This window comes from Papio anubis, chromosome 13, assembly GCF_008728515.1.
Source record: "Papio anubis isolate 15944 chromosome 13, Panubis1.0, whole genome shotgun sequence".
Lineage (NCBI taxonomy): Eukaryota > Metazoa > Chordata > Mammalia > Primates > Cercopithecidae > Papio > Papio anubis.
The window spans coordinates 31,487,140-31,631,318 of NC_044988.1; the positions used below are offsets into that span (position 1 = coordinate 31,487,140).

At 40.6% G+C, this 144,179-nt stretch overlaps 1 protein-coding gene and 1 long non-coding RNA gene across 6 annotated transcripts; one reads left to right on the top strand and one right to left on the bottom strand.

Moving 5' to 3' along the window:
- Positions 1–16,075: 16,075 nt before the first annotated feature.
- LOC110741432 lies at positions 16,076–60,749 on the bottom strand. Its single transcript, XR_004177854.1, has 3 exons — positions 57,947–60,749; positions 34,113–34,148; positions 16,076–21,931 (listed from the first exon to the last, which is right to left on the bottom strand). It is a non-coding gene; the product is annotated as an uncharacterized LOC110741432 (long non-coding RNA).
- A 3,943-nt stretch (positions 60,750–64,692) lies between these two features.
- VLDLR (very low density lipoprotein receptor) lies at positions 64,693–99,158 on the top strand. Of its 5 annotated transcripts, none has more exons than XM_021927520.2 (19): positions 64,694–65,198; positions 78,279–78,398; positions 82,980–83,102; positions 84,492–84,614; positions 86,259–86,630; positions 86,727–86,849; positions 86,936–87,058; positions 87,829–87,948; positions 88,052–88,177; positions 88,668–88,839; positions 89,428–89,646; positions 90,559–90,677; positions 91,292–91,431; positions 91,752–91,893; positions 93,448–93,594; positions 94,501–94,584; positions 94,960–95,040; positions 95,859–96,028; positions 96,895–99,158. In XM_021927520.2, the coding sequence occupies exons 1-19, from the start codon at positions 64,898–64,900 to the stop codon at positions 96,928–96,930; spliced, it is 2,841 nt and encodes a 946-aa protein (XP_021783212.2). In that variant the 5' UTR covers positions 64,694–64,897; the 3' UTR covers positions 96,931–99,158. The 5 variants fall into 5 exon arrangements, with proteins under 5 accessions (XP_031510048.1, XP_021783212.2, XP_031510049.1 ...); XM_009188842.4 differs by lacking the exon at positions 64,694–65,198 and adding an exon at positions 65,954–67,348; XM_031654188.1 differs by lacking the exon at positions 84,492–84,614 and having other exon boundaries at positions 64,693–65,198.
- Positions 99,159–144,179: the final 45,021 nt, after the last annotated feature.

Consider the following 144,179-nt stretch of genomic DNA (forward strand, 5'->3'; position numbering starts at 1 on the left):
TCGCCAAGGTAATTCTAAGGGGGAAAAAAAAAAAGCTGGAGGCATCACACTACTCAACTTCAAACTACACTACAGGGTTACAGTAACCAAAACAGCATAGTACTGGTACAAGAATAGACACACAGACCAATGGAACAAAATAGAGAACCCAGAAATAAGACTGCACACCCACAACTATCTGATCTTTGACAAACCTGTCAAAAACAAGTAATGGGGAAAGAATTCCCTATTCAATAAACGATGTTGGAAGAACTGGCTTAGCCATTAGCAGAAAATTGAAACTGGATCCTTTCCTTACACCATATAAAAAAATTAACTCAAGGTGGATTAAAGATTTAAATGTAAAACCTAAAACTATAAAAACCCTGGAAGACAACCTAGGCAATACCATCCAGGACATGGGCATGAGCAAAGATTTCATTATAACACCAACAGCAATTGCAACAAAAACAAAAATTGACAAATGGAATCTAATTAAACTAAAGAGCTTCTGCACAGCAAATGAAACTATCAATAGAGGAAACAGACAACCTACAGAATGGGAAAAAATTTTTGCAAACTATGTGTTGGAGTGATCAGACCCAATACCAGGTTATGGGGGTAGCAAAGTCTGGCAGAGTCAAAGGATTGAGAAAAAGTTTGAGAAGTAAAGTGGGACCAGGGTGCCATCGTGATTGTGGAGGCTGTGAAGGCCCTGAACTCTGGGAGCCCACGCTATTTATTAGTAATCCAGCAAAGCAACAGGTGGTGAGAATGAGGGGGTCAAAAGGGCGTGTTGCATTAAGCACATGATTTACAGATGTGATGGTTTAGCATTTTGCTCTGCTACTTGAGATAATGGAGAGCAGGTTCTTTTAACTCAAGATACAATTGATCCCAGGAGAGCAAGGGGCAAGGAGCCAGCAAGTCTAGACACATTCCAGAGCCACAAGCCCTGGATTCTATCCAAGCCACAAGGGATTTTATGCCCTGGGCTTAGATTATGGTGAGTCACGGTAGCCTTCCATCCTTTAGCACAGAACTTGGTGTTCCAAAGACCACAAGGCATTTTAGACCCTGGACCCTGGACATGTTCCCAGACTCTTTTACATTATGTCCGACATGCAAGCCCTGCCTCAGCTTCTCCCAACACTCACCTTTTCCCAACAACTATGCATCTGACAAAGGTCTAATATCCTGCATCTATAAGGAACTTAAACAAATTTACAAGAAAAAACAACCCCATTTAAAAGTAGGCAGAGAACATAAACAGACACTTTTCAAAAAGAAGACATACATACAGCAGCAAGCATATGAAAAGAAGCTCAACATCACTGATCATTAGAGAAATGCAAATCGAAACCACCATGAGATACTATCACACACAAATCAGAATGGCTATTATTAAAAAGTCCAAAAATAACAGATGCTGGTGAGGTTGTAGAGAAACAGGAATGCTTTTTCACAGTTGGTGGTAATGTAAATTAGTTCAACCATCGTGAAAGACAGAGTAGTGATTCCTCAAAGACCTAAAGACAGAAATATCATTTGACCCAGCAAACCCATCACTGGGTATATACCCAAAGGAATATAAATCATTCTATTATAAAGACATATGCATTTGTATGTTCACTGCATCACTATTCACAATAACAAAGAAATAGAATCAACCCAAATGCCCATTAATGACAGACTGGGTAAAGAAAATGTGGTACATATACATCATGGAATGCTATGCAGCCATAAAAAAAGAATGAAATCACGTCCTTTGCAGAGGACATGGATGGAGCTGGAGGTCATTATTCCTTAGCAAACTAACAGACGAACAGAAGACCAAGTATCACATGTTCTCACATATAAGTGGGAGCCGCACAATGAGAACACAGGGACATACAGAGGGAAACAACACATACTTGAGCCTATCAGAGGTGGGAATGGAGGAAAGAGGGGATCAGGAAAAATAACTAATGGATACTAGGTTCAATACCTGGGTGATGAAATAATCTGTTCAACAACCAACCATGACACATAGTTACCTATGGAATAAACCTGCACATCCTGCACATGTACCCAGAACTTAAAATAAAAGTTTAAAAACAAAATTATTTCCTTTGTGTTGATTTTAATAGCCTGAAGACTATAGACCTTGGTGATATCTTTTTGCAATGAATCTCTGAGAAGTTCTTTCAGCTTCTTGTATTTGGATATCTAAATCTCTAGTACAACAAGGAAAGTTTTCTTCAATTATTCCCTCAGATAAGTTTTCCAATTTTTTGCTTTTTCTTTCCCTTCATGAACACTAATTATTCTTAGGTTTGGCCATTTTGCATAATTCCATATTTTTTGGAAACTTTCTTCATTTCTTTTAATTTGTTTTGTTTATTTTTGTCTGATTGGTTTAATTCAAAACCCTTGTCCTCAAGCTCTGAAATTCTTTCTTCTACTTGGTATAGTCTGTTGTTAAAACTTTCCACTGCATTTTGTAATTCTCCAAAGGTTCTCTAAATTTCCAGAAATTTTGATTAGCTTTTCTTTAAAATATCTATCTCTTTAGATAATTTTTTCATTCATATCCTGAATTGTTTTCTAAATTTCTTTATGTTGTTTTTCACCTTTCTCTTGCATTTTCTTGAGTAACTTAACAATCAACCTTCTGATTGCTTTATCTGGTATTTCCAATATTACATATTGGAAAAAACTCACTTTAAATATAAAGATTCATGTAAATTAAAAGTAAATGGATGAAGAAATATATAACATGCTAACACTAATCAAAAGAAAGTGAGATTGACTATATCAATTTCAGACAGAGCAGTCTTTAGAGCAAAGAAAGTTATTAGGGATAAAAAATGTATTACATAATGATAAAGGAGTAAATTCTCCAAAAAAGAGTGGCAGCATTCACCACAAGTCAACTGAAGAGCTCTTGAGCCTTGAGTAAATATTGACAGTAGCCAGACAGTGCTTCCCATGTGTCTGGAGCAGTGGTGGCCATGGGGAGAGACTCCTCTGTTTGTGGAAAGGGGAGGTAAAACTGGGAAGGACTTTTTCTTGTTGCTTGGGTGACAGCTCAGCTGTAGTACAACAGAGCACCAGGTAGATTTCTAAGGTTTTTGACTCCAGGCCCTGCTCCCAGATGGCACCTCTGGACCTACCCAGGGCCAAGGGGAACTCATCACCCTGAAGCGAAGAACAAAAGTCTGGCTGACTTTGCCACCTGCTGATCGTAGAACACTAAGCTCTTGAGTGAACATAGGCAATAGCCATGTAGTGGTTACAGTGAGCCTTGGGTGAGACTAGTGCTGTGCTGGCTTCAGGTCTGCCTCAGTACAGTCCCAGTGGTGGTGGTCACAAGGATGATTGTGGCACCACCACCCCCACCCCCAGTTCCAGGCAGTTCAGCACAGAAAGAGAGAAAGACTCTGTTTGGGAGAAAGTAAGGGAAGAGAACAAGAGTCTCTGACCAGAGAATTCTTCTGGATCCTATCAAAGACCACCACGGCGGTACCTCTACAAGGCTGCAAGAGCCACAGTATTACTGGACTTGTGGTGCACCCCCAATGCAGACATGGCTGCAGTGACCAAAAACATAGATCACAATACCCAAGTCCCTTTGAATATCTGAAAAGCCTTCTCCAGAAGGATGGGTATAAAAAAGCCAAGACTGCAAGGACTACAATAAATACCTAACTCTCTAATGCCCAGACACCAACAAACATCCACAAACATCAAGACCATCCAGGAAAACATGATCTCACCAAACGAACTAAATAAGACACCAGGGAACAATCCTGGAGAGCCAAATATGTGACCTTTCAGACAGATAATTCAAAATAGCTGTGTTGAGGATCACAGAGAAGGATTTCAGAATCCTATCAGATAAATTCTATGGGGACTGAAATAATTAAAAAGAAGCCAGCAGACATACTGAAGCTGAAAAATGCAATTGATAATACTGAAGAATGCAAGAGAATCTGTTGAGAGCAGAATTTACCAAGCAGAAGAATTAGTGAGCTTGAAGACAGACTATTTGAAAATACAGTCAGAGGAGACAAAAGAAAAAAGAATAAAAAACAATGAAGCAAGCCTACGAGATCTAGAAAGTAGCATGAAAGGGGCAAATCTAAGAGTTACTGGCCTTAAAGGGGAGGTAGAGAGTGAGATATGGGTAAAAAGTTCATTCGGAGATAATAACAAAAAACTTCTAAAACTAGAGAAATATATCGATATTCAAGTACAAGAAGGTTATAGAACACTAAGCAGATTTAACCCAAAAAAACTACCTTAAGTCATTTAATTGATTATTAAATTTCCTAAAATTCCCCTAAAAGGATCCTTAAAGTCCCCATAAAATTTATAAACTTCCAAAGGTCAAGGACAAAGAAATGTTCCTAAAAGCAGCAAGAGAAGACAAACAAATAATATTCAGTGGACCTCCAATATGTCTGGCAGCAGCCTTTTCAGTGGTAACCTTATAGGCCAAGAGACAGTAGCATGACATATTTTAAGTGCTGAAGGATAAAAAAAGTTCTGTTTTACCCTAGAATAGTTTATCCAGCAAAAATATCTTTACAACTTGGAGGAGAAATAAAGACTTTCCCAGACAAAAAAACCTGAGGGATTTCACCAACACCAGACCTGTCCCACAAGAAATGCTAAGGGGAGTTCCTCAGTCAAAAAGCAAAGGATGTTAATGAGCAATAAGAAATCATCTGAAGATACAGAACTCACTGATGTTAGTAAGTGCAGAATAAAACACAGAATATTCTAGCACTGTAATTGTGGTGTGTAAACTACTTGTATGTTAAGTAGAGATATGAGTAGAAGATGAAATGATAAAATATAATAACTGCAACAAGACATAGGCAATATAAAAAAATATAAATTGAAATGAAAAGTTAAAAAGAGGGAAAAAGTTAAAGTATAGATTTTTAAAATTAATTTTCTCTTTGCTTGTTTTGTTAGTTTGTTCATGCAAACAGTCATTGGGCCCTACTTGAGGGTGGAGGGTGGGAGGTAGCTGAGAATAGAAAAATTGCCTATCAGGTACTATGCTTATCATCTTGGTAACAACATACCATGTACACCAAACCCCCATGACATGCAATTTATCCATAGAACCAACTTGCACATGTACCCCTAAAACTAAAACTAAAATTAAATTAAACTAAAATAGAGATAGCATATGATCCAACAATCCCACTGCTATGTATATACCCAAAAGAAAGGAAATCAGTATATCAAAGACCTATTTGCATTCCTATGTTTATTGCAGCACTATTCACAATAGCCAAGATTTGGAAGTGAGCTCAGTGTCCATCAACAGATGAATGGACTTAAAAAATTTGGTACATATACACAATGGAGTGCTATTCAGCCATAAAAAATCATGAGATCCTGTCATTTGCAACAACATAGATGGAACCAGAGGTCATTATGTTAAGTGAAATAAGCCACGCACAGAAAGACAAACTTTGCATGTCCCCATCCCCACTTATTTGTGGGAGCTTAAAATTAAAACAATTGAACACATGGAGACAGAGAATAAAATGATGGTTACTAGAGGCTGTGAAGGGCAGTGACGTGGGGTACTGGGAATGGTTAATAGGTACAAAAAATAGTTAAAATGAATAAGATCCAATATTTGATAGCACAACAGGGAGACCATAGTTAATAATAAGTTAATTGTACATTTTAAAATAATTGAAAGAGTATGATTGGATTGTTTGTAACTCAAAGGATAAATGCTTGTGGTGATGGATATCTTGTTTACCATGATGTGATTATGCATTGTATACCTATACCAAAATATCTCATGTACTGCCTATAATTATATATACCTACTGTATGCCCACAAAAATTAAAAATGTTAAAGGATTAAATACGGCCAGGTGCAGTGGCTCATGCCTGTATTCCCAGCACTTTGGGAGGCCAAGGTGGGCGGATCATCTGAGGTCAGGAGTTCGAGACCAGGCTGATCAACATGGAGAAACCCCATCTCTACTAAAAGTACAAAATTAGACAGGCATGGTGGTACATGCCTGTAATCCCCACTACTCAGGAGGCTGAGGCCAAAGAATCACTTGAACCCGGGAGGTGGAGATTGTGGTGAGCCAAGATCAGGCCATTGCACTCCAGCCTGGGCAACAAGAATGAAACTGTCTCAAAAAACAAAGAAAAAGGTTTAAATACTTTTAAAAAACTCCTTACTAAAGAAGATATACAGATGGCAAATAAGCATAGGAAAAGATGCTCTACATCCTGTGCCATGAATAAAATGAAAACTAAAATGAGATACCTCTCTATACCTAATAGAATGGCCAAAATCCAGAACACTGACACCACCAAATGCTGGCAAAGATGTAGAGAACAGGAGCTCTCATTCATTGCTGGTGGAATTCAAAATACCTCCACTTTGAAAGGCAATTTGGAAGTTTCTTAAAAAACTAATTATACGATCATAAGATCCAGCCACCATGCTCCATGATTTTTACCCAAAGGAAGTGAATACTTATGTCAACATAAAAACATGCACATGGATATTGATAGCAGCTTAATCCACAATTTGCAAAACTTGAAAGCTATCAAGATATCCTTCAATGAGTGAAGGGATAAACGGTCCTAAATCAAACAATGAAATATTATTCAGCACTAAAAATAAATGAGTTATCAAACTATGAAATGACATGAAAGAAACTTAAATGAATATTAATAAGTGAAAGAAGCCAATCTGAACAGACTATATACTGTATGATTCCAACTATATTATATTCTGGAAAAGGTGAAACAATAGACAGTAAAAAGATCAGTTGTTTCCAAAAGTTAGGGGAGACAAATAGGTAGAGCACAGAAGACTTTTAGGGCAGTGAAACTGCCTTATATGATATTGTAACGATAAATACATGTTATACATTTGTCCAAACCCATAGAATGTACACCACCAAGAGTCAACCCAAAGGTAAACTATGGACTCTGGGTGATAATGATGTAGGTTCATCCACTGTAACAAATGTGCTACTCTGGCGAGGGATGTTGATAATGGGTGAGGCTATTCATGTGTGGCAATAGTGGCATATCAGAAATCTCTGTATCATCTAATCATTTTTGCTGTGAACATAAAACTTCTCAAAAGAAGTCTGTTAAAAATCTATTGAATGTCTGAAAAAAGAAAATACAATTAGCATTAACTGCTGTATTAGTCAGGATTCTCCAGAGGGACAGAACTAATAGGATATACATATATATATATGAGTTTATTAAGGAGTATTAACTCACATGATCACAAGATCCCATAATAGGCCATCTGCAAGCTGAGGAGCAAGGAAGCCAGTCCGAGTCCCAAAGCTGAAGAATTTGGAATCTGATGTTCCAGAGCAGGAAGCATTCAGCACAGGAGAAAGATGTAGGCTGGAAGGCTAATCCAGTATAGTCTGTTCATGTTCTTCTGCCTGCTTTTTATTCTGGCTGTGCTGGGAGCTGATTAGATTGTGCCCACCCAGATTAAGGGTGGGTCTGCCTTTCCCAGCCCACTGACTCAAATGTTAATCTCCTTTGGCAACACCCTCAACAGACACACCCAGGATCAATACTTTGCATCCTTTAATCCAATCAAGTTGGCACTCAGTATTAACCATCACAACTGTGTGCCATGCCTCTGAGTAACCATTCTTGAGGACTCTTTTGTAGTCATGCTCACAAGATAATGACTATTTGTGTTTCATTTTGAAACTTCGTAAAGAGACGTCAGACAGTGATAAGGATCCAAACAACCAGCAGATTAGACAAGACATATTTTTTTTCTCTTATTGTTTAGAGACAGGGTCTCACACTCACCCAGGCTGGAGCACAGTGGCTACCACAGCTCACTGCAACCTTGCACTCCTGGGCTCAAGCGATCCTCTACTTCAGTTTCTGAAGCAGGCAGGACTACAGACTCATGCCACCACATCCAGTTACTTTTTAGTTTTTTGTAAAGATGAGGTCTTGCTATGTTGCTCAGGCTAGTCTCAAACTCCTGGCCTCAAGCAATCCTCCCACTTTGGCCTCCCAAAGTGCTGGGATTACAGGCATGAGCCTCCGCACCTGGCCTTAGACAAGAAACTTTCTATTCACACTTGCTACTCCTAATTAAGCATCTTTTTTTTTTAAGACTGCTATTTCCAGTGTTATATATACAATTGCAAAATTAACACCTATGTAAAGAGCTGCCAATGACCTTACATAACCCACTGGTAGACTGGGAAGCAATCTCTGCAGGCCTTCTCCCTCGGATTACGAAATTCCCTTAACAAACCGTGATACTACTGATGTACCAGTCATCACTGAAAGATGTTTTCCAATGGGGCTAAAATATTTACACTGACCTAACTACTTGTAATACTATTTAATCTTCCTTGGGGGCCAATTTGCCACAGCCACCTATGGTGAAAGGTACTGCCAGTGACTGTAAGAGAGAATCAAGCAGAAATATAACTAGGAATGGAATCCACAAATGGTTTCATTGAATCCATGGACCAGAGGGCTGCCCGTCATCCAGTCAGAAAAGAGTTAGGGTTAGACAGTTTCAAAATATAATCTGGTAGGCTATGAGCAGAACTGAAAATACAATTTAATTCCACTGAGTTCTATTTTTGGGAATAGCTAGGGGTTATTTACTGGTACATCCTTGGTGAATTATTAAGGGTTACTAAATAAACTAAACTTAGTATATTGCCTGAATTTACCAAGAATTTATTCTATATTTTCCTAAAATGGCTTAGTGCCAAGCAATACTTGCCAATGTTCAAAAGCTCCCACTGGGCATGCCCCACATATAAATAGAATTCCTGCAAATTTTTAGAAAGGGTACTTAGGGAGGAGCCTCACCACTGTTGATTTGAGTTGGTCAGGTTTTTAATCACTGTTAATTTTCCTTTTTAATTATAAATTCCTCTTAGTTTTGCATCTTCATTATGGATTTAGTTTGTGCAGGGTTGTTCAGTTAATAACAACTACTATTTGAGTGTTTAGTCCAGGCCCTAGGCTGAGATCTCTACATGTTCATTTGTCGCTCTTAACACCCTTTTGAGACAGATAATAATATCATCCTCATTTTACAGATGAGGAAACTAAGGCACAGAGAAATTAGACAACTTGCCTATGATCATACAGCTAGACACTGCAGAACCAGGACCCAAACTCAGGGATCTTCACTGTAGGTCAGAAGTCAGCAAACTGTTTCTGTAAAGGGCCAGATACTAAATATTTGGGGCTCTGTAAACTGTAGAGTCCCTACTGAACTATGTTGTTGTAGCCCCAAAGCAGCCTTAAACATTACATAAACAAACTGGTATGACTGTGTTCCAATAAAACTTTACAAAAACAGACAGTAGACAGGATTTGGTCTCTGGGCCACAGTTTGCTGGCTCTCGCTCTAGATGCCTTGCTGTTAACCACTATGGCAATAATATTTGCCCTCTTAGGTTTCAGTGAAACACATATACAGACTAGGAAACTAAAATGCTCCAAGAGCTATATACTGAGACACAAAGGCATTGCAATTCAAATATGAATCAACTGTGCCTTTATTGATAAAGAAGATATGAAATGTATGCCTGTACATTCATTGCTGATGTGAAGGACTTTTGCTTGCCTTTTTTTAGCTGCAAATTATTTGATTACCTAAACTTATATTGTAGCATTCTAGAATGTAAAATCTATACATAAGCTTACTATTTTAAAGTAGGCATAAAATCCACATATTTTGGGCCTCAATGCTTTATATAATCTAGTTTGAACACTTAAAGTAGAGAGTCAAGAGGTCTTTTGAACCACGGGGCTGGCTATAGTCCAAAAATGTTTGAGAGCCATCACTCTGAAGAAATGAGTAGGAAAACTTCTGGGGCCAAATCATATCTTGGAGGAGATCCAAAATGGCAACAGCAAGGAGTGAGGGCATTTTATATTCAGCAATAGTTTAACACAATGGCTCCTGTTAAGGGCTAAATGGTGTTACCCAAAAATTCATGTTTGAAGACCTAATCCCCATGTGACTATATTTGGAGATAGGGCCTTTACAGAGATAATTAAGGTTAAATGAGATCACCGGGTTGGGGCCCAAATCCAATAAGACTGATGTCCTTCTAAGAAGAAGAAAGGACACCAGAACTAACACTTTGCCCATGAATACACAGAGAAAAAGTCATGTGAAGACACAGAAAGAAAGTAGCCATCTACAAGACAGGGAGAGGGGCCTGACCAGAAATCAACCCTCTTGGAACTTTGATATTGGACTTCCAGCCTCCAGGATTGTGAGAAAATACATTGTTATTTAAGCCATTCAGTCCATGTTATTTTGTTATGGCAGCCAGAGCAGCCCAATACAGTATCCAACTTTTGAATGCAAAAAATTATATGAACTTCCACAAACTTTTAGTTATTCTATCTTAACTGTTGACTGAAATGATATATACATATATACACACACAAATAACTAGATATAATGAATTCAGCAATACTTATATGTTACTAATCATAACAACATATAAATATATTTGTGGGAAAAAGTTGTATACATATTTGGGAGATTTGATTTTATTCAGGTTCAGATAATACTTGATATTAATGTGTTTTCACAGTCCACACCCTTACAACAGTTACTCCATTGACTTCTTGGGATCCTCAGTCTTTGGGGTAGGAATCATCTATTCCCCACCCCTTTTAAGTCTAGCCATATTAGGATTAACTTGGGCTCAGTCCCTCTTCTGCAGCTGCTTCTCTTGATAGAGGACATGGCACACACACACCCAGAATAAAATGTGTCAGTCACAGTTTGAGTAAATGATCTAATTGCAGGGATCCCATGAGCCAGGACAGATTTTCAGGCCAGGAAAAAGTCATGGCAGCAATGGGATTAAAAGCTGACCGACCTATTGGTGTCTGTCTTACTACCCAACCGTCTTATTTGCCTGAGACTAGAAGCTCATCAGGAAGAAGCATCAACACCTTCATCTTAAACCTCTTTCTATATCCCTTATGGAATTTATAATTGCACAAGCTTAATTAACATTGTTTAACAAAAGAGGGGTCCAAACCAGGTGTTTCCAAACCTGGCTCATCATCAGTGTTTTTAAAACTGGGGGTGACCAATCCTACCCTGTGCATGTCTAAAGGGTAGAGAGATTGGAGGACCTGCATTTTTACTATGCTTCCTCTGTTAATTCTGATGTAGCCATTTTAGCACCATTTCTCAGATTTGCATTTGATAACTGTGTTAGATGAATATAGCCAATGGCCTCAATTAATGGTCACCCCATATCCTCCCCCTTTGCCCTGTAACTTTATGGTGTCATGCCACTGTGACTCTGAGCTTGCCCCAAGTGACTTGTTTTGACCAACAGAATTTCAGCAAATTTGATGCAAGGAGAGACTTGGAAAAGTGCTTGCCTGCATGTCTCCATTTTCTCTCTTCAACCCCTGTCACTGCAATGAGACTATCCAAGGCTAGCCTGGTGAAAGGGTATGAGAAACACATAAAATAGGACTGAGTCATCCCAGCTAAGGCCACACTAGACCAGTCATCCCCCAGCCTACTCACCAGCTGGCTGAAGATACATAAGTAAACTCAATTGAGATCAATCAAGACCATTTCAGAGAGCAGTATCAACCAGTGAACTGCAGACTTGAGAGAAATAATAAATGGCTATTATTTTAAGCTACTAAGGATTGGGGTGGTTTGCTCCACAGCACAGCTAATTAATACAACAACCATGATGCAGACCGACTGGAGGGATGGAGCATCTAAACCAAAGTCAGAGACTTGTAGAAATCTTCAATGTCTATTGCACAGGATGGTATTAAAAAGAAGAAAGGATTTTCCAAGGTCAGGTATATGAGAAGTGCCAGGTTACAGTTTAGTTTAGTTGGTTTCCTTGTGTATTCCAAAGAAACAGCATGTAAGCAATCTTTCCCAAATTTATTTGACCACAGAACCTTCTTTATCCCCCACTCCCAAACTAAGAATCATACAAAATGAATATTCCATAGAGCATACACGTTGGGACATTATTTAAGATAAATTGGTCTTCATCCTGCTTCAATGTTGTTCCAAGGGGTAGAACTGAATTTAAGGCATTATAATTATAGGGAGAATTGGGATTACACATATTCAGGCAAGGGTTTGTCAACTATGAGAATTATCCAAAGATGAAACTGTTGGCCTTGTGAAACGGTGACTCCAAACCCCAAGACTGAAGGTATTCAAAGAGAGAGAAATCTGAAATTTAGAGGATTTGGGTGGTGACAAGTTACCTTCCTTGAAATCTTTATTCCCCAATAGCATGACAAAGGCTTCTGATTACTTCTTTCAGTTCTAAGTGGTGTGACAGTTCATTTTATGTGTCAGCTCGGCTAGGCTACGGTGCCCTCTTGTTTGGTTAAACACTAGTCTAGATGGGATGTGAAGGTATTTCGTAGATGTGATTAACATTTGTAATCAGTAGATTTTTTAAGTAAAGCAGATTACGCCCCATAATATGGGTGGGTCTTATCTAATCAGTTGAGGGCCTCTTAACAACTGAGGCTTCCCACAGAAGAAAGAATTCTGCTTCAAGACTGCAACATAGAAATCCTGTGAGTTTCTCTCCTGCCCTGCCCTGTGGATTTTGAACATACCAGACCCCATAATTACGTTAGCAAATTCTTTAAAATAACTAGAATAATTCTTTTTCTCTCTCTGCCCTACCACATGTATGTGTGTGTGTGTGTGTGTGTGTGTGTGTATGTATATCCTATTGGTTTTGTTTCTCTGGAAAACCCTGACTGATACAAGTAAATATCAAACATCATTTATATTTTATCACAATCCTAGACTAAAATACGCAGCAGTTCTACCCTGCTTCCTAATACTTGCCTTGGAATCAGAGTGTTAGGTTTCCCAGATTTCCCGTGTGGTTCCTCTAAGGACTCTTGCGGGTAGTCATCAGAGAACCAGAACTCCTAATTGCATTATTGTGGTAGCCAGGAGGTGATATTTCTCATATTCCCTTTTTAAGAAGGGCAGATTTTATGAGTCACCTTGGGTGGCATAGCAATTTTGCAGCTGTGTAGTGTTTGTAAGAAACTGACAGTCCCTCATGAACCACAGTGACCCAACTTGGCCGGGCCCCAGCACCTATTTATGGCCTGAAATACGGGGGAAGAGGTCACAGGAGGAGGTTCTCTCTCCTGGAATTGAGCCAGACAGATGGTAAGACTCTAGGTCAGAGTTAACACAGTCTGATTCACTGTAACGTGTTCTCTGAATGACTTCCTAGGAGCCTAACTGAACTACTACAAATCCAGTGTTGATATCCAGTGTTTAGCCGAAGATTTAAAAAATTTAAAAGATTTTAAAAATTTAGAAAAAGATTTAAAAAAATAAAATAAAAGAGAAGAACAATAATAAAAAAGTAGGCTTTAAGAGAAATAAACAAAAAATACCAAGTGTAGCCCAGTGATAGTGGGAATACAGACCTGGAACAACCCACTTGTTCAGTTAGATGCTCTGTTCATGTTACTCAGAAGATCTCTCACACTGCAGCCACCGTCAACAGTAGCTAGTGCCTTGAGGACAAACTCTTGTTTTTCCTTGCCTAGTTCAATACCTAGCACATACAAGGAGCTTAAAAACTATTTACTGAGTGAATGAGCTACTAAGGACATAGAGCCCTTCATATCCTGTAGCTATTAAGCCAGGATTGTTTTTCATCCTGTCATTGAGCTTCACAAGCCCAGCATGATCCAGCACCTGAGAATATTTCTTTCTAAACTAGCCCTGATACATGTGTGCAGTTTCTGGGTTCTTAAAATCTTTAGAACTAAGGTCCTTATATTTGGGTACTGTGTTTGTATTCGTTTGCTAGGGCTGCCAAAACAAAGTACCATACACTGAGTGGCTTAAACAATAGAAATTTATTTTCTCACAGTCGTGGTGGCTAGAAGTCTGAGATTAAGGTGTTGGCAGGGTCGGTTTCTTCTGAGGCCGCTGTCTTTGACTTGTGAATAGCCATCTTCTCTTTGCATCCTCACATGATTTTCCCTCTGTAACTGTCTGCGTCCTAGTCTCATCTTCTTAGAAGGACACCAACCACATTGGATTAGGGCCCACTCTAATTATCTCATTTTATTTCATTATCTCATTAAAGATCTGTCTCCAAATTTAGTCACATTCTGAAGTACTAGGGCTTAGGAATTTGACATACACACTTCGGAGGGTCACAGACACATATACACACACATATAAGATACATATAATAGATCTATAAATCTTCTCACAGCTTTAAGGTCAGAAAGGGAATGTCTTTACATCTATTCTATCTTAATATCTTTTCTCTGGCTGCATACTTAGAACCCTCCTATAAGTGTGAAGGAACAAAAACTATAGTATACAATCTCTGTATCTTTCCTCTAATAATTAAACTAACTTTAATCTAATTAATTGATTTCTTTTACGTGTATCTCAAATTTTTATTTCCTCTTTGTATTAAGCTGTTCTTGCATGGCCACAAAGAAATACCTGAGACTGGGCAATTTATTTAAAAAGGGGTTTAATTGACTTAGAGTTCTGTAGGTGTACAGGAAGCACAGCAGCATCTGCTTCTGGAGAGACCTCAGGAAGCTTCCAATCACGGCAGAAGGCAAAGGGGGTGCAGGCACGTCCTATGGCAGGAACAGGAGCGAGAGAGAGTGGAGGTGGGAGGTGCCACACACTTTTAAAGGATCAGATCTTGCCAGAATTCACTGTCACGAAGACAGCACCAGGCCGTGAGGGATTCATCCCATGACGAAACACCTCCCACCAGGCCCCACCTCCAGCACTGGGGTTTACAATTCAACATGAGATTTGGGCAGCAATAAATATCCAAACCGTATCACTCTTAGAATTCTTATAAGCTGAAAGAAACAGAAACACAGGAGTCTAGAAGTGGCCCACAGAGAAGTTGTTATGTCCTGAGCTCCTTGAGAACAGGCTGGGTCTTATGTCTGTGTACTGTGAGCATATACTACATTACGTGGCATGGAATGGTTGTTCTAAAAATATACAGGTAAATGATGTATGCAGGAAACAAACCTCATGCTAGGTTCCTAGTTTTATGTTCCAGAATCACATTTGCCCCCTAAGCAATGTTAACATATGCTGACTTACGTTGGCCCACTGCACCCTTAACTTTTTAAAACACATTTATATATAATTACTTATTTCCTGGTGTTTCAACAGACTTGTTTGCAGCCATTTATGTTAAAACAAAGGATAAATGTCTGCAGAGTATTATCTACACATAAACAAACCCCTAATAGCATCAATCTGCGAGACAGCATTGTCCCATTCAGAGATGAACTTCACTGAAACATACACTGATTGTTACTCATGGAGCTCCCCTGACTCCCCATTGCTAAGAGAGTGTATTCAAGAGTCACATACCTGTCAGGGTCAGCCTTGTATCTGACCTTGGCTTTGCCCTGGCCAAAGAGGCAGCACTAAGAGGCAAGTGTGGGAACTTGGTTAATCTTCAGCGCCTTTCTTGTTTAATACTATCAAGGTATTCCTGTAATGGGCCAGTAATCCATTGATAAGGAGACTTTGTTGCTGAAAATCTTGAAAATTGAATGTCTAACATTCTATATCTGACCTGTGGCTGATTATTTAACTCTGATCCTTGAATGAATTATTCTGATCTGGTTAACCTCCTATCTTCTGTCTCTGGACCCAGACTACCTATCTTCTAGATCCTGTTATGACATGGTTGTCTATCTGGAAGGGGGATGTGGAAATAAATAATAATTACTATAACACAGTGACTAATCAGCAAGTTGGTTTATATTTGTTCATTCAGAACAACAACAACAAAAAAAAGTAAACTAGTTGGGCATGGTGGCTCACGCCTGTAATCCCAGCACTTTGGGAGGCTGAGGCAGTTGGATCACTTGAAGTCAGGAGTTCGAGACCAGCCTGGCCAACATGGTGAAACCTCATCTCTACTAAAAAAAAATACAAAAATTATTTGGGTGTGGTGGTGCATGCCTGTAATCCCAGCTACTCAGGAGGCTGAGGCAAGAGAATTGCTTGAACCCAGGAGGCGGAGGTTGCAGCGAGCCAGGATTGAGCCACTGCACTCCAGCCTGGGTGACAGAGTAAGACTGTCTCAAAAACAAACAAAAACTAAACTTATTATTCTCCCTATTGAGACTGAGAAATCTTGATTAATAGATACATAGATGGGTCACAACTTAATTTCTTGAAAAAAATCATTATCAGCTGTAAACCAGCTATAACGTAATGATTCTGTCCTCCCATTAAACATCAATGACCAAATCCTGGAATGCCACTTGCCAGCACTCACTAGCGTTGCCATATAGTTCCACATCACTAGGTGGGGTTAAAAGTGTGATATGATGAACACTGAACTCAGAGTCATAAGGACAAAAGTTCAAAACTCAGCTCCATAGTAGCTGTATTCTCTCAGCAAGTTACTGAGCCTGCTTTCTCAGTTCATCAGATCAAAATACCAGCATCTAACCCATAAACGAATTGCCACAAGGATTAAATAAGATAAGGAATTATTCCATCAATTAGTCAACATATATTTACCGGGGCATATTAAGTGCCAGGCACTGTTCTGGGACCTAGGGAGAACATCTCTGTGAACATCCTGGTGGGACTTTTATGTTAGTAGGGGTAGAGGAAGTGATGGAATGGATGATAAATGAGCAAGGCAAAGAGAGATGATGAGTAATACAGTCTGGGGATAGGAGTCTGTTATTTTATTAATAGGGTGACCAGGGAAGGCTTCTCCAATGAGAGAACATGTACAGAGCTTAGAATGAGGTGCAGGAATGAAGTGTACATGTATGAGAGGGAAAGAACTTCCCTATCCCCTAGAGAGAAGAACAGGCACAGATGGCCCAAGGCAGGAACATGTGGAGGAAGGCCAGTATAGAGGAAACAGAGTGAGCAAGGGGGATGTTTGAAGACGATGTCAATAAGTTGGCCTTATGTCATCTAGGGTCTTGTAACTAATGAATGGATATTGGATGTTATTCTCTCATAGGAAGCACATAGATGATCAGAGCAGCAGATATGAACATATGTGTGTTTTAAGGGAGCACTCTGGCTGCTGTGTTGAAAAAGATCAATAGACAAGGCTGGAAGTAGGGAGCCCACTGAGGAAAAGATGGAGGTCTAGGTGAATAAGACTGGAGGCCTGGACTAGAGTTGCAGTCTGGAGATGGGGAGAAGCGGATGGGATCGGGATTTTTTTAGATGGAGCCACTAGGATTTGCTAATATATTTGATGTGGATATGAGATAAAGCACATGTACATAGTGTTACTCGGTACCTGCTGATTTGGGGACTCTGTAGAGAGGCATCCTTCTTAAGAACGTAGATCTAAAGAAGTTAGATTGCACCTAGGCATAAACTCTAAGATCAGGACACAATGGCTCATAACCAAGGTCTGCAGTGTCACCTTAACAGGACAGCCCAATTCCTCTGCCAATAGGATGAGGCCTCAAAGGTTTTAATATAGGTAAAGAAGGCATGTGTCAGCCAAATGAGGGTTTCCCAGACATGGAAACATATACAAAAAGAAAATTATAGAGGCAGAAGCTGACTATACCTTTCCAAATACCATCTGGAGGATGGGAGCATTTGCCAAGTGATTTCATTTATTATGGTTCCATTGGCACGACCATCTCTATGGTAAGGATTGATATAGGAAATTACAGCTAAATGACTTCGAGTATCCTAGACCTTTGGCAAGATAAGCCTTATTGTGGAGACGGATGCTGATTGCTTGGTAAGCATGGCAGGCAGTAATAAGGGAAACCTGGCTGGTACTATCACAAAAGTCCAGCAAATGGCTATTAACAGGAGAGAAGTCAACAAATCAAGAAATCATTGTTCCTTTGCCCAAGTGAAATAATTGTAGTCAAACATAGATTCTTTCTTCTATTGAAGCCTGATCTGTATCATCACCTCTAAATTAAAGGACAATAAGACTTGTCATGTAAAGACGTGTTTCAATAAGAAAGCACTGTAATCATTATTTTCAACCTTGGTGCTAGGCAGTAAAGAACCTAGTGGATTATTTTCAATGACTGAAATACCAACATTAAATTTTGTTATGTCTTGCATAATTCAGTAGAAAAAAAATTGTTCCTACTGAGTGACCCTAGAAAATACTGAAGTGTTTGTTAATACATGAGATTTATCAGGTTTTAGACAAAAAACATTCCACATAAATGATATTTCAAATGATTGATTACAACCCACAGACACACCAATACTTTAGGTACATTGACAAAAATAATTCTAAAATAGATTACACTCGTCCTTGCCCTCTTAAACAAAGGACACTGAAGATAGTTCCTAGAGACTCAGAATCATTACTGTGAACATTAGTCATCATGATGCTCACAAGAACCACTGACCTCCATAGAGTGATATGTCCCTGCACTAAATGGTCACTCTTAAAAATAAAATATTAGCTGGGCGCAGTGGCTCATGCATGTTATCCCAACTCTTTGGGAAGCCGAGGCAAGGGGTTGAGGGAAGGGGTGGTGGTGATTGCTTAAGTCCAGGAGTTTAAGGCTATGGTGAGCTCTGCACTCCAGTCTAGGTGACAGAGGAAGATACTGTCTTTAAAAAACAAAAAACAAAACTTAAAAAAATAGATAACAATTTTTCTTTGGTCCTTCCCTAGCAAACAACAACTTTCTTTTGATTGCTATTGTTATGTCTGACTTTGCAGGGGGTGCCCCCAAATTCATATGTCGAATCCCTAACCCAATGTGATGTATTTGAAGGTAAGGCTTTGGGGAGGTAATTAGGGACCAATGAGGTCATGAGAGTGGGGCCTCTATGCTGGCGTTGTGCCCTTATAAGAAGAGACATGCAAGAGCTCACCCTTGTTCTCTCTCCGTGTGCACATACCTAGCAAAGGCCATGCAAGAAGGGGGTCATCTGCAAGACAAGAAGAGAGCCCTCACCACAAACCTGAATTGACCAGCACTTTGATCTTGGACTCCTAACCTCTAGAGCTATAAGAAAAAAAAAAAAAATTCTGTTGTTTAAGCTACCCAGTCTACAGTATTTTGTTATGGCAGCCTGACCTGACTAGACATAGGGTGACTGCATTTCATTTCTGATTCACTGCTTCTAATCCCTGTGAACTGCTTGATTAAATTTTGCTTAAAATAAACATTTAGATATGTTCCATGGGTGCTGTTTCATTTATTTTGACTGTTTAGGTGTCTTCATTGTCTACTTTCAAATTCCAAGTTAAATCCTGGCATTTGGAAGTTCAGTATTTACATTTGTTTTCTAGGCTGCTAATAACTAAAAGCTGTTTGGGAAAGTTAACAACGCAGACCATGATTTCTGTTTTTTTGTTTTTAACTTAAGGAAAAAGAGAAAAGTCTTCGATTGTTCCTCACATCTGAGTTAGGAGAAGAATCTTGAAGCCCTCTCAAATTCAAAAAGAGTTCCCTTTGAGAAATCATAATTATATTCTGACTGTTAACGTTTTTGGTGTGAATGGTTGAAAGATGGGGGCAGGTGAAACAAACAGAAAATGCATATGCTAGCATTTATTTTATCTTCAGGGATATAGTTAAGATGATATTTTTAGATGCTAGCCCTTCCTCAGAGTATGAGAGTATTTGGGAGCAAGGGATGATTGTTGCTTATGAAACCTCTGGAATAATAAAAGTAATTAGTATGCAGTTCACATCAAACCTATAATTACTGTGGTTGGGTGACAAGATATGCATAAACTGCAAAAGACTATTATTCTCAGAGTAAATAATGTGACTTCTGACCAGTTTTAACATTTGCTGTAGGGAGAAGAAGCTAGAAGCTTGTGGGGGTGGGGGATAGGGTGGGGGAAGGCTGAACTGTTTTTCTAAGATTTTCGCAGTTGGCTTAACAATGAGCGGCTAGGACACTTAACAGAATGGGGTCAAGGAATATCTGATGAGGACCCTGCTAAGGAGATTAAATTTTAAGATTGCCAATTGTTAACAAGGCGCTGAGGAGAAAAAAAAAAGTACTTTGTGAGTAATGACTTGTTATTTCATGTACATTTTATGCCACATATATATTATTGAGGGTTTCAGGATATAAGAGAGGAAAGGAAATGGAGCTTAGTTATAAAGCAAATAAAGAGACCATTTACTGATTTCAACTTCCACCTTTGGAGCGCAGCCAAGTGTGTCATGTGGGTAATATATAAAATGAATACAAATATTCTATGGTCCAGGTGCTAGAACTTTAGGAGTGGCAATTGAAAAATTTAAAAAGCCAAGAAGAAAATGATTTGACTCTCCCTTGTCTATCTCATAAGCACAGGTTCCTAGGTAGTGCAGTTAGATGTCTAATATCCCTCTCCCCAGCAAATTTTACAACCTGGCCAAGCATAATAGCTTAGAGACAGTAAGGCAGCTAATAAATGTTTGTGTAAAAAATAGCTATATTTGTGAGACAGTTTACTAAACACTCTCACCTAAATTATTACTATAGTCTCCTAAGAGAGAATGCATTATTCTTCCCAATCCACAGATGAGGAAGGCAAAACTCAAGAAGTTGAGTTCTTTGCCCAAGATCAAACAGCTTAAAAAGGGATCAAAGAGAGGTTTCAAACTCACACCTGCCTCTAAATTCAACGCTCTTTCCAGTGACTGAAGACAATACACACCAAATAAAGAGGCGTATTGATCCTACAGCCCTGGGCTTGAGCACAGCCTGGCAGCACAATAAATATTAGCTTCAGAGTAACAATCCACATCCAAATAATTGGTTTCATACTCTACCTTACATTCCTAACTTATTTCAGATACCTAAGTCTACCCAAAAGTACCATGACATCCTGGCTGAGAAAGAGCATCTCATTATACACCCCATCATGCACCCTTTTCACTGGGAAAACATGTATTTGTTTACAAGCTTTCTGACTGTAATCCATTGCACAACTCTCAATCGATGGTCTGTGGGCAGCACCTGAAAGACAGAGCTTATTTGCAATGAATGACAGAGTAATTTCTAGTGATGCTTAAGCTTATGGACCAGCAAGACCAAATGTGTTAAGTGAGATTGAAAATGCCACCACATCGAATGGTTTTGAAAGTTTTTCAAAGTTTTAAGACTTTCCAAAGCATGAGCAAGAATCACCAAGTTACTCATCTATGCCAGTAGTTTGCATTGAAAATAATTTCAGAGGCTACTTTTACATGGTAATTCTGACCCAAGATTTTATTTTCCAGAAATGTCTTATTTCAACTCTTTGATCCTACCTTCCACCTGGAGTATTCTGTATTCTATTCTACCACACGTCCTTTATAGCCAATTTATCTCACCTCCACCAAAAGGTCATGAGAATTTCAGGGGTTTCTTCCTTTCTTGAGTTGCAATAACCTCCTCATTTAAATCATTAAGTTTGACACTTAACAGGTGATCATCTGTAATTTCTTCACACATATAGTGTTTTATTTCTTGTCAAGGTAATACCTTCCCTAAGGATAAGGATTATGTATTGTAGACTTCATATTATAGCAAAACCCCACAGATGGATAAAGTAACTACACTAAGTCTTTAAAATAGTGGGAACATAAAGGGAACTGATTACACAGAGATAGAAGAGTTGAGAAGCCAAATGGAGTATGGCAACCCACAAGATAGCAACAGTAGGAAGCCTCTACCATCCTTAGAGGTGGGGGAAGTAATGGAAAGAATGGGATTAGCATAACTCAGGTGGCAGGGCCTTCCAGTAAGAGCTGGAACCATGAAGGAGACAGAGCTACTGTCTGAGAAACCACAGAAAACAAAAATAAGAAATGAGAATACCTTGACTTCTCTTCCCGGCTCTCACTCTCCAACCTTCTACCAGCACCTCTTTTTGGTCACATGTCCTTGGAAACCAAAGAGTGAGGGAGCTTCTATCTATGACACACATCAGAGAAGAAAAGGAGCAAGGACTAGATCTGAGTATAAACGAGCAATTTACAGAATGGTTATCAATACATTCTCACAATAGATACAGATATAAATGAATCCAGATGCAACCATTGTATATTACAATTCAATTTTTCCCTTTAAAAATGATTACTATGAAAAACTGCAGGATGATAGACTGTTTAAGGAATGCATAGAACAGGCTTTTGCTTCTGGTAATGGTAGACTAGGAGATATGGACTAATTATCCTGCTGAGGATAACTAAGGATATACACACTGATATACATATACATATTCTACTTGACAGCATTAGAGAGCCAACACAATAGTAAAGATCCAATGTTTGGGATTTTCCTCTGGGGCGTTTTCCAATTCAGGAAGTGGTAGCCAAATGGATAGGTAGCACTTTTGGCAGTCTCATGGGGATAAAGTCACAAACGTTGGATTATTGGGCTTGGTAACAGAGCCTGGGTCACCCTAACAGTGTTGATCCAGATGTAGACCGGCTCTTCTAGGAACTTTAGTTCAGCTTTAAATCACCTTTAAGCAAATACTTTTTCAATACAATGTCTGAAACAAAATAAAAGCAAGAAGACAAGAACAAGGGACAGTAGAACCAACAGATAATGGAAATGGGCCCACAGTGGATCCAGATATTAGACTTTCAGGCATGAACTTTAAAATAACTACAGTCACTAAATATTGATAATTGCTGGAACTGAGTGATAAGGTCTTTCAGGTTCATATACTTTTCTCTCTACTTCAGTGTATATCATAATTTTTATATGGAAAACGAAAAAAAAAAAAAGTCTATAAGCCAATCCAAAGAGAATTTTAGTTGCTGCCTTTGCTGCTACCTCATCAAGAACACACTGAATACCACTGCCTGGTGAAACACCATATCATCTCTCTGACATTCATTGGTATGGCATAAATAGCAACGAAATGTAGACTACATAAAAACATAACCATGTGTACTCTTTCAAGGAAATAAAAAGAATTCAGCCCAGATTATAAATTATTTCTTAAAGGACTTACAAGATTGGAAAATAGGTAAAAATTCTGTAATTGAAAAATACAATAGCCTGGGCGCGGTGGCTCATGCCTGTAATCCCAGCACTTTAGGAGGCCAAGGTGGGCGGATCACGAGGTCAGTAGATCAAGACCATCCTGGCTAACACGGTGAAACCCCGTCTCTACTAAAAATACAAAAAAATTGCCAGGCGTGGCGGTGGGTGCCTGTAGTCCCAGCTACTCCAGAGGCTGAGACCAGAGAATGGCGTGAACCTGGGAGGCGGAGCTTGCAGTGAGCCGAGATCGCCCTTCTGCACTCCAGCCTGGGCAACAAAGCAAGACTCAGTCTCAAAAAAAAAAAAAAAGAAAAAAAGAAAAAAGAAAAATACAATAAACAAAATTAAGATGTCAGTGGATCATTTAGAGCAGTTTATATCACAGCTCAAGAGAGATTTAACAAACTAGAACTAGTGGACAGGATCAGAAAAAAAACCTCAGATTTAAGCATAAAGGGACAAAAAGTTGGAAAATATTTTTAAAAGAAAGAAAGTAAGTGGGTAGTGAAAATAGTGAAAATCTCTAAGACACATCTGAAATACCGAAGGGAAAGGAGAGGAAGAATGACACCAAAACAACAGTTGAAGAAACATTAGCTGAGAATTTTCCAAAATGATGAAAAACAACAAATTGTGGGTTCAAGAAGTTTTATGAACTCCAAGCAGGTTAAAGAATCAGTTTAAAGGAAAAACTTTGAAGATAAGTTTTAGGCACATCATGGTAAAACTATTGAACCTCAGATATAAAGAGAGAACATTCAAACATAGCCAGAGTAAAAAGAAAATTGTTTTCTGTGATGGTTAATACTGAGTGTCAACTTGATTGGATTGAAGGATGCAATATTGATCCTGGGTGTGTCTGTGAGGGTGCTGCCAAAAGAGATTAACATTTGAGTCAGTGGGCTGGGGAAGGCAGACCCACCCTTAATGGGATGGGCCCCATCTAATCAGCCACCAGCGAATATAAAGCCGTCAGAAAAACGTGAAGCGACGAGACAGGTCTAGCCTCCCAGCCTGCATCTTTCTCCGTGGTGAGTGCTTCCTGTCCTCAAACATCAGACTGCAAGTTCTTTAGTTTTGGGACTTGGACTGGGTCTCCTTGCTCCTCAGCTTGCAGACAGCCTATTGTGGGACCTTGTGATAGTGTAAGTTAATACTTAATAAACTCCCCTATCTATCTATCTATCTATCTATCTATCTATCAATCATCTATCTCCTATTAGTTCTGTCCCTCTAAGAGAACCCTGACTAATATACTTTCAAAGAGGCAATGAGAACAATAGCCATCTTCTCAAACCATAAAAATCAAAGTTGAATGTCACTGGAATAATTTCTTCAAAGCAGTAGCCTTTTCGGGGCAGGAAGGAGTGACTGGGAGAACCTAAGAGGAGGACTTCTGGGCCTCTGTCAGTGTTTTACTTCTTGATCTGGGGTTGACTGTGATAACTCATTGTGCTAGTCATTGTTACGTTTTGTGCACTTTTATGTATGTTTTTAATAATTCACAATAATTTTAAAAAATAGATTGTGGTAGAAAGAATTCTAATTATTCAGTAATCATATAATAACTGTCATACTGCGCTAGCTCTATTTGAAAGCACACTATATTGCATTGTAAAATTTTAGACTACAGAAGGAAAAGGCTGAATATTTGGGGAAAAAAAGTTTATGAGTTCCAGATTTATAATTAAATCTAGTCTAACCTCATCTTTCTTATTTGTGATTTAAAAAAAAAAAAGCCTGACTGTAATGACTGAATAAATCTGCCAATCACAAATATTCACATCAACAATATGTTAAAGATGCTTCTAAAGTGGGTAGTTGAGATGTTTGAAAGATATTGTTCTCTAAATCCTTAACTATCCGCCATCTATGCTCTTTGTATTGTTTGTCAAAAGGTAATAAACAAAAGGGAAAGACTAGGTCTTTTAATACTATCACAAATGTAGAGTAAAGCATCATTGGTTGTATTGTCTTAGATACTTTGCTTTTCTGTATAATAACTTTGCATGCTCTCAAAATTACAGGAATAGAAATGGATTGACATTATTCATTGCAGTGGTGGTAAGGCCATATCCATGCTGCCTGTTACACTCTCCAGGGTTGCCATGAAAACGTGAAGAGAAGCTAATTGCACATAGTAAGTGTTTTAATTGACAAGTACCTGACCATTACAGCAATTTCTACTTCCCAGAAGTATCCCAGCTGACATTGTTATAGAGTAGCAGAACTGAAAAAAGTGAGGCTAATTGGAGCAATTAATTAAAAACACACAATCAGTTTCCATGGCAGACTTTTTTTTTTTTTTTAAACTTCTTTTCCTCATTGCTTGAGGCCTGTGAGGGTTTTATTGAGTTTTACCACATTGGGGGTTGTCTGTGCTGATAATTAACAAGGAAAGACTGGAAAAACAGGGATTGAGCCTGCAGCCGAACCAGGTGAGAAGGTTTGGCCACTTTTCTCTCTGGCAAGCCAAAAACAGAGCAAAGACCTGAAGCCTAAATAGGAATTCAGGATGGGGTCTACATAAGAGCTGCTGAAACTGAGAATGTGGATAGCTCTTGCCAGATCCTTTATCTGTAAAAAAGTAAGAAAAGGATTATTTGTTTATTTCCCAAGAACATGGAGAAGACACTTCAACGATTATGGTGTTGGCAGAAAAGAACACTGCCCCTTGCAGCTGACCATTGCTGCTGCCCAGCCTAAGGTTGGGCTATTTCAAGATTTGGCAGCTGGCTTCTAGAATCAAGTTTGATTTTTCTCTTTCTCTCTTTCTTTCTTTCTTTCCTTTATTTGGCTGCACCTCTGAGTGATACGAAGGAATCAAAACATCTCTAAAAAGACATGAAGAGTCAAGAAAGGGACATATTCTCCTTTATTCACATCCCAGTCTCACAGAGACCTGACCCAGTTCTCACCTGAAAACATGCCTAGAACATGCCAATAAGCCTGGGGTACAGGATAAATCACAAAAATCTCTAATACATTTAAAATCAAGGTTGTCAGGCTGAAGCTTGCACCCAGTTACCTGGTCACAAAGGAAGCTGAAAGTGAATGAGTGAACTGAAAGTAAAAATCCTTATTAGTAAAACCCTTCTCTGGAAAAGGTCACCACTTGATTTCATGTGTTAGTCTGTAACACCTTCCAAAGCTTCGGACCTAAACACCATCACAATGGGCCTAGTAGTCAACATATTTGGGGAAAATAAACATTCAGTCTATAGCAATACTCATATTTTTAATGAATAAATTGTACAGATAAAGCTCTAGATTGACTGTAAGAACAAACTAGCAATCCTGAGAGGACCCACAGACCCTCTGAAGGAAGCGGACTGCTCCTGCAGGACCCAGGAGATACCCCAAATACTCCTTGGAGGCAGAAAGCCTTGGGCAAGTTTTCAAGCTGGTCTTCCCTGCACTTGGAAACAGACTTGGAAACAAAACATGCTCTTTTGGAGGGCATGCTGGGAGTGACACTGGCCCTTTGGTTTGCATGGGAGCTGGGTGAGGCCTGTGATTGCCAGCTTTCCCCCACTTCCCTGACAAACTGCATGACTCAGCAGAGGCAGCCATAATCCTCCTAGGTACACAACTCCAGTGACCTGGGAATCTCACCCCGATCCCCAACAGCAGCCACAGCAAGACCTGCCCAAGGAGAGACTGAGCTCAGACACGCCTAGCCCCGCCCCCACCTGATGGTCCTTACCTACCCACCCTGGTAGGGCATATAATCTTGGGAGTTCTAGGACCCCACCCACTGCCAGTCCCTCTCCATACTACTACAGCTGACGCCTTCTGGAAAGGGCAACCTCCTGGCAGGAGGCCAACCAGCACAAAAATAGAGCATTAAACCACCAAAGCTAAGGACACTCAGTGAAGTTCATTGCATCCACCACAACCTCCACTGGAACAGGCACTGGTATCCATGGCTGAGAGACCCATAGACAGTTCACATCACAGGACTCTGTGCAGACAACCCCCAGTACCAGCCCCAAGCCAGGTAGACTCACTGGGTGGCTAGACCCAAAAGAAAGACAACAATCACTGCAGTTCGGCTCACAGGAAGCCACATCCACAGGAAAACGGGCAGAGCACTATATCAAAGGAAAACCCTGTGGGACAAAAAAGATCTGAACAACAGCCTTCAGCCCTAGACCGTCCCTCTGACAGCCTACCCAAATGAGAAGGAACCAGAAAACCAACTCTGCTGATATGATAAAACAAGGCTCGTCAACAATCCCCAAAATTCACCCTAGTTCACCAGCAATGGATCCAAACCAAGAAGAAATCCTGATTTACTTGAAAAAGAATTCAGGAGGTTAGTTATTAAGCTAATCAGGAAGGGACCAGAGAAAGGTGAAGCCCAATGCAAGGAAATCCAAAAAGTGATACAAGAAGTGAAGAGAGAAATATTCAACAAAATAGATAGCTTAAAGAAAAAAAAACAAAATTCAGGAAACTTTGGACACACTTTTAGAAATGTGAAATGCTCTGGAAAGTCTCACAGTAGAATTGAACAAGTAGGAGAAAGAAATTCAGAGCCCAAAGACAAGGTGTTTGAATTAACCCAATCCAACAAAGACAAAGAAAAAGAATAAGAAAATATGAACAAAGCCTCCAAGAAGTTTGGGATGATGTTAAATGACCAAACCTAAGAATGATCGGTGTTCTTGAGGAAGAAGACAATTCTAAAAGCTTGGAAAACATATTTGGGGGAATAATCAAGGAAAACTTCCTTGGTCTTGCTAGAGACCTAGACATGCAAATACAAGAAGCACAAAGAATACCTGGGAAATTCATCACAAAAATATCTTCGCCTACACACACTGTCATCAGGTTATCCAAAGTTAAGATGAAGGAAAGAACCTTAAGAGCTGTGAGATAGAAGCACCAGGTAACCTATAAAGAAAAATCTATCAGGTTAACAGCAGATTTCTCAGCAAGGACCCTACAAGGTAGAAGGGATTGGGGCCCTATCTTCAGCCTCCTCAAACAAAACAATTATTAGCCAAGAATTTTGTATCCAGTGAAACTAAGCATCATGCAGTCATTTTCAAATAAACAAATGCTCAGAGAATTCAGCATTACCAAGCCACGACTACAAGAACTGCTAAAAGGAGATCTAAATATTGAAACAAATCCTGGAAACACATCAGAACAGACCCTCTTTAAAGCATAAATCATACAGGATCTATAAAACAAAAATACAAGTTAAAAAGCAAAAACAAAAAAATCAAAGTACACAGGCAACAAAGAGCATGATTAATGCAATGATATCTCACCTTTCAATACTAACATTGAATATAAGGGCCTAAATGCTTCGCTTAAAAGATACAGAACTGCAGAATGGATAAGAACCCACCAACCAACTATCTGCTGCCTTTAGGAACCTCACCTAACACATAAGGACTCACATAAACTTAAAGTAAAGGGGTAGAAAAAGGCATTTCATGCAAACGGACATCAAAAGCAAGCAGGAGTAGTTATTCTTATACCAGACAAAACAAACTTTAAAGCACCAGTGGTTAAAAGGGACAAAGAGGGACATTATATAGTGGTAAAAGGCCTTGTCCAACAGGAAAATATCACAATCCTAAACATATATGCACCTAACACTGGAGCTCCCAAATTTATAAAACAATTACTAGTAGACCTAATAAATGAAATAGATAGCAACACAATAACAGTGGGGGACTTCAATACTCCACTGACAGCACTAGACAGGCCATCAAGATAGAAGGCCAACAAATAAATAATGGACTTAAACAATATCCTGGAACAAATGGACTCAACAGATATATAGAGAACATTTCATCCAACAACCACAGAATACTCATCTATTCAACAGCTCGTGGAACTTTCTCTAAGATAGACCATATGATAGGCCATACAATGAGCCTCAATCGATTTTTAAAAATTGAAATTATACCAACACTCTCTCAGACCACAGTGGAATAAAACCGGAAATCAACTCCAAAGGGAACCTTCAAAAGCATATAAATACATGAAAATTAAATAACCTGCTCCTGGATGAGCATTGGGTCAAAAATGAGATCAAGATGGAAAATTTAAAAATTCTTTAAACTGAATGACAATAATGACACAACCTATCAAAACCTCTGGAATACAGCTAACGCAGTGCTAAGAGGAAAGTTCATAGCCCTAAATGCCTACATCAAAAAGTCTGAAAGAGCACAAACAGACAATCTAAGGTCACATCTCAAGAAACTAGAGAAACAAGAATAAACCAAACCCAAACCTAGCAGAAGAAAGGAAATCACCAGGATCAGAGAAGAACTAAATGAAATTGAAACCAACAAACAACAACAACAAAATACAAAAGATAAATGAAACAAAAAGCTGGTTCTTTGAAAACATAAATATAATTGATATACCATTAGCAAGATTAACCAAGAAAAGAAGAGAGAAAATCCAAATAACCTCACTAAGAAATGAAACAGGAGATGTTATAACTGACACCACTGAAATATAAAAGATCATTCAAAGCTATTATGAACACCTTTACACACATAAACTAGGAAACCTAGAAGAGATGAATAAATTCCTGGAAAAATACAACCCTCCTAGCTTAAATCAGGAAGAATTAGACACCCTGAACAGACCAATAACAAACAGTGAGACTGAAATGGTAATTTAAAAATCACCAACAACAACAACAAAAAAGTCAAGGACTAGACAGATTCACAGCAGAATTCCAACAGACATTCAAAGAAGAACTGGTACCAATCCTTTTGACACTATTCCACAAGACAGAGAAAGAAGGAACCCTTCCTAATTCATACTATGAAGTCAGCATCACCCTAATACCAAAACCAGGAAAGGATACAAGCAAAAAAGAAAACTACATACCAATATCCTTGATGAACATAGATGCTAAAATCCTTAACAAAATACTAGCTAACCAAATGCAACAACATATCAAAACTACCATGATAAAGTGGATTTCATGCCAGGGATGCAGGGATGGTTTAACGTACACAAGTCAATAAATATGATACATGACATAAACAGAATTAAAAACAAAAATCACATGATTATCTCAATAGATGCAGAAAAAGCATTTGACAAAATCCAACATCCTTTTATGATTAAAACCCTCAGCAAAACCAGCATTCAAGGGACATACCTTAATGTAATAAAAGCCATCTATGACAAACCCACAGCCAACATAATACTGAATAGGGAAAAATTGAAAGCATTTCCTCTGAGAATGGAAACAAGACAAGGATGCCCACTCTCACCACTTCTCTTCAACATAGTACTGGAAGTCCTAGCCAGAGCAATCAGACAAGAGAAAGAAATAAAGGGCATCCAAATCAGTAAAGAGGAAGTCAAACTGTCGCTGTTTGCTGACAATATGATCAGTTGCCTTGAAACCCTTAGGACTCCTCCAGAAAGCTCCTAGAACTGATAAAAGAATTCAGCAAAGTTTCCAGATACAAGATTAATGTAGACAAATCAGTAGCTCTTCTATACACCAACAGCAAACAAGCAGAGAATCAAACCAAGAACTCAATCCCTTTCACAATAGCTGCAAAAATAAATAAACAAATAAAATACTTCGGAATATATCTAACAAAGGAGTCAAAAGACCTCTATAAGGAAAACTACAAAACACTGCTGAAAGAAATCACAGATTACACACACAAATGGAAACATATCCCATGCTCATGGATGGGTAGAAATCAGTATTGTGAAAATGACCATACTGCCAAAAGCAGTTTACAAATTCAACACAATCCCCATCAAAATACCACCATCATTCTTCACAGAGTTAGAAAACACAATCCTAAAATTCATATGGAACCAAAAAAAGAGCCCACATAGCCAAAGCAAGACCAAGCAAAAAGAACAAATCTGAAGGCATCACACTATCTGATTTCCAACTATACTATAAGGCTATAGTCACCAAAATAGTGTGGTACTGGTATAAAAGTAGGCACATAGACCAACGGAACAGAATAGAGAACTCAGAAATAAGCCCAAGTACTTATAGCCAATTGATCTTCAACAAAGCAAACAAAAACATAAAGTGGGGAAAGGATGGCCTTTTCAACAAATGGTGCTGGGATAATTGGCTAGCCACATGTAAATGAAACTGGATCCTCATCTCTCACCTTATATAAAGATCAACTCAAGATAGATTCAGGACTTAAACCTAAGACCTGAAACTAAAAATTCTAGAAGATAACATTGGAAAAACGCTTCTAGATATTGACTTAGGCAAGGATTTCATGACCAAGAACCCAAAAGCAAATATAATAAAAACAAAGATAAATAGCTGAGACCCAATTAAACTAAAGAGCTTGCACATGGCAAAAGGAACAGTCAGCAGAGTAAAGAGACAACCCACAGAGTGGGAGAAAATCTTCACAATCTACACATCTAACAAAAGACTAATATCCAGAATCTACAATGAACTCAAACAAACCAGAAAGAAAACAACAAGCAATCCCATCAAAAAATGGCCTGAGGACATGAATAGACAATTCTCAAAAGAAGATACACAAACCGACAACAAACATATGAAAAAATGCTCAACATCACGAATGATCAGGGAAATGCAAATCAAAACCACAATGTGATACCATCTTACTACTGCAAGAATGGCTATAATCAAAACATCAAAAAATAGTAGATGTTGGTGTGGATGCAGTGATCAGGGAACACTTCTGCACTGCTGGTGGGAATGTAAACTAGTAAAACCACTATGGAAAATAGTGTGGAGATTCCTTAAAGAACTAAAAGTAGAACTACCATTTGATCCAGTAATTCCACTACTGAGTATCTACCCAGAAGAAAATAAGTCATTATTCAAAAAAGATACTTGCACATGCATGTTTATAGCAGTACAATTCACAATTGCAAAATCATGGAATCAGCCCAAATGCCCATCAATCAACAAATGGATAAAGAAACTCTGAGATTATATATATATAAAATATATATATATATATTTATATATATAATATATATATATTTATATATATATATATCACATCATATATATATATATGATGGAATACTACACAGCCATAAAAAGGAATAAATTAAAAGCATTTACAGTGACCTGGATGAGATTGAAGACTATTATTCTAAGTGAAGGAACTCAGGAATGAAAAACCAAACATTGTATGTTCTCACTGATATGTGGAGGCTAAGCTATGAGGATGCAAAGGCATAAGAATGATACAATGGACTTTGGGAACTTGGGGGTGGAGAGTGGGAGGGGGGCGAGGGATAAAAGACAACAAATATGGTGCAGTGTACCCTGCTCGGGTGATGGGTGCACCAAAACCTCACAAATCACCGCTAAAGAACTTACTCGTGTAACCAAACACCATCCGTACTCCAATAACTTATGGAAAAATTAAAATTAAAATTTAAAAAAGTGCCAGTCTGCAAAGGATGTACTCGGGTTTTCCTTTGCAAACATTTTCTAGATACTCTGGTAGGAAATAACATTCTACAAGGCTCCTTTCTACCCATCATCAGTTTCTGTTCTCATCAGGTAGAGCTAGAATCATGATGACAAGGTTATGTAAAGAGTGTGCACCAGTAAGCAAGTAATATGAGTTAGGCTTCAAAGAAAGCTCTTTTTCATAACTGTTTTCGTGGTCTAGTACATGTTACATCTGAAAAAGAAAATGAACATAGTGATTCTTGGTCACAAGTAAACCAAGTCTTTCTTTCAGTATTTTAGTTCAAGCCCAGAATTGTAATTATATATTTTTGCCTTTTACTTTCACATATTTAAGATGACTAAAGCATTATGTAGTAGTAAAATGCTGACCAGTTCTATGCATCCCTACATATCTTATGAGAAAGAGTGCACAGCCAGAAAACACTGCAAAACCTGCCCGAAAATCTCTCACCTAGGTAAAGCTTGTGATTATTACACAAAGGTAAGAGGTTAAATTTGCCTTTATTTTTCAACTTAGTTCAACACTTATCATATCAATGACTGAACATTTGATAGATTTCTCTTTAACTTCAAACAATTTGCATTTTCTTGGCCATACCTCAGTTGAATGCATATAAATAATAACTACTTGTGTTCAGTAAATATGTACATCACATAGTTGATCAAAAATTGATGATACTCTGACGATTGATACAAAATGCCAAAAGGTATTAATTGCCTTATATACCCAAGGTTTGACCTCACTCCAACAAAATCAATTTAGGCGCTGGCATAAGAGTTTCCAGCACAGAATAAATATATGTAACCTCAAATTACATTCATTACCAAAACTGTTGCAATCATTGTGTCAAAATCAGAGTAGTATACTGGTAGTTAGATGGTAAAAGGTACCAAGATCAGCCTCCTCACCTTACCAGGACTTAGAGGAGAGATATCTACAAGAAACAATGGTAATTAGGAAACAAATACCTATCATTCTGTATGTTTGTGGGCCACTATTCAAAGCTGAAAGTTTGGAGAAGTTGTTATAGACAATCACTCTCCACCATTTGTTTCTATTTGAATTGAGCCTACATAGCTTTAGGCTGAATCAAGGTGACTTACTGGAATAAGGCAATATGTTAGTTTTTATTAATATAAAGGAATACCAGTGAATGGGTAATTTATAAAGAAAAGAGGCTTATTTTGGCTAACAGTTATGTGGGATGTACAGGAAGTGTGGTGCTGGCATCTGCTTTGGGTGTGGACCTCAGGGAGCTAACTACAATCATGGAGGAAGACAAAGAGGGAGCCAGTGTATCATACCTTGAGAGAGGGAATAAGGCAGGTGCAGGTGCCAGGCTCTTTTAAACAACCAGATCTTGCTTGTACCACCAGAGCAAGAACTCACTCATTGCTGTGGGGACGACACCAAGCCATTCATAAGGAATCTGCCCCCATGACCTAAACACCTCCCATCAGGCCCACCTCCAACATTGGAGGTCACATTTCAACATGAGATGTAGAGGAGACACACATTCAAACTGTATCATTCTGCCCCTGGCCCCCCAAATCTCGTGTTCTTCTCACATTGCAAACTACAATCATCCTGCCCAATAGTCCCCCCCAAAGTCTTAATTCATTCCATCATTACCTCAAAGTCCAAAGACTCACCTGAGACTTAAGATCAAGTTCCTTCCACCTTTGAGCCTACAAAATCAAAACAAGTTATTTACTCCCAAGATGCAATGGTGGTACAGATGTTGGATAGGCATTCCCATTCCAAAAGGAAAAAATCAGCCAAAAAAAAGGGACAAAAAACCCCATGCAGGTCTGAAACCCAGCAAGGTATTCATTAAATCTTAAAGTTCCAACATAATCTCCTTTGACTCAATGATCTGCATACAGGACACACTAGTGCAACAGGTGGGCTCCCAAGGTCTTGGGCAGCTCTGCCTCTGTGGCTGCTCTCACAGGTTGGAATCTGGTACCTGAAGCCTTTTCATGCTGAGGGTGCAAGCTGCCAGTGGCTCTACCATTCTGGTGTCTGGAGAGTGACAAACCTGTTCCCACAGCTCCACTAGGCAATACCCTGGTGGGAACTCTGTGTAAGGGCTCTAACCCCACCTGTCCCCTTGGCACTGCCCCACTAGAGGCTCTTTGCAGGGTTCCACCACTGTAGCAGGCTTCTGCCTAGGCACCCAGACTTTCTGATACATCTGAAATCTAGGGAGAATCTGCCAGGCTCCTTTCATGTTTGTATTTTGTGCACCTGCAGACTTAACATCATGTGGAAGCTGCCAAGACTTACAGCTTGTGCTCTCAGGAGTGGCAGCCCCAGCTGTACCTGGAGCCCTTTGAGCCATGGCTAGAACAAGAGCAGTCAGGATGCAGGAGGCAGTATCCAAGGATGACCAGGGCAGCATGACCCAGAACCTGGTCCCTGAAACCATTCTTTCCTCCTAGGCCACTGGGCCTGTGATGGGGGCCATTTAGACCTCTGAAATGCCTTCAAGGTCTTTTTCCCATTGTTACGAATATTAGCACTTGGCTCCCATTTAGTCATGCTAATGTCTCTAGCAGGTGGTTGCTGCATAGCCTGCTTGTGTTCCTTGCCTGAAAATACTCTTTCCTTCTCTATCACATGACTATGCTGCAAATTTTCCAAACTTTTATGCTCTGCTGCCCTTTTAAATATAAGTTCTAACTTTAAGTTATTCTTTTACTCCCATATCTTATCATAGGCTGTTAGAAACAGCCACACCACCTCTTGAATGCTTTGCTGCTTATAAATTTATTCCACCAGATACCGTGGGTCATCACTCTAAAGCTCAAGCTTCCACAAAGCTTTAGGTCATGGACACAATGCAGCCAACTTCTTTGCTAGGGCATAACATAGATGATCTATGCTTCAGTTCCCACTTAGCTCCTCATTTCCATTCAAGGCCTCATTAGCCCAGCCTTCACTGTCCATATTTATATCATAATTTTTGTCACAACCATTTAACCAGTCTCTAAGAAGTTTCAAACTTTCCCTCATTTTCCTGTCTTCTTCTGAGTCCTCCAAACTCTTCCAACCTCTGCCCATTACCCAGTTCCAAAACTGTTTCCACATTTTCAGGTATCTTTATAGCAACATCCCACTTATTGGTAACAATTTTCTCCATTAGTCCATTTTCATTGCTATAAAGGAACACCTGAGACTGGATAATTTGTAAAGAAAAGAGGTTTATTTTAGCTCACAGTTCTGTGGGCTGTATAGGAAGCGTGGTGCTGGCATCTGCTTCTGGTGAGGACTTCAGGGAGCTTGCAATCATGATGGAAGGTGAAGGGGAAGTTGATGTATCACATGGCAAGAGAGGAAGCAAGAGAGATTGGGGAGGGGTTTGCCAGACTATTTTAAACAACCAGCTCTTTCATGAACTACCAGAGCAAGAACTCACTCACTACCATTAGGAAGCCATCAAACCATTCATGAGGGATCCAATCCCATGACCCAAACACCTCCCGCTTCTCCCTGCTTCAATCAAAAGCAGGACTCAGAACAAACACCTCCCAGACCCACCTCCAAAATTGGAGGTCATATTTCAACATGAGATTTGAAGAGGATGCACATCCAAAATATATCAGGCAGGAACAATCAGGAACAGACAACACTGAGAAGCAATGATTTTCCCTAGTTCTTTGCCCAAGAATGAGCATTGCCACTAGTGTGAATATAATAAAAGGAAGATAAAGTAGGTGGGCCTCGTCCCATTTAGGAAGAGCCTTGGCCTTTTAATTCCATTCTTACATGGAATATTTATAAAATGGCAAGCTATAATCAATAGCTAAATGTGGTATTGACTAATATTTGGGTGAACCAGAAATGCTTTCAGCTGAAAGTAACAAAAAAGCCATCTAACACTGACTTGACCAAGGGTGTATTGTCCTCATGTAAGAAGGCTGCAGGTGGGCAATGGTTAGTGTTGGTTCAGCAGGTCAAAGATAGCAGAGACAGAATCTCCACCATTCTCTTGATCCTTCTGTCAGTTCCATTACCTTATGGTTGCAAAGCGACCACCAAAGTCTAGGCATCACATGTGAATTCAAGCCTAGAAGGTAGAGAAGGGGGTTCCAGTATCACTATGCCTTTATTCAGAAAATGAGTCTCTTCCCCCAAAGCTCTCAGTAGAATTCAGTTTACATATAATTGGACAGAATTTTGTCATATCACCACTCTTGGCTGCAAGAGAGTATGGAGAAGTGAATATTTGGACAGGTGCACAAGGAAGTTCTTCTTGGGGAAGAGCAAGAGGTAGGGCTGGAGGCATGATAGAAATGAGGAAATGAGAGCCTTTAGGAAGATCACATAGTAAATATCTGGCATCAGATTTTGAAGTAAGATCACTAGAGGAGAGAAGGAAACATTCTCTTCCTTTATTTAACACACATAGGAAAATAATTTCAAGAAAGAACAGAATGATACACATCAGCATATATTAGCAGGATGAGTGAAAAGGGCTTCCCCTAACTAACTCAATCCAAAGTAGGACTCAGATCATGTCTGGAGCTTCACTGAACCTTCATCAAAACTGGCAGTCCAAAGTCACAGGCAATTACAGTGTTCTTTAGTATTTTAATCTACCAAACAAGAAGATATGGGTAAATAACACCACACCAAGACACTGAAGAAACCCTTGCATTTGACGATGCATGTCCTGGTATTCAAAATGCCTAAATAAATTAAATATTTCATAATCAATTGAATAGTGATGAGAAGGACAAGACAACTGGCATTTACCACTTCTTAAAGAATTTCAAATATAAAACTTAAAGATGAAATATGAAAAAGTGGAGAGAGCTCTGCAAAGCTTTTATAAGAACTAACTGACTATATGGTAAGGCTATGCGGGGTAGGGCATGCTATTTGGTCTTACTTTTTCCACATATATGAAAATCCAATTGAGACAAAATATTTTGGCCATGAGCATAATTTCACAGTATGTTTTTCAAGTTAATGAGACAAAACATATAGTACCCTGATACCAAAGGGTGTTGAAGAAGAATATTTTTCATTTACTCAGTTAGCAAAATGGTTCTGAACCCTTTTTATCAACTAGAGTCACTGGGAGCTTTTAAAATTACAGATGCATTGGCAATCACACTGCTTAAAAATTCTAATTTAATTAGTTTGGGGTAGAGCCCAGGCATAGACTTGTCTATTTGTTTGTTTGTTGCCCCTGTGTTGATTCCAAAGTGAAGCCAGAGTTGAGAACCATTGGATGAAGAAAATAATACTCAACAGCATTGAAGATGCAGTAAAGTTGGAGCACACAGAAATACTAAGTAAAAATTAGTATCATCTGTCTAAAATATAATTTGGCAATATCTCATATGCCCAAACAATTGACTGTCTTTCTAAGACTATGCGCTAAAGAAACAGGCAAAGAATCAAAGATTAATATACTGAAATGTTCACTGCAACATCAGTTATTAGTAAAAATATCCAATAACCATATAATAGCCTGACACATTTCCATTAAATATTTTCAAATAAAAATTTCAAAAATGAGAAACTACTAATGAAGTTTACATAAATGTAGAATACAAGTGTATATATTATGGTATAAATCAAATGATATAAAAAAAGGATACAAAAAAGCACAGTAAGAACATTAAGGTAGTAGTAGCAAAGTATTAACAATAGTTTTATGGTATGATTACATTGTTAATGTTTATTTTTATATTTTACGTATTTTTCAAATAATCTATATACATGTTAATTTTATAATCAGAAAAGCAAACATTTCTTTCCAAAGCCTTTGGTTTTAGCCTTTGCGGATCCTTTATTTGTTTAGAAAACCCTAATCTGATTGCTGCCATATGAACTGAGTATACAGACTTCTAGTTTGAAGAAAAATGTAGGTTTTCATCATTAAATGATGAGTTCAGTAAGTTGGGGAGGTAGTTCTCAAAATACTTTTTAAGTTTCCATAGCTTCTTTATGAAATGAGCTCTTTTATATAAAATATAATTTAATCTCAAAATGTAATTCTAAGATGAGTGTAACTGTACGTAGTCAGAATGTATAACAAGATTAGCCCAATTTTCTGTACTATTGTTGCCAAAGATGTTAACATCCTAGGGGAAATTTAACCAGCACTGTTTCTCAATTTGTTAACTATACTAAATAATCTGTGATATAATAAACAACAAAGTTGTAGATATTCATTCGTAAAGATATTCCCCTAGACATAGGTACTTTTTCTTCTTACTCTCCTATTTGTTTCCCTTTGTTCCAATCATCTTCCTCCCAAAAAGAAATCTAGTACATTGCCTCTCTGAATGTAAATATTTACAACATTTACATTTGCAATATTTAGTTTTGCTTCATGGGAGTTCATGGCTTAGCCAAGCACACTATAGCATTGGTTTTCAATTTTACATTCCCAAAGGAGACAGCTGGCTTCATGTCATGGTTATTGAGTTAATTGCTGTTTTGATGACTTGGGGTAATGACTTGTATAACCCTTTAATTTACAGCATTTCAGAAAACATACACAGACACTGTCGGGTATGGACAAGAGTCCAATCTGAGTCACCATGCTACACAAAAGATGGAAGAGAAAAGTCTCCACTTCCATGCCAGGCTGAGAATTTAGGAGGAGAACCTGACCACGCTACTTCTGTAGTGTAAGAGCCTCTTGCTATTAACTTGTCAGCCATGAGCAAGAAAATGGGCTCTCGCTCAATGATTTGGGGGAGCTAGACTTGAGCTTCTACTATTCAAGTCATGAGGCTTGAATACGCTAAAGGGAAGGGGTGAGTAGTTACCATGGGACACACAGAGGATTACAGCTTATATGGATTAAGGTCAGCCTAATTAGTGCATGGAAACAGCCAAACTAAAAGCCAGTGTGATTAGAGAGTCTACATTTGTTAAGGGCAAAGATAATGGGCTATAGATTGTATTCTAGGGAGGCCTAGCCAAGGAGCAACATGTAAATGAGCTCCATAACCTACACAACAGGCAATTTGTCTCTGGGCACTTCTCACCTGCTCTACAAGCTGGCTTTTCCCCAGCACCAATCCTGAGATCTTATTTTTGCTTTCAAACAATTGTCTGCCTAATTCCCACTAACTCTAAAACAGCAAAGGGGCTGGCTGGCAACACCCCAAGTGGTGATGCCCCTCGGGTCTATTCACATTGTGGAGCAAGAGAAGAGGGGGAGGTGAAGAAATCCAGAAAAAAGAACCTGTCTGTGGCCTTGCAGGATCAGCAGCTTCTGTGAAGGGGCCTAAGGCAGCTCCACCTCACTGTCATCATCCCAGGACAATACGGGGACATGGGGACTATGCTACAATGAAAGAAACCTAGAGATGACTTGAGACCTCACTTAAATTTAAATGAACAAATACTGTCATTTCAGAAAAGCTGTTGACTGTCCATCTAAACTTTATAGTTTAACCTACCCCCATCTCAACTCTGCCAGACCCCAGAAATTCAGCAGGGATTTAATTGAAGACTTTGCTCTGGGAGAAAATATTAGTAATCATATTATAATAACAAATAACTATTGAACATTTACCATGCTTCAAGCACTATGTTACAACTTTAAATGAACTTCGGTAGGTATATTATCAGCATCAGCATCAATTCTGAGATGCAAAAACAACCTCAGAAAGGTGGCCGGTTCTGTTCTGAATCAAATAGGAGGAACGGGTGGGACCAAGATCAAGTGTAGGCAGCCCCATGACAGGGTTGTGTTGTGAACCACTGTGGGAGGTAGGAGAGGAGTGGAAGAAAGGAGGCAGGAGAACAGTAACTGTGAGGCAACCACACCTGAGTGCTAATTCTATGCCAACCTCTTTGCTAGCATAACACAGCATAACAACTGAAGATAGTTTGTTTCATCAACCCCCATTTTACACATGAGGAAAAGGAGGTTTTAAGGGATTATATGACCCCCAGCTGGTAACTGCTGGAGCTAGCATTAGAATCCAGACAGATGCTCTGGTGACATTTGACTCAATATTCTTGCTGCTACCAGGAAGAGGCACTTAACTGAGCAGTCTGTCTGGAAACTTGAACTTTGAGGATCTTCTAACTTTGAGTAGGATGAGGAAAGTTTTCATTTCGGTCTCACTTTGATGTTTTATGTTTGTCTGCCTTAAAAAGCATGAAAAATGGGCAGGTAAACGCCCTCAAACACTATAACTTAATCCTGAAAAGAGATGGCTTAACAACACAGAGAGAAAGTGGATCAATTACTCTTCCTCAGACCACAAGTCCAATTACTAGGGAGTAATAAAACCAAAGAAAGCTAAAAATGGAACATGTAAAAACAAAGAGAGGATTGCTCTTTAGTTTTATTATTTTTCATAGACTAAATCAAGTCTTTTCCCCCCTAGCAAGTACCATCTACTGCATGAGTCTCGAATCTCAAATGCTTGTGGGAGTCTATTACCCATCACATTATTTCCCTGATATTTGGTCAGAGTGAGAAGGCACGATGAAAATTTTGGCAGGCTTTCTACAAGGCTGATCAATATTTTTCATTTCCCCATTTATGTGTCACTACAATTCACAGCTGAGAGGACAAGTTAACCGGATACAGCATAGGACAGAAAGCCAAGCAGATACTCAAGTCAAGGCAAAGACAGAAGGAAAAAATTAATGGAAAGAAGCTGAAGGAAGAATGGTTAAAAGAAGCAAAACAGGCCAGGCATGATGGCTCACACTTGTAATCCCAGCACTTTGGGAGGCTAAAGAGGGAGGATCGCTTAAGACCAGGAGTTCAAGACCAGCCTAGGCAATGTGGTGAAACCCCGTCTCTACAAAAAGTACAGAAATAAGCAGGAATGATGGTGCATGCCGTAGTCCCAGCTACTTGGGGAGCTGAAGCGAGAAGACTGCCTAAGCCCAGGAGGTCAAGGCTGCAGTGAGTCATGTTAGTGCCACTGCACTCCAGCCTGGGTGACACAGTGAGATCTTGTCTCAAGAAAAAAAAGAGGAAGAAGAAGGAGGAGAAGGAGGAGGACAAGAAGCTCATAAAAAGCTTACAAATCCACCACTGCACATAAAATGAAGGTGGTGGACCCAGTCTAGCCAGGACTAGTGTTCCCACATACACCCAGCACTAGCCCAGCATCATCAGTCTCATCTATGCCACTATCAATGATGACAGCGGGTTCAGGTCCCAGACTCAATACCAAGAGGGGACCTAGAAGAGAACCTTGAAACTGTGGCCAATTTCAACATGCCTCCCACTAAGATCTGTCTTGGTAGGCAACAAGTTGATATTGACACCTCAGGCTCTAGGTTCCCTGGCACTGCTAAGTTTTGGTGCCTTTCTTCTTGGGTCCCCACTTACCCTTAGGGACCGGAAAACTGGCAACAATGGGACAAAGCTGTGCAGATCTAGGGGCACAGTCAACTTTTAAGTCAGTTAGATAGCCAACCTCTGTCTACCTCCAAGTTTGCCCTGATGGGTTAGGATGAGGAGACTGCATCTGAGCCCATTGATTGTGTCTTCAACTAAATTAAGCAGAGCTTGGGGATAGTGTAGATTTAAGAACATCAAAATCAAACCATCACATTAGCCAGAAAATCAATAAACAGCTCATGAGGCCAGGATTAGATATATAGACATTAAAACCACTTTTTTAAAAAAGAGAGAATTATAAAGAATGAGATCACGAATGCTGAAGACCAAGTCAGGTTTCCTGGAAAGGAAATGGGAATTAGGAGCAGTCACTAATTCTGCTAAAGTCTCCTGCACTTGATTCTTCCTCACAAGTTTACCCCATGGCACATCAAATCTACTTATTTTTCCATACAATTTGGGTAAGAGTAGATATTCATTAAATTTGCTTCTGGACTACTCACTGCCCCCTTTAGCTCAGCGCCCCCATCAACATCTAATAAATTAATGACCTAAAGCAAGAGAACAGCCTCCCATGAGGCTTCTGTTAACACAGCTGTGCAAAGGGTCATCAGATGGATCTTTTGGCTTTGTGAGATATTTAATAGAGCAAGAGGAAGAGAATGGAGCCTGAGCATCAAAAAGGACTTTAATTGTATTTGTTATGTTTTCTTTTATTAAAAAAATAAAACTGGGGGTAGAAACTGTTAATTAAATTTTACGTGGCATTGCTATTTTTAAAAAATATGTCAAAATAAAAAAGAAACCAAAGGATGATGAGACTGAAGGAGGGAAAAGGAGTTGGGGAGAGAGAGGAGTAGGACTAGAGGGGGCAAATGAGAGACAGGGAGAGAGACTGATGAAGAAGGGGAGGAAACTTCCATTTGGAAGGCTCTATGAGGCGCTTGGTAAACCCCATGGTGAAATGACATGGAACCCAGCTCTGTCAGAGGTTGTAAATACCCAAAGTAAGGGATAAACAAAGATAAAGTTCTAGAAGCCACAAATATGAGACAGAAATTCTTCGGATACAGAGAAGGACCCAGGGAAGTCCTTCTAGGAAGTACTACCAGAGGCTCCAAAGGAGAGAAGAGAATTATGGTCGATGGGTAAATTCCACTCATGTTCCCAGAATTCCAGGGACCTGGTCAACACCAGAACCTCCCATCAGACACTTTCAATGCATTTATATAGTTCAGTAAGGAAATGTTATTGTGGCTTTAAAATAGGAGCCAATGAAGAAAGAGAATTCTCTTTACAGTTAAATTATGAATTTTTCAGGAAATTGAACTTTTGTATGATGGGGTACCTATACTGCATTTACATCTCTGAAACCTAAGTATGGGCAATAAGCAAACATACCACCTAGTGGCAGACTACCTGTTGTGCTAGAAACACAAAATCCATTCCCTTTTGATATTAAAAAAGGGGGTTTTTTCCCTCATAAGACTTTAATATCCAGTAGTGAAACTAGCAGCTTATAAAATTTGCAGTATTGGAGAGAAGGAAAAAATCCAAATATATATTATTTCCTTTCATTAACTGAATACTAGAGAATGGAAGAGACTTTATAACTGCAGGAAGAATACATCCTTTCATTAATCCCAGCTGCTTAATTAAATCAATTGGAAGTCTCTAATTTCATTGTCTTTTCAGATACTTTAAATCCATTTATTGGGAGAAGAAGATTTTAGATGGCTAAAGTCACATTTGGTTGAATTTCTTTAGAAGACATAATCTCTTAGTGCAGAAAGGGATTGTCTGAGACAATCAATCAACTGACAGATTCCCTCCCAGTACTTTTGAAGGCTGTCAGAGGACAAAGCAATCATCATACACAGCAGGGCTGATTCCTATAAGCCATGTATGATAAAAAGAAAAAAAGATTAGCCTCGTCGTTCAATAGTCACACTTTAGTCCCTGGAGAAGGTGGAATTTTACCACAACATCTGACCAGCAAAAAACTACCAGGATTGAAGAAAATGTATTTACCCATCCCTTCCTGGAACAGAAGGTAATTCAAAGTAGCAAAGAAAAAAGTGACACATTTCAAAACAATAAGGGGAGAAAAAAAAAAATCTGTACAAGGTCAAAGAAGGAATATCAGAACCTAATGGTCATTCAAGATATGTCTTCAATGACTTTCTGGTTGTATTTAAGCATCAGAAACATTTTTATTTTGGGGAAGGAGAGAGACAAAATTTAACAAAGTAAGCGATGGATAATTTAGAAGTGCCTGTATGTGGGGCTGGTTGGAGTGTAAACACCAGTCTTCCTCTGTAAGTAACAGATTACTGGCCCGGCTTGGGGGCTCGTGCATGTAATCCCAACACTTTGGGAGGCTGAGACAGGCGGATCACCTGAGGTCAGGAGTTCAAGACCAGCCTGGCCAACATGATGAAACTCCATCTCCACTAAAAGTACACAAAATTAGCCGGACCTGGTGGCACATGCCTGTAATACCAGCTACTCGGGAGGCTGAGGCAGGAGAATCGCTTGAACCGAGGAGGCAGAGGTTGCAGTGAGCCGAGATCACACCACTGCACTCCAGCCTGGGTGACAGAGTGAAACTCCGTCTCAAAAAAAAAAAAAAAAGAAAAAGAAAAGGAAAAAGTAACATTACTTTTGCTACCCACTACACGTTTCCCCCCCCCCCCCCCCCCCCCCCCCCCCCCCGCCAAAAAAGAGAAATTCTCGACTATGGAAAAATGTGATTTCTGGAAAGCTGCTGCTAAAAGAGAAAAATCTTGTCAAATTGTACTACCATATTATCATGACCCACCACTGTTCTCTGTCTACCTCTTTATGAAAGGGCAGAACTTACACGTTTATATTTTTAAAAACATTACAAAAGGTGCACTTGTTCCATCTTGAGATAAAATTGAATCCCTAATGCCACATTCACGGGGAGCTCCAAGTGGTTAGTAAATTCTGTTGGGGCTTATGTTCTCCCAGTCATTTCCCCTTCTGATTCTCTGTTTCTGCTGAACTCCTCCCCACACTCAGCTCTCACCTCCTACATCCCCTCTGGCCTCTTTATTGATTCCCAGTCTATTTAAACAGTCTCTTTCGCTAATTTTCCTAAAGCATCAGTTACTCATGGCAGGGGGTATATGATACATTTTATAGAAGGTCAGAAGCCATGATGGGGATTATATTACAGCAGCCCACAAATCCCAATAAAACAAAATATAATAACTAATTTTATGGTGCTTAATTGAGTGAAAAACGATATAAAATTGTATGCCTAGTGTTTTGGGGGGGTCAGGGGGAAGGGTCTTGCTCTGTCACCCAGGCTGGAGTGCAATGGTGCTATCACAACTCATCACAGCCTCGAACTCCTGGGCTCACCACAGCCTCCCACCTCAGCTTCCCAAAGTGCTGAGATTACAGGTGTGAGCCACTGCACCCAGCGGTGCGCATATTCTGATTGTGTTAACGTTACCCACTAGGAAGACCCAAAAAAAAAAAAAAAAAAGGAAATATACAAAAGTGTGAATAGTGGTTGTCTTAAGTTAACAAAATTATTGTTCGTTTTTTTCTTCCCCTTCCTCTCAAACTTTCTACAACTTCTTTGATGCACTTGCCTCTCTACATGTCAAGGTGGGTGACCTTCTCTTCCAGCCCCCATATCTTTGGGCTTCCTTTTCATATTTATAATGGAATGTCATCTCTGCCCAGCTTAGTGAAATGTTGCAAGCCTGTGGCTTTGCACTTTCCCATCTGCTGAGAAGAGTTGCGTTCCAGGTACTTATCAGAGATGACCTCTAACTCTTTGCTGCTCAATATTTCGCTAAGCTTCAGTTGAAAATAAATAGTATAAATGGAAGATTGCCTGGAGGTTATTTCTTTCCCTTTATAGAATTACACTTTGGCAAAATGCCAAGAATAAGGGACGTTATACAAAGAGGTCTGACACAATTCAGTCGCAGTCACTGCAGGGCATTTTAGGAACCTGATCATCAGAGCTCAAAATACTTTTTATGAGTAACTGTGAGAAAACTTACTTCTGTTCTTAACACCAGGGACAACTGAGCTCCTCCTAAAAAACTTCATTTTTTTAAATCACATAACCAAATGGGATTTTCCTCTTTGCTCTAGTCACTGGGAAGCCTACAAATGTTTATTCCACAGGTATACATTTTCCATATTTACCTTTGCCATATTTATCCTCCCCCTTAGTCCTCATTTATTTTATATTCTTATATTTTTATTGTCTTAAAGTTTTTATAAACCAAGACAGTTATAAGAAAAGCACTTGCCCCACTGTTATGAAGGAAAACAAATTTGAACAATTGCCCATGGAATGATGGAGACACATGATCAGAGCTTCTTTTCACTCTTAAATGAAAAAGACAGCATCTTCTTTGGCAAAACAACACTGATCAAGGAAAAGAAGAATACTTCAATATTTTCTCTGTAAATCCTGGGCTGTTTTCCACAAGAAAGCTGGATCTCTTTAAGAACTTCTGAGCTGGCAAAATGTTTTCATTAAACATATTCAAACAGTTTTTCTCTGTGGTTTGTTCTGGGAAAATGTGTGTGCATGAGTGTACCTAGTTGCTTGCTTTGCATCAACAAAAGGACACCTTAATATTCACTTTTTAGGAAAAGCACGTATATAAGGAACAATCACATGAATTTCTGTTCCAGGGCCCTTGCAGAGCAGTAATAGGTTCTAGCTCTGCTTAGCTGGGGATAAGTCACATGAGACGGCAAACCTGGAATTTCATGGCAGAGCTTGTGTATACCTCCTGTTGTATAAAGGTTATGGTGTGATCATCATACTGCCTTGTTACCCAGGCTCTTTGGAACTCAGTAGGAAGTATTAAAAGTACATAATCTTAAGTATTAAGGTTTATAGAGAAGATCTTTGCTATCACGTTTAAGACAGTCCCTACAATATAATCCAGAGCTGGCTTGTTTTCCCCCTCAATGACTTTCTAGAAACTCTCATCCCTTTTTGCTGAAATGGAGCTGTACCTTGTCGCAGGATGGTTCTATACAGCCTCAGTTGTCACTAATGCCCTTCCCCACAAATATAAGCCCCCTATTAAAAACCAAAAAGTAACAGATGCTGGCAAGATTGTCAAGAAAAAGGAACTCATATACTGTTGGTGGGAGTGTAAATTAGTTCAACCATTGTGGAAGACAGTATGGTGATTCCTCAAAGACCTAAAGACAGAAATACCATTCAACCCAGCAATCTCATTACTGGGTATATACCTAAAGGTATATAAATAATTATATTATAAAGACACATGCACATGTACATTCACTGCAACACTATTCACAATAGCAAAGATATGGAATCAACCTAAATGCCCAACAATGATAGACTGGATAAAGAAAATGTGGTACATATACACCATGGAATACTATGGTAGCCATCAAAAAGAATGACGTAATGTCCTTTATAGGGACATGGATGGAGCTGGAGGCCATTATTCTCAGCAAACTAAGGCAGAAACACAAAACCAAATACCACATGCTGTCATGTATAAGTGGGAGCTAAATGATATGAACACATGGATACATAGAGGGGAACAACACACAATGGGCTGATCAGATGGTAAAAGGTGGGAGGAGGAAGAGGATCAGGAAAAATAATAGGTATAAGGCTTAATATTTGGGTGATAACCTGTACAACAAACACCCGTGACACCAGTTTACATATGTAACAAACTGTACATATATCCCTGAATTTAAAAGTTTTAAAAAGTCCCCAAAAGATGACTGTATGACTGTAAGCAACAACAGTTAAGTTGTTGGAGTTCACTGGAGTTAACTAAGTTCTTACTATGTGCCTGGAACAATGCAAAGCTCTTTATGAAGATCTCATTGTCCTTCACCACCAGCCTTCTAGGTAGGTACTGTGGTCTGAATGTTTGCGTCCCTTACAAATTCCTAAGCTGAATCCTAATTACAAACATGATTGTATTAGAAGATGGGGCATCTGGGAGGTGATGAGGTCATGAGGGATCAGTGCCCTTAGAAGAGGCCTGAGGATGCTGATTTGCTCCTTCTACCATATGAGGATGCCTAGAAGTTGCCATCTACGAGGAACAGGCCCACACCAGACACCAAATCTGCTGGCACCTTGATCTTGGACTTCCCAGTATCCAGAATTATCAGCAATAAATTCTGTTGTTTGTGGATTCCATTTAAGGTATTTTGTTAGAGCAGCAGGAATGGACTAAGACAGTAGGTCTATCTCCATTTTAGTGTTCAGGCTCAGACCACTGAGTAACTTGTTCAAGGTCAAACAGCTACCAGATGATAGAAACAGGATTCAAACCCAGATCTGTCCAACTCCCAAATATATACTCTTAAACATGACATCACTGGGACTCCATTTGTCCAGAAGAACAGAAAGTTTAAATTCTCTTTCCATGGCTTGTTCACCCCAATAGAGCTAAGAAGTTCCAGGTACTTGCTCATAGGCAGAGGGTCTGCCAGTCCTGCTTTCTCCCAGTTAGCCCCTAGAGCCAGAACTCAGTCATGCTTCTTTGATCTCCAGAGTACCATAATAGCTTGTAACAGAAGACAGTTGCTTTAGAAAACAAAATTAGTCCAGAAACCTGGTGTCCCATGAAGTTTAAAAAGGTCTTCCATTGACTAACCCTGACTTCACTAGAAGGCACGGTCACCTCCAGCTATGTCCAAAACAGTTTAAGTGAGGCTGGGCCTCTACCCTAGAGTTTCTTATGACAATGTTAGCATTCCCAGAGGGTGTCTTGGAAATATGAGGGCACATTTTAGTTGTCATAATGACTGAAGTTTTTGTGTTGTTGGCTTTTAGTAGGCCAGGATTCCAGACATCCTGCAAAGCAGGTGACACATCCTACATATCAAGAAAAATGGTCTACAGGAGACTGAGGCAGGAGGGTCATTTAAAGCCAGGAGTTCAAGACCAACCTAGGCAACATAGCAAGAACTTGTCTCTAAATAAATAAATAAATAAAACCTTAGCCAGGCACAGTGACACATGCCTGTAGTCCCAACTACTTGGGAGGCTGAGGAAGGAAGATGACTGGGAGCTCAGAAGTTAAGGCTGTAGTAAGTTACGGTCATGCCACTGCACTCCAGCCTGAGCAAATTAGTGAGACCACCCCCAACAACAACAAAAAAAAGGTCTACATGCTTCATATATCCAAAGATGTTCCAATAGGCATCAAGGGTTTCCTCCTTATTTATAATTATCTGAGCAAAGATTTTGATTTTGCCTTATATATAAGCAAAAATTACTTTTTTAAAGTTTTATGATAACTGAATTTTTGAGGAATGCAGCTATTCTGTCTAGAAAAGGGAAGATTGCTATGTATTTAACTTGGAACATCATCAATTGTGGCTCACCATTTCAGAAAATCATGTCACTAACAGCGACACTACTTGTGATATGACAGTGTCCATTCTATTCTACTATACCAGTATCATATGGATACGATGACCTATGGGCTGCCACATTCATGAAGATCCTACATGTGCAATATCTGACCACTGCACATTGTCTTCTGAAGTGGTTTGGCCATATTGCTTTTTTATAAATTATTTTCCCTTCATGTTTCCTTTATATTATAATCATGACATTATTTTATTTTTTATAGATTATATATGTATGTATATCTTATATATGATTTTCATTTCAGGACAGAGAAAGGGCATTTCAAGATATTTCTTACTTGAAGGGGCAACTGATAGCGTTGGGAATCACTCTACTCTCCTACCTACCAGAGTGCAAAACCCTGTCTGAATAATGTGGATCTTCAGGTTAAAAAAAAAAAGGAGGCTTCTTTACTCAGTGTTATCTCAGCTGAGGATGCTCTACGCCAAAAGTGATTTGGGCTACCAGCTGCCATCTTTTTAGATTCAAATGCCCAAGCCATTTGCTCAAAGCAGAATCCTTCACTTTTTGGAACAAGGCAAGATCCAATGCCATTGCTAACATCCAGCACAACTCTGTCCCCATAGACACTTTAATACAGGGATCGTTTTATATTCCTATGGCATTGGATCACCCAGACCACTCACAGGTTTCTGTAACCTGAAATTACAAGAAGAGGGGGTTGAGAGAGTTTGGTCCCTTCCCTCCCAGGAGGGCCATTAAAGTCCTTAATGAAGTTTACTTACCTCTATCCTGCTTTCTTCCCTACAATTTTAAATTCCTAATATCTATATACTGTCCCAGTGAAAACCTCACTGGACACTCCACCAAAACTACTGACAGTCACTTTATATACTCATTCTCCCTTCGAATCCAGATGAAATACTATAAAAGGCCAGAAGTTGAGCAAGAATTATTTCCTTTCCCCAACTGAAGAAAGTGAGGCTCAGAAGGACTTAGGGGACTTTGTCAAGGACACAGAGCTCATGATTGCAAAGTCTGGACAAAAACCCTACCTTTTGAATCCAAATGCCAGGATAGGTCACACCATATTAAGGTGATGGAAATTTTTGCAAAGCCATCTCAGAGTAGAACAAGTTCCTTCTACGTCTTTGAAAGTTTTTTCCTTCTTAAGCAAAGTAACTAGAGTCATCCTCTAGATAAGCAGATAAAATATTACTTACAATTTAGATGGCACTTTATATTGAATGTGGGCCAGAAATCCTTCTAACACACACAACTCACGCACACTCATACCCAAACTCCCACCTGTTACTTGCTCAGCTGCTTATTAATGGAATGGGACATTTACCCATACAACTTAAAATCTTATCTGGGGGCTGCAGACTTCATATTGGAACTATCAAACATTTCCACCTTATTAGCCCCTGCATTCCTGAACTCAAAGGTCCTACAGAGCCTGAGGAAGGGAGCCAGAAGTTTAAAGGGTGCCACCTTTTAGTATGTTTTCCTGCTCATAATGAGGGAGCTTAAGGTATCTTTATGCTCTGAAATCCCATGTTGCTTTGACAAGGGCCACTCTTCCTTTCCCTTAACATACAATGGGCATTCACCAGTCTCCTCTCAGGGCACCTCTGAACTCTGGAGAGCAAAGCAGCGCTCTCCTGACTACCTCTGAGAGCTCACCCAGACCCAAGAATCACATGCAGCTCTGTAAGGGAGAGTGGCTACAGGCTTCTGGGACCTGGAAAACTGGTGCTTGCTACTACCAACGGGAGCATCTTCAGGCTGAACATAGGACAGACATGGGTACTCCCGCCTCCCCAGTGCCTACCCATCAGAGTTTATATGTTAAGAGTGGTGCTTGATCCACATTGTCTATGTCAGTGAACAAGTACTATAGATTCGCATTCAGTGGTTAAAATTACACACAGCGGACCCTTACTGTTAACTTCTTTCCGTGAAACAACTTTAGTATAAGATAAGTGTCTCTTGTATCTGGTCCAAGACTCTGTGCTGCCATGTTACACAAGGATTACAGTACAAAGTGTCCTGTCTATGAGAGGTTCATGCTATGTCCTCCAAAGGTCACAACTTTATCAAGGCTTTAAACATTTTCAGTCCGAGTTCTGATTGCAGTAGAATTTCAGTGGTTACAGAAGACACGATAAGTATAGTCTGGATACAGATTACCCTGGTTAGTCACTTAAATGGTGCTTTAAGTGTGTGCATGCAGGGGCCTCCTACTGTGGGCTCTGTGGTTATGGTCCCAGACATTACAAATGTCAATGCACTTGAAAAAAAGGTTAAAAATAACAAAAGAAAGAAAAAGTTACATGGCAAAAAGTGTAATGCTCCTGGGATCTCCAACCTTATTGAACATGACAACATGTATATAATGACAAAAATTCCACAGATCCACTTCTGCATGATACTAGAGATCAAGACCAAAGGAAACACAGTACTGTAGCAGGTATTTCTGGGTGAGAAAAGGGAACATAATTTTATGGGGGAAAAGGGAGTTTTTGTGGGGGTAGGAGTTTCCAAGTGCCCACATCAAGGGGTTGGTTTAGGCTTGGGAAGGGAAGACACTGAAAATTTATCAGCCAGGATAATGTGTATGACAAAAAAAGCTGAGAAGATGAATTTGGCAGTGAAATTTTAAATAGATGCCACAAAACATCACAGTCTCTTATTTAATCCCTATAAACCAATAACTCCCACAAACCCCCAAGAAGGTTTTTTTTAATTAACCAGGGAGTGTTTGGGGAGAAAAATACAAAGACCCACCCCTGCCCCCCAAATCCAGATGACCACAAGAAAAGCAGAGTCAACTTGCTACTTTGGTTGTAAATCCAAATGTGTACACTGCCAAGTCTAGATACAGGACAAGTACTTATAGCTGAGCAAAATTTAGATGGCCAGTAACTTTTCCTACCACAAATACTTTGGTGATTAAGGAGAAGATTTTGGCCAGGCGCTGTGGCTCACACCTGTAATCCCAGCACTCTGGGAGGCTGAGGCAGGTGGATTATCTGAGGTCAGGAGTTCGAGACCAGCCTGACTAACATGGTGAAACCCTGTCTCTACTAAAAATACAAAAAAGTAGCTGGACATGGTGGCACGCGCCTATAATCCCAGTTACTAGGGGGTGCTGAGGCAGGAGAATTGCTTGAACCTGGGAGGCAGAGGTTGCAGTGAGCCAAGATCGCGCCACTGTACTCCAGCCTGGGTGACAGAGCGAGACTCTGTCTCAAAAAAAGGAAAAGTAAAGAAAGATTCTGATGATGACCAGAGGCTGGGGGAGGTGGGGAGGGAGGGAATGGAAAGCTGTTGATCAAATAGAAGAAAGTATCAAACAGAAGGAATAGATTTCGAGATCTATTGCACAACAGGGTGACTACAGTCAATCGTGCACTGTATATTTCAGAATAACTAGAGGGTGAATTTCAAATGTCTCACCATAAAACATGATAGGTGAGTGAGGTAATAGATATGTTAATTAGGTTAATTTAATCATGTCACATTGTATACATATATCAAAACATCAAATCACACTCCATAAATGTATACAATTATGATTTGTCAATTAAAAATAACATTAATAAATTTTGAAAATATACAAAAAAGGAAAAAATAGATTCTAATAGAAGACCTGTTCTATCTGACAGTATATTAGACCTGTTAGTAGAAACCAACTGAAGCCAGTTCATATTAGAGACAAAGGAAATGGGAAAAGAATTTGACCTGATGAATAGTTCCTGTTTTCACCTTCAATTTCCAAATAATCCTTGTTGCAATATTTCCGGTAATTTCTCCAATGAATTGTCTCCTGAAGTGGACTTGATTAGAGGAAACAATATTAGATCTACAAGACACAGCTCCATTTCTCTTCATATTCTATAAACTTTCTTCCATGGACAGGGCCTCCCGAGATTTCTTAAGAGAGCCAAACAGAAGACAGGACAGGGATTAGAGGAGGGAGGCTAGAATCAAAAAAGGAAAACAGCAGCAACTTTAGTGGATGTTCCTTAAATTTCTTTGTAAAAACAAAAAAAGAAGTTATAACGGCTGCCAAGTTACAACTATTGATTTACTTTTCCTTCAAGTTACTAACAGAATTTTTACCTGCCATACTTTGCTACAAGATCCTAATCAAAACAACAGAGGGAAAAAGGATGTTTCATTTCCCTCTTCAGAGGGTCCTGTAAGACTCCAAGTTTTACCTGAGGTGATCCAATTTGGTACCAAGTCATGCTAACACAAATACTACTTGGTATCTCTTGTTTTGTTCTCATTTTATTTTTGTCTTGCTCCACAAACAGATGTTAGAGGAAGGCCAGTTCTAAGAACGGCCACTGGCAAGAAAAAAATAAACTATAAAAGTGTACAGTGTGCCTTTTTAAAGTATAAGGCATGGAGTTCATCAAGGATCTCACTTAAACTTCATCTAGCCACATTAAGTATTAATGACATCCTTCTATGTGTGAGGCTTAAAACAGTCAGGGGACACTTTGCATAAATTCAGTGAGGAAGCTGATCTGTGCCTGAGCTCCTCCTAACTGCTGAAAAGGGATTATTCTCCTCAGAATTTGTCTGCAGCCTCCTCCCAGGGAGTACTGATGTCATGTTTGCAAAGTACTTTGAACCTGCTCAGAAGAAAGGCAACACACAAACCTAAGACATTCTTCTCATACTATGTAAGACATAGTGATCATTTTTTTGTTTCACATTTAGAAAACTGCCCCTCTGGCCGGGCAAGGTCTATGATGAAGTCACTGCAAAGGAAAGACGAGATCTCCTATGACCTTCATGTATCTTTTGTTGCTTGTTTTGAGGAGTCTTTTTAAAAACTGTTTTTACTGATATGAATACTTGACATATTTATAGGATGCGTGTGATATTTTGTTAGTGCATAGATGGTGTAATGTTTCACTCAGGGTGTTTGGGGTACTCATCACCTCAAGTATTTATCATTACTATGTGTTAGAAACATTTCAAGTTCTCTGTCCTAGCTATTTTGAAATACATAATATATTCTTGTTAACTATGGTCATTTTACTATCAAACATTAGAGCTTATTCCTTGTGTCTAACTGTATATCTGTATCCATTAACCAGCCCCTCTTTTTCATCCCCCCTCTCCATTCCCTTCCTAGCCTCTGCTATCTGTCATTCTACTCTCTATCTCCTTGAGATCAACTTTTTTAGCTCCCTCATGAGTGTGAGAACATGAGATATTTGTCTTTCTGTTCCTGGCTTATTTCACTCAGCATAATGACCTCCAGTTCCATCTATGTTACTGCAAATGACATAAACTTATTCTTTTTTATAACTGAATAGGATTCTGTTGTGTAGCTATACCACATTTTCTTTGTCCATTCATCCATTGATGGGCACTTACGTTGATTCCATATCTTTGCTAATGTGAATAGTGCTGCAATAAACATGCAAGTGCAGGTATCCCTTTGACATACTGACATCTTTTCTTTTGGATAAACACCCAGTGATGAAATTGCTGGATAGTATGGCAGTTCTGTTTTTGGTTTATTGAGAAACTCTATACTATTTTCCATAGTGGCTGTACTAATTTACATTCCCACCAACACCATATAAGAGTTCTCTTTTCTCCATGTCCTTGCCAGCATCTGTCATTTTGTTTTGAGCACTCTTTATGCCAGCCAACTCTCTCTCCATCTTGTCTTTGTCCTTTCTTGCAGTCCCTGGCAAATGGGAGGAAGGGAGGGAAGAAGAAATATAGAGAAAACTAAACAATGATCCATCCTCCTTGTAGATGCCCTGAAAGGTACCTAGAGTTCACCAAGAAAACCTCATTAAAAGATCTCTTCCCATATTCCAATTCAATTCCACAAACATAGTAAGCCCTTCAAGTATTTAAATCATAATTTTTGCCTTCACAGTATTTACTTCTCATAGCAGCAAAGTAGGAAGCTTTGATTACAAAGAAGGACACTGTTGATATGGTGGTGTTATCAATATCAATTGTGGTATTATGGCTAAGAATACAAAAAGCAAATATTAGAGTCAATAGCAGTCTCAGTATGTCTCATTCCCCAAGTTTCCCCTCCCAATCCCAACATTTCCCCTCTCCATCTCTATCCACAATGAGACTGCTCTGGTACTTCCAAATGACCTTTCATTATCTTCTTCCTAAAGCAAATCCAAGTCAATTTAGGAACAAGGTCTGATTTGGGTCATTCACTATCAATTATCTTTTAATTTGGGTCAGTAACCATGACCAGTTCTTCAACTATACAAGGAAACTTCTCCTAAAGGGTGAAATTTCTTATTTCTCTCACATGCAAGCCTTGTCCATTCAGAAAAACAATGAGACCCTGAAAATTGCTGTGATAAACACACCCTCTGAGAGAGTTCAAATGTTTCCTGAGGTCGGGGGAAACAGAATTCCAAAATAGAATTCCACTTTCTACCAGGTCTTAAACCTGCTCCCACCATGGTTTAGCAATAAAACCACAGCCTACACCTTGTTATCCTATCACAGGAACAGCTGAAAATCATCTTTTTAAAAAAAATTTTATTTTTTTATTTTTTGAAACGGAGTCTTGCTCTGTTGCCCAGGCTGGAGTGCAATGGTGCAATCTTGGCTCACTACAACCTCCACCTCCCAGATTCAAGCAATTCTGCTGCTTCAGCTTCCCAAGTAGTTGGGATTACAGGTGTCCACCACCATACCCGGCTAATTTTTGTACTTTTAGTAGAGAGGGGGTTTTGCCATGTTGGTCAGGCTGATCTCAAACTCCTGACCTCAGGTGATCCGCCCGCCTCGGCCTCCCAAAGTGCTGGGATTGCAGGCGTGAGCCACCGCACCTGGCCAAATGACTATTTCTTTACGTTCAAAAACATACTTTCCCTCCCACACAACTCATTAAGAGCTCCTTTAAGATCTCAGTGGAAGACCTGGCTCCTGCTAAAAGTGCTTCTCCAATTACAATAGAATCCCCTTAACTCTTTGATCTGTGTATCCATTTATTCCAGACTTTTGACTCTAGGAATCATTAAGTGGTCTTTCCTCTTTTAGATGGCAAACTCTGTCATGCCTCATAATTGAGTGGGCACTCGATAAATGAATGCTATAGTGCTCTGAGAAATAATACTCTTCCTATTGGCAGCAAATCCAAGAGAAACTTCTTTAGAAGAAAGGACTGTCAATTACCACTTAACAAGCCTGAGTTTTGGCTCCTGCAGAAAAAGCAAACAAAACAATAACAACTCACCCCCAAGAGCAGCCACATGGCTATCTGGCTGCTGCCCTCCAGTCACCTGGCACACTGTAGGTCCCACAGAAGGTGTTCGACAAGTCCTTACTGGTAGATTGATTTGTAAAGGCATGAGAGTGGTGATATGTAATCCATCACCTGATAGGTAGATGCCAGCTGGGTTCCAAACAGTCTAGCTGTGCCCAGCTTCTGACCTCCCATGGTCCTTGGCCCCCTTACAGCTGACAAATCTAGCCGGATGTGAGATGCTGGGCCAGGAGCACGATGCACAAAGCGAGAACTGGGAGGCTGTTCTGGAACACTAGGAGGAATTTGCATTTGTTTCTCCTGCCACAGTCACAACATCCCTGTCTCCCTAAGAGTGCATTCTCATTCAAAACCTACCACACAGCTCCCCTTCTATACCTCAGTGGCCACAGCCTTAGGCTTGACACTGAGTGAGTCACCATTAGAATGCACATTAGACTCACCTGGAAAGCTAAAAACTGCTCATGCCCAGGCCCTACTCCCAGACATATTATTCAGTTGGCCTAGATAGAGCTGCTCCTGTGTTGATAGTCTTAAAAGCTCTCCAGGAGACTTTAATGTACAATCAGGGTTGAGGACCACAGCCTTACATTGTTGAAATCCTGGGCCCATACCTGTAATTGCCTCTCTTATACATTGAAGCTGCTGATTTATTATATGCCAGGCACTGTTCTAAATGCTTTATTATAAATGTATCCAACCCTCATAAGAAGTGGGTGTTCTTCCTATTCCCATTTTTCAGGTGAAAAAACTAAGGCATAAAGAGAGGCTAAATAATTTGCCTAAGATTTCACAGGGTGAGAGTCAGGCTTTGAACTGAGGAACTCACTCCAGCACCCACTCTCTTAACCATTAACCAATACCGCCTCTCTGCATTCATTCAACACACAAAGGCTTTCAAGTACCACATGAGTGCCCTCTAGATCCCATACAGACATAATCACCTTTTCAGATAGTCATATTTCTAAATATACATATCCAAACAAATCGTCTCTTGATCAAAAACCTTCAATGGCTTACTAAATGCTTTGGTGATAAACAAACAAACAATATACAAATGGCTTCCTTAATTGTACATGCCTTCCTCTCTGGTATCTCCTCTGGGATCTATCCTCCAACAATTCTGAGTTGCTTGCAGTTTTCACATGTACTGTATGTACTAAAGCCAGGCTCAAAAACTGGGCCTTCCCTCCACTCTACAGACATGGTCATTATCAGCATTAGAACTCCTCATAAATGTGTTTCCAAAACAATATAGAGTTGCTAGGACATAACCCTCCCAAATAGCCAGGCTGGAAGGAAGCATATTCATTCAGAAACTCAGCCCTTCAAGGAATTAATTTAACCTCCTTACATAACCAAGTAAGAAAACATTAAATCAACTATCTACTTCCACAAAACTCTTCAAAGTTCAAAAATGAAATATCCTGGTGAAATGGTAGTACTTAAAGAATTTGCTGCATTACTGTACCTTGCAGATTAAAATGCTTATGTTCTAATGAGCAATCTATGCTTAACTGGCTCGGTAGAGGCCACAATGCCTCTATTTCCATGGAAACTCCCATTGTCAGAGTGTTTGAAATGCTATAGCTCTATATTCCAAAACCTCCTATAAATTACATTTATGACAAATTAGAACAATCAAATTTGGGGCCAGAGTCGTAGGAATTAATTATCAGAGCTTCCAAACATAAATGGCCCAGTATTTCATTCCTGCATTGTAAACCAAAGGAAACAAAACTCAACCCTACAAAACAAAGAACCCTGGTGAGTTCACAATGCAGCCTAGAATGTGTCCTACATTGACCTATTTCAACTTAAAACATAAACTACGTGCGATTTGCTTTAAATCTCCCAGGTCTGTAAATCTACCCACAACCTCCTCTGACACTGCATTCACATCTGTCATTGACTGGACAAAACCCAGTTTGTCCTTGCTCTGTTGTGAGTAGAACATCTTTCTGTTAGGCCACCCAACCCAGATAAAAACTTCGCACATACAGAGCCATCTGACTTCTCCTAAGTCTAGCTCAGAATGTCTCAACTGTGGCCCCACCGACATTTTAGACTGAATAACTCATTGTGGGGCCCAGTCCTGTGCACTGTAGGATGTTCAGCAGCATCCCTGGCCTCTACCCAGTAGAGGGTACATCTCCCCCAGGCATGACAGTGAAAAATGTTTCAAGACATTGACAAACATTTATTGGGTCTACAATTGCTCCCAGTTAATAACCATTTGTCTAGCCTCATATTCAACCCATTTTGGAGTTTCTCTCCAACCAGAAACTATTTTTACCACATTTGGCCACATTTTTTCTTTCTAAAATTGCTCAAAAGCAGTCTGTAAAATTATCTTTGGCCTTGGAATTTCAAAACCTTGTTCTTACTAGATTGTAACCCTCAATCAGCATTCATTTATAGTAAGTCCACATTAACCCCGGATTTAGAGTGGGGAGTTGATTTGGCCACGTTACATAAGAATACAGTTGCTCAAAACAGTTCTTACTGATACCTGTATTCCTCTTCTGAATGCCCTCCAGGAGGGGTTAGCCATGTGGTTTCCACTGGGTGGCCATGGGCAGAGTTTTGCCTATTGCTTTCCAGTAAGCACATTACATCCCTCAAGAGGGCATTTAGGCTTGACACCGAGTGAGTCAGCATTAGAATGCACATTAGACTCACCTGGAAAGCTAAAACTGCTCGTGCCCAGGCCCCACTCCCAGACATGTTATTCAGTTGGCCTAGATAGAGCTGTTCCTGTGTTGATAGTCTTAAAAGCTCTCCAGGAGACTTTAATGTACAATCAGGGTTGAGGACCACAGCCTTACATTGTTGAAATCCTGGGCCCATACCTGTCAGTTAGGTAGCACCTCTGTCAGTTAGGTAGCACCTCTGTCAGTTAGGTAGCAAGTAAGAGAAAACTCAATCTAAACTGACTTCAGCAGCAAAGGGAATTTTTTGGTGTAGGTAAGCGAGAAGTATCACAGAATGACAGCTTTTGAAACAAGCTGATCTGGGCTTGGGCTTACAAATTTGAGGCCATTTATTTCAGTTTCCTCTTCTCCATGAGTCAGTTTCATCTTCCAGCTGGCTTCCTTCAAGGTGGCAAAATGGCAGGAGCAGTTCTGGCCTTACGTCCACACATCTCATTACTTAGAAGATAATGGCTTTCTAACCAAGCAAAAGCCCTGAGCTTCATCGTAACTGAGCCAGCTTTTGTACTGTGCTTAGGGCTGAAGCATCCAATCAATGCAAACAGAGGAAGGCCATAGGTTGACTGGCTGAGGCCCTTAAACCAATCACAGTAGCTGAGGGGGGAAGTAATGTCAATGGGTTTAGAACAGTGGTTCTCAATGTATGCTCCCTGACCAGTGGCATTAACATCATCTGGGAACTTATAAAAAATGCAAATTCTTGGGCCTACTGATTCAGAAACTCTGGAGGTGGAGCCCAGCAATCTATGGTTTAACAAGCCTTCCAAGTGATTCTGATGGAAGCTAAAATTTGTGACCCACTGATTTTGACCATCAGGTCCTACTCATGGAGACTAGAAGGGGTGAATCCCACTCATTTTCCTGGATTGTCACACAGTTAGAAAATAATGGAATGAAGCCTGGGAAGTTACCATTGAAACACTTCAGAAGGGGATGGCCCTAGAAGAGGACAGCTCATTTCACTCCTTCCTTTTTATGCTGAGGCTGTGGGGTAGAAATCACAGTGATGAGTACTACAAACTAGCAAATTGGTTTGAAGATTATTTCTGATGCCAATATTATTAGTCTAAGGACCTTGAAGAAAAATAATGACAAGCATCAACCCTAAGGTTGATGGATCCTAACCTACTGCCTTAGGAGAAATGTGACAAATTAAGTTACACAAATATGATAGAAGTAAACCTACTTAGCAATTAATTGGCATTGAAGAAGTCATTCTCTAAAACAGTTTCTTAATCATGACTAATTCTAAGAACCAACTGAAATAGGGTTACATATACAGATTCCTGGGCTCTACCCTAGACCAATTGAAAAAGGATCATCAAGGGAGGGGCCTGAGAATCTGTACTTTTAGCACACATAGCCAGTGATACACATGGATTATACATGTTTGGAAAATGCGTCAAAGAGATAAAGCCAAAAAAACAAGGAGAAAAATCTCATGGATGAATTATTTGAAGGCTTCTGACTAATCAAACAGTAGTTTCTTCCTCTTATTTTTTATTTTTATTTTATTTCACACACGGTCTCCCTGTGTCACCCAGGCAGCAGTATAATGGCATGATCACAGCTCACTGCACCTTCACCCTCCAGGGCTCAAGCAATTCTCTTGCCTCAGGCCTCCCTCCACCCCCAGTAGCTGAGTCTATAGGTGCGCACCACCATGTCCAGCTAGTGTTTTGTATTTTTTGTGGTGTTTTGCCATGTTGCCCAGGCTGGTCTTGAACTCCTGAGCTCAAGTGATTTGCCTGCCTCGGCCTCTCAAAGTGTTGGTATTACAGGTGTGAGCCACCGCACCCGGCCTCCTCTACTTTCTTTAATGCACTCCCTCACTACTGGGGCCTCTAACTAATGTTTCTTCCTCTAGTCTGACTCTATCCCACAACCTAAACCAGTTGTTTTCCATACCACTGTCAGAGTAAAAGAAACTGGATGTCAAGCCTCTGATGACAATCTATCACAAGTTCTTACTATGGTTCATAGGATAAAATCCAAAGCCTTAGCATAACACCCTAGACTCCAGCTAATCCAGTCCTTGCCTTTCTTCTTCAGCCTTACTTCACATTGTTAGTCCACTTGAACCCCACCCTTGAACCACCCTGAATCCCTTCCATTGCCTTGAATACATGCTGCTCTTTTGCCTTTGTGCCCTCTGCTAACCATGGTTTTCCTTCCCTCTTCCCCAGGTGTATCAGTCAGGTTAACACTAGGTTATGCTGAGGTAACAAAATCTCAGTAGGTGAAGATGACAAAGATTTACTACTCTCTCACCCGTTCTGTCAGGGGATGGCAAGTTTTTTGTTTTTTGTTTTTTTTTCTAAAGAGCTAGATGGTAAATATTTTAGGCTTTGTGAGCAACATACAGTCTCTGTTGCACACTATACATCTTCTTTGTAAAACTCTTTTTAAATGTAAAGATCATTCTTATCTGTAGGCCATACAAAAACAGGTGACTGGCTAGACTTGGCCCATGAGCCCTAGGTTGCTAACCTCTACTCTATGTGAACATTGCTAAAGACACATAGACAGCAGGGAACTACTCACATGGGTAGTTCTAAATGAATCTAATCACTCAGAGACCTGGACTAATGCAGCAGCCACCTCTTAAACATTTCTTGTCACCATGCAGACAAAAAGAGAGGGTCTCCTATATGCAATTAAATGCTCCAGTCTGAAAGTGGCACCCTGTAACTTAGACTCACAAATAATTAGCCAAAGTTAGTCTTTCGACCCCATCCAACCATAAGGGGTCCAGGATGTCCAATCCTACCACGTGTCCAGAAGTAGGGAGAATTCAGATTACTGGGTAAAAATCATGAAAAAAGCTCGGAAACAAACGCTCTGTGAAGCCTTTTCTGATACCCTCATCCTGCAGCCAGAATAGCTGCTTCTTCCCTGCAATCTTATAGCACTTTAAGCATCTCTTAATCAGAGTGCTATACATAGGGTACTACAAATGCCCACTTGCCTGCCTCCCCTACCAGATGCTGAGCTTCCTAGATAAGCACTTCTGTATGCCCACTACTTTGCACATTGCCTGTTAGCGAGGGATGCTCAGTATGTGTTGCTTCAACAAATAAATAAATGTGGTGGATTGTAGGAGGGAATGGGATTGCCTCTGCATTTACCTGAAGGCATCAGGAATCCAGCAGTGTCAACTTATCTGAACCCACTTAGTTCAACCATTTCAATCTCCACTTATGATCAATTAGCTCAGTTAGTTCAACCACTTCCATCTCCACTTATCAATTTATCTTTTTAGTTATTAGCTACTTTCTATCATAATCAAATGCATTTCTCCATACAACCTTTTTCTTCTAATAAACAATGCCTTGCAGAGAGCTGGTCCGTGAGGCCACGGAGCACTTTGATATAATGTGGGTCGGTTTTATTTTCAGTTTACTGGCCAACAGGCAGACACAGAGAGGCACAGTGATTTTTACCAAGTTATATGTCGATCACAGATGGAGCCAAAAGTAACGCTTTATTTTGAGTCAACAAAAAAGTTACAGGATTGAACATAGAGCTGCAGCTAAGTTCACTGAAAGTTTATTTATATCCCTTGGAGAATTAGAAAGTACACATGTTTTTCAAAGATAAGTCTTATTATACCATATCAATGTATAGCTTGTAGTATACCTATATCTCTGAGAAAAGTATTAAATCAAGTCATATGACTGTTTATTAATGCTGCCTCTTTTCGTATTGATTCCACCCATCCCCTCTACTCCTTTCCTCTTGTGTACAGCGACAGCTCATCAGATGGCATTTCAGAACCCTGAGAATATGAAAGACATCATGCACTAAGGTTTTCCCATCACATCTTAATGCTGTTTGGTGAATAACACCAGCATGCATCTTCACTACTAAATGTCATAAAAACAAATTTTAGTTGTTTCACATGCAACCTGTGTGACTGCTGCAGTTGGTACCAACTATGTAACCACAGGGTGGGCAAAATAGCATTCAAAATGAACTACAGTGCAAGATCCCCTCCATACCTAGAGTTAAGCCCTTTCAGGCTTAGCAGTCACAATCAGGATATCTTTGGTCCCACAGAAACATATCCTGACTTGGAATTTTCCTCTCCTGTGTGTCTCCTGGATATAGTAAGTTCTTAACAGACATCTTCCCTGATTGCTAGCCTTGACAAATTTCCACAAGAACCAGGGCAAGGAGAAGACAGTGAGGCAGTGCCCACTACTCTTCAGATCACCAACAGAATAGAGTCAGAATATGATATTATTGAAATCTTCCAAGTTTGAATCAAGATAAAAACAACTTTTTAAAAATACCTAAAAACCTTTTATTTAAGAAAGTGAAATCGCTCAATGTGCCCTCCCACTCTGGTTAGATGCTTAGCAGACCACAGCAGACAATGCACCTCAACCAGGGCTAAGTGTGCAAGAAAACTGAAGTACACAAAAAGCAAATTATAGACTCAGGTACTGTCAGGCACAAAAGAAGAATCAGTCCTTTCTAGGAGTCTTGCCTTTGCTTCCTTTATTCTTTCCTCGATTCTTGTAATTGAATGTTACAAAGTATATCAAGAGGAATAAACGTATGGGGCCCGTCTCTTCCAAACAAGAAAAGGTTAAGCTTTTAATTACAGGCCCTCAAACTATCATTTTGTGCAATTAGCAATTAACTATAATCGTTGATGAGCAAACGCAAAGCTGCGCTAGCAATTTCCCTTCTCCTTATCCCAGGCTGGGTTATTTTAGTCTTGTTCTATTACAGAGAAGCAGTCACAACCGCGCGCACTCAAACACACACACTCTCTCACTTCAAGACACATTTAGTTTTTAGAAAAATGGCATCTCAGCGTGCGATTGAGACCGACATCCCAAACCCCACATTTGAGCGCCCCAAACGTTTGGAGTCCCTCAGCTTCATCACTTTCTGAGTGGAGAGAGGAGGCCCGAAGAAGATGCTACCTACCAGCCTCTCTCAGGGGCGCAGGAGAGGGTGGTAGAGAGATGATTGTTGCCCCTGGAAACTGCAAGTACCCCCCAGGTGCACGCCCCGTTAGTGGGGAGGCAGTGGCAATAGCAAAGATAGTTGCATCAGCGCTAACTGCTGCTGCTGCTGCATGTTCTGCTGGCGGCTGCCGGGAGGGTACAGTAATGACTGTAGAGAGCGCACAGCTGCTGCGGCGGCAGGTTCCCTGGATCAGGAAATTAGGACAGGCACCGGGGATTGGAGACGAGGGCGGTGCGCGAGCCAACCAGCGGCCGCCCCGGGCCCCCGTGAGCTCCAGGCGGCCTCGCGGAGCAGCCGGGCCCCTAAAGCAGCCCGGGTGGCGACGGCGGCGGCGGCGGCGGCGGCCACAGCCACGACCACGGTCACTCATGCACGCACGCTCACACTCGCACACTCCCGGCGCGGGCACCCAGCTGCCCGGCGCGTGTAAGAGGAGCGCGTCGAGGGAAAGGAGGACTGAAGCCGCCGCGCTCCCGCCCGCCCGCCGCGCCTCCCGTTGACCACTCCCCCTCCTGCCCCCTCCCCGCTCCTCACCCCGAGCTCCAGCCGCCGCCGGTGTGGGTGCTCCGCTACCGGCTCCTCTCTGTTCTGTCCTCTCTTCTGCTCTTGGCTCCCCACCCCCTCTCCCTTCCTTCCCCTCCCCTTCCCTCCCCTCCTCTGCAGCGCCTGCATTATTTTCTGCCCGCAGGCTCGGCTTGCACTGCTGCTGCAGCCCGGGGAGGTGGATGGGTGGGTGGGTTGGCTGGTGGGGAGGAGATTGTGCAAGTTGTAGGGGAGGGGGTGCCCTCTTGTTCCCCGCTCCCTTCCCCCCCCACTCCTTCCCCCCCCCCCTCCCCCCTCCCCCCCCCCGCCCCCACCTTCTTCCTCCTTTCGGAAGGGCTGGTAACTTGTTGTGCGGAGCGAACGGCGGCGGCGGCGGCGGCGGCACCATCCAGGCGGGCACCATGGGCACGTCCGCGCGCTGGGCGCTCTGGCTGCTGCTCGCGCTGTGCTGGGCGCCCTGGGAGAGCGGCGCCACCGGAACCGGTGAGTGAGGACGCGCCCCTCCGCCGGCGGCCGGGACCCAGCCGGGGCACCGGGAGACCCCGAGGCGCAGGTCTCCGTTTGCCCACCCGCCTCCTAGGAGGCGCCTCTCGGCTCTCTCTCGCCTTCTCTCCCTCCCCTCAGTGGTGGCGCCTCTGAGCTGTCAGCGCCGCGGCTAAAGGGAGCCGGGCTTGGGGAACACTGGGGTTTGGGGTGTCCTGACGCCTCGCCTGAACTAGTCTTCGATCCCTCACACCGCCTCCCCCAAAGCCGCTGCTTTGCCTCGTTTCTCGCCCCCTTGACAGGGGCTGAGGTATGTGGGCTTCTGAGCATTGAACAATGGTTCTGCCTCCTCTGCCAGGCGGAGTGTTAGGAAGGAGGTAGAGGGCCGAGACGTGCGCGGCAGCCCGGGGCGCGCCCCTCGAACCTCAGGGAGTGTGGGAGCGGACGGTGGGCGAAGGTGAGGGCCTCCGGGGACGCGGGGCGCCAGGTGCGGGCCGGGGCTGGGAGTCTTCCGGCGGCCGTGAGCGGGCGCACGTTCGGTGGGCGGCAGCCGGGAGGCTCCGCGGAGCCGCTGGCAGTGCGCAGTCTGCGCATCCAGACTGCGTCTCCCCCGGCGCGGGGCCGCCTCTCCGGCGTGCGGGGTAGGGGAGGAGCGGGCTTTACGCAGGACTGTCCTCTGGGTGCTTCTCCCCTCCCTTTTCCACGCCTCAGGCGGCATTTGGAAACCTCTCGGGTCTCTCGTGTAGCTGAATGGGGAGGGGGAATGGAACGAAGACTTAATCAGGTTAGTTTGCTGATCCTCCTTCCCGTTGACGTTTCCTCGAGAGGAATTGAGTCCTAGGCTAGTGACTGTAATTAGCCTTCATTCTAAACAATAAATCAAAGGAACAGCGCGAGAGCGAGTGTGTGGCCCTGTCTTGTTGAGAAGGGCGGTGGTGACTACTGTCGGGTCCCTAGAGTCTGCCGCAGGGGCTTGGGGGCCCTGCCTGGTCTTCAGCCACGTTCCCACTTGGGGCCTCATAACTTTCCTGGACAAGCGACAGGAAGCCCTTCTAAGAGGACTCAGTCAGAATCCTAGCGCGTCCCAGAAGTGATCTTCAGATGTGACGCCAAGGGGCTTGTTTGCCAGCTGCGGGGAATTGGGACTGAAAGCCGCCCCGGCCCGAAACACCCATTCCAGAGCCCCTAGCCCCAGTAGCCAGGTGGCTTAAGGGGCCCTGCCTGCCTGCAGTCACGTGCTCCTGAAGTGAGAGCGAACTTTAAAGTATGTGGTCAAGGAGCCTCTCGGGCAATGCCTGGGGTTTTTACGTCTCCGAATGCCCCTGCCCTTTAGTTGCCACTGTCCGGAGGGTGTGAACTGGGATTGGCCTTTCTGCCCTCTGCGATTGGCTGGCAGTGCGATCACGTTTAGGTTGGTCACATGATTCCGCGGACTCCTAAGCGAGCAGCACGGGAAGTGTTATTTTCAATGGAAAGTAGGAGACTCCACAGGCTCCTCAAATGCCTTCCCCTGCCTGGACTCTTTGAAGAGGACAAATGTGTAGTGAACATGGAATCTGATGTGTAACAAGCCTGAGAGCCTAGAAAAGCTCTGCTTACAAGAGTTTTCAAACGCTAGCATTAATCATTAATGGATGAGTAATACTAACTTATTAAACGATTTCTCAGTATAGTGCCATGACTTGCATTATGCCTTTTGTAACATTTCAGAACACTAAGGTATACCAGGAGGGACAATTATCCAGGAAGGTGAGAGAAAAGTTTCATTTTTGCTGCATGTCCCTTCCACTAGAGGTTAACTTTACCTTATAGAATGTTAGGAGTGCACCTAAACTGACTTGAGTTAGTCAAAGCCAGATATTCACCTTGTATTCGGCAGGTGAGGATCCTCTTTGTCACATGTGAAATATTTGACATGCCATGAACAATGGAAAAAACAAATTCTTCAAAGGAAAGGAGGCAGATTCTTTCAGAACTGGAGGAAATTTGGGCTGAGGCAGGTATTGACTCTAAACCAATCCCAACTGGCATCTGTCTTAAGTTCAAAGTCCCAGGGCATGTGGGCTCACTTCCTACCCTGGAGCTTCTACGCACACCCTGTCTCTCCACTGGCACATGGTGCTCTTCCACGGTACTCCTGGACAAGGCAGGTGAGCACTGAGACTCTGGCAAGGAACTTAAAGCTATTGAGAAATTGGTATATCTGATTGCACAATTGCTGGGGGTTCTAGGACATTTTCCTCCAGCCTGAGTAGTCAGGATTAAGATCTGTGGTGTGATATATTCTTGAAGGCCAAAGTCTTAAAAAACCAAGGTTTTGTGAGAGCTATTCATATATGGCTAGCAACTAGGCTAAGAGTAGAAGGGAACTTCCCTCACTGTGAGAAGTGGGTTGGTGTTACTGGTGGTAGTAATAGACCTGGAGGGAAGAAACTGGAAGGCATGGAAAGTAAACTTGGCTCATCCAGATACCACCAATGAAGGTATGACGATAGTAACCCTTATCAAAACCTGATCACTCATGTGAGCAAGGACTGTGTAAAGGAAGGTCACCAGCCAAGCCCTTCTTGGCAGTAACAGCTTCTTGAAACCTAGTGTAGCTTTGTTCCCTGAATCACCCTCTTGCCCACTTTATGTGGCATTTACCTATAGTGCCTGTCCTGTGTCGTTTTGATTGTTTGCTTTTATGGCCTGAGTCTCCAGATACCTAAAGCATGTATAAAGGTCAAGTACAGCTGCCAATATTAAGACTTTAGTACAATAGACTGCTATTTAACACTAAATGTTGCTAGCAAAGGTGACAGCCTCCATGCTCAAAAGGAGTGAAGACCTGATGCAAGTGTCTCTACCTGTCATAAAATTGAATAACCATAAACTTGACTTGACTTGACTAGTTTTATTACAATTTTGGAAGAGGAAAAAAGTTGTTACAAGCCTCTTCTGCTCCAGGAGAGGTAACAAACTGATGATACTTAACAAGGACTCCTAGAGTAGAACATGACCATAAGATCAAGGGAACAGATAGTACCCAGCCGTATGGCTTCAGGTTTTGATCCCAAACCTTGAAGACTTGGCACACAGCATAGAATTCATTTTAAATATCTAGCCCATTTTCTATTTCTCACAGAATGTAAATAAAGTCGTTCTTTTCAGTGCATGGAAAAGTGCTTAAAACGAGGCAGTTGCCTACATGACTTAAAGTAATGATTGCATTCACTTTGGATACTGACTTTCATTTGGAAAACCACCTTCATATACTAGCCTAAGAAATTAATGCATTAAAGGGCTTGATGAGGTCTATAGTGATGTTCATCGTAAATGTGCCTGCCTTAGGGAGCTCCTTGTGGTGGCTAATACAACTGCCCTCTTCATGGTTGGTTGATTAAATTCAAAATTGCTTAGTTTGGTCCCTACTAATTAATTAATCTCAAAAGACTACTTGGACAACAGCATGATAGACTACTTTCAAGGCAAACAGTCCAAAAATACCGTCTACTGAGATTATGGGCGAGATAGACTTGTTAAGCAGAAGTAAGTAGTCCAGGGACAATTTGGGACAATTTTTTCTGCCACCTAAGAGTTTTGGGCTAGAAAATCTGAGGACTGACAGTTCTTCTGAAGAGCTGGGGCAGAGTCTAACCTAGCTATAGGAGAATCTGGCTTTTAAGTAAAAATCATCTCAATTTTACTCTCTGCATTTTTCAAACTAAATCGGTGTCTCTTTGCTAAGTTCTTCTATTGGCTTGCAACAAAAACTCTAAACACTGTTAATATCACTTAGTTGGATACACTAACCACACTGCAGGAACCAAATGAGATGGCAAGTGATAACACAGGTTGGGTGTCCCGTATCTGAAATACTTGAAACCAGAAGGGTTCCACAGATTTTAGATTTTTTCAGATTTTGGGACATTCACACATACATAAGGTATCTTGGGGATGGGACCCAAGTCTAAACGTGAAATTCATTTATATTTCACATGCACCTTATACACGTAGCCTGAAGGTAATTTTATAGAATATTTTTAATGATTTTATACAAGAAACAAAGTTTTGACTGCAACTTGTCATATGATGTCAAGTGTGGAATTTCCACTTATGGCATCATGTTAGCACTCAAAGTTTTGGGTTTTGGAGCATTTCAGATTGTGGATTAGGGATGCTCAACCTGTACCATAAATTTAGCATACTTTTCCCATTGAGTGAAGTCTCCTAGGAAAGCTTGGCCCAATAGTTTTTTGTTTGTTTGTTTGTTTTTGAGACGGAGTCTTGCTCTGTTGCCCAGGCTGGAGTGCAGTGGTGCTATCTCGGCTCACTGCAAGCTCCGCCTCCCGGGTTCACGCTATTCTGCCTCAGCCTCCCGAGTAGCTGGGACTACAGGCGCCCACCACCATGCCTTGCTACTTTTTTTGTGTTTTTAGTAGAGACGGGGTTTCACCTTGTTAGCCAGGATGGTCTCGATCTCCTGACCTCGTGATCCACCCGGCCTCCCAAAGTGCTGGAATTACAGATGTGAGCCACTGCACCCGGCCCCAATAGTTATTTTGGGTCTCTAAGCAAGATAATGCCTGCTAGGTCCTGTGAGGGTAAGTGTGGAGATTCTGTTAGAAACGTTGCAATGCTTGCTTAGAGATCCTTTGCCTACTTTGTAGTTTAGAGATGCTGGAAACTATAAGATAGAGCCTCTGGCTAGAACAGCTGATTTTGCCAACTTGGGGGGCATCCGGGTAGCCTTTATGTATATAGACATGGTGGTGGGGATGGGGGGACTTGCAATTTGCCAAGCAAGGGACCTAACAAAGCCTTGGCGATAGACAGCATTTGTGATTACATCACATGTCAGAACTTAATAGTTCTCCCACATACTGTGAGTAAACAGGGTTTCTATTTTATAGACTGACTCTAATCTTTCATTTTCTTAAAGACTTCCCCAGATCTGAGGTATTAACTTATCTATATGTTCACTAAGTAGGTTGCAGATTGATGCTGGTCATCTTTGTGCATCTTCTTGAAACCACTTGATGTATATCTACTGAGTACCTACCGCATGGCATCAGGCACAGGGACAGTGACCACAGCACTGGTCCCTTCATTCGTGGCACTTAGTCTAGTGGGGGAATCAAAGCAGGAAACAGCCGAAGACCGCTTGGAATAGAAACTCTGAAGAAGAGTGAGCAGATCCATTGTTTAAGACCTAATCATAAAAGAGGCAGACAGCAGCTGAAGATTGCTGGAGTTTCTGTGTGCTATCTGGGTTCTAGCTTATGAAGTTTCCCTAAAATCACCAAGAACTTAGACTTTAATATGAAAAAGCCAGTAAAGAGTCTGTCTCTGCAGATAATCCTACAAAAGTGATATGATTCAAGCAACAATGGATTACTGCCAGTATTACCAAAGAGCAGTAAAACATGTCAGAAATAAAATCTGGGTCTGATATATCAAACTCTTAACCTTACCAGTTAGCCGCTGCTAACTTTCTCAGGTGTCAAAACCTCTCTTTTCACATGGAAATGAAGCCAACACACCCAAAGGGACACACTCATTCTGACAGACAAGTGTGTGAAAATGCACTGTTTTTAAATGATAAATTGCAACAAAGAGGCCGGGCGTGATGGCTCACACCTGTAATCCCCGTGCTTTGGGAGGCCGAGGTGGGTGGATCATGAGGTCAGGAGTTCGAGACCAGCCTGGCCAACATAGTGAAAGCCCATCTCTACTAAAAATACAAAAAAATGAGCGGTGTGTGGTGGCACGCACCTGTAATCCCAGCTACTCAGGAGGCTGAGGCAGGAGAATCACTTGAACCCGGGAGGCAGAGGTTGCAGTGAGTTGAGATCGCGCCACTGTAGTCCAGCCTGGGCTACAGTGCGAGACTCTGTCTCAAAAAAAAAAAAATTGTTACAAAGATGAGGTAAAGGTACCCTCATAGGCATAGGGAACAGGGACCTTTATGACCTAGAGTGTTTCAAAGTATTCTAGCTAGTAAAACAACCAGTCACACTTGGTTTCAAGTTCTGAAAAGCTGGGGAAAATGTTTTTGACAAAAGGTTTTAGTTGAGACCAGCTTTATTAGTAAACTAATAAATCAACTCATGCACCCAAGACTACCAACTAGTGCCTAGAGAATGTAGGATGTCACGCACCAGGTCCTGAGTTACAAATGTATATTGCAGGCCATGCCTTAGGAGATCTCTGTGTCTAAAGGTGAAAAATGGTAGCTGAACTCATCTCCTTGTGTGATGGCTCTGTGACAGGGACTATTATGAGAAAGCCAGACCATACCTAGTTTTTCCAAAAAAGGCATTGAGGCCTCATTCAAGAATACAATCTGAGCCCACTCCTGGTGAATGGGTGGACAAGGGCAACACGAACAAACTGAGACAATGCAGCCATGAGGAAGGGCAAAGCCATGGGGAAGTGAGTGGGTCCCCTTTGAGCTGTTGGCTCAGCCTGTATAGCAGATGGTGGGTGGTGACCAGTAGGGAAAAGTCTGAGGAAATTAGTAGGGAACTTAATCCTAGAGATAGTGGTAAGCCGAGAAATGACCCCATTCTTGGCTATTCTAGGTTGCTTGAATCACTAGGTTGCTTGATATGGGTAGAGAATGTGGCAGCCTGGAGGCAAAGGAAAAAGAGATTTAACTTTAGATCAGTTGAGAGAGGAGGGCTTGGGCATGGCCACAGCTTGATGGCCAAATGTCAGGGAAGAATTTGGCTTATTTCTGGAGTACTGATTTAGAGTAAGTAATGGGGTCAATCAAAGATAGACCACACAGGGAGGGAAGGATAGACTTTAGAAGAACCTCTGCCTAGTAAGACACCCAGATAAATTTTTTCTACAAAATAGTTTTGAGGGCTTTACTCAGGTGTTACTATCATGTGTGTTGTAAAAGAGGTATTTATCTCCTGTGTCCCTTCTGTGATGAACTTTAAGCCTTATGAGGGTGTTATTAGTAGATGTTACAACCCTGAAAATGAAAGAGCCACTTACATTATGGGTAGAATCTGTAGCTTCTTAACCTTAGTGCAATGATTCTCAAAGTGTGGACCGAAATTGGCAACATTCATTCAATATTAATTGAGTTCATGTGTCAACATTGACTCATTAGAAATGCAAACTTAGGCCCTGTTCTAGACCTACTGAATCAGAATCCAGGCTGGGGCCCAGCATTCTGTGTTTTAACAAGCCTTCCTGGGGACTCTGATGCACACGGGAGCTTGAGAACGACTGACTTAGTTTACCGCTCACAGAAGCTAATGATTTTCAAGGTATATCAGATGGAGGGCCTTTCCTCTGACTTGAACCCTAGACAAGAAAAGCAAGAGCTGTAATCCTTTTAGAAGACTTGCTGAGGAATTCTAGCAGCATTTTTAAAAACTTAGAATGGGTAAGGAAAGCAGGCCTCCATCTCAACAACAAGGCTCAATCTAAATTGATGCTTACTAACACAGTATCTGGAGCCAGTGCCTGGATTCAACTCCTAGCCCTGCAAAGGGCGATCTGGGACAAGTGACTGTACTTTCCTTCTCTAGCAGGTTTCCTGATCTATAAAAGAGGAATAATAGGGCCAACCATGCAGGATTAAGAATTTTAAAAGCTAAGAGATGTGAAGTCTTAGAGCGGTGTTTGACCAATAACAAAAACGATTCAGTTATATCCATGATTCTTAAGATCAATTTGATGTAAATGGAAAAACTGACAATTGAACTGTAAAATTCACTTATTTCCGTGACTCAGAAGAATTAGCCTACATATTCACCACTTTTTAGTGGCCCACAAACTTTTTTTTTTTTTTTTGAGGTGGAATTTCACTTTTGTTGCCCAGGCTGGAGTGCAGTGGCACTATCTCAGCTCACTGCAACCTCTACCTCCCGGGTTCAAACAATTCTCCTGCCTCAGCCTCCCAAGTAGCTGGGATTGCAGGTGTGTGCCACCATGCCTGGCTAGTTTTTGTATTTTTAGTAGAGACGGGGTTTCACCATGTTGACCAGGCTGGTCTTGAACTCCTGACCTGAGGTGATCTGCCTGCCTCAGCCTCCCAAAGTGTTGGGATTACAGGCGTGAGCCACCGTGCCTGGCCCAAACTGGTTCTTACAATGTTTCAGAGGCTGACTTTAAGGCCAGAACACAACCTTTGTGCTTCACAGCTCAGAACATTTCCCTTAACACCTGTTGTGGTACTTTGCCTCTTACAAACCCTTCTCCCCATAGGAAAACTTTTTTGCTGACTCAGAAATTTGTTTGTCCTGAAAGGAGTTTTAGCTTACAAATAGAAACACTGGCATTAAAGTGGCAGGCAGTAAAGTGAACTAGGCTAAAAATAAATGCCCTTCGTGGCCCCAGAAGTGCCAGAACAAATGGACTGAAGGAATTCCAGCAAATAACACCCATATGCTCAAGCAATGAGTAAGGGCATGAAAGAATTAAATGCTTGGCCCTGGTAGCCCCAGCAGTGTGGCAGCATGAGCCTCTGTGCAGGTTGAAGTACACTGTGAGCCTGGTACCGGAGCCACTTTCTCTATATTCTGGGCATGCATGTTGGAGTGCTCCTGCCAGGGTGCTGCTCAGAGCCCCATAGGGAGATTTGTAGTCCATCTGGAAGGCTTGGTATTTACTCAAAGGCCTATGCAGTTTTTTACTGAAGCTTATTTATTGTTCTCCCAAGTCAACCCCTGCAGGGAAAATTAGACAATGGCAGGCTGACTTCTATATGCTTTAAAAACCCTGCGTTTCTCTCTAGGACATTGGTCTAGACAAGGAATTTATGAAAAAGATCTCAAAAGCTTAGGCCACAAAAACAAAATAGAGAAATAGGTCTTAATTAAACTAAAAAGCTTCTGCACAGCAAAAGAAATAATCAACAAAGTGAAGAACAACCTGCCGAATGGGAGAAAATATTTGCAAACTATTATCTGACAGGAGACTAATATCCCAGAATATACAAACTCAACAGGGGAAAACAAAATCCCATTAAAACGTGGACAAAGGACATGAATAGACATTTCTCAAAAGAGGACATAAAAATAACCAACAGATACATGAAAAATTCGTTGCCATTACTAATCATCGGAGAAACGCAAACCAAAACCACAATGACATATCTTATACCAGTCAGAATGGCTATTACTAAAAAAGACAAAATACAACACATGTTGCTGAGGATATGGAGAAAAGGGAAAATAATGCCATTTGCAGCAGCATGGGGATGGAATTGGAGGTCATTATGCTAAGGGAAATAAGCCAGGCACAGCAAGACAAATATCTTATGTTCTCACTCATGTGGGGAAGCTAAAATATTTCATTCCATGGAGGTAGACGGTAGAAAGATGACAGAGACTCAGAAGTCGGGGGAAAGGGAGGGCAGTTGAAAAGAAGCGGGTAAAAGAATACAGATATACAGTAAGATAGAAGAAATAACATCAATGACTGTAGTTAACAAAAATGTACTCACGTGATGGACACCCTAAATCCTCGGATTTCATCAGTATGCATTCATTAAATACATGTAACAAAATTTAACATGTACCCCATAAATTTATACAAACAGCACCAAGAAGAACCCTGAGTTTCTTGGAGCCAGTGAACTGCCAATGTGTCTGTGTAGCAATGTTAACTATTTAGAGAAGCAAGGCTCCCAGGAAAATAGGTGCCTTGAAGTGTGCGTAGTCTGATTCCATCTATGTAAGTGATAGTAAAGGTGAGAATTTTGTTGACACTCCAGGAATTCATGCATTACAAATTTAAATAGCCACATAAGTGAGTAGGCACAAGTGACTTCCAACCTCCTCACCCAAAGGAGCAGAGATATTCTAAGTATTAGAGCTGGAAGAAAACCTATACAATTTCTTAATAGAACCCTTTTCAAATTCTTCCAACAAAATCCAACATTCAAAAGAAAGTGTTGGTAGAGGCAGAGGTGGAACACACAGGGCATGGCCTTTCCCTCCACTTCAACCGCCCCTTAACCTAAGGCATTCTTGTGAAACCTCATGGCTTTGAGGAACCCACCACTAACAATCGCATTTTACCCCAACTTCTCACCTGTCTGAGCAGAAGTGCCTAGCACTTCTACTTCTAAGGTATTTTTTGAGGTGTCATCGGCTTTAGCTTAGCCCTAAGAATTAAAAGAACCTCGAGTGTAGATGATTTCAAGCTCAACTTGTTCCCTTTATGAAAGTATAATACTGAATTTGAGATTTAACTTTCATGGATGGGAATAGACTGCAGGTCCACAATCCTGTAATCCCCAAAGCTTTGGAAACCAAAAGCTTCTTAACTCATTTGGTGCTTTCAATTCTCCTAGAGCTCTGCACAGCAGCAGTCCCAGCTGAGTCCCAGAGGTGGAAAGGTAGAACCTTTTAAAAACTTGAACAGAAAACTTAACAGTGTTCCAGTCAGTGGCTAAGGGCTGGGCATTCAATTTAGTGTCTGGGCTCACCCTCTCTGTGGGAAGCAGAGAATTAAACAGAACTAGGGAGCACTTTCTGCCCAGCAGCTGTCCCTCAAAACAAAGTGCTTAGGAAACGAAGAGGCATAGCCATAAAGCTTAAGGTCTTTATTTGCCTGTCTTTAAAGAATCCTTTATAAAGCCAGCTTGTCTTCCCACCCCCACCCCAATGTCATTCTTTTAAACAAGCAGGGACATTTTAGTAGCACACTGTACTCCTAATGCCTATTGCTACTTCTTATTGGAGTGTGCGTGTGTGTGTATATGTGTGTGTGGTTGACAGAGAGCTTCATGATGATCAGGCAGAAACTTGAGTAAAGTGGAAATATCTGGGATAAGAAAAGCTAGAAATTAAACTCCTTTTTGGCTTCAGATATTTTCTTAGTAGAAAATGCTGATGCCTGTCCTGAGTCTGCTCAATATAGACTCTTGGAGCAGAGCTGCTAGGATTTTAATAGAATTTATTACTGTCGATAGCTTGTATATTACAACTAAATTCAGAGACCCTCTTTAAGGCAATAGTAGAGTAAATATCAGCCTTGGGATACTGTATACCCATATTTAATCCCAGACCACTCTGAATGCCTATGAAATCTGTAGCTTCAAACTCATTTTTAAGGAGGTTGTCTTCCAGATGCCTTAACCCTGAGGTGGGAAACTATCATTTGACATTGACCTTTAAGTTCCTATTCAAATCTGATTACAAGGTTCCCATTTTGACACTGTAGATATCAATGTCAATGTTTTTGTCTCATTTTGACTTAACCTTTGGTAACTAAAACCTTAAAAAAAAAAAAAAAAAATCAGAGGCTTTCAACCTTTACTGTATCCTGACTCCAACCTGACTGTTCTTTCCAAGTATATTTATACCTATGTTCTCAGACTACAAATCGTTCTTTTTCTGATTACTCAAGGTAGAGTCTTACCACCTTCACAGTCCCCAAAGGTAATAAGGTTATATAGAACTACAAGACATGTACTCTCGGCATTGAGAATATTGCAGACATATTAAGAATCCAGTGGCAATGAGGGAAGAGGGGAGAGGCACCAGGTACATCATATTTGGTTTAGCAGTATAAAACCGCATAGGTGATGCTTCCTGACAACAGTCTCTACCCTCCTCTAGCTCCCCTTCTAAATCCCTAGTATATTACAACCCATAAAACATGTGAGGAATGAAAAAGTATTAAAAAATGAAGGTAGGAAACCATTCTGCTTTGTAGCTGGGTCCTAGCTTAATTAGACTCATGGGAGCAGAGTGATAGATGCTGTTTTCAAAGCAACATATTTAATATCCAAGGAAGTAACCACACCCATATGGTCATCTTGATTTGGGTCAAATTTTAATCTCCCAGGGAAGAGCCACAAAGCACAGAATGCTCCCAGACAGCAGGGAGTAGCTGACACTAGGGAGACCAACTAGGGTATTGTGCATGTAACACAAGAGTTCCAGTCTGTGCTTGTCTCTGTAATATCAGTTCTTATGCCAGCATGCCACAGCTGCAAATGCTGAAAGGTGGCAGGAAATCGGAAGGCCTTCTGCTTGGAAACCCTCCCTAAGTAGTCTGCGTGAACTATATGATTCCACTGTTTTTCTCAAATATTTGCAGTATATTTGCTTTAAGCGGCCACATCTGTGCCTTTTATCGTAAAGCAATCACATCCGCCAGAAGGACAGAACTGCTAATGATAGGAAGCACCTGAATATTAGCTGGCCTGTGCCGGGCAAAAAAACCAACTGTCCCACTTACAAGTCTTAGTTCACACCATTGTGTGAATTAAATATCCATACATTAAGCATAGAAGAACAGATTCAGAGAAATAGAATCTACATCTTCAGCTCCACCTCACTTTTCTTTCTTCTCGTCTTTAAATGACAAATGATCTTCCTTTCCCTCTTAACTATACTTTCTTGTTGCTTTTATCTTGGAGCTGTTTTGTAAACCTGTGTTTTCCAATTAGACCTCAGTTTCTAAGAGGAGGAATCATGTATTCAATCTGTATTTCTACCCTATTCTTATTGCTCCTTCTAAATCTTCTTCACTGTGCTTGTAATAGAAACATCATTAATGAATAATAGTATGGATGTGGACGAGAAATGCCATTAAAGGATTAGGACTTGGCTGATTATAGCCACACATGTAGTTTCAACAAATGAGAAAAATGAGTTCAGAGGCAGAGATGATGCCCCTTGTGGTCTCTGGGCAATCTGGATTGTTTCTATTTTGGTCTGGTTCCATTTGCCCGAGATCACTATTCCAGCCACCATGCCGAATTTTCAGGTACCAGAAATGAATAGATGGAAAGAAAATGGATCCTCTGTCCTCTTAAGGATATTTCCTAAAGTTGTATATACCATTTCAGTTTACATTCCATTAGTCAGAATGTAGTCCCTTAGCTGTACCTCACTAAGAAAGAGGCTGGGAAATCTAGTATTTAGTCTTAGCATGGACCCAGCTAAGAACGCAATTACTGTCAGTCACTGGCTGAAGATTCATCCTACTCTGGCCCTTAGGAGGTTACAGCCTGCCGAGTCTGCAGTATCCTCCTTAGAAGGTCCCCATCCATGGGTATTAGGTATCTTAAATCTATAACCAATCTTTGCTTTGCTGAGTGTTCCCTTCTTATTCCAGGGAGAAAAGCCAAATGTGAACCCTCCCAATTCCAGTGCACAAATGGTCGCTGTATTACGCTGTTGTGGAAATGTGATGGGGATGAAGACTGTGTTGACGGCAGTGATGAAAAGAACTGTGGTAAGTAAAGACTTTGATGACTTATGCATTTTGTTAAAATATGATGTTAATCTGCAAACGTATTGAGATTCTGAAAATAAAATCACTTCTAACAGTTGCTTTGAAAGAGTCTAAAGAATCTGTACTTCTCTGTGTAAAGGAATAAAATTGAATCTTTGACATGGGGTTATCAACTTGAGAATGGAATAAGGTGTTGTTCCATTTAAATGACAGGACCTAGTTTATCTTAGATCAGACAAACATGTGGAATAGGAATCTGGGAGAAGGAAGAAGAGGACCAGAAATAGAGACAAACAGAGGATTGCTTAGAAAGGACTGTTTTCCCCTTTTGATTTTCAAATGGCTCTGATCCTAGAAAAGAAGGCAAGCCATGGACATGAGAAAATCCCATAAAGTTTCAGGGGGTTAATTAACCCCTGACATAGAAACTACAAGCCAGCACAGATCAAAGATCCGATAAGGATTCTTTTTTAATTCTCTGCCTACAATAGTTGCTAATTCTAAAGCATTAGCAGAGCGGAAGACATTCTCTCCCCAAGAGAATGGGGATACAGTGTCACATCCATCAATCAGCAGCTATCAAAAGATCATTGTGAGAAATGCCTATGTATGCAATCTATACAACCTCATGTCAAGCCACATCAGCTGAGAACTGCATGGCAAGATCACATTTAGATACCATGAATACATGCTGAAGTTTGCTCTAGGATCCTTTCGTTCCATGTTGTAAACATTCTGAAACAATATTCTATGTGAATATTGGTGCTAACATTGTCATTTATCTTTTAAAAGATGTTATATAAAGATGTTCACTATACAAGGTAGAAATACAGAAGAAAAGTAGAGACTAAATGTAGGTCTCAGCAACTGACACCTTGTTATGCCCTTACCTACTTCTTGCATCATTACTAAAAGGCTATACAGTATGCATCATGGCAGACCTTGTTCTACACCTGTTCACTCTGAGCAGTATCACAGGTGTTTTTATGCCAATGTGTAGAGCAGATAAGCAGCTCCTTTGGAAGCATAAGAAAGTCAGTTCTACAGTCTCCGGGAAGAAACTTAAATCCAGTTGTAGGACCAAGAATAGTTCTCCTGTGCAACACTTTCCCATCATTTGCATTTTAACACTAAGATTTTAATCTATTCCACAAGACATTGAGTCTCATGCTATTTCTGGGTTACCTAGGTAATTTAGTTCCCTCACTAAATATCTCCCTAGAGAGTCCTCACTCTTGTCAACTATTTTCCTGTTGTAAGTTGCAATTTTTTTTTTCTCTATTCTAAACTATATATTTGGCAAAACCCATTGCTTGTTCTTAAAAAGCAATTATTCTCTTTATGTTGCAAAAGTCTTCTTTTACCATCTGACTCAGTAGGAACTAACCTGGGTCAACTTGGGATTTTTCTAAAATAGTCTTGTATAAGTACTTTCTACTAGCCACATGGTAGGAGAGTTTGGAAAAGAAAAGGAGGTAGACATATATCTAATCAAGATCATTTGAGGTAGGAGAAATTGTATTCTTAGCCACAATTAGTCTCTACTTCCCATGTGTGACAGTAGAGAAAGAAAGTGGAAACATTACAATCAGGGAAGTTCTGAGTGCTTACTTTGTTTCTCTATGGAAGAGGAAAGCTGTAGAATTACTTAAAACTTCCAAAGCTACCTCCTATTTTTGGTCTAATCTCTTAATATGGAACTTGGTTACAATATTTAGTATGGTTCTTTATTTCCAGTATGTCAGTGGGCATAGTCCACTTAACTTTAGATTCTCTAAGCCATGTGCTTCTGTTGGTCCCATTAACTCGTTCTTTTAGTGTTAGGCTGAGCTAATTAATCAGCAGCCTAAGTACTCTAAATATGTAACTGCTAATTCTCTTCCTCTGTAGCACATCTACATTTTTACTTGTCTCTCAAGGCCCAGTTCAAATATCCTTTCTTTACCCTCCCAGTCTATGCTCCAGATGAAGAGAGATAACCCTACAGCAGTTTGTCTCTGTTTATCTTTTGCTCAAACACTGTGGTATACAGCCAATCTTTCACATCCTCATTATGTTTTCTAAGACTTAAAATCATGGGGGGCCAGGTGCAGTGGCTCATGCCTATAATCCCAGCACTTTGGGAGGCCGAGGCGGGTGGATCATGAGGTCAGGAGATTGAGACCATCCTGCCTAACACAGTGAAACCCTGTCTCTACTAAAAATACAAAAAAAAAATTAGCCGGGCGTGGTGTAGTCCCAGCCGGGCACCTGTAGTCCCAGCTACTCGGGAGGCTGGGGGAGGAGAATGGCGTGAACCTGGGAAGGCAGAGCTTGCAGTGAGCCGAGATCGTGCCACTGCCCTCCAGCCTGGGTGACAGAACGAGACTCCGTCTCAAAAAAAACTGCCAGGAGCAGTGGCTCATGCCTGTAATCCCAGCACTTTGGGAGGCTGAAGTGGACGGATCACGAGGTCAGGAGATTGAGACCATCCTGGCTAACACGGTGAAACCCTGTCTCTACTAAAAATACAAAATATTAGCCAGGCGTGGTGGCAGGCACCTGTAGTCCCAGCTACTTGGGAGGCTGAGGCAGGAGAATGGCCTCCACAGGGAGGCAGAGCTTGCAGTGAGCCGAGATCACACCACTGCACTCCAGCCTGGGTGACAGAGCGAGACTCTGTCTCAAAATCAATCAATCAATCAATCAATCAATCAATCATGGGGTCTCTTTACAGCCATTCTGCTACTCCCTCTTTTGCAACTTCCAAAGAATATCACAGGTTGAATTACAGCAACTAACCCTGCAGACCCTCTGACTTCTTCCTCCATGCTCAGGAGAACATGGGCCTTGAATACCACTTAATTCATTAACATTAGTGTTTGAGTTTTTCAGTGATTTTAGAAACAGTCATGAATCTAAAGCTAGCATGGCTAGTCTTGTTTCCTTGGTTATGTAATTCAAGGAGATAATGCTTTTTAGATCATAATTTGCCAACCCATCTTGAGTTCTAGAAATTAACTGTAATCGCTATCTCTCCCCTTTATAATATCTTACACTGAACCAGAGTGGTCCAAGGGCAAACTCTAAACTCTGAGAGTTCTACTTACTTTAAGCCAGTGATTTGGGAAATAGTCCCTTTCAAATGTTCATCAAATTGTGAATTTTTCACTTATTTATCTTCACAGAATATATGTTATGGAGGAATGTTTTAAAATACAAATTTGGGTAGAAGCTATAAGCATATAGGCAAGAAAGAATATAATGTAAGAAAGATAAGCTTAGGGTATCCTGCGTGGCTACTTTATATCAAGATTCGTCCTACTCTGTGATTCCTTCATGGGTAGGGTAATCAAGCTGCCCAATTTGCTTAGGACAGCCCTGGTTTATACTTATCTTCTGGATTAATTAACAGTGTCCCCTTTCTGCTGAGATTGTCCCAATGTGGACAAAAAATTGCATGGTAACCCTAAGTATAGGGGAAAGACCTGCCCCAGCAAGAATTAGCAGCAGAATCAATTCCTTTCCTTAGGCTATTTTAACATTAGCAGTCAGTTATGGATATTAGCACTGACAGCTTCAATGACTTTTAGCTGATTGATGTTAGCCTACCCCTTGACTAGAAAGGCTAAAATCATCTCTCCCTTGAATTCTAAATACAACATCTCTTGTTACACTGATTGAGTTTTCTCCCCTTTCTACCTGATGAGTTCCTTTGCCCCTGTAGACCAGTATGGGTGACAATATTCAGTACTGGGGTTTGGCCTTCATTCTCCACACTAAACACATGTGTTGTTAAGGGATGCCCCTTGAACAGTGTCTTAGTCAGCTCAGACTGCTCTCACAAAAACACCATAGATGGGTGGCTGAAACAATAGAAATTTATTTCTCATAGTTATGGAGGCTGAGAAGTCCAAGATCAAGGTGCCAGCAGATCTGGTATCAGGTGAGAGCTGTCTTTCCGATTTGCAGATGACCATCTTCTCACTGTGTCCTTACATAGTAGATTACAAAGAGAGAGAAAGCAAGTGCTCTGATTTCTTTTTATAAGGGTGCTAATCCCATTCATGGGGACTCGACCCTCATGACTTTACCTCCCAGAGGCCCGACTTCCTAATAACATCATATTGGGGGTTAGGATTTCAATACATGAATTTTGGGTGGAAACAAACATTCAGTCCCCAGCAAACAGTTCTACTATGATCCAGTCAGAAGAGGGAATGTTTAGCTGTTAAATGTATGAAGTACTTGAATTACTTGGAAGAAATACATGTAGAAAATGAAAGTGTTACTTAATCTCAACATTATACAATAGGCAGGAAGTTAACTGTAAGATATCTCCGAGTCGTAAGATAATGGGCAACCTCTATCTGTCTTTGACTTCAGTTTTCTCCAAGTCTCTCAAATGAGCATCTTCCTTCTCCGAAAAAAAAAAATAATAATAATTTTTCTGAAGTTTCCCCCTGGATATTGGCAATTGAGTGCCCATTGACTCAGCTTTTTTTAGAGCAAAACATGCCAAAATGCAGTATGAGCCCTCATGTGAAGCTAGGGCTGTGGGTAAGTGACTTCAACTTTAACCCTTCAAATAAACGTTTGTAGTAAAGAAGACGTGTGCTGAATCTGACTTCGTGTGCAACAATGGCCAGTGTGTTCCCAACCGATGGAAGTGTGATGGAGATCCTGACTGTGAAGATGGTTCAGATGAAAGCCCAGAACAGTGCCGTGAGTGTAACTTGCTTTGGCCTTGAACTTTCCTAAGTTGTTCGGTGTCTCACATTTCTAAGTATTGCTTAATCTACTACTTGGTATTCATTTTTCTTTGCCCGCCTTAAAGTTTAGGTCAATTGACTCCAAAGTCAGTCAAATCATTACCAGTTTATCAGCCTCCTTTAAAGAATGTTCTCCCTGGTCCAACAAGACTTACATTCTCTTGGGTAGCTTCACTATTGAATACTTAAAACTGAAGTCAGCAGATTCAATCAAGAACTCCTTGACTAGGTGCATAGATTTCAAATGTTTGATTATAATGACTCTGAGCAGATGGTACTCTGGTCCTGGAAGCTAAGTCAAGAAGTGAGGGTTCCCTGTGAGCCAAGCATAAGCTTTTAGAAGCACAGCTTCTCATACTATTAAAAAGCTATTACTGAAGAGGTAAGGTAGCTAGTAATTGGGTGAATAGTGACTTCTGACACACATGTAACCTAAAGTTACTAAAATGGAGATCTTACAGCTTATTCTTAAATAAGATAAACTTCATAGGTATGCAAGTGTATACCTGTGTCCTTAGGAAACAGTCTATGAGACCATAAAGAATGATGGTTTGGGAACATATAAAGTGAGATCACGTGAATGTCAAGGTGAAGAAAGTCTTAGAGTTTGAGTCAGTAGAGGCCTGCACTGGTAGAAGCACTAAAGAAGGACTAACATGAACAAAATTTAGGTCTAAAATGTGATTATGAAAGAAAATCAAATGGAAAGGAAGATAAGGGTGTTACTTTCAATTTTGTAGATAAGTGAGGGGAGTAATAATGGTCAAGACAAGTGAGTTCAAGGCCTGCGAGCTAAAGACAGGTTGTGTAAAGATTCAGCCTCAAGTTTTAGTGGAGAATGACCTCGTCAAGTCAAGCATTAGGGCATGCTTCTACTTTGCAAGATGTCAATTTAAAGGAGGTTGTGAAGGAGGCCTGTAAAGGAATCTAGGCAATAGAAGATTTCCTAGGTGTTTGACTATCTGACTTTTCATGCATTTGAGATTAGATGACAATATCTGGGTCTGTCCACTTGATATCCAACAGATAAATAGTGGTCTAGGAGCAGCCCAGCCAGTAAACTTCACCATGCCAAGTAAAACAAAAGCCAGAACTGAGCACGCCATGGGACCTTGAAGGAGTGACGTGGTCAAGGCTGTCAGGTACACTGTCAGGTAGCATAGGTTGGCACAGCTTCTAAGGAATGGAGCTGATGAAAGAGCTCCCCAGGCTTCAGCCAGTTAGAATTTCACCAGTTGCCAGGCTACTGAGTCACAGGTATTAGCGCTTCCAGGCAGCACAGGAGCATTACCTTTGCATTGATCAGTTTTGAGGCTCTTTTGAGACTGTATATCATCAACAGATATGAGAACATGCCGCATAAATGAAATCAGCTGTGCCGCCCATTCTACTCAGTGTATCCCAGTGTCCTGGAGATGTGATGGTGAAAATGATTGTGACAGTGGAGAAGATGAAGAAAACTGTGGTAAGAAGATCAGTGTTGAGTGACGTAACCCAAAGACCCTTTTCCTAAAGGAAGGGTGGGCAGGGGAAACTAACCTAAGCATGAAGAGGCACTGACATTGACTCACTTTTCAGTGACTTCACTATCTGCTCAATTACTCGTCCTTCATAACTGCCCTAAAACCCTAAAAGACATTCACGTGGCAATTGGCCATTGCTTGGTGTTTCTTTTAGGCAAATAGAAATAAGAAGGTAAGTCATTCAAGGCACTTGTATGTAGCAGTAGCTCAGGGAAGCAGCAATTGTGTGGACTTTTGTCTCTGTTGTGACAGTAATTCATGTGCCTTTTGCACTTTGGCACAATAAAATTAGGTGAGTAGGGTTGGCAAACACATTCATAGGTCTAAACTTGATTGGGTTATTGGAATAAATTATTTGAGTATTATACAAACATTTCTTTGCCCCTAAACTAGATTCTGGCATAACTTTTTGGAGGAAAAAAAAAGACACAGAAGCATGAATTAACATCTTGCCTCAGATACCCAAAGAAAAGTCTACCCAACTGGTGATACCTTTGTCTCCTGTTGCAGTTCCTGTCTCTGAAAGCTAACTCTGTTTCCTATTCTTTCATGTTTCTGGTCTTGGAAAATCTTTAATAAAATGCTGCATGTTGAAGGTGAAGTCCTGGGAAAATCGCTAGGTTGAACAAACAGTGCTTTGAATGTTCTTTCAAGCTACCGCCCTTTTTATAGGGCCTCTAAAACCTACCCAGGTCTGACAAGCATGGGTCTCCTGATATGGTAGTAGTCAAGGGAGCTCAGGGTACTTACAGTTGAAACACCAGTCTTGTGTATAGAAGTCACCTCCTGAGGTCAATACCATTGCACCTAGTCCAATGAGTTTTAGTGTTCAATCCTAGAATTGAGTTTTCTGTATTGGTAAGCCCTTGTGCTGCCAAGTGTTTCCCTTATAAATCTAGACTTTGCTTCCCAAGAGAGTCGTGGTCTCTATTCTAATTGCCACCAAATTGTGACCTTGAAATGTTTGGCAGGAATTTAAGTCAAAGTACCAATTGGCTAGTAGGACTAGCTTATCATTGTCAGCATACCTGATTGTTAAATGGTGATTACAGCCCTGGCAGTGACTTTTTCAAAATGGAAAGTGTTTAAGACTTGTTATTCCTGATCCTTATTTAAAGGACCGAAAAGAGGAACCATGTATGGTAGTATGTGGTTCATCTCTTTTTGGTGACAGTGTCTTAATGCTTGTTGTATTACGTTGCATGATATTCTCAACTAGTGATGAGATCTGACAAGCTGTATGTTGATTCAAGGACAACTCAATCTCTGCCTTCCAAATTGAAATCCCTTGTTTCAGTTTGTTAGTTATCACAGCCACTTTTAGAGTCAATTGTGGTTCTCATCTCAAATTAATTTCCAGTCTTCAACTATTTTCTTAGTCCTTTATTTCTGTTCTTTTTATTTACAGTGTGCCTTCATTTTTTGTACAGTGAGACTGTGTTCTTGATTTAACTCCGTTGTAGCCTTTAAGTTGGGCTAGTAAGTTACGATTAATGAATAAAGATCAATGTATTAGATTTTGGGACAAGAATCTTGAAAGGACCTATCTTGATGCACTTTCAATGGGGCATCCTCTCTCTTAATAGGCAATATAACATGTAGCCCCAGTGAGTTCACCTGCTCCAGTGGCCGCTGCATCTCCAGGAACTTTGTATGCAATGGCCAGGATGACTGCAGCGATGGCAGTGATGAGCTGGACTGTGCCCCGCCAACCTGTGGCGTCCATGAGTTCCAGTGCAGCACCTCCTCCTGCATCCCCATCAGCTGGGTATGTGATGATGATGCAGACTGCTCCGACCAATCTGATGAGTCCCTGGAGCAGTGTGGCCGCCAGCCAGTTATACACACCAAGTGTCCAGCCAGCGAAATCCAGTGCGGCTCTGGCGAGTGCATCCATAAGAAGTGGCGATGTGATGGGGACCCTGACTGCAAGGACGGCAGTGATGAGGTCAACTGTCGTAAGTAGCTTTCTAGCATGGCATGTTCAGTTCTCTTCCGTGTATCAACTGGGACAATTTGCTAGCTTCATTCCATGGTGTATCCTCCCTTTGTAGCCTCTCGAACTTGCCGACCTGACCAATTTGAGTGTGAGGATGGCAGCTGCATCCATGGCAGCAGGCAGTGTAATGGCATCCGAGACTGTGTCGATGGTTCCGATGAAGTCAACTGCAAAAATGGTAAGGGTTTCTTCTTGTTGGTTAAGCAATGGATTGCTCTGACCAGACCCACTCATGGACTCTCCCTTCTTTGTTTCTCTTTGTAGTCAATCAGTGCTTGGGCCCTGGAAAATTCAAATGCAGAAGTGGAGAATGCATAGATATCAGCAAAGTATGTAACCAGGAGCAGGACTGCAGGGACTGGAGTGATGAGCCCCTGAAAGAATGTCGTAAGTGTACTTGTTGCTCAAGTACAAACCCTGGAAGTTTGATACAATCCAGCATAGCTAACACTGTAGACCCCATGTGATGGCTGCTTAAACTTTTGAATATACTGAAGTTCAGTTGTAGACTTCAGAGTGAAACTTTATGACTTAAAAACCCAGGTAGGACAAACTATAGTGTTTGTTTTTGTTTTTTGTTTTTTGAGACAGTTCCACTCTGGTTTCCCAGGCTGGAGTGCATTGACACAATCTCGGCTCACTGCAACTTCTGCCTCCCAGGTTCAAGCAATTATCCTGCCTCAGCCTCCCAAGTAGCTGGGACTATAGGCGCCCGCCACCATGCCCGGTTTTTCTTTTTCTTTTTTCTTTTTTTTTTTTTTGTATTTTTAGTAAAGACAAGGTTTCCCTGTGTTGGCTAGGCTGGTCTCAAACTCCTGACCTCGTGATCCACCTGCCTCGGCCTTCCAAAGTGCTGGGATTACAGGCATGAGCCACCGTGCCTAGCCCAAACTAGTTTATAGTTTAACCTCCTTAAAGATAACTGATCATCAATAGAGAAACTTGACTAAATGCTGCTTGACCAACTGGTAACTTGCCAAGGAGATAGATAATCCACCCTGAAATATATACCTATAAAATAAATGATTAGGTCTTAGACAAATCATGGGTTTGACCAGGCCAACTAGATAAGTTATCAAATAGCTTGGGTTTTAAATGTGAAAGACAGGTATTAATTGAAAATAAGTTGTCAAGTGACTGCTACATTTTTATTCCAGATATAAACGAATGCTTGGTAAATAATGGCGGATGTTCCCATATCTGCAAAGACCTAGTTATAGGCTACGAGTGTGACTGTGCAGCTGGGTTTGAACTGATAGATAGGAAAACCTGTGGAGGTGAGTCTAAGAAGAAAACCTGGACCCTGCGGGTGATGGGAAAGGGTAGTATGTACCTAGTAAGGTATAGGAGCAGCAAGACTAATTCTGATTTCCCTCCTAGATATTGACGAATGCCAAAATCCAGGAATCTGCAGTCAAATTTGTATCAACTTAAAAGGCGGTTACAAGTGTGAATGTAGTCGTGGCTATCAAATGGATCTTGCCACTGGCGTGTGCAAGGCAGTAGGTAAATGAACTTGGACTGGTGTAGCTATTGTACTTTTACAAGTAAGTCCCTCTTAAAGGTACAGCCGGTGACCACAATAGTCAAACTAAACGTGAAATCGTACTTGAGAACAATGTTGCTAACCTCATAATACAGCAGTATCGGCTAAATAGCAGATCTCTCCCCTAGACATCTACCTTGGTCATTCCTTTTGCGTATGATACCATGAATACCTACCAGGTTTGCATGCTCTCTGTTTCCAAAACTTGAGTGCAACTCAAATAAGTGACTTATTCATCACCCACCCTGTTGTTGAAGGCTGTAATCCCAGGACTGCCTTCCTAAACCATAAGAAGCACTTGCAGGTCCCAGGGGCAGGAACTCCAGAACAGATACTACTGACGTGTTCCACAATACCTTTACTTTCTAAGATCTCTGCTGGGAGGAGGTGGTTTAGAAAGACCTTGCCTTCTTAAAGCAAAACTAAGTAACCCTGACTTTCATCTTGCAGGCAAAGAGCCAAGTCTGATCTTCACTAATCGAAGAGACATCAGGAAGATTGGCTTAGAGAGGAAAGAATATATCCAACTAGTTGAACAGCTAAGAAACACTGTGGCTCTCGATGCTGACATTGCTGCTCAGAAACTATTCTGGGCTGATCTAAGCCAAAAGGCTATCTTCAGGTAACTTTCAGTTCCATTTGTAGTGTCTCGACATAAGTCATTGTCACTTGGGAAGTGATCTGTGGGATAGTTTGGAGCAGTTTCATTTTGTGTCTAGCCCCATCTAGCATCTAATTACCTGGGGACATTAAATCTAACACTAATTCTTTATTAAATTGTTATCATTTCCTAAATAGAAACTAATAATTGTCTATGAAGTAAAAGATGACATCTTTCATATTTTTTATATTTTCTCCCTTTTCTCTACAGTTAATTGAGAACTGTTCATTGTTGCTACAAATAGAAATGGTAGTACAGCCGTTTCTTAATGGGAACTATAGAAACTCAGATGATGGATACTGAAACAAATAGCTTCACTTATAAATTTGTTGTTCTTGTATATAGAATACATACCAGCAACTAGATAATCCACAGCATTATTAATTTAGCATCAGTAAGCAGCATGGTTAAATAATTTGAGTGGTGAGCTGTGGTGTTACTAGATTTCTTTCTGAATGAAGTCATTGACCATTTTGTAAGCAAAAAGTCCCTTCTCCAAGCTCTAATTGTGTCAAACTCTTAAATTTCTTGTGACCTATTCTGTTTCAGTGCCTCAATTGATGACAAGGTTGGTAGACATGTTAAAATGATCGACAATGTCTATAATCCTGCAGCCATTGCTGTTGATTGGGTGTACAAGACCATCTACTGGACTGATGCGGCTTCTAAGACTATTTCAGTAGCTACCCTAGATGGAACCAAGAGGAAGTTCCTGTTTAACTCTGATCTGCGAGAGCCTGCCTCCATAGCTGTGGATCCACTGTCTGGGTTTGTACACCGTTTTCTATCACATAGCTTTTTGAATGGTATCTGTGTAGGTCAGGAGCTTTCTCATACCTGAATTAGTACTAAAATCTCAAGATTTATCAGCCCTCTACAACAAAGAATTAGAATTCTAATTCAAGATACCAGTTTTGTCCCAGTTGAATGACCCTAGGACGGCCTTATCTGTATGACAGGTCCTCCTGTCTGACTCGTATGACTGACTGCTGGTTGATATTAATGAATTAACATTCCTGATTTGATGTGTGTACCAAAAGCTGTATCTGAACCCTTTTGCCCACCCAGTTTCTACGCAAGTGATTTTTTAGTTTTTGACTGAACACTTTGCTGGGCTAGCTCTGGATGATCAAACCTAAATGACAGCCTGAATTGTGGGGATTTGGGTAACGACATTGCATCTAAGTGTGCAAGTTGTCTGAAAGTCCAGCAGAAATAAACAGACCTTTATAGAAACCATTTCACTAAGGGGGTTCCCTAAATTACCACTAAGTAACATAGAAGAGCAGCTTAGGAAATTGACTAAGGCTGTAGTCATCACAACTGCCCCCCCTGCAGCCTCATTAGAACTCAATCAGCCAACCCCTGCTATGAAATTTAAAGGATATTTGTCTTTCACTCCTCTGAAAGAAGTGACCTTTTAAAAAGGAAACATAACCTTGTGACTTTGGGCTGAAATTTAAATGTCAGACAAACATAGATTATTACAGTTAATAATGAACTTGCAGATTCTTAATATTCAAATTTATTTACCTAGAACAAAATTTAGACCCTTAAGTGTTACTATTTGTCACTAGAGAATCCCTTGAGTTTTCTGCTCAAATTTTAAATTTTTGTTTCAAGCTACAACTTTATTCCTTCTAAACCACTGAGGCTTATTTCTCATTTATTTCTTCACAGCTTTGTTTACTGGTCAGACTGGGGTGAACCAGCTAAAATAGAAAAAGCAGGAATGAATGGATTTGATAGACGTCCACTGGTGACAGTGGATATCCAGTGGCCTAACGGAATTACACTCGGTATGTATGGTCTTCCTTCTCGACCACCCACTCAACTATCTTCATAGTGTTTCCATTTATCTCCATGGTGAATTCTGGACTAGCAGATGACTCTTCTGCTTCCGCCTAAATTCTAGCAGGAATTTTCAATGGGAATAACTGAACAACACAAGTAAAATGGTGGATTAGAAAATTACACATTCCGTAACTACTGACCTGTTGTCCACCTGGGCCTAATATGTGACACGAACTCAGTGAAGGTTAGGTCTTGGGTGCACTCATACTAAATATTCTGGGCATGAATGCCTTAGCATTTCCTGAATTGCAGGCTTTTAACAGTTTTCTTCTGGCTTTTTGGAGGAGAACAACAAAGTGCCAGCCTCTTTTAATATTTTCTGTAATGTGAGTAGTATTTCTTAAGTCATTTACTTTGAGAATCTCAGGTACCCCATTAGTCCCCAAAAATGAATGTGGATACAGATTCTGCATGCTGCTTTGCCAGGTTTGTGTGACCCCGTTAAGCAACCATGTTGGGGAAAGAACCATAAAAGTAGTATATTAATTCATTAGATGTTTTAAATGGAAGCCAGAGTAGTAGTGGCTTGTCATGTAATGACAATTCTTTTCCTACCTAGACCTTATAAAAAGCCGCCTCTATTGGCTTGATTCTAAGTTGCACATGTTATCCAGCGTGGACTTGAATGGCCAAGATCGTAGGATAGTACTAAAGTCTCTGGAGTTCCTAGCTCACCCTCTTGCACTAACAATATTTGAGGTAAGATGTGTCTCACATCAAAGTGTGTATACCTTTCAGCTACTATATCACTTTGAGGAGAAATGACAGACATGGCGGGAGGAGGGAAGAGCAGCTGAGCATGGCTTGAGAAACTGCTTTCACTTAAAACCTGGTACAAATTAGACACTAATTCCCAGAAGCACTTCAAACCTAAACTTGATTCTTTTACAGTTTTATATCTAGTGTCCCAGCTCAGCATTCAATAAACTTAGTCCATTAAATGAGAAGTAAATGATGACCTTAGAAATGGACTTGTGTTAATCCTGGATGTACATGCTAATTGTGGGGTTCTGTTGTAGGATCGTGTCTACTGGATAGATGGGGAAAACGAAGCAGTCTATGGTGCCAATAAATTCACTGGATCAGAGCTAGCCACTCTAGTCAACAACCTTAATGATGCCCAAGACATCATTGTCTATCATGAACTTGTACAGCCATCAGGTACCGTGGAGAAGCACAGTCCTTAATAACCACTTTAAGGGAAGCAGCATGACACAGAACCTACTGGATGTCAGTGGCTCTTGGCAACTCACCTTTCTTTAAAAGGAACGTTTGCCCTCCCGTACCCTACCTCAAACATTTCACACGTTATTTTTTTATTTCTGCTGCCTTAGAGAAATGGCTTCTCAGCTTCAGCTCCTAGCTTCCTTCCCAAGCCTCAGTGTCAGATCTTTTATTTCTGCTTCATCCGTGTCCCCTTGGCCTTCAGCCCCTCTTGCCAAGACTATTGCAGTAGCCTCCAAAGTAGCTTTTGTGCTACAAACTTCCTCTACTGTTAGTTTGCTAGGATTTTTGCAATGAAGTGCCACAAACTGCCTTAAACCACAGAAGTTTATTGTCTCAAAATTCTGGAGGCCAGAAGTCTGAAATCAAGGTGCCAGCAGGGTTGGTGCCTCTTGAGGGCTGTGAGGGAAGGATCTGTTCGGGGCCTCTTTTCGTGGTCTGTTGACAGTGCTTCCGCCTGTGTCTCTTCACATCATCTTCCCTCTGTATATGCTTTTGTCCAGGTTTTTTTTTTTTTTTGAGACGGAGTCTCACTCTGTCGCCCAGGCTGGAGTGCAGTGGCAAAATCTCAGCTCACTGCAACCTCCACCTCCTGTGTTCAAGCAATTCTCTTGCTTCAGCCTCCCGAGTTGCTGGGACTACAGGAGTGAGCCACCATGCCCAGCTACATTTTGTATTTTTAGTAGAGATGGGGTTTCACTATGTTCACTATGTTGGCCAGACTGGTCTCAAACTCCTGACCCCAAGTAATCTGCCTGCCTCGGCCTCCCAAAGAGCTAGAATTAAAGGCATGAACTGTAATACCAGTCATATTGAATTAGAGCCCAGCTTAATGACCTCATTTTAACTTGATTACCTCTGTAAATATCCTATCTTCAATATCTCCAAATCAGATCACATTCTGAGGTACTAGGACTTCAATATATGAATTTTAGGGAGGAACACAATTCAACTTGTAACACCTACTTTTTCCCTGTGACACACCTGATATAGGATTGTGTAGATTCTCAAACACATCAGGTTATATTATGTCCTGCTGAAAACACTTGGCTGGTTCTATCTAAATAAAACCTTCAAACCTTCCTAAGGCTGAGTTTCCTTCCACTTTGTTGGAGCAAGTCAAGAGAAAACCAGGAGAACATGCCTAGTCTCCTTTCTCTGAGCCTTTACACTAAACCTTGGGCCAATAGTGAGAGCCAGTCCTGGTCCCTCACCTCCCCCTTCCCCACCTCCTCTTTTGAAATCTATCTCTTAAAGACATAACTTTTACAGTCTGTCTCTAAGAGGTCCCTTATCTGGTGTCCTTAGAGCATGCTGCCTGTACCTTTATACTTATTCTTCCTTGATATTGCTCTCACTTGAAGGATTGCCAGAATCAACAAGTCTAAGCTCTTGGGGGCAAGGACTCAGGTCTTCAACACGTAGAACAAGGCTTTATATATACTAGGCATTGGAATATACCCATTTTAATGGTATTTTTTTCCTGACTAGGTAAAAATTGGTGTGAAGAAGACATGGAGAATGGAGGATGTGAATACCTATGCCTGCCAGCACCACAGATTAATGATCACTCTCCAAAATATACCTGTTCCTGCCCCAATGGGTTCAATCTAGAGGAAAATGGCCGAGACTGCCAAAGTAAGGCATTTTGTGTTTCAACCACAAGTAGAACATACAACAAGCAATATAAGACACAGGCTTGGATTTTTAAAAATTCTGTTTTAGCTAATTCTTTGAATAGATTTGAGAAGATATCTGCTATTGTTGTATGCCGGGTTATCATGTCATTTCTTTAGAACTGGCTTTAACCCATTTCAACATTAAATGAGTTTATAGGAGACTATAGTGTCAACATACTTTATACTAATTTGTACCAATTAGTCCCTTAACAGCACTGAGCTAGCCAACTTGCAGGTAATTAAACGAGGCCTTAACATTTTTCCTCAAAAGGAGGAGGACAGAAACTATGCTTAAGGCAGGCCATGGTTACAGAAACCTCATCGCCTCAGTGGGTGACGCTTACCTAAAATAACACTTAAGCTGAATTTGCATTTAGTCTTCTGTTCTTAGCTTTTGATTAAGTGGCAAATTAAACTCCTTTGTGTGGCCAAGGAGCTCATATGGTGAGGCTGGTGAGGTTTTTACTAGCATGATTCATGGTCAGGTCACGGCAGGGATTAGCTCAGTTTACCAAGAAATTAGTTGCAAGACAGTCTGGTATGCCTGCTATACCAGAGCATCTTGAAAACATTTCTTGTAATTTCCAGGAACGTGGGATATTGTTTAGAGGGATAAAATATGGTTGTCCATCATTTTGAATTGTCAAATTCCAAATACCGACTGTTCTTCCCAAAGTTTCATCTATCTCTTTTTGCATGAAGATTGCTATTTCAATTTTGACACATCAGCTGTACAACTTAGTTCAGCAGTGGTTTGTCTATTTTACCTGGTTTTAAAATAACCTTTTGCATGGCTTGTCTGGACAAAAGAGCTAGCCATTCTGGAACCTTGGCATTAACCAGGTTCTTGGTTTTTATAATTCAGGTACTGCAACTACTGTGACTTACAGTGAGACAAAAGATACGAACACAACAGAAATTTCACCAACTAGTGGACTAGTTCCTGGAGGTATCGAGTTCAGTACTGCAAACTGTTAATCTCCACTAACAGCCACACTCTTTGTATCTATAGCTTAAATAATTAATGCAACCTTTAACTACTATTTCTGCCCCAATTGGTAACCTATATTTAAACACCAAAGACTTAAAATTTGCATATCTTTTCCTGACTGATCTTTAAGGTTTCTAGTAGAGAACTGTCAGTGAAATGGCTACTACAGCCTGTGACTCAAATACTTCTAGGCCAGAGTTGTTCCTGGTGTTCAATTGTAGTACATAGTGAACATCAATGTTGGATGCAAAGGTTTTGGCTCCTTACCTGATGGGTAAATCTCTAAATCTTAATACAGACCCTTCTAAACGGATTCCTTTTATTCCTCTGTAGGGATCAATGTGACCACAGCAGTATCAGAGGTCAGTGTTCCCCCAAAAGGGACTTCTGCCGCTTGGGCCATTCTTCCTCTCTGTAAGTAGATTTCCTACAAGTCTGGGTTCAAGAACTTCTTAGATAGCAGATGAAGATTTTTTGTTCATCTGGAGCTACCCTTTTATGCTGTCATAGCACTTATGACACTGAATTATATTCACTTTCTCCCCCACATAGTACACTAAATTAAGGCCCATATCTTTCTCTTCAGTTGTGCCCTTGGCACAGTAACTGGCATGATAAATGTTCAACAGTTAATGCTTTCCACTTAAGCACTGTTAGCCTGGCTTGTCCCCTTATAAGTCTCTTTAACTGCTCTTCTGTTCCCCCTTTGAAATGCGTGTAATGCTTTATACAGAGGAGATGCACAAATGCTTAAATGCTTTCTTGAAGAGTTACAGGACTTGTTGAGGGTAAATTAAAAGCAGTTAAGAATTTTCAAACCTATGGAAAAGGACCTCTAAAACTATTATGAGACATGTGAATTATAAGGACTTTGCTATAAAAGCCTTTGTCCTAAATTAATAGATTCCAAGCTTAGCTAACACACCAGGAACACCTGAATAGCTCTCCAGAACCTTCTGCAATTTTAATTTGGTGAGCCTAAGGTGGGACCGAGGACCCTGCCCTTGCCTGGATGGATGTGGCTAGCCCAGCTCCAGTGCATAGAACTACCTCTGGGCTGAACTTCTTTCAAGCTCCTGGCCCATGTTTATTCCAACTTCTAGTTATCCTAGCTCCATAAAACATGACATTTTTACTAATGTCAATTATTATGGATTCCTGAACATTATTACCTTTCTTGTATGTTCCAATGTTAGACTTAGCTCACTTAGCTACCCTCTGATTTTTTTCAGTGCTCTTAGTGATGGCAGCAGTAGGTGGCTACTTGATGTGGCGGAATTGGCAACACAAGAACATGAAAAGTATGAACTTTGACAATCCTGTGTACTTGAAAACCACTGAAGAGGACCTCTCCATAGACATTGGTAGACACAGTGCTTCTGTTGGACACACATACCCAGCAGTAAGTCAGCTTTGTGTCTTTATATACCATGGCTTGAAGTGAGACTTTTCAGAAAGGAGACCTAGGCTGGAAAGAGAGCCATTTGGATGATGGCATTACCAAATACTTCATCTGCCACCTGGATATTAGACAGTATAGCCTATTAGAACATATGTCAGTCAGTTGATCAGCATCTAACCCTCACCAAATGGCAAGAGGGTCAACTTAAGGTCACCACTATATTAAGATATTTTTGGTTATAGAAATGACATGTAAATATTAGCATGAACCAAGTAGCTCTTTACTGAACTATTAAATCCATTGCCTACTGGATATTTGAAAGTAAATTAGCATATCCTATATAGGGGAGTTGGCTTAAAGTCAGTATATTAAGATTCACTTAGCCAAAATTATGATACGCTTTGCTTTAAAAAGTATCCCACCACACTTAGTATAGCTAGCTTTTCTTCTAGCAGTAGTCATTCACTTGTTCTTCAGATGAAACCCAAGTGGAGTATTTGACCTTCACGTAGGAAACAGGCTGAAAAAACCAAGTATTGATTGCTCCCCTCTCAAGCTCTGGTGAAACATGGAACAGTGGTCAATTCTTGACACAGATGGCTTTTCACATTTTTCTCCAAGACTTATGATCATTAAGTAGAAGAGGCAGAATCAGTCACACTATCTTATCTCACTACCAAGCAGGTATAGTTGAATTCAAATTAAATGCATGAATGATACAACTCAGTACTCTTTTGTATCTGACTTTTCTTCTGAGCACTCTGAGTGTTCGAATGACCAACTAAAAAGCAGGGTCCATTTTAAAGACGAGAGTTGCCATCAGTGAGTGATCACCAAGCTCATTCCATACTTCTTCTTTTCCACAGATATCAGTTGTAAGCACAGATGATGATCTAGCTTGACTTCTGTGACAAGTCTTGACCTTTGAGGTCTAAACAAATAATACCCCCGTCGGAACAGTAACCGAGCCAGCAGCTGAAGTCTCTTTCTTCCTCTCGGCTGGAAGAACATCAAGATACCTTTGTGTGGATCAAGCTTGTGTACTTGACCGTTTTTATATTACTTTTGTAAATATTCTTGTCCACATTCTACTTCAGCTTTGGATGTGGTTACTAAGTATCTGTAACCCTTGAATTTCTAGACAGTATTGCCACCTCTGGCCAAATATGCACTTTCCCTAGAAAGCCATATTCCAGCAATGAAACTTGTGCTATAGTGTATACCACCTGTACATACATTGTATAGGCCATCTGTAAATATCCCAGAGAACAATCACTATTCTTAAGCACTTTGAAAATATTTCTATGTAAATTATTGTAAACTTTTTCAATGGTTGGGACAATGGCAATAGGATAAAACGGGTTACTAAGATGAAATTGCCAAAAAAAAATTTGTAAACTAATTTTGTACGTATGAATGAAATCTTTGACCTCAATGGAGGTTTGCAAAGACTGAGTATTCAAACTACTGTACATTTTTTTTCAAGTGCTAAAAAATTAAACCAAGCAGCTTAACCATGGTTTGTGCCTGTTCCTCTAGGATGAAATCCTAGCCTGAGTAGTATCAAGTGTTCTGTGTGAGCTATAATTCTTGATGTTGTATAACTAAGCCTGTAATTGGGCTAGTTTCTCTTACACCCAAGTACAGCTAAAAAATGAAGTACTGTTTAACATTTGCTCCCAAAATATTTCTTACTGTGTAAAAGAAGCTAGCTTAGTCTGTACCTAGAATTCCTTTTGGTTAGAGGAGTTTCTTTTCCATTAACTTGTTTCCTGATCGAGAAACACATGCTGAGATTTCTATGAATTCTGCTTCTTTATAGTTAAGTCTGTTTTCCATGTTCTGTCATTTATTTAGGTCAAGGACAAGTGCCTTCTAAGGCATGGATAAGGGCTTTCTTCTTATAAAAATCTAGACTGTCTTACTGTGAAGATGCCCAGGGAGGATAGCAAGCAATGGCATTCTTGAACAATCTAAGGCAGGGTTCTCAGTGTGGTCCCGGGAACAGAAGCATCTGCATCACCTGGGAATGTGTTAGAAATGCAAGTTCTCAGCCCCATCCCAGACCTACTGAATCAGAAACTCTGCGGGCTAGGGCTGAAACCTGCTTTCATAAGCCCTTCAGGCAATATTGATGTAAACTAAAGCTTAAAAACCACTGTTTTGATGTGACTTCATGAAGAATATAATGTCACCTAAATTTTTATCCTGGCTGGGATAGGGCAGATTCTTATTATGGACAATTTCTGGAACTTACAGTATGAAGATCAGATGAAGAGTTTGAGACAAAGAAAAAGTTGCACAGGGAGTTTAGTGAATTTTTCCATCAGGTTGGCCACTACTTTCTTTCTCCAAAGTCTCAGGATGTCTGGAAGCAAGGAAAGACACAAGACTGGAAGCATCGGGTGGATGCTGTGTGTCACAAGTGAGGTGGAGAGTTGACTGTGGAAGGTACAGCAATTCCTCTGGAATTAAATGACTGACCAACACTGTAGGAAGAAGATGAAGAGAAGATGTTTTAAGTCGCTACATGAATCAGTGGATGACTCATATTTTCACTTGCATATGAAATATAAGGCAGTTAACATCTTGTTTGTGGCTTAAGCAAAGAAATTAATATTACTAGATGAAGGGGAAGTTGGTTCTGTTGTCTTAAGGGATGCCCCCTTGTGATTTTGGTCAACTGAATGAAAAAGGAAAGATAGCCTTGGACCTTTTTTTTCATGGGAGGTTTGGAGGTCAAGCATGTAGAAGGAAAAGGCTGTAGTCATGAATATAGAACTGTCTGCTCTCCACCTTTTCCTTACTGTACATTTAGTCATCACACTGAACAGGATGTGGCCTGCTGACAGTGAGTAGCTGAAGTGCCTATTTGGTAAGTAGGTTAGCATTCAACATGAACTCTGAAAGCCATTTCAGTGTTTGAATGCTGCTCTGACCCTGCTATGGTACAAAAAAAACATGGTTTTTTTTGTTTTGTTTTGTTTTTTTTAACTGGAGTAATACCAAATTCCCTTTAGAAGCTTGAAGTTTGATACTATTGCTTTCCCTATTATAACAATTATACAGTATTAATTATAAGGCCCAAAGTTTGTTTTGACAAATAAAGCATTATTCTCTATCATCATCATCTTTTGAATTCCTGTCCCTAGTATGTTCTTTCATGTTCTGGGTACAAATTTCCAACCCTCAAAGAGTCTAAAACATCTCTTTTTTTTTTTTTTTTTAACCATGTCCTCCCCAATAAGAAGCCAAGGTACAACTCATTGTACCTAAGAGGTACAAACTCATTTGTAGAAACAAAGTAACTAGATATTCCTATTGAAATAAGAATAAATATACTGGGGGCCAGGTATGGTGGCTCACGCCTATAATCCCAGCACTTTGGAAGGCCAAGGCAGGAGGATCACTTGAGGCCAGGAGTTCGAGACCAGCCTAAGCAACATGGTGAGACCCTGTCTCTACAAAAAAAATTTATAAAAATAAAAAATAGTTATATGACTAAACTACTAGTCAATACAACTTGTAATAATAGTGCATGAATGATAAGAGGCCTTGGCTTTATCACCCAAACAAGAACCTGAATTCTATGTGAAATGTGTTAGGGTAAGTTTCCTGTGTCTCTAGAGTTTAATGTAGAAGATAATTAAGAGGTAAAATATGAAGCTTACCACACACTAAAGGAGAATATTTGGAGTTAGATGAGCCTGTCACACAAAGTGAAAGTAGACCCTCCAGAAATTTTAGGAATTGCCACAAAGATTGATGATAGGTGAATAAACAGATTTGTGGCCTCTGCTAAAGAAATCCAGCCAAGTTCCTCTGTCCAAATTTTTAAGTGCCCTTTGCAAGCTATCTATTTGGCAAAATTAGTCCCAGTTGTTCAACTAGTTCCCTTGAAACATTCTAGTAGGTGTTTTAAAGCCTAGGTATCCCTGCCTCTCTAGTTCTTGATGAATACGAGGCAAAAAAAAAAAAAAAAAAAAAAAAAAAATTGAGACTTGCACTTTGGCATTTGCTTCTGTACCTTATATCTGTGGAAGTCAAATAGCCCTTTGCAAAAATGAGAAGCCAAGCTTTAAATAGCAAACTATAGGATATTAAAAGACTAATTCTTCAGTTAAGAACACTGTTGAAATGGGAGACCAACTTAAAGTCTACCTTTCAAGAATCTCTACCCCAAACCTAAAGATTCTAGGGGTCACTTAACTCTATTATGTAATCTAATTGGAATAATTTCCTAGAATGCTTACTAGTGAAATCTTGCCGTAGTAAAACAATTTATTATTTTGAATCCAAATGAAAGCTATACATTTTGCTTTCAATGGTGGCAAAAACTTGCAAAAAGCAGATATACTTTTGCTAATTTAAGTTCAAGTACAATGAGTACCACCTGCTAATCTTGATCCCCAAATCTGAGCCCTTCAGTTTCATAATTGTTTTATCCTGAATGTAGTTGTGACATAGACATTTCTCAAAAGGGTCTGATACATTAAACTCCTAACAAGTAGGAGAAGCAACTAGTGAAAGAGTAGAAAGAAGCTTCCCTTCTTGTGGGTAATGAGGCGGTGCCTAAAAACCACATATATATAATCCCATGTGGTATTATACATTCTGCAAGCCCTGTTAGTGGGGAGATGGTGGCAATAGCAGCGATAGTTGCGTCAGCGCTAACTGCTGCTGCTGCACGTTCTGTTGGTGGCTGCTGGCCAAGTGTGCACACTTAGCCCTGGTTGAGGCGCATTGTCTGCTGTGGTCTGTTAAGCATCTCACCATAGTGGGAGGGCACATCAAGTGATTTCACGGATTGATGGATTGATTCTTGTTTTATGCCTCACAGTACCTGAGTCTATAATTTGCTTTTTGTGTACTTCAGTTTTGTTGCACACTTAGCCCTGAGGTGCACTGTCTGCTGTGGTCTATTAAGCATCTAACCAGAGTGGGAGGGCACATCAAGCAATTTCACTTCCTTAAATAAAAGATTTTTAGGTATTTTTGATATTATGTATTCTCTAAGGCCAGAAGGGACTTATAATGACTTTTCTTCTCTTCCAGAATTGTAACATTATAAAACTACTCGAGTAAATATCCTAACAAGTTTGATTTTCCTTGGGACAACTAAAAATTGTACATTCATGCTTCAGCCATATCATGGACCTAAACTATGAGAGTTCAGAAATATATAAAAGTAGAAAAATCATCAAAGGTACTTATTTCCAAATACGGAGGGAATGAATTTGAAGATGGAACAATAGCATTTTTTTTTTTGAACTTATTTCTCTCTAATCCAGCCTGGAGGATTTTTAGCTCAAAACAGTTACATGTGAAGGTTATCAGGCATCTTTGCATATCCCTTTCATATCTACCTTCACACATGAAAGCTGAATGCATTTTGCCAGTGAGGCTCTAGATATGAAACTTAGGGATCCATAGATAAATAAGCTACTAACGAACTGATAACAGTGGGGTTCCTTCTGTCTATCATGTCTCCTGAGTGTGTTTCACATTTTTGAGCCTGGCTAATCTGAGAAAAAGAACAGGCCGGGCGCGGTGGCTCAAGCCTGTAATCCCAGCACTTTGGGAGGCCGAGACGGGCGGATCACGAGGTCAGGAGATCGAGACCATCCTGGCTAACACGGTGAAACCCCGTCTCTACTAAAAAATACAAAAAAATAGCCGGGCGCGGTGGCGGGCGCCTGTAGTCCCAACTACTCGGGAGGCTGAGGCAGGAGAATGGCGTGAACCCGGGAGGCGGAGCTTGCAGTGAGCTGAGATCCGGCCACTGCACTCCAGCCTGGGCGGCAGAGCAAGACTCCGTCTCAAAAAAAAAAAAAAAAAAAAAACAAAGTAGGACCATGACCCAGTGTTCTCCTGTAAATCTCACCGTAAAAATCTCACTGTCAAAACACTGAGACAGGAGTGAGACCAGCTGTGGGTGGTGAGTTTGTGTTCTGCAGGTTACCTCACGGCATATCAAAAATGGCTTTTTTCTTCACTGTGCTTAAGGAAAAAGTCAGATGTGTGGCAAGGTGGTTCTGTTTAGAAGCAGCAGGCAATGTAGTTAACAGCATAGACTTCTGTGTCTTGTGTGTGGTACCTTGGGCAAGTTACTAATTCCCCCTGTAAAGTAGAGATGATGGGGACTGTCTCACTGTGACAAGGTAAGTGTTAAGTGAGATGCACACGAAAAGCTCAGCATAGTGTCTGGCATCTAATATGTACAGGGCAGATGTCACTACTGAATATCACATCAATGCTAGGTCTGTATTTACTGTCACATACAGGAACTGGTAAGTGACTTTACCAGAGAAAGTCCCAGCTACCTTTATCTATGATGAATGTAATGTGTTAGATGCTGACCCAAGTGTTCTCCTCTACACCTGTCTAAAGAGAGCTAAGTCTGATATTTAAGGAGTGATAGCATCTTGCATAGTTAAGAAGGCTTAAAAGATTGCATGGTTTAAACGCTAGAAACATAGATGCGATGTTTCTGCCTCAGTTCTTTTGACTACCTCCTGGGATGGAAACAAATGTTTCGGAGCCTGCATAGTCTTTAGATGGCTGCCAAAGAACTTAAAATCTCCTTTAAATTCTTATCATATGCTTAATTTTGTACTAAGTAAGTGTCCCCAAGTCTTCTACTTGCTCCTCACAGCAACCCTAATAAGTATCTCCATTTTACACAGGTAAAAACTGAGGCTACAAACAATGTGTGATTCCAAATCCTATGTGCTTACTGTGCAAAGATTGAGCTGGATGTTGCATTGCATGTTTGCTGAGTCCCCTTTGCTACTGATGTGAGGATCCTTCAACAGTTCCTCTGATGCCCATTATGGCTGGCATCCAATATGGTGGTGTAATGGAAGTGTACCACTGGTACTACCTTATTAGGTCAGCACAGATCAGCTCAGCTATTTGTTATGCCTTCAAGATGCTACACATTCCAGAATTATTTTCCTTGGCCATCCAAGTGAAGTAGAAGTAGATTGTTGGATTGCAAAGAAAATAATAAAGGTTCCCCTAAAGGAATTTATGAGCAGGCAACTTCATTCCTAAGATATTGGGAGGAAACAAGCTGTACCACAACAAATCTTAAGTTTCAAGACTCTCCTATAGGGAGAAACATGGCCAAAAAGACAGGAAGAACTGTGGCTTGTAACTCAATGATGCTATAACTCCAGGATTGGATCTTAGGTATTCTGGAATCTATCCCCTGAGACTTGGGTATTTCTCAATTTACACACATGCAAGGAGGAAGAGAATTTTTTGAACAAAATGACTGGCTTTGACAAAACTATCTTGCTCTTTTTAAATGTCACTTGATACTAAAACATGATTTAAAAGCATGTAATGCCTCAGGAGTCTGGCACATACAACCAAAATATCATGCTCAGGATCTTCAGCATTCTAAAGGTACATGTTAGAATGCACAGAGTCCTGATGACCTGTCGATAAACATTTTTTCATTAATGAACTGTACATTTAAATAAAAGTTTATTTTTGAGATAATTGTTGTGAGCCTTTCCTTTTTCTAGATACCTTTTATAAAAGCTTTTATTCAATTCTTTTTCCTTTTCTCAACTGAATCACTGAAGACGACTCAGTCACCCCTTTCTAGGAAACAAGTAAGGCCACCCAGGTCTGGACTCTTCAGGCTGAAAAACTGAGATGTTCCCTTTCTTGCCATATTTAGTACAGTTAGTGCCTCACCATGGACAGCCAGTATATTATCTTCTCAAATTTCCTCTCTCTACCCTTCCCATGAAAAAGACAGAAGTCGGCCGGGCACGGTGGCTCAAGCCTGTAATCCCAGCACTTTGGGAGGCCGAGACGGGCGGATCACGAGGTCAGGAGATCAAGACCATCCTGGCTAACACGGTGAAACCCCGTCTCTACTAAAAAATACAAAAAAAACTAGCCGGGCGAGGCGGCGGGCGCCTGTAGTCCCAGCTACTCGGGAGGCTGAGGCAGGAGAATGGCGTGAACCCGGGAGGCGGAGCTTGCAGTGAGCTGAGATCCGGCCACTGCACTCCAGCCTGGGTGACAGAGCAAGACTCCGTCTCAAAAAAAAAAAAAAAAAAAAAAAAAAAAAAAAAAAAAAAAAAAAAAAAGAAAAAGAAAAAAGAAAAAGACAGAAGTCAAAGCTCCTGTTAGTTAGGAATGTTAGCCTAGCACTTCCTTCTTGTAGGTGACTGAGAACAGGCAACACCCGGCTAAAGGGGGCATACCTCAGGGCGACAGGACAGGAAAGGACGTAACAAGTAAAATCATTTTGATTCTGTCTCCTCGTGAGTTCTTAGATGGTCTGTGTTGAGATTCATTTATAAGGCTAAAACTTTTGTGAGTCTTAGATATATTCCACCTAAAACTTTTCTAAGCAATGGCCCCAATTGTCTGAATTAAATTAGGCATTAAACCTTGAAATTGACTCAGAGGATCCGAAAGAATAGGAGAAAAATAAACAAATCAAAGGAAAGAGAAACAGTCAAAAAATATTTTAAAGCTCAACAGTGAGTCCTTAATAAGTGAGATGTTGCATTTTGTCTGAGATGTTGATCTTACCAGCTTTGCAGTAAGTGGATATAAGTTTGGATATTTTTCCACTACTTAATCAAGCTGTGGCCACAAGTAAGTTGCTTTCCATCCAAGCTTCTGTCCTCTTCTGAAAATCACAACACCTACTTCCATAGCGTTCTCATAAAAGAGAGAGGCAACACATATAAAGTGCTTCATTCAAACAACAACTGTTATTTCCTTCTCTAGCACTAAAAAAAAAAAAAAAATCATGATTCCTCTTTTTTAAAGTAAAAATCCTTATGTCTATTTGGAGATCTGATTTTGATCCGTACTCGTGTATTAAAATTCCATTTGCAAGTGTTCCTTGTTCAATCTCCCCTTGAAATGCTAGCATTTGGTGATATTTTTTACTTCAAAAAATCAAGTTGATTAATCATCCTGCACCTATGAGCTTTGTAGAAAGCCTCGTGTGTGACCCTCTGCTGATTAAAGAACGCAGGTGATTGGTTTAAGTTCAATTATTCATAAATGTCTTTTTAATTAGTGGGGGTAAGAAGACAGACTGTACCTTATACCACTCTAGAAGGTATAGCATGCTCTTTGGATTTATCAAGCTCAGCAAATATGACTGGCCCACAATCTAGGAAATGTGGAATGCTAGATTTCAGGCATGAACATTTCATGTTACAGTGTTCAATTCAGAGGCATTTCTTGCCTACTGGTTGATTGAGGGCAGAGAGTATATTTTAAACCCTTAGTCATTGTTTATGTTTCCTTAAATTTACCCACTTACATGTGAGATTTGCTGAGGATTAGTTCTTTAAAGTTCCAGGGGAATTTGCCTTTTGGCCTGACCCCAAACAAGTAGCCCTGTGGTTTCCTAAGCAGGACTTCTAAACGCTGGAAGGTAATCTCAGATAACTAGATAGCAACTGGCAGTCCTCCTCAGACCTCAGGGGAATTAACAGATTCTAAAAGGTTCCAGAACAGTTTTATAATTGGCACATCCTAGATGAAACGTCAGTTACGGGGAAGTGCAAACATTTCTTAAACTTTTCACAAAATTGAGGAAGGATCTATGGATCAGCCCCATCAGAAGCTGTCCCTCCTTATAGCCACACACAGACACCCCCTACATGTGCTGTCTTTACCTCATTCATTTGTTTAGTGCCTGCTATGTACCAGGTATTGTCCTGAATTCTGAGGAACCAGTGAGAACATGACGGGCCAGAGCCACATCCTTCATGATGCTCATTCTAGCTGGAAGTCAGGCACTAACCCGACATTTATATGTTAGGCAGTGATAAGATCTATAAAGATAAACAAAGTAGAGTAAGGGACTAGAGAACGGCAGAATGTGCTATCTTAGATAAAGTGGTTAAGGTAGCTCTCCGAAGAGAGGACTTAGCAGAGAACCTAGTGGAAATGTGGTATGAGCCCACTGAGGCATAGTAAATACGTGAATCCAGAGGCAGGAGCATGCTTGATTCCTCTAAGAAGCAGCAAGATGGCCTTGGTAGCTGGGGGTGGCAGAGGCAGAGTGGGAGGAGAGAAAAGAAGAAGGACCAAGTGATGTCAATTTCAAGAGCTGTGGTTTGGACTCAGAATTTTAAGTGACACGACAATTTTGGTGGGCTTGGGGCAATAGAACGACATCCAATTTTAAAAGGCTCACACTGGCTGCTTTGTTTAGAATGGACAGCAGGGAAGCAAGGGTGAAAACAGGGAGATAAATTAGGAGACTGGTAGTGGCCCTGGTAGATGGACAGGATGTAAGCTAAGCCAGTAGGGATGAAAGAAAGCTCTACTCCAGATTCAGTCCATCACAGGGGGTGTGTGCACAGGCTGTGTCCCCAGAGTGGGGGGAATTCAGCCTGTAGATGGTCTCTTAATCCAGGAGAATCTCACCAGTTCCTATCTCAGCTGTGCCCTCTGCCTGTGGGATATCAGTTTGGCTGCCTCCCTGATTGGGCAGGAATGATCGGCACAACCCCAGCACGGCCGGAAAATAACGAGGCTGCATGGAAAGTGGGAGAAAAGACATGCCTCTTCTCCCTAACCAAAAGAAGTCAGGATTTAGAAGAAAAGAAGAGCCTAGAGCATGACTTCCAGCCCCCCAAAAGTTCAAAGGCTTCAACCGTTCAAAGGAAGTTCTTTTCTACCTTCAATGTAAAGGCTTTCCAGGGACATATTTTGGCATCATCATTTTAATATGGAGTTCCATACTAACTCTTGTCATGGTCTCTGGAGGAATGTTTGTATGAATGGCATCATTTTTTTGAAATATGATGGCTTTAGGCAGGGTCCAGCATATTCTGTCTATCCAACTGCTTTATATTTTCCCTGTTACCTGTCTGGTCTCTAAAAATATTGGAAAACTATCAACACTACTTTCCCTAAGAAATTTTAGAATCCTGGTATTTCTGAGTTAAAAGGAACCCGAAGGTCACTGAGTCTCTGATAATTGTCTGATACAGGAGGCAACAGGCCCCACTGAGGAAGCAGAAAGCGGGCCGCCTAATGTTACCAGGAAGGAGACCTCATTCAGCAATGTCTTAAGTCACCCACAGAGTAACAATTGCTCTCATAGTAAGCCTGTAAATTCAACAATAACTTGTGACTCTTTAAGATAAAGAAAAAAAAAAAACCAGAAATGGATTCTGTTTGGGAAAACAAAGCCTCCTAAAGCCAAAACTTTGAGGAAAGGATTATGTTAGGTAGTAAGGTGAGTCTCTGAAATGCATCTATGCATGTTACAGAATAGAAGCCAAATAGTAGCAAACAGCTTATGAAACAGAAAGCAGCCTCTTCCCAGACATTAGCCCCAGTGCCTATTTCCATTCAGAAAAGAAGGCCAACCTCCTGTATGTCAGGATCCGCTAATCTCCACGGAGGACTATGCTGGGAACAGAGACTAGGTGCCATTCTCCCTCTCTTCTCCCGCCCCTGCAGCAGACACTGTGTTCCCAGTACTCTGTGAACTGTCTCCATTATGAAACAGATAATATTTCAATGGGCCTACTTAATAGTGTCAGTTCACCAAAAGTGGCGCACCAGTTTGTATGCAACTTTCAGTCTCAGAAATCCAGTGAAACGGGGGTGGAAAAAGATTATCTAAAACCGAAACCAACTGTAGCTTCTTTTGCCTTGGTAGGAGGGCTAGGAATGCCCCGGGAAGGGAAATTTCTATATAGCTACAAAGGAAAGAAAATCTGTGGATCTGCCAAAGGAGGTCCTGAGCCAAGTTTGGGAAGTAGGCTACAGATGGCTGCATCGCTCTGTATTCTGTGGACAGAAAATACAGGGTCAGGTCAGGGATGAGGAAGTAGCTGTGAAGCAGCAAGGTGGAAAGGAGGGCAAAGCCACATGGTGTGCCGTGGAAATTTGGGGCTCAAGGTGACAAACAAGAATATCCAATATGCAATTTTGGATTGCTTACCTTTTTGGCACTGTAAGGCCTATCACCTCCCTGATCCTTCAGTAACATCTTCGGCACACACTAACACCTTGTGGGAGTGGCTTTTGATGAAAATCATAGATAGGAGCCCAGTCCTAGACCTGGGTTGATATGGCAACAGAACAGAGAAGGAACTTTCTGAACAATTTGTTAACTGAACAAATTAAGTCACTGAAGAGCTTAGACTCAGAGAACATAAGCAACCCAGGGTCTCTTAGAACTCTGGCTGGGACACTGGACTTTCTGCAGGATGTGGAATGGAAGTTCAAGCCCGTATTATCTGGAGATTGAAGGACAGAGTGACTCCAGATGATGTCACAGGTTATTAAATGTATTAGGTGGGATCAGGTGACTTTTAAATAATATGCATCCAGCATTTTGCTAGTCAGGATACATGACTAAGTATAGCCATGGCTTGTAGGATCTTGGACTATCTTGAACTATGGAATCATCTTTTCAAAGTCCGAATATGATCATGTCACTTCCTATCTAAGATGACTTCTTGTTGCCTACAGAACAAAGGCCAAGGTCCCAAGACTCAGGCTCAAGATCACCATGACCTGACCCTGCAGCCTGCTGTTCGGCCCCTCTATGCCCTGCAGTTCCCCAGGCCAACTTCTCAGTAATGCCGAACTCTTTGCAATCCCTCCCCTTTAACCTCCTCCTTTACTGCTGTTTTCTGTACAAGACTGTGCCTTTGCTCCTGCTCTTCCCTCTGCTTGAAGTGCCCTTCTGGCCTTTACTTACCTGGCTCTTATTCTTCTTCCAAGTCTGGGCTCAGATGTCTCTTCTTCCAGGAAGCCTTCCCTGTTGTCCCTGTTTGGGTCCTGAGTCTCTTGTCTACCTGGCATATAAATCTACAATACCATGTATATCATCATGTTGAGATTATATATAACTCTTTGACTGAATGAAATACAAGCTTCATTTATATAAGAATTTAGTCTTTGCAATCTTTGTGCCCTCAGTGCATAGCACAAAGTTGGATGCTTTTTAAGTGCTCAAATACTGGATTGTAAAACTAAATTGATACCATGAATGCAAACCATAGATTATTTTTAAAGTAAGCATCCCAGTATTTAGGCCTCCAAGTAAGCACTGTCTCTTGAAAGAATAAGAGATTGTTTACCTATCCCAGTGATTTACTACTCAGCATACAAGTTACAGGTCCTTTCGTTGATTTATATTCAGGGAGCACAAAACTGATTTTTGCATACATATTGTTTTATATACATATATAAAACCCTTACATCTTTGAAGGTAGACTTAAGATTTTGAAACAGCAAAATCATTGCACTTTCCATCAGGGAACGTAGTAATTTGTCATGCTGGTTAATGCCCTTTTGAGACCCTCCGTGGCTGTCCTAATGAGGAAGTCCTATAGACTGTATGTAGAGCTAATAGCATTGACATGGTTTGACTGTGTCCCCATCCAAATCTCATCTTGTAGCTCCCGTAATTCCCACGAGTTGTGGGAGGGACCAGGTGGAAGATAATTGAATCATGGGGGTGGGTTTTTCCCATGCTGCTCTCATGATTGTGAATAAGTCTCACAAGATCTGATAGTTTTAAAAACAGGAGTTTCCCTGCACAAGGTCTCTTTTTGCTTGCCACCATCCATGTAAGATGTGACTTGCTCCTCCTTGCCTCCTGGCATAATTGTGAGTCCTCCCCAGCCATGTGGCGCTATAAGTCCATTAAACTTTTTCTTTCCAGTCTTGGGTATGTATTTATCAGCAGGATGAAAACAGACTAACAGAGCAAATTGGTACCAGTAGAGTGGGGTGCTGCTGAAAAAATACCAGAAAATGTGGAAATGACTTTGGAACTGGGTAGCAGGCAGAGTTTGGAACAGTTTGGAGGGCTCAGAAGACAGGAAAATGTAGGAGAGTTTGGAACTTCCTAGAGACTTGAATGGCTTTGACCAAAATGCTGATAATGATATGGACATGAAATCCAGGCTGAAGTGGTCTCAGACAGAGATGAGGAAATTGTTGGGAACTAGAGTAAAGGCGACTCTTGCTACATTTCAGCAAAGAGACTGGTGGCATTTTGCCCCTGCCCTAAAGATCTGTGGAACTTTGAACTTGAGAGAGATGATTTAGAGTATCTGGCAGAAAAAAATTTCTAAGCAGAAAAGCATTCAAGAGGTGACTTGGGTGCTGTTAAAGGCATTCAGATTTAAAGGGAAAACAAAGCATAAAAGTTCCAAAAATTTGCTTCCTGACAATGCAATAGAAAATATAATTCCATTTTCTGAGGAGAAATTCAATCTGCCTGCAGAAATTTGCCTAAGTAACAAGGAGCCATATGTTAGTCATCAAGCCAATGGGGAAAATATTTCCAGGGCATGTCAGAGACCTTTGCAGCAGCCCCTCCCATCACAGACCCAGAGGCTTAGAGGGAGAAAATGATTTTGTGGCCCAGGCCCAGGGTCCCTCTGCTGTATGCAGTCTAGGGACTTGGTCTCCTGCAACCCAGCTGCTCCAGCCATGACTAAAAGGAGTCAAGGTACAGCTTGGGCTTTTACTTCAGAGGGTGGAAGCCCCAAGCCTTAGCATCTTCTACATGGTGTTGAGCCTGCACAAGTCAATAATTGGGGTTTTGAAACCTCCTCCTAAATTTCAGAGCATGTATGGAAATGCCTGGATGTCCAGGCAGAAGTTTGCTGCAGGGGTGGGGCACTCATGGAGAACCTCTGCTAGGGAAGTGCCAAAGGGAAATGTAGGGTACAGAGCCCCCACTGGCGCACCACCTACTGGAACTGTGAGAAGAGGGCCTCTGTCCTCCAGATCCCAGAATGGTAGATCCTTTGACAGCTTGCACCATGTGCCTGGAAAAGCCACAGACACTCAACACCAGCCCACGAAAACAGTCAGGAATGGAGTCACAGGGGCGGAGCTGCCCCAGGCTGTGGGAGCTCACCTCTTGCATTGGCGTGACCTGAATGTGAGACACAGAGTTTAAGGAGATTATCTTGGAGCTTTAAGATTTGACTGCCTGCTGGATTTTGGACTTGCATGGGGCCTGTGGCCCCTTTGTTTTGGCCAATTTTGCCCGTTTGGGATGGCTGTATTTACTCAATGCCTATACCCTCATTGTATCTAGGAAGTAACTAACTTGCTTTTGATTTTACAGGCTCATAGGCGGAAGGGACTTGCCTTGTCTCAGATGAGACTTTGGACTATGGACTTTTGAGTTAATGCTGAAATGGCTTAAGACTTTGGGGGACTGTTGGGAAGGCATGATTGGTTTTGAAATGTGAAGACATGAAATTTGGGAGGGGCCAGGAGTGGAATGATGTGGTTTGGCTCTGTGTCACCACCCAAATCTCATCTTGTAGCTCCCATAATTCCCACATGTTGTGGAAGGGACCTGGTGGGAGATAATTTAATCATGGGGATGGGTCTTTCCCATGCTGTTCTCATGATAGTGAATAAGTCTCATAAGAACTGACGGTATTAAAAATGGGAGTTTCCCTGCATAAGCTCTCTTTTTGCCTACTGCCATCCATATAAGACATTACTTGCTCCTCCTTCCCTTCTGCTATGATTGTGAGGCTTCCCCAGCCATGTGGAAGTGTAAGTCCATTAAACCTCTTTTTCTTTCCAGTCTCGAGCATGCCTTCATCAGCAGTCTGAAAATGGACTAATACAAGCATCATCTTTGAAAAAACACATAACCGGGGAAAGGAATCACATTGAAATGGTAACAATTATCTAGGTTACGATACACTAGTGAGGCTATTTTTAAAGTTATCCTATAGCTTGATAATCATACCTGTTACTTAGTTTTTTGTGTTTAGAATTGATTTGCCAACTAAGTACCTTAATTAAGCATTGCTTGATCCCACAGTCCTCATGGGTTCTTACCCTAGTTATCAGAGACTTTAAAGTCAACATTTATAAATCTATGATTTCTTAAGCATCTACTACAGGCACAAAACGGTTCTGTGTACTCTGAAACAGATTATTGACATGAAGTGCCTCTTACATATAACAGTTAAATGACAAAGCAAAGCTCAGTGGGTCCCAAATAAACATGCCAGACAGATAGCACACTCTCTGAAAGCTCAGGAGATGGAGATATCTTTGTGGGCTGCTTTGGTGGGTGATAGGAGGAATTATTTCTGGTGTCTATTAGAGTAATCATCCCTCAAGAAACAAACCCCCTTTAAAAGTCCAATGAAACCAAAAGATCCTCCCAGAAAACATTTATACTCAAAAAATTTTACATTTAATTTCAGGAATTCCTGTATCTCTTGGTGTCTATCTATATGGGGATTCTAAAAAGGTCCATATCGGAAGTTAGAAACCTCGGTTTTATATACATTTAAATAAATTCACATTATCTCTGCCTGTTTTCTTTTTTTTCTAAAATCCCACACATAAGTTCTCTGAGATACCATCAAAACAGTGTATTAATGGGTGGAAAAAAAATCTTATTTAAAAGCAAAACATAGACATTTCTTTATGGAATTGTAACATTTGGAAACTTATTGACAAAATATTCAACGCCAGGGGTGTAATATTGGCTCACCCTATGTATATACCAAGTGTGTATATTTTGAGTCTTGCAAACGAGAAATCACTTCATCACCATTTCTGTATTGTCCCTCTGGAGAGGCGGTATGCCATGTGTAGAAGCATGAAAGCCAGAGTTGAGAGTTTTGAGTTCTGATCTTAGCTTTGCCACTTACTTATTATAGTCCATGCCTCCATTTCTGCATCTGTACAATGAGTGAATTATAAAATTTGACTTAGTTGCTTCACATAGTTGTTATGAGGACCAGATGGGATAACAGATGTATATGATCCAAATGTGAGATTTTTGTTTTGTTTTGTTTTTAAAGCTGTTTGAATAAAAGACATTTGGCATGTGTACATTTTGCAGGTTCAATTCCCAGAAAGAAATTTTATTGAAGTTTGACATCACAGACTTTACAATGAAAATCACTGTGCAGGATGTTCTGTATTTAAAATAACACCACCCATGTTGACAATGCCAAGTCATTCACACTAATGCCAAGTGAAAGCCATTCCCTAACAAGGCTTTTTCCCAACAACATTTTATTATATTAGAAAGGTGTTTAGGCATTGTTTGGGTTGCAGTTCAAAAGAAAATGCTGAAAGATGCTTTCATAAAACTTATATTTGGGGAAATATTTTCAGGAGCTGAAAAGGGCTTATAAAATACGATGGTTTCAGCCTTAAGACAAATTCATTTTATTATTTTTAGTTTAAGTTACTAAACTTTTAAGTTGGCACTGGCCTATCCTATCCTGAGAGCCAATGCAATAAAGTGAAACTCATTGAGATTGGCCATTGCAATCAGATAAATTGAGTTTCAATATTGTTTAATAAAAATCATAAACAGTGTGGAAAGAAATATGTTGGATATCATGCCCAGAACAGGAGACTGTGTTTACTCAAAAGGACAAATCTCCAGTATTGAAGGAAGGTGGCAACATTACAGAGTTGTATTATGAATAGGTCCTTCAGACTTGTTTTCTTTCATGACTCTAAACCTAGAAAGAAAAGAAAATCTAAAATCGTCTTTAAAACATTCCAGTCACTTAAAAATGCTGCCATCTAACTCTGGTCTTGGCACTTCATAAAGCACGTGTCAAGCCAGGTTGGGTTTATTTCGCTGAATTAGAAACCCATGGGAGGAGAACTAATTTTTCAGTGACGATGGTTGCAGCCCCATCATTGCCTCCCCATATAGAAAAATCTTCTTTCAGACTATTCACAGTTTTCATCAAATGGGGTCACTTTCCCTTCTATGTAGGAAATTCCTTCCAGCCTGTGAAAGATTAAACAAAAGCTTTTTCTGCAGGAACTTTGGAAATTAGAATATAATGTTTTCCTGGGTGTTTATATTGCCCTTGCTGCCAACATATTTCCTGCCCATGGCTGCCAGATTCATCTCTCCAAAACCCACTTTGCAGACATCATCTTTTTACCATAGAAACTATTGGAGGTTTCTGAGCAAAGTCTAAGCTCTTGAGCCTGGCATTCAAGGCCTTCCAAATGGCTTGCTCGTAAATTCGACCAAATATTTAAGAAAGAAATAATACCATTACAACCTAATCTCTCCAGGAAATTGAAGAGAATAGAATCTTTCTCAACTCATTTTAAGAGATCAACATTACGCTGATACCAAAACCAGATGAAGACATTGCAAGAAAATACATCAATATTCCTCATGAGCACAGATGAAAAAATTCTTAACAAAATATATTAGCAAATGAAATCCAGCAATACAGAAAATGGATAATACAACATGACCATATGGGGTTTATCTTAAGGATGCAGGGCTAGTTTAACAATTGAAAACCAACTAATGTAATTTGTGACATAAATAGATTACAAAAGAAACCAAGTAATCATCTCAACAGATATAGAAATAGCATTTGACAGAATACAGCGTCTATTCCTAATTTAAAAAAAAAATCTCAGCAAACTAGAAGCTACCTCCTCAACCTCACGAAGAACATTTACAAAATGTTTATAGCTAACATCACATTTAATAGTGAAAGACTGACTGACTGCTCTCACCCTAAGATCAGGAATAAGCCAAGGCTCTTTTCTTTCACCACTTCAATTCACTATTGTATTAGAGATTCTAGTCAATACAATAATACAAGAAAAAAGAAATAAAATGCACCCGGATTGAAAGGAAGAGGTAAACTTTCTTTATTCACAAATGACATTATCAACTGTCCAGATAATCTTACAAAATCTATAAAAAAGATCCTAAACTTAATGTGTGTTTAGCAGTTGCAGGATATAAATGCACTGCACGAGTATCAATTGTCTTTCTATAAACTAACAACAATTAGAACATGAAACTTAACGATAGGTGTAAAGCTGACAAAAGATATGAAGACCTGAATGTAAGAATGTAGTCTATTTTGATAAATGCTACATATGCAATTTTAAGAGAATATGAACTCTGCTATTGTTGGGTGGACTGTTTTGCAAATGTCAATTAGGTCAAATTAGTTGATAGTGCTGTTCAAATTGTATATATTCTCACAGATTTTCTGTTTTATCCGCTATCGAGAAAGGTATTGAAATCTCTAACTATAAATATGCATTGTCTATTGATTCTTGTAGTTCCATCAGTTTTTGTCCATATATTTAATGCTCTGCACAGAAAAGTCCTGTTCTGTTTGGAGACTTCTCAAAGAATTTAAAATAGAACTACCATTTGACCCAGCAATTCCATTTACCCAAAGAAATGTAAGTCGTTCTACCATAAAGACGCATGCACACCTATTTTCATCTCAGCACTATTCACAATAGCAAAGACATGGAATCAACCTAGATGGCCAACAACAGTGGACTGGATAAAGAAAATGCAGTACAAGTACACTAAAGGATACTATGCAACTATTAAAAAAAAATTGAGATCATAGTCTTTGCAGCAACATGGATGGAGCCAGATTAATGCAGGAACAGAAAACCAAATACCGCATATTCTCACTTACATGTGGGAGCTAAACACTGAGTGCACATGGACACAAAGAAGGGAACAATAGACACTAGGGCCTATTTGAGGGTGAAGGGTGGCAGGAGGGTGAGGACTGAAAAACGACCTATCAGATATTATTCTGCTTACCTGAGTGACAAAATTATCTGTATACCAAACCCCTACAACACGCAATTTCCCCATGTAACAAACTTGCACAGGTACCCCTTGAACCTAAAATAAAAGTTGGAAAAAAAAAAATGAAAACTCCTGGTCTGTGTCAGACAATAACAGCTTGTGTGAAAGCGCATGCGCACACTCACACGCAGGTGCATGTGAGGGCATCTATCAATCATTGTCACTTATAAATGCAAATGAAAATATTCCAAATAAAACGCTAGCAAATTAAATTCAAAGATACCATAAAGGGCATAATCCACCATGACCAAGTCATAATTATTGTGCTATGCTAGAAAAATTTAATATTAAGAAATCTAATATGGCACATCAATGGATCAAATAAGACAAACCTTATAATATAAAACGTCCAAAAGGCATTCTGTAAAATTTAATAAGCAATTTTAAATAAAAGCTCTCTGAAAACCAGGATTACAAAGACACTTCTTTAAAATGATAAAAATATACAGCACTTTTAAATCAATAGCCACTTCCATACTTAACGATAAAATACACCAGAAGCATTTCTTCTGAGAGCCTCAATAAAACAAAAATGCTCGGTTTGGCTGGACATGGTGGCTCACGTCTGTAATCCCAGCACTCTGGGAGGCCGAGGCCAGTGGATCATGAGGTCAGGAGATCGAGATCATTCTGGCTAACACAGTGAAACCCCGTCTCTACTAAAAATACAAAAAAATTAGCTGGGTGTGGTGGCGGGCGCCTGTAATCCCAGCTACTCGGGAGGCTGAGGCAGAAGAATTGCTTGAACCTGGGAGGCAGAGGTTGCAGTGCACCAAGATCGTACCACTACACTCCAGCCTGGGTGACAGAGCGAGACTCCATCTCAAAAAAAAGAAAAAAAAAATGGTTTTTTTCCCAAAGATATTTGCAACTTGCTCACTTCTATTCTTCATGTTACGTGCCCCCACTGGCTCCAGGGTTCTTGAATTTCCTCAGTTCCTGCCAGAGACAGTTGTTGCAGGGTACTCAATAGGGCTTGGTGTCATAGGGTTTATACCTTGGTGTCATACGGATTATACCTCACATCTAATTTGGCCAAATAATTATGGCAAAAGTGTCTGTGAGCCACATAGATTAAATGGGGTAGAAAATAAAAAGTCAAAATTATTGGGAAAATAATTTCCTTATAGCTGCATCAAATGGGACAAGCTTTTCTTGTAACTATTTAGTCTTATTTTCAGATTTCTATTTCCTGGCCTGTCTTATTAACACATTATTTGTCCTACAACTGAAATATTTATAGCAATAGGAATTATACAGTGAGAATATTTTTTGTTTTAATAAAATACTATTATATTATGCATATTTTGTAGCCTGCATTTTTTCACTTAGCCATATATTATGACCATTTTTCTACATAACATATATTTGGCTATATTATTATTGTATAGGCTACATAATATGTCATGATATAGCTGTACCACCATCTACTTAACCTTGTCCCTATTTGTAAGCAATTGATTTTGCCTCAGATTTTTCTAAACTTGGGTTTTTAAGGAATATTCCCACCTCCTCCACCCACACAGCAAATAGAAAACTCATTAGATTTTCCTCATAACCCAGATCACTCTCTCTCTTATCTTAATAATAACCAAGTTTACAATCTGGAAGAAATAAACCAGAACTTTGAACGAAAATAGGATGGAGCAAGTTGGGAGTAAACATTGTCTATTTTCAGAGCCCCAATCTTCTTAATTCCCAGAATATTTCAGCCAGATTTATACAGGCTTCTACGCACACACACATGACAGGGGACTAAAGGTTTTGATATGACCAAGAAAAAGGATCTGTAGTTGCCAATGGTCAGAATTCCCTCTAAAAGTGGCGAGGTACTGAACAAAACCATGTACAAAGAAAATCACCAGTCAGCAAACCCTACTCATGCACACAGAGTTTTAATCAACATTTTCGTTCCTCACCCTTAAATACGAACAGCCAAAAGATCACCCAAATTTTTTAAAAGCCTTCCAACATGAAAGACAGACTAAATTGAACAAGAAAAAAGAACTTCAGAAGAATTCGTGTCAATGAAGAAAACAGAACAAAATGTTAAAGAAAACGCTATAATTCATAATTTTGAAACATAAAATACTAAAGTAAGAATCAGATATTATAAAAATGTAATATTCCAAAAATAAGAAAAATTTTTGAAAGTTAAAAATACTATAACCAAAAATAAACAGATCAGTAAAATAATTCTAAAATAAAATGGGGAAAAAAAAATTCCAAAAAGCAGAACAAAAGTCGAAGAAAATAAGAGACAAAATATATGACAACTAGAGTATCAGTCTTGGAGGCCCAATACTCACAGACAAAGTTCCAGGAAGAGTTCAGAGAAAATGAGATAAAGGATATCATTGAAATAATAACGTGAGAATTTACTGGAAGAGGAAAAAATGAGTTTTCAGACTGAAAGGACCCCCCATTACCTGACTGTCCAGAACAATAAAACACATATACCCCAAGACACATCCCCACAACATTTCAGACAACTGAAAAGTAGAGATCATAAATATTTCCAGAAAGAAAAAACAGGCCACAAATAGATCAGACAACCATATGTCACTAGACTTCTCAACACCACCAGATACTAGAAGAAAATGGAATGGCTTTAATACGCTGAAGAAAGATTAGTTTAACCTAGAATTCTATATCCAATCAAACTATTAATCAAATGAGAGAAAGGTGAAATGAACATATTTTCAGCCATGCATGCTCTTAGAAAGATTTACCAAACAAAAAGTTAGGTGATTATTATTTTCAAGAAAATAAAAAGTAATCGTACAAGAAAAATAAAAATACACAAGATTCAGTATTTACATTGCTATGAAAAACAAGACTATGATTTACATTGTTATAAAAATACAACTATTAATAATAGTAATCTACAACTTGATTACTACAATCAAAAATTGTGCAACAGAAGGATATAGAGAGGAAGAATGTGGAGGCAGAGTTGTGATGAGTTTTAAGTGAGTAAAATTCTCATGTTTGATAGTAACAAGTCAGTTGATAATCTGTAACTCGATAAAAAATAAGATTTAGCAGTAAAATTTTATCATTTAGAAAATGAAGTGAAATACTAGCATTAAGGGTAGTAAAAGTTAACAGTACTTGTCTCTGGGGAGCTGGGATCAAGGGTGGGAAAGAGGTGAGAGAAGGGACCACAGGTTTTCATTATAATCATTGTAGAACTTTTTAATTTTTACAACAGTGCCTACATTTTGTTTATTAAATAACTTCAAAAAGAGCATGAAGCAAGGGCTTTGATGGCATGAACACATAGGGTTGAGGAAGTTCCTTTATGCTTTGGTGTAAGGAAGATAAAATGATATTCCAAGAAACAGGGTGACCTCTGAATTCCACGATGCACTGAGGAATGTGTAGGCTGTGCCAGTAATGCCAGAGGCACAAAGAAAGGAATATGCACTCTAGTGGAAATAACTACACAGAAAGTTTTTAAAACATTCACCTGGATCAGAAACTGCTTTCTCTGCCAGAACTCTTGCCTGAGCCCAGCCAGGGAAGACCGTCTGTCAGAGATCTAGGCCGGTAATACGGTTTGGCTGTGTCGCCACCCAAGTCTCATCTTGAATTGTAGCTCCCATAATTCCCACATGTTTTGGGAGGGACCCAGTGGGAGGTAATCGAATCATAGGGGCAGGTCTTTTCTGTGCTGTTCTTGTGATAGTGAATAAGTCTTACGAGATCTGATGGTTTTATAAAGGGGACACTCTCTCTTTGCCTGCCAGCATGTAAGATGTAACTTTGCTCCTCACTCATCTTCCACCATGATTCTGAGGCCTTCTCAGCCATGTGGAACTGTGAGTCCATTAAAACTTCTTTTCTTTATAAATTACCCAGGCTCCAGTATATCTTTATTAGTACCATGAGAACAGACTAATACAGCCTGGATCAGAGAAACAAATTTTGCAAAACGGAAGAAAAAAATAATTGAAGAGATGGAAGAGGATGGAGGGAAGACATAGGCTTAGGGAAAAGAGTGGGAGAGATCATGAATTAATCGTTTATTGCTTGCCTACCATGTTTCAGGACACTGTGCTAAGCATATTACCTCCACAATAACATATACTCTCACATCACAATAATTAGGCATTTCTATTATCTCCATTTTACCAATAAGAAAGCTGGAACACTGAGGAGTGAACTCGCCTGACCAAAGCCACACCATTAGTGAATGGTGGGGCTTGGATTTGAGCCAAGTCTGACTGATGCCACAGTCTTCTGTGCCATGACAGAGAAAAAGAAACCCAAAGAAACAAGTTTCCTGTGCTTCCTGGGCACAGGTTTGTTGTCAGGTTTGTTGTTTGTTTGTTTGTTTAAATTGTGGGAAAATATGCTTAACATAAAATTGATCATTTTAACCATTTCAATGTATACAATTCAGCAGCACTAAGTACATTCACAATATTGGCAATTAATACCACTATTTCCAGAACTTATTCCTCATCCCAAACAGAAACTCTGTACATTAAACAATAACTCCCTATTCCCCACTTCCCCAGCTTCTGGTAAATTCTATTTCACTTTCTGATTCTATGAATTTGTCTGGTCTACTTACCTAATATAAATGGAATTATATAATATTTATCCGTTTGTGTCCTGCTTTTGTGTGTGGCTTAATTTGCATCTGGCTTATTAAGTATAATGTTTTCAAGATTCATCCTTGTAACATGCATCAGAATGTCATTCCTTTCAAAGGCTAAATAGTATTCCATTGTATGTACATAATACAGTTTGTTTATCCATTTGTTGATGGACATTTGAGTTATTTTTATTTTTTGGCTATTGTGAATAATGCTGCTATGAACATTGGTGTACAAGTATTGGTTCAAACACCTGCTTTCAATTCTATACTATTTATTTTTAAGCCTCTTGTTCTCCTTTGACATTATTCTCTAAAAGTTACACTTTTTCTCAAACTTTTTCCCAAACCCATTCTTCTACCCCCACTCCATGCTTCAAACATCTTCAGCCCATGAGAAAAAAACAGTGGAAAAGTCTACTTTTCCAATAGCTCCTTGTACTCTCTGGACCTACTTAATTAATGATCAACACACTTACCCCTTTATTTATTCATCTGACAAATATTTTGAGCACTGCTTTTATGCCTGACACTGTTCCTAGAGCATGGATACTTCAATTAACAAAACAAAGATTTCTACAAAGATCATTAAGTTTACAAACAAAGATCATTAAGTTTACATTCTACCTGCTGATTTTTCTGACTCAACTTTATCAGAACATTTCTAAATCACAGGGATGTTTCTATAGGACAGAAGAAAAGGAGTCTTAGTCATTCAAGAATGCAAGTCTCAAATTTGAGTGCACTGATGGAAGAGAAAACATGACCCTTCTGAGAAGATTTGGATCCCTTCAGAAGGATGTGAGTGATTGTTTGACCCTCACTTCCCTGTCCTGGAGAAGAGATGAAAGCAGGAAAGCAAGAGGAGGAGAAAGCAGCAAGAAGATGAAGCAAGAGTCTTGGTTCCAGCATTAGCATAACTTGCTTTGATGAGTCCCATTTCCAGGCGCAAGATATAAGGTGCCTGTATCCTTTCATCAGGATGTTTGAAAGTTGAGATTCCCCAGTGCTTTCACTGGATCACTTAGTAGATGACAGGCACTACATTTTTGCTGAACTCAAAGTCCACTGAGGATTCTAAAGGAAGTTTTGAGTCCCTAACAAGTTGGAAAAGACTTTTGCAACTCTGCTCCATATAAAGGCACAGCCTCCTACATTTTTTTAAGATTAAAAAAAAAAGTCCTGCCACTATATATAGTACACTGCTGAATCTGCAATTGATTTTATAAAGAGCCATGTCTTTCTTGGCTCTGAAGCCACTTAAAAAGCATCAGTGTCATTGCAAACTGGAGCATTAGATTTTCCCCAAAAGGCATGGATTTGGGGCCAGTAACTGACATCAACTTAAAAGCGAGTCTTGGATGACTACAGACCCAGCTGGCCTGCTGGTAACACAGTGCAGGGGTTGCTTGACATATTTAGGGCACCAGTTAGAATTTGGCGAGAACCAAACCAGTATATTTTCATTGTTTCCAGGTCAAAATCAAGATTACAAAGAACTGGTTACATTCAGTGACACATACCAACATTAATCCCTCTACCAAAGCAAACCAGGGCTTCCAGAGTCAGCATATTATGTTCTGATACCCAAACAACTTGACTGGAAATCAACCCCCAGCAAAACAAACCAAAACAGGTTTACCAACATGACACTGCCTGAATACGTTTATTAGATTTGCTCTTGAGCCCAGGAAGCAGCTGGAACAGGCTTTCCTTGGGTCCCTTTTTTTTTCTTCTGCCATCTAACATCTCTAAATGCAAATTCTATCTAGCCTGATTTTTCTGGGACAGTGGTGTTCTTTAGGATTCCAAGTTAGTATAAGGTCCTCAGGCAAGCAAGTTTCAATAAATGATAATTAACATTAATTTTAAAGCCTGGGTTATCCTCAAGAAAATTTTATAATGAAAATGTTCAATCGACACCTTCCCTTTGGAGGGCCTTAGGACATAAGAAGGAAAAACACAAGCTAAGATATGAAGGAAGGAAGTAGAAAGCTTCCTCAATGGGGTATAAACATGGTATACTGGCAGGGTAATCTCAGTTACGCTGGAGGAGCCCAATTATGACTTGCTCTTTGGACCAACCTGTGCATTTAACTAGGGTGACTAACCCACGCACACCCTCTGCAACCAGCACCTAATAAATAACAAAACACGCCAAGCCTCTGAGTCCTGGTTATGTAGAGGATCCTGAGCCCTCTTTCCCTCCTTGCTATCTTTATTCCTGACTTCCTCTGTTCTTGTGTTTACCGGCTGCCCAACCCATGGGTATCATCCTCCATTCCGCCCTCACTCACTTTTGGAGAGGCTTTACTCTTTCTATTCGTTCTTATGGTACCTAAGCTCAGACTCTCCCTGCTTTAGAACCCACAGCCTATTTTTCCCAGGCAAGCCATTGACCCTTCAGATGGGTGCCTCACAACTCCATGGGGAAACTTAGGCTACATCCAACATTCTCTACTCCAGATTATACTATTATAGGTGACCTCCACAGGCACTGACATTAGGATCGTTGTGCTAATGTCCCACATTAAAAGAAGTAGAGAGCTATATAGGAGAATACATTCTGACTTTGGATTTAGATAACTTGAGTTACACTCTAATTTACCTATCTCTTACAGGCTATGTGACCATACTACCTGGTAAGTTCAAACTTCACTTCTTAGCACACAAGGCCCTTTACTGTGGGATTCCTGACTTTTTTTTCGAGACTGAGTCTCGCTCTGTTGCCAGGCTGGAGTGCAGTGGCATGATCTCGGCTCACTGCAACCTCTGCCTCCCAGGTTCAAGTGATTCTCCTGCCTTAGCCTCCCGAGTAGCTGGGACTACAGGTGCGCGCCACCACGCCCAGCTAATTTTTGTATTTTTAGTAGAGACAGGGTTTCACCATGTTGGCCAGGATGGTCTCAATCTCTTGACCTTATGATCCGCCCACCTAGGCCTCCCAAAGTGCTGGGATTACAGGTGTAAGCCATCATGCCTGGCCCCTGACAATTTTTTTTTTTAAATTTCACTGCCTATCACTGCCTCCGTCACTTCATTCGATTCAACCATACAGTCCCAGCGATAATTGCTCATGCTCTGGTAAACCCTAGCAGCTTTTGTGCATGTTTTATTCTTCGGCCTTAACTGCACTTCCCCTCACTTCTCCTTGTCCTGCTTCTCCTTTGAAATACATCTCAGAGGCCATCAATAGAAAACCTTCTCCGTCACTATACCATCATCATCGTCATCACTATCTCTCGCCTCCTCCTCCGGGTTTCTTTTCTGGAATCACTGATGTACACATCTGCTTTCTCCAGTGGACTGTAAACTCTTCAGAGTCAGGCACTGTGCCATATTTGATTTTTTTTTTTTTTTTTTGAGACAGAGTCCCATTCTGTCACCCAGGCTGGCAGTGGAGCAATCTCGGCTCAATGCAAAGTCCACCTCCTGGGTTCAAGCAATTCTGATATCTCAGCCTCCTGAGTAGATGGGATTACAAGCATGAGCCAAAACACATGGCTAATTTTTGTATTTTTTAGTAGATGCGAGGTTTCACCATGCTGCCCAGGCTGGTCTCAAATTCCTGGCCTCAAGTGATCCTCCTGCCTCAGTCTCCCAAAGTGCTGGGATTATAGGCATGGGCCACTGTGCCTAGCATATTTGATTTTAATGTTCTGTCCTGAAATATGCCTGGAACAGAGCAATACTCAATAAATGTCTGTAGAATGAGTAAGTGCTCACCTGCATCCCATGCCTGCTCTAACTTAATCCTCACAAGGTCTATAATAGTATGTCGGTTAGCAAATGAAAAAACTGAGGCTTATCTTGTATTGGCTAATTATCTGGTTTCAGTCACACAATTAATGTCAGAGATTATTTGTGAACTCAGGCTGGCTTGACCCTAAACCCTGTTCTCTTTTCACTACATCAGGCTGCTTCTACTGCATGGAACCAAGCTCAGTAATGAATCTGAAGTATGCAAGTAACCTCATGTGGACTTATCCTTCCTATGAAGACTTCTAGACCTTAACAGAATAGAGTATGCCATGTATCACTACGTCCAACTGGTAGCTTTACCACTGAGATAGCCTTCTATCTGTGAAAAGCTATAAGCCCACTTTTGTGCTCTTGTAATATAAAATTGCCATCCCATCAAACCTATAAGAGAGAGAGAGAGGAAGGGCAAATGAGTGGGGAAGAAAACACGACAGGGAGAAAAGAAAGGATTTATTTATTTAAGATTAAGAAAGCTAAGTCAGCCCATGACTAACAATTTCATGAGCACATAACTCAATGGAAAGCTTCCTTTGCTGCAACTGGTAGAACTTGTCAATCAAGGTTCCAAAGACCTTTCCTTTCAGTACAATCACCCAGTTGCTCTGTTTTTCTATAACAACTTCCTTTGTGTGGCTTTGGATGTCTATTCTTACAGTTCTATGGTGCCTTCTATAAGCAAAGTTTGCTTTAAAATAAAAGCATCACAGCAGAGTTTCGGACACCTGTCACCAGAATCTTGGGAAAATTCCACGTAACTAAGAATTAAGTTTGCAGTGTCTTTTAGACGAGTGCTTACCATGATCCACTGCCAAAACCCAAAATGTGTGTGTGTTTATGTGTGTTTGGGATTGAAAGAGAGATGCTGTGGTGAGACAGACACGAGATGTATGAAACAGTATTATCCAGCAATTAGCAAATATTGACAGGTCTAATAATAGTTTATCCTCAGCTAATCCTGTAATTTGCTCCCACAATGCTATAGGCTAATCATCTATAGGCCTGTACTTCTAGCAAGCTTGCCTCAGCACCCAGCTTCCTGCTGTGGGTGGGACACTGAGTAAATACTGAATTGACATTTCTCTATTTTGCAGATACTGACACAGCTGTAAGTGCTTTGCCTGTATTTTATCGATTTGGTTATTGATGTCAGTATCATGTTCTTGCCATGGATTTCACACACACAAAGAAATAGAATAGATTCCTTTTTTCTGCAACCATAAGAAAAATAAGTGTAAAAAAATCTTAACCAACTACAGTGTTACCTTGTTTCAAAGTGGAAATATTCTACTACCTCCATCCTCATAAATCATTTTTAAAACAGCCTAGATCTGCAATATTTCTTCATGGTTTATAAAATTTGCAATGGGAATGGCTTTTCTTAAAAAAAAAAAAATACTAGACTCTTCCCTATTTTAGTAGTTTTTGCTTCTTACAGTTTTCCATAGCAGGAGAAAGAACAAGAAAAATGTCTCTTTATTTTCTACCCATGAAGCTCCATGTTACAGCCAATAAGGGCTCTTTAGTTTTCAACAGCTATCTACATAAATACTATAAAAGTAATATATTATTAGGATTATTTTGGCTACAAGTAACAAAACAATAAACTTAACTATCTAAACCATAAAGAATTTACCATTTCACTTAATAAAAAAATTTAGAAGAAAAGCTGCTCAGCTTTGTTATCTCAGAACTTCTACATGTCACCATGTCACCATGGACTCAGATTCTTTCCATATTTCTGCTCCATCACTCTGGCCTTCTTAGCTTGTCCTCAGACTGACTCTCTAATGAAGGCAAGATGGCTGAATAGCTTCAGGAGTCAAGTAGACGTGCTTTCTTTCAAGCAATGGGAAGACTGCTTTCTTCAAGGGGTCTTATCAGTGAGGAAACTTTTCTAGAGCCCCAGTAGCACTTTTTCCCTAACTGGCCGGAATTTATCACTGGCCAGAATTAAATCATGTGACCATGCTCACAACAATCATAAGCGAGAGAAATCTAGTCACAGTGATTGACTAGCGCACTCTGGTAGTTAAGACATGCCTGTACCTACAAATGTTGTCCACATCCTCTGGGATCCCTATTAATAGGTGATTTCTTAAGAGATTCACCCAGAGTTCTGCTGTGATCTGGACATTAAAACCATAATAGAAGTAGCCAAGTCTCTGGTTAGAAACCATACTTATATTTATGCTAAATTGTTAGTTCTGATTACTCTTTTTTGAATTTATTCTATAAACAGAATCACAGAGGTGCACAAAGGCAAATGTACAAGGATATATGTTGCAGCATTACTTATAGAAGGTAGACATCAGAAACCATCTTAGGACAGGCACGTGGTGGCTCACACCTGTAATCCCAGCACTTTGGGAGGCTGAGGCAGACAGATCACTTGAGGCCAGGAGATGGAGACCAGCCTGGCCAAAATGGCAAAACCTCATCTCTACTAAAATACAAGTGTGGTGGTGGCGCGTGCCTGTAGTCCCAGGTACTTGGGAGGCTGAGGCAGGATGGCTGAACCGGGAGGCAGAGGTTGCGGTGAGCTGAGATCATGCCACTGCACTCCAGCTTGGTGACAGAGCAAGACTCAGTCTCAAAAAAAAAAAAAAAAAAAAAAAAAAATTAGCTGGATGTGGTGGCACATACCTGTGGTTCCAGCTACTTGAGAGGCTAAGGTGTGACGATCGCTTGAGCTCTGGAGGTGGAGGCTGCAGTGAACCGAGACTGCACCACTGCACTCCCACCTGTGCAACAGTGGAAGGCTCTGTCTCAAAAAAGAGAGAGATTTAAAAAAAGAGAGAGAGAGAAAAAAACAACAAAAAAGAAACAGCCTTAATGTTCCTCAATATATCATGACACATGCCTGAACATCACATGACCAATAAAACAAAAGAAGTAATTCTATGAACCAACATGGAATGATCACCAGGAAACCTTAATTGAAAAAGCTCAGTGCAGAACAATACATATGACATGAAGCCTGTTTGTAGACAAATTAACAAAGAAACAGAAGGAAAATACAGTATATCTACATGTACTTGAATATGCAGGGAATGCCTCTAGAACAGCAGTCAGCAAACTGGCCCAAAGGCCAACACCAGCCCACTACCTGTTTTTGTATTTTTTTTTAATGTTTTTAATGGTTGGAAAAAAGAAATAGAATAAATTCAAAAGATGAATATAATGGCATGAAAATACATGAAATTCAAATGTCAGTTTCCATGAAACTTTCCTTGAACACAGACACACTCATTTTTTGTTGTTGTTAGTGGCAAATGCCACTATGCCCTGCTAATTTTTTATATTCTTAGTAGAGACAGGGTTTCACCATGTTGGCCAGACTGGTGCTCAAACTCCTGACCTTAGGTGATTCACCCGCCTCAGCCTCTGAAAGTGCTGGGATTATAGGCGGGAGCCACCATGCCCAGTCGACACACTCTTCATACTATCCACAAAATAATGGTAGAATTGAATAGTTGTGATGAAAACTTCATGGCCCACTAAGGGTAAAACATTTATTACCTGGGGCTTTACAGAAAATGTTTGTCCACCCCTGGTCAGAAAGAATTTACAGCAACTAACAGCTATAGTTTCCTCTGGGGAAGGGCACTGGAATTTAAAGACAAGAGGAGGAAGAAGACTTAGGTGTTACTTTCTACCCTTGTATGTTTGTGTGTGTATTTTTTTTTTTTTTTTTTTTGAGACGGAGTCTAGCTTTGTCGCCAGGCTGGAGTGCAGTGACATTATCTCAGCTCACTGCAACCTCCACCTCCTGGGTTCAAGCAACTCTCCTGCCTCAGCCTCCCGAGTAACTGGGATTACGGGCACATGCCGCCACACCCAGCTAATTTTTTTTTTTTTTTTTTTTAAGTAGAAACAGGTTTCCACCATGTGAGCTAACATGGTCTCAGTCTCCTGACCTTGTGATCCACCCACCTCAGCCTCCCAAAGTCCTAGGATTACAGGCTTGAGCCACCATGCCTGGCCTCTTTTGTATATTTTTAAATTTTGTGCAAGGGTCAAACATTTCTTATTTTAAGAAAAGAAACAATTAATTTGTTAATAATGTCCTTAAATTATTTAATTAATAATCCAACAAATCTTTGAAATTGTCCATTTGGGATAAGAAATGGTCCTTGATGAGACATTCTGTCATTGGCATGACTCCCCAAGGTGATCCTTGGAGTATCAGAGAGACCAGGAAGCTGGACCAGTATGTGTCCTATATTATTTTACCACTGCATTTACAAGAGTCATCTCTTCTGAGGAAGAAAAAAGCAAGTGTCCTTATTTCTTCTGACAGAAAAATAAAATACATGGCTATTTTCTGTGTGTGTGTGTATATATATACATATATAATGCTACATTATAGTGCATTATAGTATTTCATGATCATTTTCTCTGTGGCTACATTGGAAAAGTAAGTGAAAATCTTCCCTGTGATCGTCTGGACCTGGCTGCACAGGCACAGAGGGGAACCCCTGAAAGGCATCTGGAACCCGGAAATGAGCAACCTGTGCAGAGATCTAGATTCTAAACTACATCCAAGGTTAAGAACTTTCTCTAAAGAGCATCTCAATTTTTTTTTTTTCTTTTTTTTTTTTTTTTTAAGACAGAGTCTCCCTCTGTCTCCCAGCAGCGCAGTGGCGCAATCTTGGCTCACTGCAACCTCTGCCTCCTAGGTTCAAGCGATTCTCCCGCTTCAGCCTTCCGAGTAGCTGGGATTACAGGTGTGCACCAGCAGGCATGGCTAATTTTTGTATTTTTAGTGGAGATGGGTTTTCACCATGTTGTTCAGGCCGGTCTCTAACTGCTGACCCCAAGTGATCTGCCCGCCTCAGCCTCCCAAAGTACTAGGATTACAGGCATGAGCCACCGCATCCGGCCTGCATCTTGAAAATTAATATGAGCATAATTAAAAAGAAAATGTAAGGAGAAAAATAAAAGAAATACAATTCATGATCATAACCAAGTGTCTGAAAAAAACCTTAATGAGAAAAGTGTGTGACTTTATACATAGAAAAGAATGAAACTTATAATAAAGAAAGCTTGAATTAATATAGAGCCATATCTTCCATGAGTAAATATTTGAAAGATGCTAATTTACCTCCTTCTCCCACCCCAAGAAAAATTCACAGAATGATTTATTCTAAAGTTATAGGAAAGAATGACTGAGCTGAAATATTTAAAATAATTCTAGAAAGCATGGCAGCAGGAGAATCTAGAAAGACAGTGAATTGGTGCCTCCTGCCTTTCCTAGACATACAGCTCCTCCTGAGCTTTATCTCACTCCTCTCAGCCTAGCATGCACTCGGGCAGTGAACTGGCAAAACTGCACACACACGTTGCACACATTGCACATCAGTGCGGTATGTCCACCCTCTGGGCCAAATGGGAGCCTGGGAGGCAGAGGCAGCAGAAGGTAGTTCCAGTGCAAGGATCTGAAGCAGCCAGATCCTGGGAATAGCTTGATCCCCTGAGATCCCTAAACCTCTGTAGGGAAAGTTGACAAAGTTGACATTGGCCAGTCTCACCAGGCCCAGAGAAGCTGATGAGGAGCTGTGAGGGTGGACCGAAGGCTCCCCCTGAGGCTGGGAAAGCCATAGAGAGCCTCCCTCCTCCTCCACCCTGCCTCATGCCATGATAGGGAGTTGATGACTTCTCACTGCAGCCCAGCCGGTTTTCAGGGCCAGATCACCACACCTTCTGTTTCTCAGACAATCTCACCCCACCCTCAATCCCAGTTAAGGTATCTCAGTCACTGAACTCCAGTGATCAGCAAAGAAAAATAGCCAGATGCTAAGGGGGCTCGACAATTAGAGAGAGGAAAAAAAAAAACAAGGATTAACAGGTCCCTCATGAAATAAAGCTGACTGGAACAGGCAGAGGGCAACGTATTAAAAAAATGAAAAAGTAAATTATCAAAAGAGTATTTAAAGGGATTCAAATTCAGCACAAAACAAAAGACTTCCTAGAAAACATCCATTAATTTTTTTTTTTAAGTCAGCAGATGAATTTAAGGAAACGATGATCACTGATGATACTCAAATTCAATGGCCTGGAAGATCAAAAGGATAAAATAAGTAAATTCTCAAGAAAAAAAAATACAAAGGTCTAGTAATCTTGAGGAAACAGATAAGAATTAGACCCAGGAAACCAGCACTAGAAGAAAAAGAAAAGAAAAAAAGTGAAGAGATGGAGAAGCAGCAAAAGCTAAAAAGAAAAAAAAAAAAAAACCACTTTAGGTTGAAAATGCCTAACAAACTTCAGGCAATATTATTGAAAGAAGAGAGACATTTATCCATACTTTGGCAAAACTTCAAACTTCAAGCACAAAGAGAAAATCTTGAAAAGCTCTGGGTTGAAAGGACAATTATTTTCGAAGAAAAAGGTAATTCTACAAACTTGGAAAATCCTCATCCTAATGCTAGTAAAACAGAAATACAAAGAAAATAATTACACATTTCTATCAGAAATATAAGAAAATGGTAAATTTATGTGAAATTTTATGCAGCCAATAAAAACAATCATTAAAATGATTCTATAGTTACATGGAAAAGCAGAGATGTAAGGAAAAACAACACATTATAAAGTAAAATAGCAAATTATAGAATGTTATACAGTATAATTAAAACTATTTTTAAATGGTCATGAAAAAGAATAAACAAAGATGACAGTAGTTGGGTTAGAGTCGTTAGAGGAATAAGCAAGATAACTATAGTTGGGTTAGTGTTGCTAATGGAATTATAGGTTTTATTCTCTGTTTCATACTTTCTGAAATGTAATATTTTAGTAATAATTCTTTGAGTTAATGGTTTATATAAAGTTCAGCTTTTGTAAACAAAAAAAGGAGTTATATTTTTAATAAGTAACATGAAGAAGTCACAGCTATAATCTGTAAATGCTGAAGGAAAGTTCACACATAGCACATGCCTTGGAGCTAAGCCAGCTGATCCAAGGCTCTAGGATCAATATGCCAAGATCAAAATCAAATTTTAAGCTTGATATTGCTTGGGGGAAGGGTTTGCCCTAAGACTTAGATGGTTAAATTATCTATTAGAAGAAATAAGAGAAGTCTCAATTTCCTTATTTGCCTGTACGTTTACACTGATTCAAACCAAAGTTTTAGGGTAAAATCTTGTCTCTCTGAAGACATTTCCTCCGGTTCATCCATACTTATTAAGCTCCTCAGTCTATAGAGTGGGAGAAATAAACACAGCCCCTGACAGTTGGGAGCCGGCTGGCACTAGCAGTTAGATCTTGGTATTGCTATTATAGAAAACAACACTAGACAAGGCCATTTTATCACTGTAATAAAGTGAGACAGAAATACATTCACCCCACAGTCATCTCTGAGCACAGACAAAAATAAGGCCACTGTGAAAACTACCAAAATAACCAAATATTTATCTCAGCTTATGAGAGAGACTATAGTTTCTTAATAATCACAGCTTTAATCACACTTTATTCTTCCTGCCTTCTTGATAAAAATTCAGACACCCAATCAGAATTGGCCCAGTTCCTGATAGCACCGTATCCGGAGCAACACATGCTTCCTTGAACTCTCTCCAAAATCATCTAACACCAGCTCAAATATAATGTAAACCTCTCACACCTTCTCTCTGTGCCTTCCACCCATGTGTCCCCTTGATATGCAGTCTCCCTCAGTGCAACAAGCCAAGAAAAACCCAACTCAGTTTGACTTCAGGTGCATTCCTGGTGGTCTTTGGCTTTAGAGCACTGTCAAATGGAATCACATCTTCACTCCTGGCTCTTTTTCTTATCTTTCTTTTGAGACAGAGTTTCGCTCTTCAGCCCAGGCTAGAGTACAATGGCGTGATCTCAGCTTACCACAAGCTCCGTCCCCCAAGTTCAAGTGATTCTCTTGCTTCAGCCTCCCAAGTAGCTGGGATTACAGGCATCAACCACCATGCCCAGCTACTTTTTGTATTATTAGTAGAGACAGGGTTTCACCATGTTGATCAGGCTGGTTTTGAACTCCTGACCTCAGGGGATCCACCCGCCTTGGCTTCCCAAAGTGCTGGGATTACAGGCATGAGCCACCGCGGCCGGCCTATTCCTGGCTTTTGTTGCCTTTAGTATAAGCAATCAAAACTTACTTGGCAACCCAGAATTCTGTTTGTAGGCTCTTGCCATTGCTAAATTCATTGCTCATTTAAAAGAAGCAATGATAAACTGCCTGCAGCGTATGTAATCCCTTTCTTCCTCTAAGACCTTGAAAATCTAAGCCCTTGGATTAACTGAGGACTTACTATAGCCTAACTGAACTAAACTTTGGTATAATGCTGTGAGAGCATTGAAAAAAACCTCATCGCTTGGCCACTGTGAAGATGCTGAAAATGCCATTCATTACATAAAGCAGTTTTAGAACTCTCAGGAGAAATGTACTTCTTTCAATAATATCAGGAACAGTTTTACTTCTGAGCAATCAGTTTGTTTCCATTTTATATACAGTGTGAATTGTATAACTGTAAAGTTTCCATTTTTAAGTTGGGTTCTTGAAAAGTGAGCCAAATCTGTAGCAAGATGAGCCTGCTCTCCGATGTTGGTTTCATTCCTGGCTCTCTTTAATATTTCTCTGTTGTTGTTTTCCTTTCTCCCCACTGCCAGATTTATGTTACCTTGCTTCATTTTATGTACCTATGTAAGCCTAAATATACCTTTAAAAAAAAAATTGGAAAGTCTATAAAGAAAGAAAACTCAAGCCTGAAGTGGTGTGGTACCAATTAGAAAGCAGGGTACCTGTCTAGAAGAAGGTGAGAATAGTGGAGAAGCAATCGAAATCTAGGCTTTGGGGGCTGGGTGGATAAGGGACCACATCAGGACACTGGAGGAGCGGAACTTAGCAGTGTATAGGGCAGGTGCAGTGAGCAAGACAGGAAGGAACCTTGTCTGATGGTCATGTAAAGTTCATGCCAGAGAGATAAGCCTTGGAATGCAGAAGAGGAGAGGAAGATTGGAGAGAACCTAGAAAACAAGGAGCAGGAGTCTAGGCTTGATGTAGGTCATATCTGTGCTTTCTGTGTGTCTAACAAACACAATTGCCCTTGACCCCACATTCAGGAGTCAGCAATGCAGGTGGCAGAAAGGATCCCGTATTAGTATAATATGGGGTACCACATATTATAACCAAGTACCACAGACTGGCTGGCTTACACAGCAGAAATTTATTTCTTCACAGTTCTGCAGGCTAGAAATTCAGAATCAAGGTACCAGCAGAGTTGGTTTCTTTTCGGGTCTCTCTCCTTTGTTTGTAGATGGCCGTCTTCTCCCTATGTTTACATATGGTCTTCCTTCTCTGTGTGTCTGTGTCCTAATCTCTTCTTATAAGGACACCAGTCATAGATCGGATTTGAGTTCACCCAAATGACCTCATTTACCTTAATGACTTCTTTAAAGACTCTCTCCAAATATAGTCACAGTCTGAGGTATTAGGGGTTAGGACTTCAGCACATGAATTTTGAAGGTACACAGTTCATCCCATGACAGGGACCTGTAGTAGTTTCTGGAGAGGGCACAAAGCAGATGGCAGCTAATATCCAACGAGAGTCCACATGGAAAATGCAATTTGTTTCTGTGAGATGCAGCACCTCCTGATGGAAGGAAGTTGGGAGAAACGAGCATTTTGAAGAAGCACTATCCACTTATTTTGCCCCCCCTGAAAATCAGCTAGGGCTCATCTTTTCCAAACACCTTGAGTCAACGGCAGCAAGGGAGAAGAGTGAACTTTGGGCATAATGAAGATGACAAAAGAATTTTACTGGCAATGACTATGATAAAAACTGTGAACAATTTGTGATTTTATCCTCAGTACAATGAATGATAAAGGACAGGCACACAGTGACTCACAATAGCCACGTCAATTCCATCATCACTAAGGCAGAGGTAAGAACACACACAGTGGGACTGGGAATAGTATTCTGACCTTACCTTCACTCTCTTCCATAGGTGCCACACTATCTGGCTGGCATGTCCAATTCCCTCCTCTCTGTTCTAATTACTTATCCCAAGAAGTTCATAGACTTTGCTAACATACCATCTCAATATCTTTAACTGGGAATGCATCAGTTGAATTCTAGAAAAGCAGGCTTTGCTTATTCTCAATATTCCCTGTTTAAAAAAAAAAATAAAATTGCTGGCTGTTTCTGACATGTTCCCAGTTAAACTCATGCTATCCTGTATGCCGCTGAGCCTCTTTTCCTCTCTAACCTGAGTTTCAGATTGGTGGCAGCATCTGTGTGTGCTTCATAGAAACAGAATTCTCTCCAAGGAAAAAAACCATCATTTCCGGTAAAATCACCAAACTCCTGCCTGCTATGTCAATGGAAGGAAATGTTACATCCTTTATAACAGGATGAATTACTTCCTGTTGTGGGTCCAATGAAAAATGAATCGTTGGTTAGGAAGAAACACAGGGCCCATGACATTTTCAGTGCTACCTATTATCTTCTTTCCAATAATAACTCCTGATAATATAGTCACTTCAATATTGAGTTTGCTAGATTAGCAAGTAAATTTCCTTCTTGCCTTTACTGCAATCCTTTCAAGTTGACTTTTGCTTTTCTGTGCTACCCCATCCATACAACATTTCACGAGTTGACTGCTATCCCTGAAGGTTATACCCGCTGGAGGTTTAGTTGACTGAGGTTGCCCCCAATTATTATTCTAAATGGATCTCTTTTTTTCATAAGATAAAAACATTATTTGAATAATAGTGGTTGTCAGATCCAACTTGAGAAGGCTTAAGCTTGAGAAGGAGAAAATAATTGGAAGCTGTTGAGTAAAAGGTTGAAAGTAAGACAATTCTGGTTGTGGCATTCAAGGCAGATGAGTTTAAGAAAGGACTGAGGGGCCGGGCGCGGTGGCTCACGCCTATAATCCCTGCACTTTGGGAGGCCGAGACGGGCGGATCACGAGGTCAGGAGATCGAGACCATCCTGGCTAACCCGGTGAAACACCGTCTCTACTAAAAAAAATACAAAAAATTAGCTGGGCGAGGTGGCGGCGCCTGTAGTCCCAGCTGCTCGGGAGGCTGAGGCAGGAGAATGGCGGGAACCCGGGAGGCGGAGCTTGCAGTGAGCTGAGATCCGGCCACTGCACTCCAGCCTGGGCACAGAGCAAGACTCCGTCTCAAAAAAAAAAAAAAAAAAAAGGACTGAGGAGAGGAGGATGGGTTGGGGGGCATTCACAGCAACCCAATCCTGAGGTGACACTTCAAGGGCTTGAATTCCCCAAAGCTATGAGAAATGAAGGACCCTAGAAACAAGGAATCTTAGAGAGTGGCCACAGTAAAAGGAGGAAAGAAAATAGGTCAGTCAAAAGGACAAGAAAATGGCCACTGAGAAAGATGGCATCACCAAAGTTTTGAGGCAGAAAACTTTTAAGACCTTATAATCCAAACTGCTTTAATGTTATTTAATTTATTTTTGAGGTGGAGTCTCGTTCTGTCACTCAGGCTGCAGTGCAATGGTGCAATCTCAGCTCACTGCAACCTCTGCCTCCCAGGCACAAGCGATTCTCCTGCCTCAGCCTCCCAAGTAGCTGGGATTACAAGTATGACTCATCACTCCCAGCTAATTTTTGTATTTTAGTAGAAATGGGGTTTCACCTTATTGGTCAGGCTGGCCTCAAACTCCTGACCTCAAGTGACCTGCCCTCCTCAGCCTCCCAAAGTGCTGGGATTACAGGCATGAGCCACCACACCTAGCCCCAAATTGCTTTAATTTTAAATGTGAATTCATGCTTCAGAGTTGAATTCAATGTTACAAAATCTTTGGTCCCAAACTCCACATCCCCCTGCTAAGAGGGACATCGGAATACACCAGCAAGGTCATGGAGGATAAGATAGTCTCCACAGAAGCTATTTGCCTCCAAATATCTTTCTTTGAACAACTCTGTAACTTGATTAGCTTTCAGGCCTATCCCCATTTTGATACTGATGGGGTGAACAGCTGTGATGTATGTTGTCATTGAAACTGCTCAGCATTACCACCTGCCTCCCTCCACTGAGTTGGTGGCACTGATTTAGTGACACTGCCCTTGTTGGTGGGAACAAACAACTGCCAGAAGTCTGAGGAAATAAAAGTCCATAACTTTGCCCATCCAGAGGAGAATGGGTAAAGCCAGGACACATACTAAAGTATTTTCCCCCGACATTCTCCCTTCATCCCTTACTAAGAAATAAATATCTGGCTTCTGGCTTGACCTTTTTTTTTTAGAGCCCACTATGTAAGGTCAGATTGGGCAATGAGTGTTGAAAGATGAAAGGAGGCTGGCGAACAGGCAGACTGAGGAAGTCCACACGGCCTGCCTTAAATTCTAGTCCTGCCACTTCCAGCTTCACCTCCGGCCATTATTTAACTTCTCCGAGATTGAGTTTCCTCATCCGTATACACACATACACATACACACACATACACACACATACACACACACACACACACGATGATAATGCTTCCTTTGCAAGTTATAAAGAAAAATACATACTTTTAACAACATAGGGAATGTTTTAGAAACAGCGGCTTCTACTGCCATTAAGAGAAAACGTATCTCTTGACCATATTCTTTGTGCCAGGCAATGGCCAAGCACTGTTGACATAAATTTCCTCATATAATCCCCATATCTGCTTTATGCAATAGATACTATTAACTTGGTTCAGACAGGTACAACTATTAGCCCAAAATTAATTGGCTCGTATGGGCTGGCCTCAGCTGTCACCCCTGGACCTGTTTTTCTCCAAGGTTTCTTCTAGCAGATGACAAGTTTGTCCATCTTTCAAAGGTCCAGGCTGGGACATTTTTCAAGGAGCAGTGTGATTTCCCTAGACTTGTATGACTTTCCTGTGAGCTTGCTGGGTCGTGTAAAGTTGTTACTTTGGAGATAGTTGGGTCACTACACTTATTCAGCTGTACTTCAAAGGGAACTGGATGTGTGTTTTCATCAGGTTCACTTATCCTCACTCACTGACAAGTGAAATGCTACTTTCAAGTTGTTTTGTTGAGAACTCTGAGAGCTCTTTGCCCTTGGATCAGGGCAGAATGGGTACCAGTATTTTAAGCTACACATTGGTCCATAGATAGATAGGTAGATAGATAATTAGTCAGGCTTGTCCAGATAAAAAGGATCAAGTGTGTGTGTGTATGTGTGTGTGCACACACATATACATAGGAATATCTATTATGAGGAATTGGCTTATGTGGTTTTGACGACCAAGTCCCATGATCTGCTGTTGCAAGCTGGAGACTCAGGAAAGCCAGTGGTGTCATATTCTAGTTGAGTCCAAAGGCCTGAGAACTCAGAAGCTGATAAGTAAATCCCAATCCAAGGGCAAGAGAAGACCGATGTGACAGCTCAAACAGGCACACAGGAAGAAAGAGAGACACATTCCTCCTTCCTCTACTATTCAAGCCCTCAATGGATTGGATGATACCCACCCACACTAGGGAGGGCAATTTACTCAGTTCACTGATTCAAATGCTCACCTCACCTGGAAACACCCTCACAGACACACCCAGGAACAATGTTTATTCTAGGCTCCCCTGGTGCAGTCAAGTTGACAGATAATACTAACCATCACAATGATATAGAGATAGATGTATGCATCGATAAGGATATGTGTGTGCGTGTGTGTATACACATATATGTATATATGTGTGTAATCACTGGAACCCTTTATGTTGCACATACACGTGTGTGTGCATGTGTGTATCTGTGTGTCTGTGTCTTTGTTTGCTAGTTAAGATTTTTCTTTTTGAAGGCTGGGTGCTGTGGCTTACTGTAATTCTAGCACTTTGGGAGGCTGAGGTGGGCGGATTACTTGGGTTCAGGAGTTTGAGACCAGCCTGGGCATCATGGCGAAACCCCATCTCTACCAAAAATACGAAAATTAGCTGGGCGTGGTGGTGCATGCCTGTGGTCCCAGCTACTTGGGAGGCTGAGGTGAGGTGGAAGGATCACTTGAGCCTGCGAGGCAGAGGTTGCAGTGAGCCAAGATTGCACCATTGCACTCCAGCCTGGGTGACGAGTGAAACCCTATCTGGAAGAAAAAAAAAAAAAAGATTTTTCTGTTTCAGCACCAGACTCATAAGCTACACTTTGGGATTCTTTCCCAAGTCAGAAGGTTCCCTGGCCCCTCATAATTTCTTTGCACCACTATTAATATACCCTTGTAATTGCCATCAGAAATGTCTTCCTGAGTTCTGTATTCTGAAGCCAACTATTCATTTTCCTCTATGAAGTTATCTAGTTTTTCTGACCAAAATACAGCTGAGACCTTGCCTCCTCTGTTTGAAATGGAAAAGGAAATTGCAATTAGTGTACTAGATTTACAGAAATAAATTTTAAGCCTAAAGAAGTCAAGTTTGGAACTTTGGCTTCTGGCGTTAGAGCCCTCATTCACATCACCACATTCTGCTGCTTCCCAGTAATGCCAGCTAAGTATCATTAGAAACAACAGTGATCAGAAAGTAGAACAGAGGCTACCAAGGTGGGTGGGGAGGGAGTAATGGGAAATTATTGTTTAATGAGTATAGAGTTTCTGTTTAGGATAATTAAAAATTTTTGAAATAGTAGTAATGATTATACTACATCATAGATGTATTTAATGCCACTGAATTGTACAGTTAAAAATGATTAAATGTTATGTTTTTCATTGTTGTTGTTCAAAAGGTTCAAGCAATTCTCCTGCCTCAGTCCCCCGAGTAGCTGGGATTACCAGCACATACCACCACGCCGGCTAATTTTTGTATTTTTAATAGAGACGGAGTTTCACTATGTTGGCCAGGCTGGTCTCCAACTCCTGACCTCAAGCGATCCACCTGCCTCGGCCTCCCAAAGTGCTGGGATTACAGGCATGAGCCACCGCACATGGCCAAATGTTATGTTATATGTTATGCTTACATTATGTGTATTTTACCACAATAAAAAATACACCAAAAAAATAGTAATTACTACTTGTTTTGCAATTCATTTAACTTATTAAAGCCTTGGTTTCTCCATCAGTAAAAAGGGTGACAATAACACGTACGCTCGAAAATTGTTGTGATAATTAAACTCTAATACATCAAAAGCACCTCGCTTGGTACTTTGGGGTGGTTATACAGCCTATATCACCCCTTCATCTGATGGCTTCCATTTCCTTAACCCACCAGCCAGGGGTGGGCTTTCAGCAGCTGTGTTTTAATTTGCCTAATATGGCCTGTATAACTGTACTGTTTGGCACAGAGCCCATTGTGGTGCTCAGCCTATGTTCATTAACTTTCCTTTGCCCAATGCTAATACAAGTTGAGTACCCCAAATTCAAAAATCAAAACTCCAAAATGTTCCAAAATCTGAAACTGTTTGAGCACTGACATGATGCTCCAAGGAAATACTCATTTCAGATTTGGGATTTGCAGATTTGGGATGCTCAACTTGTAGTATAATGCAAATATTCCAAAATCTGAAAAAAATTCAAAACTCAAAATACTTCTGCTCCTAAGCATTTCAGTTAGGGGATACTCAACCTGTATCTCCATTTATTTATACTTACTGGGCTTGGCTAGCAGAGTTGGGAAATGTGTGTGCTAATGGGAAGCTTCTCTGTTATTTAAAAGTGGTAGCACACTATCTGAAAATCCCTAACACTTAATAGGTGCATAATGAATGTTTGTTCAACTAAATTGGATTGAATAGATGATAGACCACAAGGGAACCAGAGAAAAATGAGGATGTACTACTCAGAGACAGTTCTTGATGCATGTATCAGGGACTCTCAATCCATAGGGGATATAAACAGTATTTGTTGTTGATGAGGCAACTATGTTTGTGGTACACTTGATTACATTCCAGATTTAGGCTATTTTTTAAAAGCTTTTTTATGTGCAGTTTTACTACCTTGAACAACTGGAGCCAATGGGAAATTGGTGTTTGGGGGATCATCTGTAATGAAGAAAATTGCAGTAATAGGTACAAAAAGCAGATTCAAAGGCCACAAGTTACTTAATCCCCAGTGTAGGTGATGTAAATTAAAATCTGAAAAATGGAAATAGGCATTGATTGGGCTCACCTTTTATTTCTAAGGTTGCATAGAGTCTATTATAGGAATGATCACTATAATTACGTAATTTAACTAACACTGCTTTTAAATTCAGAGCAAGGAACATAAAACTTTATTCCATAAATTACAACTTCTAGAGAGAGACAATAATTTCATTTTATATTTTCATAGGTTAAGTGAAGAAGATGGGGTTGAGTGAAAGCAGAAAAGGGAATAATAAGGCAAGAGAAAAACCAGGCAACGGTAGGTCAGATAGAGGTCCAAGGAAAAGAAGAAACCCACATAAGGAGACATAAATAGAAAAAGAAAGAAGTGCATAGTAGACATAGAAGGACAACCCAAAACTCTCAGTTGGTTCTGAGGTAAGTGAATGAAACAGATTGGACTTCCAGCAAACCAGGAAATGTGGGAGCGATCATCTGATTGACCTAGCTTGGGTTAGATGTCTTCACATGGCCCAATCAGCTATAGTCATACAGGCCATATTAGGCAAATTAAAACACAGCTGCTGAAAGCCCACCCTTGGCTGTTGGGTTGAGGGGATGGAAGCCATCAGATGAAGGGGTGATAATAGGCTGTATAACCACCCCCAAAATACCAAATATGTCCCATCCTTCCCTGAAAACTTTTAGTTCCCTTCTGGTGAACCAGTCCAATGGTTCTCATACTATAGCCAACGCAAAGTTACCTCAAGGGTATTAAGACACAGTTTCCTGGGTCCCAGGATTTTTTTTTTTTTTTTTTTTTTTTTGAGACAGGCTGAGGTGCAGTGGTGCAATCACGGCTCACTGCAGCCTTGACCTGCTTGGCTCAAGCGATCCTCCTGCCTCAGAAGTGAGCAAGAAAGACAGAAACCCACAGAAACATGGAGAACCACTGAGAGGCTAATAATGAAGGAGTCAGGCCTACTCTTCCCAACGATTATGCTACCACTTCTGACACTTGGCTGGGAAGAGAGATGAGAATGAGACAGAATAAGCAGGCCAGAGGTCCTTGAGCAATGAAGTGGGTCCTAGCCCATCAGTGAGAAATAAACGAGAGAGAGATGACACTTTCAATCATTAACCTTTCCACATATATAGCAAATATGGTCCAAGAACTATTCCAGAGTCAGTTCAACTCACAGCAACTTTCTCTCCTTTGGGAGAAATTAGGAAGACGTTTGAGAGAACGGCACATAGAACCTTGAAACAAAATTTTTGTTAGTACTCCCCAAACACCGTGCTACATGTGTTACATGAAGTGAAAAGTGACCTGATGGCATGTAATGATGCTAAAGAGACAGTAAAAATTAGGTATGGAAGTCTATTTGATGAGGTTAAAAACCCTGGGCTATATCCTGTAGGTCAGTGCTGCTTGCTGTTGTGGTCCATGAGGATGCAAATTCTCTAGCCCCATCCTGGACTGCTAACTTAGAATTTCAGATTTGAGACTGGGTGTGGTGGTTCACGGCTGTAATCCCAGCACTTTGGGAGTCCAAGGAGGGAAGATTGAGCCCAGGAGTTCAAGGCCAGCCTGGGCAACATAGCAAGATCCCAACTTTACAAAAATTAAAAACAAATTAGCCAGATGTAGTGGCACATGTCTTTAGTCCTAGCAACGTGGGAGGCTGAGACAGGAGGATTGCTTGAGCCCAGGAATTCAGGGTTGCCATGAACTATGATTACACACTGGACTCCACCCTGGTTCATAGCATGAGACTCCATTTCTAAATTAAAAAAAAAAAAAAAAAAAAAAGGAATGAAAGAGAGAAAAAAATATTTTGCTTTTTTAAATTTTTAATTTAATTTTATTTTTTATTCTTGTTCTCCTTTGTCACCAGGTAAATGTATCCACATCATTGAGGAGGTAAGATTTCAGTATTTCTGGGCACCCTGGGCTTTATACTATCATACTACCGTCAAAACCTCACCTTATTTTTGACAGAGGCCATTTCATATAGGGAAAAACCTGGGCCCAATAATCCACTCCCAACCCTGCCACCTCATGGCCCTGTGTCTTCCATTCTCCCATGCCAAATGAGGATTTCAAACACTGACCTCATAGGGCTGTCGTAAGGCTTAAATGAGAAAATAGCTTCGAAAAGTGCTTTTGGCAACTATGAGACTTCAGCCCTCTTTGCTAAGCTTCTATTCTTATCAAAGAAGGCTAAGCCTGGGTCTCAGTGTTCAGCATAAAACTTGCTAGCTGGGTGCTCTTTCTTGGTGGAGCGCTTATTCTTATCTTGATGACCCTCTCCCAATGAAATGCTGTTGAATTTGGAACCCAGCAATTCTCAGCTCCTGTTTAGATTGCTTTCTTCCATGTAGCAATAGTCATTTGTTGTATCTTCAACCATCCACATGAAATAGGAAAAACTGATCTGTGATTCCTTAGCTCTAAATAAAGTAATTTATTTTACTTTATTTTAGTTAATAAATTTAATATTTATTTATTAACTAAATTTATTAACTAAACATCCCTGCCTTCTGGAATCTTATATGGCAAGTGGAATCCACCCATGATGACATCATGTTACCAACTATATAATGAGACCTTCCTACAGTTGACCCACTGATATTAAATAAATACTGGGGTGGACCAGTGGGGATACCACTAATACATCCTCCTGGATTCATAGCCATTTTGCAAAGCATATTTCAACAATCTCCTTTGTTGCCTTCTACAGCTCCCAAGCCGCTACATTATGCATTGTCACGTAGTACTTTACGAAGTTATATGCACCAATATGTATCCCGGCATCTTTTTTACAGAGCAACATTGAGGCACATCAGCTCAACTAAATAGATTCTCCTATCAAGACTGACTCGTCTCACAGTAGCTGCCACTTTACACTCCAGGACAAACTGAGAAGGTGGAAGCTGGCTTCAGATCGGATGGAAACTATCTTTTGTTATGTACAAGACACTCATATCCTTGTCTTATCATAACTTCAAAACAACCAAGCAATTTGGGCATTGTTAAATCCTTTTATCAGATGAGGAAACTAAAGACAGAGAGGTTAAGCCACTTGTACTTGGCCACACAGTTAATGTCAGAAACCAGAATCCAAATGCACAGGTTTTGCTGGTTAAGAAGTAATCTGTCAAAACAGCAACAAAGTGAGACCTCCATCTTTACAAAAAATATAAAAAATTAGCCAGGTGTAGGGTACACCCGCCTGTGGTCCAAGCTACTCAGGATGCTGAGGTGAGAGCATCATTTGAGCCTGGGATGTTGAGGCTGGGGTGGGCCATGATCGTGCCACTGCACTTCAATCCGAATGACAGAGCAAGACTCTGTCTCACAAAAAAGTAACCTGCCAAAACAGGTATGTGGTCACATCTTTTATTTTATGTTTAATCGCATCACAGTCAACACACTTACTTGCATTCCTCAGTCACAAGTGTGGCTATGTTCCCTATCTTTCATCAGCTCTTAGGAAACACAATATATTCCAAGCCTTCACTAACAACTTTCCTCATGTTCCATGACCCCCAAAGATCTTGAAGATAAAACACGTCAAAGGTTATTCTCTTTCTTTCTTGGCGCTGGGCAGGGACCTTGTTCAGGCGCAGCCTAACCCAGCAGTACTTGCCACCCATAGCACAAAAAAAGCAGATGAACAGAGAACTGAGCACTGAGATTTTATCATAAAAACATGATGTTATCATGTTGTTCTCAAACATCAATCATAGAGCTGTACCTGGGGGGCATGAATTGAAAGGATAAGGCAAATAACCTCCTCAAATCTTTCACGTCTGCTCTCATGAAACGGTTGACAAAGAATGACATCGATTAAAGTGATTTAAAACTGGCGTGCTGCAATCGTCCTATAAACTATTCTGAAAACTGGTTTTCATGAAAATGGAGAGAAGGTAATGGAAAATGGAGGTGAACAGGACCTGGGACAGAAGCATTCCAAAAACCTGGTTAGTCCCCAAAACTCATCAGTCTGATTACCATATGCGTCAGTTCATCCCCATCTTCAAGCCATGAGTCCCATATTTAGCAGTGAGTTCGCATCCTCCTGGGAGCTTTTAAAAATGCAGATGATCAGATCCAAAGAATAAGGCTCCTTGAGGAGTGGGTCTAGGAATT

Excerpts from the sequence above, each read along its gene's own strand:
- VLDLR (XM_021927520.2), top strand. The coding sequence starts at position 64,898 with ATGGGTGGGTGGGTTGGCTGGTGGGGAGGAGATTGTGCAAGTTGTAGG. Across the intron at positions 84,615-86,258 it reads AGAAGATGAAGAAAACTGTG|GCAATATAACATGTAGCCCC; the intron begins GTAAGAAGATCA and ends CTCTCTTAATAG. Across the intron at positions 88,178-88,667 it reads TGGCGTGTGCAAGGCAGTAG|GCAAAGAGCCAAGTCTGATC; the intron begins GTAAATGAACTT and ends TTCATCTTGCAG.